Source organism: Vombatus ursinus, unplaced genomic scaffold (assembly GCF_900497805.2).
Source record: "Vombatus ursinus unplaced genomic scaffold, bare-nosed wombat genome assembly UNPS02014773.1, whole genome shotgun sequence".
NCBI classification, from domain to species: Eukaryota; Metazoa; Chordata; class Mammalia; order Diprotodontia; family Vombatidae; genus Vombatus; species Vombatus ursinus.
Genome location: NW_020954551.1, coordinates 15,438,628 through 15,582,806, shown reverse-complemented (window position 1 = coordinate 15,582,806; position 144,179 = coordinate 15,438,628). Strand labels below are relative to the sequence as shown.

The 144,179-nt window shown below is 39.6% G+C and overlaps 4 protein-coding genes and 1 long non-coding RNA gene across 11 annotated transcripts in view; 4 read left to right on the top strand and 1 right to left on the bottom strand.

Moving 5' to 3' along the window:
• ARL6IP5 (ADP ribosylation factor like GTPase 6 interacting protein 5) overlaps window positions 1-10,499 on the bottom strand; it is a 27,665-nt gene extending 17,166 nt beyond the window's left edge. The window contains exon 1 of the mRNA XM_027864129.1: window positions 9,944-10,499. Within this exon, the coding sequence (XP_027719930.1) occupies window positions 9,944-10,119 (176 nt within the window). The 5' untranslated portion in view covers window positions 10,120-10,499. The remainder of the gene's footprint in view (window positions 1-9,943) is intronic.
• A 12,972-nt stretch (window positions 10,500-23,471) lies between these two features.
• UBA3 (ubiquitin like modifier activating enzyme 3) lies at window positions 23,472-51,247 on the top strand. 4 transcript variants are annotated; one of them, XM_027863735.1, is made up of 18 exons: window positions 23,479-23,565; window positions 23,749-23,790; window positions 26,365-26,485; window positions 28,259-28,339; window positions 30,639-30,721; window positions 34,152-34,232; window positions 40,721-40,764; window positions 41,415-41,479; window positions 42,355-42,510; window positions 45,382-45,484; window positions 45,641-45,754; window positions 48,082-48,135; window positions 48,828-48,864; window positions 48,973-49,054; window positions 49,669-49,769; window positions 49,874-49,937; window positions 50,030-50,084; window positions 50,403-51,247. In XM_027863735.1, exons 1-18 carry the CDS (start codon window positions 23,546-23,548, stop codon window positions 50,489-50,491), a joined length of 1,392 nt encoding a protein of 463 aa, XP_027719536.1. In that variant the 5' UTR covers window positions 23,479-23,545; the 3' UTR covers window positions 50,492-51,247. The 4 variants fall into 4 exon arrangements, with proteins under 4 accessions (XP_027719537.1, XP_027719536.1, XP_027719539.1 ...); XM_027863736.1 differs by lacking the exon at window positions 23,749-23,790 and having other exon boundaries at window positions 23,472-23,565; XM_027863738.1 differs by lacking the exons at window positions 23,479-23,565; window positions 23,749-23,790 and adding an exon at window positions 24,502-24,560 and having other exon boundaries at window positions 26,341-26,485.
• On the top strand, window positions 34,243-40,704 carry LOC114044337. The gene is made up of 3 exons (XR_003569214.1): window positions 34,243-34,643; window positions 36,139-36,285; window positions 39,320-40,704. It is a non-coding gene; the product is annotated as an uncharacterized LOC114044337 (long non-coding RNA).
• A 1,492-nt stretch (window positions 51,248-52,739) lies between the features above and the next one.
• Window positions 52,740-87,420, top strand: TMF1 (TATA element modulatory factor 1). Its single transcript, XM_027863860.1, has 17 exons — window positions 52,740-52,902; window positions 55,954-57,182; window positions 58,262-58,365; window positions 59,165-59,291; window positions 60,932-61,037; window positions 62,756-62,898; window positions 63,082-63,248; window positions 63,752-63,908; window positions 65,634-65,726; window positions 75,379-75,535; window positions 77,223-77,415; window positions 78,056-78,125; window positions 78,364-78,456; window positions 79,688-79,807; window positions 81,720-81,872; window positions 82,626-82,751; window positions 84,257-87,420. The coding sequence occupies exons 1-17, from the start codon at window positions 52,761-52,763 to the stop codon at window positions 84,398-84,400; spliced, it is 3,324 nt and encodes a 1,107-aa protein (XP_027719661.1). The 5' UTR covers window positions 52,740-52,760; the 3' UTR covers window positions 84,401-87,420.
• A 7,638-nt stretch (window positions 87,421-95,058) lies between these two features.
• Window positions 95,059-140,822, top strand: EOGT (EGF domain specific O-linked N-acetylglucosamine transferase). 4 transcript variants are annotated; one of them, XM_027864092.1, is made up of 18 exons: window positions 95,059-95,117; window positions 96,120-96,241; window positions 98,830-98,884; window positions 101,339-101,564; window positions 106,008-106,108; window positions 106,714-106,822; window positions 108,168-108,262; window positions 110,374-110,478; window positions 113,629-113,735; window positions 117,951-118,054; window positions 123,825-123,917; window positions 124,906-124,977; window positions 125,117-125,203; window positions 125,880-125,948; window positions 130,052-130,113; window positions 132,730-132,849; window positions 134,088-134,190; window positions 138,649-140,822. In XM_027864092.1, the coding sequence occupies exons 4-18, from the start codon at window positions 101,355-101,357 to the stop codon at window positions 138,793-138,795; spliced, it is 1,584 nt and encodes a 527-aa protein (XP_027719893.1). In that variant the 5' UTR covers window positions 95,059-95,117; window positions 96,120-96,241; window positions 98,830-98,884; window positions 101,339-101,354; the 3' UTR covers window positions 138,796-140,822. The 4 variants fall into 4 exon arrangements, with proteins under 4 accessions (XP_027719893.1, XP_027719895.1, XP_027719894.1 ...); XM_027864094.1 differs by lacking the exon at window positions 98,830-98,884; XM_027864093.1 differs by lacking the exon at window positions 96,120-96,241 and having other exon boundaries at window positions 95,077-95,117.
• The last annotated feature ends 3,357 nt before the right edge of the window (window positions 140,823-144,179 follow it).

Sequence of the window (144,179 nt, the reverse complement as noted above, 5' to 3'; positions counted from 1 at the left end):
AGAGGACATCCACATCAGGATCACAGATCCATTAGAACAAAAAGCCCAGAGCGCTCTGAGATTTCTTCCATCCTTTCTTAGTTCTTTGTGCCTTAGACCCCAAACCCAAAATGATTTACTCGAGGTAGGCTGCTAAAAGCAAGAAGGTCGAGTTATCTGGCTTCCACTGTCTTCTTGGTCTTGGGAGGTCTCTCCAAAGGACTGACAGAGGAGGTATTCTCTGGGGAATAAAAACAATAATTGACCCTTACAAAATATTTTAAATTAAAAAAAAATAAACCTTCAGATAATTTTTGTTTTTGTCACCTATATTTCCAAAGTATCCCTCCCCTCTCAAGAGCCAACCCCATAGAAAGTATATGTCTATATATGTAAATATATAGGTATATGTATGTATATGTATATATCTATAGCTATAGAGAAATATATCTGCACTCAATTGTAGCCTTCTGGAGGATGGCAGTAGGGGGAAAAAAAGAACAAAGTAAAAAAAGCACACAGCAGAAAAAGAAAACTTACAAGGAAGCAAAGAAAAGATGGACAGCTCTCGACACAAGTGTAGTATTTATTATACAAGCTTTCTTGGAATGAAAATTTATCATTACATATTTTGAATCTTCTCCTGTGTTCTGCTATGGACATGACAATGCTTTTCTTCTTTTCTTACTTTGTAATTAAGTTCCAATATTCAAGCTTATGATATGTTTTTCTTTTTCTTTTCTCTATTCTGTATTTGTGTAAAATTCAATTTAAAAAACATTTTTTAAAAAGAGCCAACCCCACAACAAAGAATACAACAGACTTTCTTCAAGTCTGGGGGAAAAAGAACCAACACAGTGAAAAAATCAGATATTATATTCGGTGTTCTACACCCACAATGTTCTAACTCTTCAAAGTAACGCTTTAAATTGTGCAAAGTGTTTTATATGAATCATCTCCCTTGGGCCTCACAAAAGCCATGATAGAAGATCTTACAGCCATTTTTTTTACAAGAGGAAAGTTAACCTTGGCAACACATGAGAGGCAGCACTGTACAGCAGACAGAGCACTGGAATGGAGTCAAGAATCCGTCCTCAGACACTTGCAAGCTGCATGCCCCTGGATGAGTCACTTAACCTTTCTTTGCCTCAGTCATCTCATCTGTGAAATCAGAGGGTTGAAGTTGATGGCTTCTCAGGTCCCTTCTACCTCTAAATTTATAATCCTTATGCACTGAGGCATAGAGTAGTTAAATAGTCCACAGTCACAGTTAGAAGTAAGAGGCAAAGCTGGAATCTGAACCCAGAGCTTCTGGCTCTCTGGATAGGAAACTGTCTTCTTATATATTTTCTATGTGCTAGACAGATGCATTTCAATCTTAGGAAGCTCTAATTGGCTGGCTGGATCATTTGTTTGAGCCAGTTTAGGCTGGACAATATACATTACTTCTACACCCTGCTGCTTGAGCTTATCATAAAGTAAAGCCACAATTTAGACTGAAACCTGAGATCATGGAGCAGAGGGGTCACTCATGGTCCTTCTACAGCTAGAGAGAGAAGTCAGCTCACGCCCAGTGTCATCCAGCATTCCTACCTGACAGAATGAGGTGAAAGGTGAGAATTGGAAAGGGATCTGTCATCCAAGATTTACTATCTCTCCATCTAAAACAGCAGAGCTTCTATTGCCTTTGAGCTTGAAGAGTCAAAAGCCAATAAAAGCAAGTATCAGAGCTCTGTGGGCTGTTGGAGATTCTCAACCTGTAAGACTGGCGGAGTAACCCACTTCAAACAATTCAACCAATCAGGATTAACACCCGATCAAAGCAAGCTGAAGTTCCAAGTTCCATTTCTGGCAGCACAGTATTGGGAGAAGGAATATGCCTTATAATCAAGAGATCTGGGTCTGAGTCTCAGCCTCCCCATGAGATTGCACTGATCAGAGTTTCTAAGTCTTTCTTTATGATATTGGTGTTACTGTGTACAAATTGTTCTCCTGGTTCTGCTCACTTCACTTTGCACCAGTTCATGTAAGTCTTCCTAAGTTTCTCTGAAACTGTCCCAGTCATCATTTCTTATATCACAAAAGTATTCCATCAGATTCATATACCATAATTCATTCAGCCACTTCCCAATGAATAGGAATCCCTTAGTTCATAGTTCTTTGCGTCAAAAGAATAACTGCTATAGATAGTTTTGTATTATTTTCTATTTCTTCTTTCTTTGACCTCTTTAGGGCATAGGAATAGGAGTTATGACTTTCCAAAATAGACATACTTACTGATGGGTGAGCTATATGTGTCTCTCTCTCTCTCTCTCTCTCACACACACACACACACACATCTTGGACAGACCAACAGCAGGCTGGCCTACCTGCAGGAAATGGCCCCAAACTTTCCCTCAAACAACAGCCCATTAACTTTAAATACCAATATCCAATCGATGTTATCTGACTGAGTCACTAAGTCTCTGAAGAACTGAAAGTGAGGATCACCCAAAGGGCAGCAGAGAGGCACAGGGGGGGTATGAGCCAACTGCAACACATAATGGTTGAGGAATTAAAAAGGTCTAAAGGCTGTCATCAAAGGAACATATGATCAAATAAGAAGATGGGTTGGTTACACATCAAGACGGATAGTCTGAGTACAGTATTTTGAGTACAGAATTAGTGGGAGACCATGGACAAGCACTGCATAGGACAGGCTGGCCTGGATAAGTTGTGTTCCATTTTGCTGGAACAAACACCCACATAAACAAACTCAAAGATCTACTATGTGAACACTCTAGTCATTGTGTCTATTACTCTCCTAGTTCTGTTTACTTTGCTCTTCGATCAGTCTTCTCTAGCCTCTCTGAATTCCACGTACTAATCATTTTTTTTTTTTGGTGAGGTAATCGAGGTTAAATGACTTGCCCAGAGTCACACAGCTAGTAAGTATTATGTGCCTGAGGCCGGATTTGAACTCAGGTCCTCCTGATTCCAGGGCCAGTGCTCTATCCACTATGCCACCTAGTTGCCCCTTATTAATCATTTCTTACAGGGTAACAATATTCTATTTGGGTTGGCTGTTTTTCAGCCATTTTTTGAAGAGAAAGTTTCCCTCCTCTGAATTCTCGAGAATGACATTCTGCAACACTTAGGCATTTCAGTAGAAAGACTGCAGGATCTAGAGAACCTGGCTTTAAAAAGTGGCTCTATCACACACAAGCTGTGTGACTGCAGTCAAGCTGCTTTCCCTCTCTGAGACTCAGTTTCCTCATCTATAAAATGAAGGGGTTGTACTAAATTATTCCTGAGGTCTCTTCTAGCCATAAATCTATGATTCCATGGACTCCAAACTTAACTATATTAGAAAGAATAGAACGTAGTATTTGGATTTTTCCCCCAATTTATTTATTTTATTTCCAGTTCCAAATTCTCTCCCTCCCCAATTACTGAGAAGAAATAAGATGCTCATTATCCACATGAAGTTATGAAAAACATAATTCCATGTTAGCCATGTTGCAAAAAACAGCAAGAAAAATAAAGAGGGGAAAAATATTTCAACCTGCCCTCTGAGCCCATCAATTCTCCATCTGAAAGCGGACAGCATTTTTTCATCATGAATTCTTTGGAATCATCATGGATCATCATATTGCTCCAAGTTGTTAAGTTTTTCACAGCTGATCATTGTATAATATTGCTGTTACGGTCGACATTGTTCCCCTAGTGCTGTTCAATGCACTTCGCATAAGTTCATACACGCCTGGCCAGGGTTTTCTGAAACCATCTCTTAATCATATACCACAATCATGTAGAATAATCAATCACATGCCACAACTTGCTTAACCATCACCCAATTGATAAGGATCCCCTCAATTTCCAATTCTTTGTTCCCCACAAAAATAATGGCTACAAATATTTTTGTACATATAGGTATTTTTCCTTCTTCTTTGACTTAGAATATAGTATTTGTGCACATATCTTACCTCCCCTACTAAATGTTAGGTAACTTGTGATCAGAGACTAGGTCTAATTTAGCTCTGTAGTCCCTACAATACATCTATCTTGCAGAGTCCCTCATATATTGCTGGTATTAAATAAATGTTGGCTGTATTAAAGCAAATATTTATTGAGGCACGATGGGAGATACTGGGAAGGATGCAACATGAAGGGCTTTCCTTTGTCTTCACAATGTGAACTTACAATCTAGTTGGGGAGAGAGAATATACACACACAAGTATGTATATCTGTGTGTGTGTGTGTGTGTGTGTGTGTGTGTGTGTAGAAAAAGAGAAGAGACAGGGAGCGGGAAAGGGGGAGAGAGAAAGAGGGAGGGAGGAGACAGACAGAGAAAATACATACATACACACGGAGAAAACAAAAAATCAAATAACAGTATAAAAGAGGCAAGAAAATATAAGACAACAATTCAAGACTTGTCACATGGCAGTCAAAACACAATTAATTTCCAGCTGCTTAGAGGTAGCTGACGGCAGAGTGGATGGAGAGCTAGGCCCAGGGTCAGGAGGACCTATGTTCAAATCCAGCCTCAGAGACACTTACTAGCTGTGTGAACCCAGGAAAGTTACTTAACCTCTTTCTACTTCACTTTCCTCAACTGTAAAATGGGGATAATAACAGCACCTACTTCACATAGTAGGTACTATATAAATGCCTACTTCCTTCTCCCTACCATGAGTGAAAGTACTTATTTACTGTATTTCCTTACTCAACTTATTTATTGTAAATACAATTGTACTCATACTTATTTAATGTAAGTACAATTATACTCATATTTATTCTAAGAACAGCTGTATTTGTTTATTGTAAATACAATCATTCTTACTAGGGAACTCTGAAAAATAATCTCAATGTATAACTAGAGGGAAAGAAACCAACATCTGGGAGATCAGTACTAGATATCCTTCCTTAAGTAAAGGCATGTGGTTTTAAAGGCTTTAAACAGGAATGAGAATGGAAAAGAGGTTAATTTGAGAAATGTTCTGAAGAAAGCAATGAACATTGGCTGACTGGATGTGGCATTGGGATAAGGAGGGAAAAGGATGTAGCCAAAATGGCACCAGAGTTTTCAACTTAGATGACAGAAAAATGGCAAGATCTAGAGCAGTCAGGAGGGGAGGTCATTTGGGGAAAGAAGACAATGAGCACCATTTTCTACTTGTTGAGTTTCAGATGACATTGGCATATCTAAGTGGAAGTTCATCTCTCTGTAGATCAGGTCAAATTTTTGTTTGAAAGATCTGTGACTATTTTCAGGGCCGAAGTCTGCCTCAGACTTATCCATAAAGGCCTAAGGAGCTGCTTGAGGCACAGGCATATAACTAGTTAATAGCACCCTGTCCACGAAGCCAAACTGCCTTTATTCCTTTAGTGACACCACATTCTAATCACTGATGAAGACACACAGCTTTCTAAAGGTAGGAGGCCTTTGTAACCTAGCAACCTCTACATCTACAGCAGATGTAAGACCTAGGGGGTGATGAGATAATTGTCCTCAGGTAGCTAAAAGGCTGTCACATAGAACAAAGATTCCTTCTATTGTTCTAGAAGGCAAAGGACCAATGTGATATAAATTACAAAGAGGTAAATTTCAGTTCAACATAAGACAATGCTAGCTACCAATTAGTTAGCTAGGTCAGAGCATTGGACTATTCCGAGTCAAGAAAACCTGAGTCTGCCCTGAGCAAGTCACTTAGCCTGTCTGCCTCAGTTTCCTCATCTGTAAAATGGGGATAGTAATAGCATCTACCTTCCAGGGTTGTTGTGAGGATAAAATAAATTTATATTTGTCGAGTACTGTTCAAACCTTAAAAGTATAACATAAATGCTAGCTATTATTATTTTTTTGGACATTGCAATATAAGAATTTGTTTTCCTTGAATATGCAAAAAAATCTGCAAAAAAAAAAAAGGGTTTTGTTTTTCTTCAGGGGGATGAGGAGAGAAGATAAATGCCAGTTAATTGAAAAAAAAAAATTTAAACATAGTACTGGCTAGAAACTTTCCAAATACACCAAAATGTTTATAGCAGCACTTGTTGTAGTAACGACTGGAACAAACCCAATGCCTGTCGACTGCGGAATGACTAAACAAGTAGTGCTGTAAAAAATGACAAATGTAAAGAATTCAGAAAATAACAGAAAGCCTGATAAGAAGTAATGTCCTTCCTTTTATGTTTATCCATTGTAAGGTATATCTACCTAGGTAGGGGATATGTTAAGAAATGAAGGTTATATAATCAACAGAGGGTACCTTTTCTCTGTTGACATACAAAGACAGATCAATAGCTAGAGGGATATAGGCATATCCATATCTATCTTATTTGTACATGTTGCTTGCATGTTATGTCCCTCAGACTGAGAGTTCCTCGAGGGCAGGGGCTATCTTTTGTATCGCCAGTGGTTGGCAGTGCCTGGCACGTGCACGTACACACACCTACCCACCCACACCCACACCCACACAATCAATAAAATTTCTTTAAAGAATATATAACACAGAACCAAGAAAACATTATATATACAGTAACAGCAATATTGTTCAAAGAATAATTGTGAACAACCAAGTTATTCTGAATATAACAGTTTCTCAAATAAACTACAAAGGATCCATGAAAGAAGATGCTATCCACCTCCAGAGAAAAAACTGATAAATACTAGTATGCATAGTATGGTTTCACATACATACATATATACATATCCATTTGTGTGGGGTGGGGAGGGTGGGAGATAGTTCAGAACTTAAAATGTAACAAAAAAATAAATTAAATCAAATTAAAAAAGAATAAAAGAAAAATACATAATGTTTAAAAGGTACTATAAGTAGGATGAGTATCAAACAATTAATGACAATGAATTTATTAAATTCCTGTTATGTGCTAGGTGCCACATTAAGTACTGGAAAATTAAGAAATAGAGAAAAGTCACTGCCTGTAAGGACCTTGAATTCTAATACGGGAGACAACATGTACACGGTATACATAAAATGCCAAGATGGATAATGAGCTCCCTGTCACTGAAGATATCCAAAAAAGAATCCCTGTTAGCAATGAAAAAAAGAATCTTCTACTGGATTGGCTTAGATAGCCCTGCCCCTAAAGATCTCTTCGAACTCTAGGTCTCTTCACCTACTTCTGTCTTTTCTTTTTCCCCCCTTTCAGAAATGCTACAATTAGACTTTATCCCCTATCTGGAAAATACAAGCCCACACCCAATGTCCTCTGACTCAGAGACCTGAATGTACTATATTTACTCACTTGTCCTGACTTCTGTCCTCAAACCAGTTGGGTGGCTTAGCTGATAGAACCAACTGGACTTGGAGTCAAGAAGACCTGAGTTCATATCAATCTCAGACTCATACCAGCTGTGTGACTATAGGCAAGTCACTTAATCTCTCTGCCTCGGTTTATTTTATCTGTAAATGGGGATATAACAGTACTTTATTCAAAGGGTCATTGTGAGAATCAAATGCAGTATTTCAGGTGCTTTGAAAAAACTTAAAGTGGTATATATATATGGCTATTATTATTATGACATCACAATTAAAGACAGATTCTATTAAGGTTTCAATTACACGGATTACTAGTTTTATTCTAGATATACAATACACAATAGGGCTTTGAAAAGTCAATAATCAATACCCAGAATATTTTTCCCCTTGTCCCAAACCTCAGCTTCTCAAGTGATAGAAATTATATGTAGTATATGTGTGTATATATATATATATATATCTACATATGTATCTAAATATGTAGCTGTCTATCCATCCACCATCTATCAATAGATCATATATCTATTCATCTATCTTTCCCCTGATTTGTGTCTGCCAGAAATTACTTTTTATTAGCTTTTTAAATACTAAATTCACATCCCTATTTCAGAAAATTGATCAGTTCCTCTCTCCACTCTTACCCCCTTTATGAGCAATATGATCCAGGGACAAAGAAGACCTCAAAGGTTGCTGATTCAAAGTTGCCTCAAAGTAAATTTTGCTTTATAGGATCACAAAGCTCCAGTCAGAACAGATTTTCTAGCCCAGACTCATTTTAGAGAAGAGGAAACCAGTGAGTCAGGTAGAAGAAACTGATCTGGTGTGGGTACTGAGGCCAGATGTACCCAAATGAAATGATGCATATAAAGAGCTTTTTAAACCTCATGAGAAATGTAAGCTCCTAGAAGGCAGGGGCTATTTCAATTTTGCCTTTGTATCCCCAGCCCTGGCACCCTGGAGAGTTGGCCTGGGAGTCAGGGGAATCTGAATTCGAATTTGGCCTCAGACATATACCTGCCTTAAGCAAGTCACAAACCCCAGGGCTGTAGGGTGGTAATAATAATAATAATAATAATAATAATAATAATAATAATTTTATATAGCACTTACTCTGTGCCAGGCACTGTGCTAAGTGCTATAAAATCATTATCTCATTTGATCCTCACAGCAACTCTGGGAGATAGGTACTACTGTTATCTCCATTTAACAGATGAAGAAACCGAGGCACACACAGGTGAAGTGAATTTGCCCAGGGTCACACGGCTAGTAAGTGTCTGAGGCTGCATTTGAACTCAGGACTTCCTGACTCCAGATTCAGAACTCTACTGAGCATAAATTGAAAAGAAGGTGCTAACCTGCACCAGTAAAGGGAGTTCACTTATCTGAGAATTTCTTGTATCAATAAAATCAGAGGTCCACCCCCTCTCTCCAGCCCCAAGCACCGTGCCTGGTACATAGTAAGTTTTTCTTATAAATGCTTGTGCGTGACTAATATAAAAGTTGTTGTTGCTGTTATTCAGTGAGAGTAAGTTTGACTACTTGTATCAGTCACATAATGGCAGTTAACACTTTGCAAGATTACAGTGTTGTCCAAGCCGAAGGGAGGGTAAAGATCTCTTAACTGTTAATAAGGCAGAAAACCTATAACCCCTTTTCCTCTTTGCAGGAGGGAGGGCACGGCATTTTCTCGGAGTGAAATGCAACAATTCCGTTTCCCTGATGAAAGAGTCTTGGGTGGGCATTGTGTCCCACGGTCCGGGGTGGGAGCACGGTACCAACACCGGCGGCCCGCGAGATGCTCCAGATGGGAGCGCGGTGACACCTCTGACCTAATTTAGTTCCTGTGGCTGACACACCCACGCACCGACGACACACTGCCACAAGCGGACGCACGCACCCCCCCCCTCCCCACGCCGCTACTTGCTCCCGTTTTCAGGGCCCGGGGTACCCAGCGCCAACAGGCCGACGAGGCGCAGCGCAACAAAGGCGCCCGGAGTCATGTTCTCGGGAATTCGCAATCAGAAAACGCGTCTCGGCCAGGATCCCGGTCGCCTAGGGCCGGCCCAAAGCCTTCCCGAGAGCACCGGCTCCCCGGGGCCTCCCACCTGAAAGCGCTCTGTAAACGTCAGCTCACTGCGTGGGCGGGCACCCACCACCATCCCCATCCAATCCACCAAACATGTATCAAGCGCCCATACGTGCAGGGCACAAAGACAAAAACAAAACGGCCTCTGCCCCAAGAAGCTTATATTCCACTAGTGGCTACAAGAAACACACACATAAATAAAATGCACTATTTTTTTTAAGAGGGGGAAACCACTAAAAGCTAGGAGACGGCCTCTCGGGGATTACTGTACTTTAAGGCGGGGGGGAGCCGTGAAAAGGAGAGAAACGCAGTTCCCCAGAACGTGGGCCGATCTCAGGCTCAGAAAAGAGCAGCAGTCTGCGAGGCGCCCCGGCGCTGGCCCCTTCGGTCAGGGCTGGGCAGAGCTCGGGTGGCGTAAGGGGGGTGGGGTGGGGTGGGGTGGGGTGGGGGGGGACTACGGCCTCGGCCTCGTCCGAAAGACCAGTTTCCCTGACCCGGGGAGGTCCGCAGCAAAGCAGCCGGGGCCGCGAGGCGCCCGACGGGTTCCCGGGGCGCCAGCACTTTGCACCCATGCCCCTGCGCCTTCTTTCGCCCGGGGCGCGCACTTACGTACCCCACGATGGAGATCACTATGGCCGCGAGCACCATGTAGTTGGTCTGGTAGTAGAGCAGGTTGCTGACCACTCGGTTGTTCCATTTGGAAATGTCCCTGAAGTCGGGGCGCGCGAAGCGGTCGGAGCCCGGGAAGAAGTCGTCCCAGGCGCGGAGCGGGGGGACTTGGAAGTCCATGGTGGCTGGAGCTCGGGCTGCGGCTGAGACGGGGACTCGGCGATCCGGGGACTCGGCGATCCGGGGCGGCGGGCACGGGTCAGCTGAGCCAGCAGGGTTAAAGCACAGGCGCCGGGCTTGGGCTGCGCCGGGCTTGGGCTGCGTCGGCTCTGTGGTTGGCGAGCCCAGAGAACGGAGTGCGCGGAAGCGGGAGGGCGGGTTTCTGTCCTGGCCTCTCGGCTTTAAGTTGTCTTGTTGGCTAGTGAGGAGGAGCAACCGGGTGCTTGGAAGAAAAGAGCAAAAGAGGGAAAGCAGGGCACCCCCCGAGGAAATGAAGTGGTAGATGCCTCCATCTCCTTTTCGTACGCACCCCGAAGGGGCGCTTTGAATATTTAATATAGGGAGTGTCTCAGTCACGAGCAGCTGCCATGCAGGGAGATGTACTGTGAGACGAAAAGGGATGGGGCGGCCGGCTAGTGGAGGATGTGACTGTTTTAAAAATAGGACGTCACTAAACCCCCTCCCCACCACTGCCACACTCATTCACACCACACTACCCCCCCACCACACACACACATATCTGTATTTAGATGCCTCCTGGTCTCTCATGACTCAGGGATGGGAAGCATTCAGAAATGGGAAAGGAGACGAGGCAGGATTCTGAGCTTCGATTAGATATCCCTAAGCACAGAGCCTGGCACATAGTAGGTGCTTAATAAATGTTTGTTTGGGGCATTGTCCGATTCTACAAGAATAAGATGACTGGTCGCTTTAGTTGCTGGCCAGTTCACAGTAAAGGGGCAATTTGCAAAAAAGAACGAATGCCTATAATGAACTGTAGTGGTTTCAGTTTTCTCAACGGTGAAATGGGGATAATCCTTGCACTAACATGCGAGATGAAGCCTTTATGAACCTAAAAGGCTTGCATAACAATGGCGATGACGATGACAGCTAAGATACTGGGGTAGAGGCCTTGAGTTTGGCAGTCCCCTCCCCTTCCCATCTGATACCAAAGCCTAATGCTGGAATTTCCCTAACAGGAGTGCAGGCCTAACAAAAGACCACAGAATACTGTAAGCACTTAATCACTCAAACGACAAACATTAATTATGTGTTTACTATGTACCACGCACGTGTTCCACCTCCCACACAAGGCCTTGTGTGATCTCTCTCAGTTATCAGCACTCTCTTCCTCTTCAAATTGTAGAGCGGTGGCTAGGGCAGGAGACTGGGAGTCAAAAGACCTGAGTTCAAATCCTGCCCCATACACTTGCTGGATGTGTAACCCTGAGTAAGTCACTTACCTTCCCTCTGCCCATTTGTAAATTGGGGATAATAATAGTACCTACCTTACAGAGTTGTTGAAAGTGCTATATAAATGCTGTCTAATTCTGTATTACTTTATAAATACATTGTATGTACTTACTTGTGTACATGTGATTCGCCCCCCGGAATGTTTGGTCTTTTCATCGTCAGCACCTTCCACCATGCCAGGCATAGAGTAGATGCTTAATACATGACTCTTGACTCTGACTAGCAACCATCAGCCATGATTCCAGAGAACCAAGCCAAAGAATTCTGTCCAACTTCTGATAAAGGAGGGATGGATCCAATACGCAGAACGAAACCCACATTCTTAGACATGGGTTATACTTGACTCTGTATATTTGTTACGAGTTCTGCTTGCTTTTTTCTTTTTCAGTTGGGGAGGGTGGTAGGAGGGAGAGAAAATAAATGCTCGATAATTTTTAAAAATAAAATTGAATTGATGCATTAGAAGCCAACAGTGCAACGAATAGAGGGCTGGGCCTGGAGTGAGGAAGATCTGAGTTCAAATCGCCTCCAGTGATTGCTATCAGTGTGGCCCTGAGCAAGTCCCTTACCCATTATTTGCCTCAGTTTCCTCAACTGTAAAACAGGGATAAATAATAGCACCTACCTCCCAGGATTGCTGTAAGGCTCAAATGAGATAATATTTGTAAAGCACATAACACCAAGCCTGGGACCTAGTAGGCAGTTAATAAATGCTTATTTTCTTCCTTTCATTTGGAACATCACTTATCATTGTGTTATAGCATAGGAGGTGTGGACAATTGTACACACCTCTAGTATAATACATAGTATGTATGTATGGTATGTAGCAATTGTAGTACAATATGTACTAATTATGACATTGCTTATGTTACCTTTTAAAAATAAAATTCCTGATACTAGCTTGTTTACTTGGATTTTGTTTCTTTTTCTCATAAAGGCAAGGTAGCGTGTTTTTAAAACCCTCTGGTTGTTTGGATCCCATATGAATAGGAGGTTTTGTTATCATTGCTGTTGTTTATAGCATTAATCACCTCTACAGGTACTAAGAAACATGACTAGTCCTCTCAGTTCCAAACATCCAAGTGGGACCCTTACTTCTCTCACCAAGTATTTCTATTTCATGATTGAAGTCATTCATCAGGCATGTATTAAGTGCCTGCCATACTCCGGACATCATGCTCAGAGGTGCTGGGGATAGGAGTTAGTGATGAAGAAACAGTCTTCATCCTAGGGAAGCTTACATTCTACTGGGGGAAACAACACATAAAGTACTATGTTAAATGAAATTGTTAAGTTGAAGACACAGGTGGATGTGGTATAGCAGATACGGTGGCCACCTTTAAGGCAGGCAGGCATGGATTCAACTCCCAGCTTCAAAACTTAAGCAATGTGACCCTGAGCAAGGAGAAGGGAGTCAGCTGAAGGCAAATGGATCACAGATGTCGAGCAGAGGCCATTTAACAGATGAAAAAACTAAGGCTCAGAGTCTGACTGACTTGCCCAAAGGCATAACCATGGTGAGTCCCCGAAGTCATATTTGAACCCAAGACTTTCTGGCTCCAGGGACAGTTACTCCTTCTGTTGTACCATTTGGTTCTTTTCAATGACTACGCAGTCATGGGGGCGAATCCTCATGTCTACAAAGGAAAAGGTGAGACAGAAGAACAATAACATATTTCTACAGCACTTTAATCAATTTGGTTCAATGAGAATAGAGTAAGCCCTTGCAAAGCAAGACACTGTGCTCAGTGTGTGGGTACAGTGACAAAAAAGAGGAGCCAGCCCTTGCCCTCACAGAGCTTACATTCTATTGCATGGATACAGGTACACTTAGCAAGTAAGTCCAAAATATATACAAAGAATTTGAAAAGGGAGAGAAGGCTAAACTGATCTTCAAAACCTGTTCCTCAGCCTTTGGGGTGAGTCTTTCTGAGGTCTCTGCCTGTTTATGCGAATGGAGCCATTCCCAGAGGCAGGCTTTCTGGGAAGCTGAGGACTTCCAAGCTGAGGACAGGTAAGCACATCCATTACGCTTTGGAGATTCTGCTGAGACTTACCCAATGCTACCCTGGTGATGAAATGTCCATTAGCAGCCTGCAGGCCACGGTCAAACAACACCTTCCCTTCAGCTTTTCTATCAGGTCCTTTTCATTGTGACATGGAAAGGGCCCAAACATTCAAGACAAGCTCCAATATTTTCTCCATTTTCAGAGCTAAACTTGTTCAGAAATATGATTGAATTTTCTGCATATTACCAAAGAGCAAATTTAAAGAAGAATAGGAAGTCTATTTCTTCGTGATATAAGGTGGGTAGATGCTCTTGTAAGACATTTATGTCGACGTGGGCTGTCTAAATAAGGTTCATGGGAGGCATTGACAGATACGATCTGAGGTCTAGACCATCCCAGAAGAGAGGAAGAAAGCCTGCACAATAGCTGGGGGTGAAGGAAGGTGGGAGAGGAGAGGAAGGCCAGCCCCAAGCACTGCCAGGCTGGGCATTCTTTCCCCAGACTACCAGGAATAGAATTACACCTATCTGCCCACCGAAATATTTCTGGTCTAGGAGTACAATAGACTCAAAAAGCCACTTGAAGCGGAAGGGTACTCCAAGCTTACTGTCCAACTTGGTTCCTTTCCACCAAACACTGGCTGCACAGAAGACCATCATAAATTGTGAATAGCTAGCAAAGCCACTTATTCAAGCAGATAACAAACAGAAGTTTGAAAAGTCACACAGATTAGATCAGAGAGTGGGAAATGATGGCCCTTGGGCCAAATCTGAATCACTGCCTCTTTTTGTACAGCCTGCTAGGTAAGGATTCTTTTTAAAAATCATCTTACCATTCTAAGTTCAGGAGCTATACAAAAACAGGCAGGGAACAAGATTTGGCCCATAGGCCATTGTGAGAAATAATTCATGTGGACCCCTACTCTATCCCAATCAGTATTAATCAGTGTGATATTCTACATAAATCATATAGGGATAGATAGGTTCTTATAGTGGTCCTCAAACTTTAATGTAATGTTCACTACTTGTTTACCAAGTTATGAGGCTCACTTGTGCAATCACAAGCATGCCGACAAAGATTATCTCTGTCCTGTTTTACTCAAATTCCATGTCTTCATGCTTTGGAAAGTCCGCCAATTTATTTTTGTGTCTCCAGACCTCTCTCTCCTGTCCAAGATGAGCAAGTGACCATCTTATGACCCCATGGTCAGTGGAGATGTCCCATGCTTCACCCAACCTGTGACCACCTTGCTAATATGTCATTTTTGGCCCTCAAGAACAAGGTCTATCAACCAATGAGAGTCTGTATTTTAACATGCCTCTTTTGCATATCTGGGCATCAAACCCTATAAAAAAAGGTACTGGAAGAAGAGGGCATCTCAGATCATGAGGAAGATCTGAGGTCCACTTCATTAGAGGGAACCAGGAACCCTTTAATAAAGTGCCATTGGTTCAGAGCTCCATCTCAGTCTCTTTTATTATAGTTTGAACAATTTTAATTCCCATACCATAATTTGCAAACCTCTGGATTAGACTGTATTAGAAAATATACAGAACAAATGAGTTATTTAGATGGGAGGAAAATGAGATCTCAATTCAATCCAGAGGTTCTAATTGTGGTGTCTACATCTCACCCAAAAGGAAATTCCTCAGGGTCTCTAAGGAAGCAATTTGGAAATCATGAGGCACATTAAGGACCCAGATTCTTCTATATGTCTCCATCTTTCAAAGTCTTTCTCTCTTCAAATGTCGAGAGTTGGCCCAGAAGAGAATCTAGAACTAAGAAATATCACTTCTCTCTCAAGCACTCACACCAATGCCATCCTTCATTAAGGCATATGCATAGTATATCAATATTCTCCCTCACAAATATCTTGGTGTGCTTTGAAACCCAGTTGCAGCAATATGAAAATATAATGAAAGTATAACTAAGCAAAACACCACATTAGATCTATGTAACAATGTATGCCTGAGTCCCTCATTAATGGCCTTGGGGCGAAGGCTGGATGAGTGTTATAGAGAAGATTACTTTTCAGGTAGGAGTTGGACCAGATGGCAGCTGGAGTCAATTCTATGTCTTAAATGCTGTGATTCTGAAAAAAGAGATGAAAGTAAGAAAACTTTTGAGAGGAAAAATAAGATGTGCTGGGGCAAGGGATGACAAGAGGATTATCACCAGACTGCCCAAAGGGGTCCCTATTACTAAAAGGTTAAGAATCCCCATGTTAGGGGCCAGGAGCTGGGAATCATTAATTTATTCAATAGACCTTTATTAAGCACCTATTATGGGCAAGCTTTCACAGGAGACCATAAGCTCTGGAGGTCTTACCTAGTCTGAAAGGCTTCAATTACAGTCCCAGGGTCTCACAGAGTCTGCCTTTGGGGAACTAGGTGAGCTAAGAACACAAAGGCTTTATCACCTATTAGCCTTTATCAGGCTGGACACTTGGTGATGAATTCTTTGGACACCTGGCAATGAATTATTTGGCCAAGGCAACCCATGAAACAAAGAAAAATATAAAAATGGCTCCCAGTCTTGTGCCCCCTTTTTGCTTCTGAAATGATGGCAGCTGAGAGACAGGAAAGGAAGCAGAAGGCACTAAAGTCCCAGGACAGAAGCACACATGGATGGACTGTAATCTTCCTCTCCGGAGGGAGAACCCACACGGTGGAGAACAGGCATCCAGTGGAGTACTGGTATATAACTTAACATAGTATGTCTCATTTGAGGATGGTATTGTCTTTAAAAACTATGAGGATTGTGATGTATCAACTATAAATCCGGGCTTTCGAGGCCCTGGGGTAATGTTTAAATGGATAACGATATAAGCGAGAACTACACATTGGTTAAGTATGGCTTTGATAATGAGAAAGTTATGAAAGTAAAAACAACTAAAAAACCTCCCAAATTCAAACACCAAAGAGCAGGACATTTGCCTACATTTGACTGGCTTTGGAGGAGGGGTCTGAGTTAATCACTATCTAGCTTCATCTCATTTTTTTCCTAGTTGTTTCCCAAGGACTCTAGGTAGCCTCTTCTTGGCCTTTCATCCTTATCTTTGGCCTTGCCTGCCGGGCAGAGTCTCCCTCTGTCACCCTCACCCTGTGATTTCAATGGTTCAAGAAGCTCTTGATAAGGAAACTCAGAATTCCTTCTACTAAAACTTATCTGTAACCGGCCTGTAATTTGTAGTTTTGAAAGGTTAACTGGGCACTGAGAAGTTACGGACAGCCAGAATGTGCCTGAGGCAAGACTTGAGCTGAATCCAGGTCTTCTTAACTCTAAGGCATCACTCAATCCACTAAGTCAGGCAGCCTCCCTGACTAGCTCCTTTCTATTTGATACAAATCAAGGTCATAGGATTATTTAAGTTAGAATTAGAAGGAACTTTAGAAAACAATAAATATACTAAACCAAAATCTGTCCCCTCACTCTTCTTTCTCTTTCCCTCCCTCCCTTCTCTCTGAAATAATTTCTAATCCTTCTAATTATTGGTGCTCTTTCTCTTTGACTCAATTTGTTACGTATCAGTCAATGTCAACAAGAATTTTTTAAGTATATGCTATGTGCCAAGCAATGTGCTAGGCACCGGGAAAGGAGAAATACAAAGACAAAAATGAAACCATTCTTCCTCGAAAAAACTTAATTTTTTCCTTATCTTTGTGGCACAGCCCCCTATTAGAAGGTAAGCTCCTTGAAGGCAGAGGCTTTGTCTTTGCATCCCTAATGCCTAGCAGAGTGCCCTGTACCTAGTAGAATCGCAGTTGATGCTCATTAAATTGAATCAAATGTTTATTTAAGAAATTAAGTGGTATTAAATATATCATCTTACAGAGAGCATTGATTTCTGTCTTCCATTTCAGGCATCAAATTCCCATCACTGGTGTCAAATTTCAGATGATGTAACTCTGGTGTCCCTAGTCAAAATAACATTGCATTGACTCAAGATGTTCCAAGACCAAGGGGCTATGTCTACTCTCTGAGCCTCAGTTTCTTTAGCTGAGGAATTGATAGAGATAGATAGATAGATAGATAGATAGATAGATAGATAGACAGATATAGATACATATGTATGTATATATATATGATAGTTCAGATTTGCATGGCTCTTTAAAGTTTACAAGACTCTTTCCTCGTAGCAATCTGAGGAGACAAGCAATACAAGTACCATTATTCCCATTTAAAGGATAATACAACTGGGATTGGGTGAAATGGGGAGAGGGATGAAGTGACTTGCTCTACATCACAGAGTAAGTGTTGAAACTGGGGTTTGGGTACCCTCCTACCACTATGCTCCCTTGCCTTTAAAGAGGGATGAGGTGGGGGAAGTTGGATTAGATCCAGCCATCAATGAAACAATGAGGGGGCATTTACTGAGTGCCTCTGATGTTTCAGGAACTGTGCCAGGCTCTGAGTATACAAAGACAAAAATACAACAGCCCTTCCCTTCAAAGAGCTTTTACAAGCTGGAACAGACCATGAGGTCACCCCCAATCCTCTCATTCTATAGGTAAGGAACAGAAGTCTAGAGAGCTTGTGACTTGCCCATGGTCATACAAACTGTGAGTGGCAGAGCCGAAATTTGAACTGGAGTCCTGGCTCCAGATCTAGTCTCTATCCTAATCTGTCCTGCACTGCGCGATCTCTTAATCCAAAATTCTTTCCTATTGGTCCTATGTAGAACCTCCTCTAGAATAATTCGTCAACTGGAGGACTGAGGAGGGAATAAGCATTTATATAATACTTATTATTTGCCAAGCACTTTACAAATATCTCCTTTGATCTTCATAGCAACCCAAACTGAGGTTACATGACTTGCCTAGTATCTGAGGTCAAATTTGAACTCAGGTTGGCTTGCCTCCAAACCTCTAGCCATGTCATCACCTAGTTGTCAGGCAACTAGGCACTCTCAGTCACAGGCTGGGTCCCCAGAAAGCAGCTAACTATTACTTTCCTCAGGATTATAGTGGTAACCTTAAGAGACCAGGAATGTTAAATACTGTAGCTACTGAGCCCCTACTGGTATGCTTCTCATTATCAGTCAGAATTTATTGAACTCCATTGCTTTAAAAAAAAATTACTGAGGATATTTAGGGAGAATAGTAGTGACAAAAAATGACCCTAAAATGGGGCATGAGACACAGTGGATAAAGCACTGGGCCTGAAAACGGGAAGTCCTGAGTTCCAATCCAGACTCAGATAGTTATTAGTTGTGTGATTCAGGGCATGTCACTTAACTTCTGTAGGCCTCAGTTTTTTCATCTACAAGGTGGGGATAATAGTAGCATCTACCTCCCCGTATTATTGTAAGGATCAAATGAGATAATAATTGTAAAGTGCTTAGCACACTGCCTGGCACAAGTTTAGTGCTATTAAGTGTTAGTTATCATTATTGTTGTTATTATATTTTCCCCAAAGTTCCCTGGGGAGGAGAGTGGCACTGCTCAAGCAGAAATTGAAATGGGATTCACCTAGTTGAGTTGGAGTTGGACTGTGCCCTGCATAAGCCAGAAGAGGTAGAGAAAATAGCTGATGACATTGCTGAGGTAAGTCATTGAAAATCGGGTCCTGATACAGGAATAGAAAACAGATCTTCTGGAAACCAAGGCTAAAGAGGCTAAGCACGGCTCGGAGAAAGCACACAGGAAGTATGAGGACGTAACTCTGAAGCCAGTGATCATTTAGTGGGACTTGGATCACCCAGAGGAGCAAATGGAGCTGGTTAAATCCCATTGCCGGGAGATGAATGAGCAGTTTGGATCAATGGGCCAGAACCTCAGTTGCCTGAATGCTGCTGAAGAAAAGTATTCTGAGAAATATGAGGAGGAGATAAAGATCCTACTTGACATACTGAAGGAGGCAGAAACCAGTGCTGAGTGTGCTGAAAGGTCTGCTAGAAACAACAATTGATGATTTGGGAGATGGAGCGTGTTCAGACACTGAAGTAGAAGGCCATCAGCAAGGAACTGGACCAAAGCCTCAATGACGTGGCCTCTCTATAAATGGAAATGCATTAAAGAAAAGGCTTTGCATGACCTTCATGAGATCTAGAAACTGCCTTGACCCACCCTTCCCCACTCACTTTCCTCCTATGGAGACTGACTTTGTAGGATGCCAGCTTTCCTGAAGCAAACCTCAATATGCCCCTTATATCAGTTTCACCAAATTTATTGCTCCAGCTCTCTTCTTAAAGAGGCAGGTAGCTCAGTGGATAGAGCCTGGTGTCAGGAAGACCTGAGTTCAAATCTGCTCTTGAGTGCTTCCTATTAGTGTGATCCTTCCTGAGCAATTCACCTACTCTGTCTGCCTCAGTTTTCTCAACTCTAAAATGGGGGTAAAAATAGCACCTACCTCCCAAGAAGTTGTAAGGATCGAATGAAGTAATGTTTGTAAAGTGCTTGGCATAGTCTCTGGCACATAGTCGGTGCTTAATAAATGCTTATTTTCTTCCTCTAGTGATTCCACTTGGGGGATTGAGCACTTTTGGAAACAGCATTTAAAGGAACATGAGCACAATGCAAGAGTGTCTTTACAAGCATATGGTATAATAAACACATACGTGTGTATACATGTATATATATATATGCATGATATATATGTTTATATATAATGTTTTTTTGGTCATAGTATTAATCATTTGCCAAATATTCCACATAATTTCCCAGCTCCTAGACATATCTAATCACCTTCTCACTTTGGGATAACTCTTTCTGCATAAACAGCATCCTCCCTCCAAAAAAATGGAAAGTAGTATCAGCCTTTCTGAGAGCTAAACATAGCTTAAGGAAACACTCCATCCCAGGAAACCTCAATGTTCTGTACCCAGTACCAATCAAACCAGAAAGGTCATTCCAAGGATTTGCTCCCAAAAGAGTTCTCCTTAGGCCTTTTAGCATTAAGGTATCTTGGACTAGCTTTAAAAAAATTTTTTTTATCAATCATAACTGACCAAATTATACAACAAGGCCTCGCTCTGTATGGCCAAATCACCTTCTTTTTCCCTACTTACTCACAGAATGGATCATGTGCCCCAGAAGTTGAGGTGTCTACTCCTGTGTCTACCCTAGCTCTTAAAGAAAATAACGGTTTTTTTGTTGGGGTTTTTTTTTTTTTTTTGGCCACTAACCAGCCAAGGGAAACTCATCAAATTAGCCTTTCTTAGGTCCAAAGCTGCTGTTAAAAGTATGATTTCATTGTGCTCCACTTAGAACTGGAGAAATAATGAATAGCTTAGAAAAACCTTAAATTTAAAAAAAATATTCTATATGTTATTTGCTGTCATGTGGCTTTTAATGATTTCTGCTGTACAGGGGCTGACTGAGTGCTGTTCTACTGCTGATTCTCTTTTTTTGGTGAGGTTTCTATGAGGTCTAAGTTGGTTTGCATTCTGTTAAATATTGGTTTAGAATTGTGCACTCTTCTGGTGTGGTCTTTTTAGGAGGCAGTCTGGAGAAAGAGAAAGTAATAGTGGCAGTGTTTTTGCAATAAACAAAATGTTTTTCAAAGTAAAGAACTAGACCTTCAAAAAAACCAACCAAAAAACCCAAGGTCCTTGGGGAGAGTTAAGCTTAAAGGACAATGGCAGTGAGGAACTTGGTGTAAAGAACACCTGTGGCCAAGGGGAACACTTAACCTCTTGCCTTGAAAGTCTTTTTCTCACTTTGCAGACACCTCATGAGGTTCCCCTTAGGTTTAGCTCTCAGCCGGACTCCAAAAATTGTTCCTCTTTCAGTCTATAGACAACACTTCCCTGTCACTAGGGGCATGATCCCTAAAGCCACTGACATTCTTATTCTCTTTCCACATCCATCCTAAGGTACTTCCTCTGTGGTTGGCCACTCCCACTCCAGTGGCCACTGCCACATCCTTTGGTGTGACTTCTTACTGAACTTTTGACACTTCCAAACTTACAGTCACCTGGGAACTCTCCTTTCAGAACACCCATCCATCTAAGATCAGGAAATAACAAAAGAAATGGGATTGCCTTGTGTTCACAGCCGCTTGGCAGCCAGATAGAAGAGGGAGCAGCCACTTAGAAGTTCACAGAAGTCCTGGCTTCACTCCATTCCGGGGAGGAAAAGAGAAGGAGAAAAAGGCAAGTCATCCCTTTTGTATTCAAACATAGCACCTGTCTCCCAAGTGCTCCTCTCCCTCTGTAGTCAATTAGAAGACTTTTCATCCTCACCCAATAACTGCCTCTCGGTCCCCCACGGCTGGAAACAATCTTCTAAGTTTCATAGGTTGGATCAGAACCAGTTAGGGAATATATGCACATGTTCCAGACCCACCAGGAAGGACAAATCTGAGCACGTTCTAAGGAGTGAGCCCTCAACGGTCAGTCCTTCCCTCCCTGCCTTATTCCTAAAATTCTTTTTTCTATAATTTATCCTGAGAACAAAACCTCTTCCCAACAGTGCACTGAACAATCATGGTTTGGCCTTGCCAATTTTGAACTGAAGAGTTCATTGAACAATGGATTTTGAATTAGAAGAGACTTCACGAGTTGTCCAGTGTGGTCACACCATCTCATTTTACGTGATAGATTTAGAGATGGAAGTGGCCTGAGAGGTCATCTAGCCAAATTCTCTCACTTTACAGATGAGGCAGGAATGCAAGAAAAGTGAAGTAACTTGACACACAGGTAGTAATCAGGAGAACAGGGATTTGAACCCAGGACCAGGATCATTTCCTTTCTACCATGAATTATCTTATTGCCCCTCACAGCAACTCTTGCAAGGTAGGTACTACAGGTAGAAGAGGAAAGTGAGAATGCCTGTGAATATACAGCTAGTGAGTAGTCAAGGGAACCTAGTTTTTGCCTCCACCTCCTAGAATTCTTAACTCCTTTCATACAACTCAAATGGCACCTGCTATTGGTGCCTTGACTTACTGCTCAATGATTTTGCATTTACTTACAGGTGTGCTTTTGTTGGAGGGCAGCAACTACTGGTTTTTGTTTTTGTAAGCTGGCAGTGCCTGCCTCACAGTGATAGTGACTAGCCTCCCTGATCTCAGTGGCTTAGGGAACTCCCAGGCAGGGGAACGCTTTCTTTTTTTTTTTTAATGGTAATTTTTATTTACTTTCTTGTTTTCAACATTTACTTCCACAAGATTTTGAGCTCTAAATTTTCACCCCATCTTGCCCCTTCCCCCACCCCAAGATGGCATGCATTCTGAATGCCCCTTCCCCTAGTCTGCCCTCCCTTCTATCTCTCCCCCCCTTGTCTTATCCCCTTCCCCTTCTGTTTTCCTGTAGGGCAGGATAGGTTTCTGTACCCCATTTCCTGTATTTCTTATTTCCCAGTTGCATGTGAAAACATTTTTTTTAAACATGTGTTTTTAAAACTTTGGGTTCCAAAGTTTCTCCCTTCCTCCCTCCCCACCCACCCTCATTGAAAAGGCAAGCGACTCAATATAGGTTATACTTGTGCAGCTATGCAAAACACTTCATAGTAGACATGTTGTGCGAAACTAACTCTATTTCCCTTAATCCTATCCCGCCCCCCCATTTATTCTATTCTTTCTTTTGACCCTGTCCCTCCTCAGAAGTATTTGCTTCTGATTACCCCCTTTCCCAATCTGCCCTCCTCTCTATCATAGGGGAACTCTCTCTACCAAGGCAGGTAGCCACTTCTTTGCACCGTGGAGCACTGAGAGTTAAGTAGACTGCTGAGGATCACGAAGCCACTAGGTGTCGGAGGGGCGGCTCTTTGTGCGCTAGGCAACACCGCCCATCTCCGAATTATTAAATGCTAGTTAATTCTTTACAGCGGGAAGCGGGATTCGAACCTGTATCTGTATGATTCCAAGATGCCGTCCCCTAGCCACCACAGGAACTCCCGCTCCGAAGCCCCGCCCCGGATGAGCGGTGCTGGAGGAGAGATGCGCGGGTGGGGGTTGGGGGAGGAGAGGAAGCGGAGGGAGGCGGTGCGTCCTAGGCCCCGCCCTCTGCCTCCTGCCCTTTACCCTCTGCCCTTACGCTTTTCCGTCCTCGCGCCTGCGCCCAGCGCTTCTCCGTCCTGGCCTCCGTCCCCCCTCTCCGCCGCCTCCTCCTCCCGCCGCGGAACCGCGCCGGGGCGGGAGGGGCTGCCGCGGTGCCTTGTGGGAAGAGGGGGAGAAACAATATGGCGGATGGCGAGGAGCCGTAAGTATCGGGGATCGCCGGAAGAGCCGGGCTGGGCCAGGCCGGGCCGGGAGGGAGGGAGGGAGCGAGCGGCGCCGCCGACCCCCGGGCCTCCCCCGACTCTTCCCCCGCTGCCCTCCCCTCGCGGTGCCCGGTGCGCGGCGGAGGAACGCTGACCCTTCTTTTATTCTCTCTTTCTTTTAGGGAGAAGAAAAGAAGGAGAGTAGAGGAGCTGCTGGCGGAGAAGTTAGTGTTGCCGGGGGCGGGGCGGGCAGGGCCGGGCCCGGGAGGCGGGGGGCCCGGGGTCCCCGCCCTGCCCCCGCCGCCCGCGGGCGCGCCAGCCAGCCCCGCCCCCAGGCACCCCCCTGCTGCCCCCTCCTCCCCGTCCTTCTCTCCCCCTCCCGCTGTGCCCCTCCCCCTTCTCTCCCCCCTTCCGCTAACCGGCCCCTTCGCCTCTCGCCTCTCTCCTCTTCTCTCCATTCTCCCCCGCATGCGAAGCCCCCCACCCTACGGATCTTTGGGTTGGGGGAGGAAGAGGGTGTGCCAGGCCGCGAAGCCCGTCCGTGTGGCCACCTCAAAAGCCAGAGCTGGAAGGGACCTTAGAGGTCACCCGGCCGGCCTGTCCCCGCCTGCCCCCCTCTTAGAGGACGGGGCGGCCGTCCCTCCGGAGGGGCCGCCGGCCGCGTCTGCAGCGCTCTTTGTTCGCCTCCCTCTTCTCTGCCTCTTCCCCGACCGAGAACGCTTTGCTTTAGCTCAGTCACTGGGCCTGGCCCCGGAGAAAGCCTGTCTAGGGGCCGGGGTTCTAGGTTCAGAGCTGGAAAGATCCCGGCTCGGACGAAGGGGAGACGCAGCTGGGAAATGACTTCTCCGTTGTGTCTCCTCTGTGTCAGGCTCTCTTCCTAAGGGATAAGGAAACAGTACACACAAACATAATGAGTCCTTTCCCTCAAGAAGCTTATGTTCTATTTGGGGGGAAAAGCACATGCAAAGATAAATAGATGCAAAATGTGTTCGAGGTAATTTGGGGTCGGGGGTGGCGGGGCATGATACCTGGGAGGATCACGGTACGCCTCAGTGCCCCAAGGTCCCGTAGGTAAGGTCTTCTAACCACAAACCCAGAGTTCTTTCCAGTTATGCTTGGCTGGTTATACTAGTTTCAGATTCACAGAGCTGGAAGTGACCCAAGAAGTCACTTAGGCTCACCTTCTCCTCTTAGAGATGAAGTGGTTAAAGCACACTATATCGAAGTGACTTGTCCGAGGTCATACAAGAAGTTATTGGCCAACCTGAGACCTGGTCTCTCCCCTCTTACTTCAGTGGCAGTTCCACTGTATCTGAATGCAGATCCCCTCCCCCGCCCCGAGGTGGCAAGACTTCCAAACCTGTTAAAATTGGAAGTTAGATTTTTTTTTAAACTTTTAACAAAATACAAAGTAAAACATGGTTTAAGAAGGCTTTTGAAAATATGTGGCTACAAAAGGAAGGCAAATGGTTTCAGATTTTTTTCCCCTTAGAATACACACCCTGTTTCTTATCAGTTGTTGAGTACAATTAAGTAACTTGCACTTCTAAACAAGGTATTTCTTTTAAACCAACTGTATATTTTTCCTCTTGTGGAAAGGATGGAAAAACTGGGTGTATTTGTGAGATGATATACCAGCTACAAACTTATCTCTATTTCTCTTCATCAAAACTTGTGAGTTTAAATAATTAAAGGTATAGTTAAGCCTTAACATTTTCTTTGAAAACATCAAAATGCAAATTTTTCCTTATGTATCCATACTGTATGTGCAAAATTAGTTCATGCATTTGGAAACAAGTTGTAAGAATGTAAAAAAAAATAAAAACCCTATCATTTGTGGGCTGGAAAAGTAGTCTTTAGCTACTATGACCATGCGTGATAGAATTTGAAGCCTTTTTGAATAAACTCTTTTCTGTGTTTAGTGGTGACAGGAAATTAACACGTGGATGTATTGAGGGGTTGGATTTTTATTTTTATTTTTTTATTTTTTGGTTGCTGTTGTGGAAAAGTCCACTGATTGTCAGGTCCGTAACTTCTTTTTGAATTAAAATGTGAGAGTTGCCTGGGACCTTGAGAGCTTCAGTGAATTCATGGTCACACAGTTACTGTTTAAGAAGTAGGACTCAAATCTCGGTATTCCTGACTCATACATCATCACATTGACTTAAGTTGCTGTTAAAAAATTGATAGGTAAATTTTTTTTCAGTGAAAATATTATGCTGATTATTTTTTGAAGCTTTATTTAAAAATGAAAAGTACTCATACGTTTAAAGGTTGCATGAATATTGTGATTTCAAGCATCATTATGACTTCTGTTTTTATTTTAAAAACTTTGTCATTTCTTGAAGTAATTCAGCAAATTGGAAAAGCTTACAAAATGTCCTCTTTGTCAACATCACAAGAACTTGTTTCCTTGACAGCCCAAAGGCTAAACTGGATTCTTTATATTGCCCTACAGGGTTTAAGAAAAATCAAGCCTGACTGTGGACTGATTTCTAAAATGCTTGATCATAAGTTTGATTAACATAGTTTCAAATAATGAGGATGTAGACATGCTATAACAGTATTTCGTAGAATGAAATGGAAATAGGAACAGATTCTTTCTGAGATGTTTCTAAACTTTTAACGAACTGAGTAGCTTAAATTTTGAAAGTGTCAAGTGTTTTTGGAATATATTTTTATGGTATTTGGGCAGATTGTTTTCCTGCAAATGTAAAAAGAAAATCACATAAATAGTTGTAGGTACAGTTTTTTTCATACTGATTTTTTTGCAGCTCAATTTACTGTGTTCTATGCAGAATGGCTGTTGATGGTGGGTGTGGGGACACTGGAGACTGGGACGGTCGCTGGAACCATGTAAAGAAGTTCCTCGAGCGATCTGGACCATTCACACACCCTGATTTCGAACCAAGCACTGAAGTGAGAAGTATTTATTTTAAATAACTCCTCTTGTAGTTCTGTTTCAAAATCATAACAAAACCAATACCTGTTTTACTTGTTCTCTGATTTAGGAGTGATACTAATCACTGTGTTTAGAGAAACCTTAAAATCTTTAATCTTAATCTTTAACTATTAAAAAGCCAAATATTTGCAACTGATTTTAAGAACGTATGTGTATATAGGTACACACACACACACACACACACACACCCCCACCCACACCTTAAATTGTCAGTTTCATCCTTATGTTGCTGTATCAGTTTGGAGAGCTTATTTTTCTTGTTCAAAATCTAGTTAACAGGTCATTTAGAATTTCAGTGAAAATAACCATGTAACATGTCATTTTTAAAATATTGAATATTTACTTGCAACATACACTCCCATTGAGCACAGAGTAACTCTAAATCGTGTAATCATTTACAAATCATGTAAATCAGTACTTGGCATATAGACACTTAAATATTTTGAATTGAAATGTAATTTGGACTCATAATCACAGAATTTTAGAACTGGAAGGGATATGACTTGAAATAATTTTTTCTACCTGTGCTTTTTTCCTCTCACTATTTGTTTCATTGTATGATGGGGGAGAAAAATGGGGACCATTTGTGTATGTTTGTATTTGTTGAGATTTTTTTTTAATTTTGAGAGCGAAGTATGTTCATAAAAACAAAACGCAAATTTGAATTTCTCTTTCTCCAGCTGTTGACAGTTCAAAGAATGGTGGAATGAATATGTGTTCACATTTTTTTCTTAAGTGTTGGAGAATGTCTTTCTATTTAATGTATATGTTATTATGGGGTTATTTATTTTTTAGTGTTTTGCTACAGGATAATTGTATTTCAAATAATATGGATTTCAGACCTTTTTTAATTATAATTTTCCAGATAATACTTTAGCTAATTTTTAGACAGGCTCACCCTTTAGAACCCAATATCATTACTATTATTGTTAACAGGCTTGTCTTTTCTTTAATATTGCCTCCAACTCTTGTCAGGTGTTGATTTTGTGTTTCTACATTTGAAAAAATAACTTTCAGCTTTGGAATTTACTTTAAAATGTTGAAGGCTTATTAAATACTTAATGATCAAGAAGCAGTGTGGTCTGATGGATAGAACGCAGGTCTAGAAGCCGGGAATGTATGGGTTCAAGCCCTGCCCCTGACACTTTGTACTGGGTGACCTGGCACCAGTCAGTTAAGCTCTCAGTGTTCTAGGCTAATCTTAAGGATACGATTTGCAGAGAAGGTGTTGACCTGCTTTGGTAGAGGACATTTCTTCGCCCTGGAGTGATCTGCCAGTGAAATCACAGGTCCGATACCTGTTCCTGTCCCTGTTGAGATTTATTGGGGTATTTTTTTGTGTCCATTAAATTGTTTAATTTCAGCTGTGATAAACATGCTGCTTTCCCTATGTCTGCATTAAAAGAAAGCAAGCCTAACTTAGTAACAGTTTTTCACTTTATTAAACTTGATAGGGAAAATTAAAATGCCTTTTTAAAATTTCATCAATGAAAATTTTGAAAAAAGCTGAAAAACAATCAGAAAAATTAAAGGTTTAGAATTTAAGTTTCAACTACTGAATACATCTAAACTGTTTACATATTTGTATGAGCTTTTAAATAACCCAGCATTTTATTTTTCACAAACATAAAGCAATTAAAATTTTATGAACCTTTAATTTTATGCCTTTCGTGGTATGTAAATTTTACCTTTTGTCTCCATATTGTAATGTACTTTTCTATTCTTTACAGTCTCTTCAGTTTTTGTTAGATACTTGTAAAGTGCTAGTCATTGGAGCAGGAGGATTAGGATGTGAACTCCTGAAAAATCTGGTAATGAATTGATTTTCTTTATTTTTCTGAGAGCCCCCATTTCTAATCCCAGGAACTTTATTGCATTTGATTATCATTTTTCCTTTTTTCTTTGTTACTTGAATTCAGCTGTTTAAATTCTGAGAGGTTATTAAAATATGTATTGGGAACTTTGGTAACATTTGAACTCAAGTATCTCCTCCTCAAAATCAGTAGATGTGAGTATCAAATAGCATTTCTTGGTAGTGCTTTGCCAACCAAACTGGACTTATTTTGGCAAAAGCTTGTGCTGGTTCCAGTGAAGTTTTTGCTGAACTAGGGATGGTAGGGTTAGGCTTTAGAATTTTTAAAAAATGTTGCCAACGAGGAGAGGTTGTAATTGCATTATCAGAAGAAGTATTCACATCAATGACTTCATAGATCCCCTGCTGTATTGAGAAGGTAGAGTCTTTTTGAATCAGGAATTGCCAACACTCCTTTTAGTCTCCTGGCAAAATTGCATTTTAATAAATTCCATCTTGAAGGAAGGGTGCTATTTAGTGAAACCTTACTGTATGTCTTGTCTAGTGATCAGTAGTAACAATGATTTATATTAACATAAAAGCAGAGGTTTACTAGTTCCTGTCAGTCTGTTCTCCTGAAGAGTTTGTTGTTGTGATTTATTAATCCTTCTGCTGCAAGGTCTGTGTGGGATGCAGAGTGGTGGAAGTGGATAGTGGAGGTAGAGATAGAATTAGATAGCAGAGGGAGGTATAAATATGTATTTACTTCCAGCAGCATTTTATTAACCATAAACCTTAAACTCATCTTTAAAGGAAATTGCAAAAATGCAATTGCTTGCACATTTCTTATATGCTCATTACCGAGTAGTCACTATAAACAGTACAAAACAAATACTCCCTAGTGTCCAGCCTTCAAGGGGCTTATCTTATCTTAAGGAAGATTAGACACACATTTGAAATTCGTCATAACTAGAAATAGTACACAGTTAGTTGCCAAAGGGGCAGCACCCCAGTACAAAGTATTGTAGGATGTCAGGTCGATGTGTGTGTTTGAGCAGTAGTTAGGCAAAGCTTTATTTATGAAGGCAGTGTGATTCTTGAAGGCCAAGTAGAATTTAGGTAAAGGGGAAATTTCCTTTCATTCATCTTCAGTTCTCTCAAGAAGCTGTTATTTGCAAATACAGAGTTATAGAAATGATACATTCTGATACACATCCATTCTGTGATAATCTGCCAATTTTTTTTTCTTTTGAATACTAATTATAATTTAAAGAAACTTCATTTATATGTCTGAAGTTCATGAGACAGAAATTTTACCTATATAATTAAGAGTAGTTTTAATAACTTCAGTACTGATTAACCTACCAATTTTTTATGTAAGACTAAGCTTTTCAAGTGGGAGAATTGAATTTTGTTTTTTGAAAATTTTCCTTTTACGAATTTGTTCTTCTCTTGATTTTTAGAGATAATCATATAAAATATATTTCCGTTCTGTTTGTTAACCTGATTTAAAACAAAAACAAAATTAGAGTCTGAGGATTGTAGTATTTCTTTGTTTTAAATACATTTTTAAATGTTTTATTGTGATCGCTTAAACATATTAGTCCAAATTAGTAAAGATAGACATTTTCAATGAAGTGTCATTCTTGGGGATGATTCTTTCATCTGGAGTGTGGAAGCAGGCTCAGCACCTTCTGCCTGGTGAAGATATATAGTGGCTCTGTTTTTCTGAGAAAACTGTGGGACGTTGAAAGTTGACTTGATTTATGTAAAGTGTGGAGCAGGACTTCTTTTAGCAGCATTTTACCAAAAGACTAATTAGACATCCTGCCTCTCTATAGAGGTGGACAGCTATGAGCTTTACCTAAATCTGCAGGCAGATACAAAAGAAATTGTAATTCAGAAGTAGAAAGTTGCTTCTCATCTTCACCAGGCCAAATATCCCATCAGGCAGGATTTTTAAAAAGATGACTTTATAATGTGAATAAGGACTTCATTTTAAAACAAATTTGGTCAGCGAGGTTTCTGGATTATGACCCATAAATTTGGGGTGTTGGCATTTAGAACTAGATAGTTAATGTTAGGCCTTTCAGTCATGAATGAAAATTTGTAAATCTTGCTGAGAGCTGTTAGGATCTTCTACCATTGGATAGAGCTTGCAGTCTTAACCAAAATTTATTACTGCTGAGGCAGAATTGGCAGTATTATGATGGCTAATAATGGTCACTGAAAAGTGGGAGAGAAATATTCCCTTTGGTTAAAAGTCAGGCAATCCCCCACTGTTTTATTTACTTGGATTTTTTTTTTTATTCCTACAGGCATTGTCTGGTTTTAGACAAATACATGTAATAGACATGGACACCATAGATGTTTCCAACTTAAATAGGCAGTTTTTGTTTAGGTAAGTGTTGTCCTAAATTATTTATTTCTTAGGATTCATGCTCTTTTATAAACTTTTATTCATAAGTTTGATTTCAGTGATTCTTTTAAAAACAAATTGATGTATGGATAATGATACTTTCTATAAAAATACTTTAGGTTACAGGTGAAAAGTTTGCAGGAAAAAAAACCCACTTTCAAGGTGATATTCTGCTTAAAATAGAGTGAATACATTTAAGCAAATCTGTCTCAGTAATGAGCTGTTCCACTAATGTACGTGCAGATTTACATGCAGAATATTCTTGGCCTGACAGGTTAGATAAATTAATTTGCAGTTGAGTTGTGGCTATGATCTTTTTCCAGCTGAAGTTGTTTGTAAATTCATTGCACTTCAAACCTTAACCTCCTACTGAGCCCTGTGCCAGATGCTAAATGAGATGCAAAGTTGAGAAAAAGCATGCAATTCCCTGCAGTTACGAAGGAGTTGATGTGACTCACCTATATGTAATGACAGTGCAGTGGAAGAAATGGTTTGTGTATTACTAAGGTGGAGAGAGTGCTGCAGCAGGGTCTGGGGCTTGATGTTGTGTGAGGTTAGTGCTTACAAGGGCCTGGGAAAGCTTCCTGGAGCAGGTGTTGGCAGTTAGGTGTGAAAGGAGAAAAGGAATCGTTTGTTTGGGATAGGAGATCATGGAGAGGTGGTGCTGGTAATAATCTGGGATCTGAGATTTTGAGCCCTGTATGGTAATGTGAATATGGAATTGTACAACATTTTGAGGTTATTAGCTAAGAGGAGCCTGGAAAATCTGAGGATGAAAGAACCTGAGAGGACCTGACTGAGGTGAGGACTACTGGTTTTAACCAGTTCATTAGGAAAACATGAGAAGTAGGAACAGCTGAGTGGTTGGAGGAGAGACAGCTGTGAAGGGCTGCCAGGCAGTGCCCTCAGAACAAAGATGCCAGTGAAGACATTGTCTCTGGGCAGAGTCCTGGGGGCAGCGTTTGGACCTGAAGGGAACAAGTATATCTTGTGGTTCAGAAAAAGGACCTTGCCTTGCCAGTGATGAAGATTGCTGAAAGGATTAGGTGTGGAGAAAGTAAAGGCCTTATTAAGGAAGGTCAGTGATTCAAAAGATCAAGCTGGCTGGCCTGGAGGATGAAACAGGGAAGGTCTGAGTGGAACTGAGTAATAAATAACTAAATCAATTCAAGATCTGGCTGAGACCATTCAGGTAACTGCCTATTTTTCTCTTGTGCCCTTAGTATCCTAAGGTTCCCTTATAGTTTTTGTTTTTTCACCCAATCAAACATTGTTTAGCAACTAATTTGTAAGAGGTAGTATGCAAAATTGATGAATGGAAAATAGGGGCAGTTCCCCTCAGTACTCAGGTGAAGGGAAAGGGGGAGAAACCCCTTTATTCCCAGGCATAGACACATGGGTAATAGCAGTAGAAGGTTGCCTGAACAAGCAGAATCTACCAGTTTGATGGATTTTTGTTTGGAGGTTGCCTTAAAAACCCTATAGTTATAGGGTAGAAATCTGTCAGACATTTGGATTACAGTATTTTTAGTTGTGAGTAAGCATTTTTTTCATCACATCATAGAGCAGTACTTTGGTTTAGGAAATATATTTAGTTAGAACACGGTTTTGTTGACAAAGAGGTAATGACAAGTCTTTCTACTGTAAATCTTTAAGAAACACTAATTGGCAAGTTGAAAACAGTTTTTAATGAGCACAAGCAACAGGGAAAATTAATATTACATATAAAAATGTACCAATCTTTTCCATGGAAGAAAGTTTTTAGTTAATAGAAGTGACCATTACCTAAGCGTCATGGCTTGTTTTAAGGCTTTCTATTCTTTTCAACTTTCTAAAGCCTCTGTAATTTTAGGAATTTGAAATATTCCTTTGTGATTGCATTGTAATAACACAGGAAGTCATTAGTCTTCTTGGAAAACGAAAGATCAACAACAACATATTATAATGCATTAAAAATGGTTCCTCAACCTTTAGAAACCCTTTGGAAACTAATACTTTTCCTAGTCTACTTAACAGTCCACTTAAACTATGGAAGAGAAGCTTAGTACCCTAGAGACCATTCTAGTCAGTCTTGTCATTTCACAGATCAGCAGTTGAGGCCCATGGGGGTGAAAGTGACTTGAATCATCTTTTTATGTTCATAGAATGTACTATAACACATCTCTTGAGATCTTAGTTCCAACCAAAGGATTGTTTGAACGTCTAGAAACTGGCTCATGGTTGGGAGTCTGGTAAGGGCATCTACTGCATCATCTTTGGGCAGTTTTTCCCGTTCTTTGAAGTTGTTTGAATAGAGGGACAGGACAATAGCACACAGCACTTTTTGTCCTGGAGGTGGATAGAATTTGATATAGCCAAAGTCAAAAATGCCATTTTTCTGTAGTACCTCAGAAGGTATAGCATTTTTTATGTGTTATGTCCTAAGAACTTGTTTTTGGCCTTGTCACCTTAGTCATCTTTGTGGAGGTGCAGAAACAGCATAATGAGATTATGCCAACTGAGTGATAATTAGAATCTCACAGGCATGTTTATTTTGATTAAACATTCATGTGTCTGCTGTCCTTCCTATGGGGAAGGTCCAAGAGGCTAATGATGATAATGACTTCAATGACTAGCATTCATATGGCACTTGGAGGTTTGCAAGCACTTGCCAAGTGGGATCTCATCTTATTCTTGCTACTACCCTGGGAGATGCCCATGGTAGGAAGGTGCCCATGTAGAGCAGGGAACTGAGGCACCTAGAGGCTGTTAAGAGCCAGAGATTCAGCTGTCTTTAAATAAAGGGAGCCCCCCCCCCCAATCCTGGAGGAGGAGGGGCCTGAGGGCTTGGACTGCGGTGTCAGAGGCAGGGAAAGCTATGGGACAAGCAGTGGAGCACCGTCTTCGCTTGGAAGCACAGGATGTACTAAGATGGAAAGCCAGGAATTGTGGTCAGAGGCTTTCAGACTGCGGACAGGAGAAACTGCTCAGAGCTGGGGCACTGATTCACTTCAGCTCATGGCATTTTCATTTCAGTGCTATGACATTAATGTATTTTTCACAGTACTCATTGTAGCTAAAATCCTGTTGGAATGGAAAGCATTAAATGACAAGACAGCGTGGTGTAGTTTTTAGCAGGCCACCCCTGTGAGTCTGGAAAATTAAGAGTTCAGGGCCTGCCTGCTACACTTGTTAACTGTGTGACTCTGGGCAAGTGACCTGAAGAGAGCTACAGAGGGACATCATCCCTGGGGAGTTCCCCATGTCAAGGACATCTTTGCCATTGGCTTCAAGGTTGGGGTGGGAAGCGTGGCGGCGGCAATCAATTATTTACTGGTATGTTTGAGAATTTAAATAGATCCTCTGGAAGAGTTTTCATCTGTAGGCAGTAATTGTGACTTACTAGAGCTTTTTAAACGGTATGTTTTTCCAGGCCTAAGGATGTCGGAAGATCCAAAGCTGAAGTTGCTGCGGAATTCATAAACGACAGGATCCCTAATTGTGCTGTAGTTCCGTATCCTTTTTGCTATGAAATATTCTTTTGATGCATTTATTTTAAACTGAAATGGCTTGTTAGATGCCATTTTTGCTAAGAATCTTGACCTTTGTGTAGGTCGACAGAGAGAATTTTTTAAAAAAATGTTAACTGCTAAAGCCCTGAAATGGAGTGGAGTGGGCCTCTTCTAATGCCCTCCTTGGATGTTTTCTCTTTGTTTTCTGGTGGCCTTCCATTTTGGAAGACTCTGCTACTGGAGCACGAGCTCTGCTGTTCCTTTTAGATGGTCAGCATAGGCATGGAGGTGGAGAGCGGGGATAAAAGCTCGTTACTCGAAGGCTGCGCTTGAGATGATGAATCTTGTTTGACTGGCAGTTCCTGAGTCCTTTCTACTAAGAAGTGGCATCTGTCCTCACACAGATCTTTGATGTAAATGAATTGTAAAATCTTACAAGTGAAATACATTCTGGGAAAGAAATATTTTTAAAGAGGAGTGTTCAAGGAGAGCATATCTAGATCTGTTATGTTTTCATCCAGGATTCCTTTCATATGTGTGTATAGTCTCATAAAGATTTTTATGGAGATGAGAGAATATATATATGGATCATTTGCTTATGTCTTACTGATTTCCCTTAATACACACATATATAAAAATACTATCCATTATCTTTTCCATTCTTTGAACTCTTCCCCTCTTTAAGATACCTTTAAAAATGCCTATTTTATTGCCTTTTAAGCACATTTGACTCCTCCGGAGGTAATTTTCTATCTGGTGTATCTGGTCAGAGAGCTTCATTCTCTTTAGTATCGTTTTATTTTGTTTTGTTTTTGGTGGTGGTTATGATGGCCAGTGACTGGCCTTTGGGTTTTCTTCTTGAAAAAAACATTTATGATGTACCACTTACAAAATTTCTGAGTAATCTCTACCGATCTTTGCTATTTTTCGTTTGTAAAATCTGGATCCATTTTACTATCATGTTAATGCATTTTTTATGTCATACTCTCATACACTCCTTAAAACGGGAAAAAATGAAGCAAAACCTCATATAGTGATGGGGACTCACAGAATATGTAACTGCACCTTTAGTTGCTCACTTCTATCAAGAGGAAGGAAGTGTGCTGTTAGTAACGTTAAGATCCTCATTTTAGAACTGGAAGGAACCTCAGAGGTCCAGTGCCCTCAGCTGTGACTTGCCCAAGGTTAGACAGGTGTGGGATCAAAAGATCATAGATTTAGAGACAGAAGGAAATTGAGATATCATCTCGGCCACCCCCTTCAGTTTTCTAGACCAAGGATGCTTGGTTCTAGAGAGATAGAGCAACCTGCCTAAGGCAACAGGTAGCAAGTGGTGGAACTAAGTCTGGCGCTCCTGATTGCAAATCCAGATGTGTGTCTTTCTGTATCACCTGAACATGAACTACATGGTGTCTTGTAATCTCTCTCTTATCATTGTCTTGAGTTCTATTTCTTGCTTTGTGAACATTTTATATATTTCTTTCTTTCTGCAAAACTACATGAGCTCCCAATGGCAGGAATGGTGTCCTGACTTTGTCAGATCCGTAGCACTTAGCGCTAGTTCCTTATGCTGGCCCAGAAATACTCAATAAACATTTGTTTAGGTCAGGGATGGGGAACCTGCAGCCTTGAGCCACAACATAGCCCTCAAGGTTCTCAACTATGGCCCTTTGATTGAATCCGAACTTCACAGAACAAATCCCCTTAATAAAAGGATTTGTTCTATAAAACTTAGACTCGGTCAAAAGGCCGTGCCCAAGGACCTAGAAGGCCACATGTGGCCTTGAGGCTGCAGGTTCCCTACTCCTGGTTTAGATGATCTCACATCCTATATAGTATGTGCTTTATGTAACTTCTGTGCTGGATATAAGAGTTCTTTGGATCAACTCACTCATATACCTCTTCTAGGATTGGGTCAATCTGGCCCTGTCCAAAAAGCCAGGAAATGAACTGTCCTTAGTGATCCCGAGTATCCTGGCCCTAGTTCCAGAGCACTTTCACAACCTGTAGTGATGACAGCAAGGAACATTTTGATGCTCAAGATTTGAAAACAAGGTAAAAAGATTATGAATACTTTGAGGTATGGCATTGAGTTTCTTTGGCCGTCAGAGTTTGAATCAATAGCTTTGATAATACTCTTTGTTCTGGGGGTTTTTCAATGGCTTTGGGCCATAACTGACTAAGTTTTGATCATCATTGAAAAGGAAGTTTGGAAAATAGTCTCTTATAATAGGAAAACTTTTTTCTTTTTTTTTTTTCTGTTGCCTCTGCCTTTAACCTGTTGCTTTTGATGTGATTTCTTTTGCCTTGTAGTGGTTTTTTTTTTAAATGTTATTGTAGTCTATATTCTTCTCCTGGTTCTGTTATGGATTATTCTGTTAGGATTATTTTCATTTTTGTTCTCTGTTGGTAATTTGGAACGTTTTTGCGTTTAGTTGCTTGAAGAGGTTTCCTTTCCAGCAATGAGGAAGTGATAGTCTTGTTGTACTTTGCCCTGGTCAGACCATTTCCAGAATATTAATGTTTAGTGGTGGGCACCACATTTCGTTGATAAGCTGAAAGGAGTCTGGAGGAGGTCAGGCAGGATGATGACGAGCCTGGGACATGTTTCTTGGGAGAATCAGTTAAAGTTTAGAGCTATAGTGTTTAGCCTGAATAAGAGCAGTCTCCTGGGACATAAGAGAGGAGCTTTCCTATAAAAGTGGCAGGACTTAGAGTAACACATGGGAACTGTAAAGAGGCACATTGAAGATTGAGGTAAGAAAAACCTTCCTACCAGAGCTATTCAGAAAGACTGCTTGGAAGGGAGTTATGCACTTCCTCATCGAAGGAAGTTCTTTAAATAGTATTGATACCACTTGTCAGTTGTTATAGGTAGGATTATTTTTCAGGTATGGATTGGACAAATGGTCACTGAAGTCTCTTCCCACTGGAATTCTGTGGTTCTCTAATTTATTTTGAAAATTTTTCATATCATTTGACCACTTACCTACTTTGTAATGGCTCATGTCCTTAGAAATTTGTGCCAATTCCCTGTTTATTTTGGATGCTAGACTTTTATCAGGCATACTTGATGCTTTTACAACAATTTTCTTTCCTTTCCAGCTTTTCCACTGACATCACTGAATCTCAAGACCTCTTACAAACTCTGTTCTGCCTTCGCAGCCTCTCTCAAATATGCCTCCTTTCTTCATTGGAAGCATGGCCACCACCCTAGTTCAGGCCCTTATCACCTCTTGACTAGACTGTTGTAATGGCCTCCTAACTGGTCTCTCTGCCTTTTTAGAGTTCTTATTTTCCTTCAAAGCTCAGCTCCGGACCACCTGCATTAACCCTCTTTCCTATCCTCCTCCTGTGAGTGCTTCTCCCCCCCCCCCCCCCCAAAGTTACCTTGTATTTATTTTGTATAAACTTAGGACTATGTTGTACGTATTGTCTTCCTCAGTAGAATGCAGGTTCCTTGAGGGCAGCAAATACCTGCTTTTTGTGTTTGTATCCTCAGAGCCTGATGCTGAGTTGTTGCTTAATAAATGCATGTTTGATTTATTTTTTATCTTCTTGGTGGTCTTTATGCTTATTTTTGGAATACTAGTTAATATTTCCCCTAATAGTTAGTTTATAAATACTCTTAAGTGAGATGACCACATTCCCCATGAAAAGATGTTTCATGTTGACTTGGGACCCCCAATCAAACTAAGTGCAGTGTGGTGCAGTAGAGTGAGTACTAGGTTTAGAGTCAGAGGAAATGGCTTTCAGTTCCCCTTTGGCAACTTACTACCTGTTATGACTTTAGGCAAGTCTTTTCATCTCTGAGCCTCAGTTTCTTCATCAGTAAAATGGGGGGATTGGATTAGATGACATCTGAGGTCCCTTACAACTCTAAATCTGTCATTTTATGATCTTTATTTGCCTGTCCAAGGAGACTCTCTGAGCCATTCTTCTGTTTAGTTCCAGCTTCATTTTCTGTTTTTATTCAGAGGGAGAATGTCGATATGATCAGTAAGCTTTCATTCCTGTGGTTGGTAATTTGTTGGTAATTATTGAAAGATCTCAAATTAAGAGGTATCTGCTATTAACTTAAATGTTTGAAGATGGTGAAAACACATTGTGATTCTTAACTGCCTCTGGCCTTTTTTCTGATGTTTCTTTGCGAATGTGCTCTTCTGTCTAGACTCTTAACCCATTTTGTATTTTTGTAGGTTTCATTGTTTCTGTGGCCAGCTTTGTGGTAACAGCCATTTCCTTCCTTGGCTAGGCAGGCTGTAAGATCTCAGACACAGCCTGTGACTGCAACCAGGTCCTCAAACACCAGGAGGAGGCATTAATTAAGACAGAACTTTGATGCATCAGCTTAGCAACTCTCAGTTACTGATAGTAGAAAACCCAGGAAGAATAGGCAATGTTGACTAAGAAATAGATTTTTTTTGGTGGTGAAATGTACAGTATTAGAGTGAAATACAGAATTAGGAAAAGATAAGTGCCCTGAAGCTTTGGACTGTCTCTTTAGTCTTTTCTCAGTGATTGGTATAGCGCTTTACAACACAATGGATGTGTAATACTACTATCTGGCTAAAAAAGAGTGTATTGTATGTGTACATGAAAGCAAACTCTTCACCCTTGCCCTCTATTTTGACATCGTTTGATTCTCTTGCCTTACGCTTTTGGATGGAGAGAATTTCTTAACTTAGATAACACTTTGTTCATTCTTTCTGTTTTCTTAACATTTACATATCCTGCCACCACTTTATGCTATTAGAACATTCTTATGTTGTAATTTTCAGTTTTCAGATATGTTTCCTGGTTTGGCCTTAGGACTAGGAGTAGGGATGCAGCTTACACTGATGCTAGGATCCAGATATGACAACCCAGAGGTTTCCTTATTAATGTCTTCAAATGGAATTCTTGGATTGCTGTGTCACTCTACTATTAAACCTTGGATTCAGACAAAACCAGCTTATTTTTCTGAAGACTTAAACAGTTGTTAACTTAATAGAGCAGGGAAGCAACAACTTCCGCATGGGCAATGTTCCATTGAATTGAAATGATTAGAAAAATCTCATTTTTAAAAAAATTTCTCTTTATCCCACAGTGATGCCTTGGAGCTCAAGGCATGGGTGGGCACCCCAGAAGAGGAGAAGGCTTTTGACGAGAAAGTATGTTAAGTTCTCTTAACTTTCTGTTCAGATGTGATCAGCCCTTTATTGCTTTTGGCCAAAAACCATTGCAAAACCTCCAGAACAAAAAGCAGGGACAAGTTGATTCATTCAGTTAGAACTTTGGTAGGGAAAAGGAACCCACTCTATATCTCAGAGTGTTTTTATCATAGCTTTTCTACTTGTTTTAGAATCGTGAGAGTCAGAAAGTTCCTTAATGTCATCACTGTGCAAGCTCTACATCCAGAGCCATGAGACTAGGTGTCCCTGAGGGCAGGCCATTTCATTGCTCATTGGACGGGGTCAGATGAGCCTAATCCTGAAAAGAGGTATATAAGAAACCTGAAGAATTCTTTTTCTTACCGAGCATAGAAATGACATGAGGAAACACACAGGACTTGAGGTCAAGCCAGCATCTCAGTGTGGCAGCACGAGGCATTGTGTCAGTGCTGTGGAAGGCGTGAGTGTCGAGCAGTGTTCTGCCCAGGAGCTGACACAGGAAGATGTCACCTAGCGAATGTCACAGCTGAAGACATTGGTAAAAGATTGTTAGGAGATATTCTGTAATTCCTTGCCAGTGTGAGACAGTGAGAAAGACACTGACTTTGGAGTCAGAAGACCTTCAGAAGACCTGCCATCGGTTCTTGGTTCTAGTCCGTCTTTGGCCACGGGAGGCTTTCTCTCCAGATTTGTGTTTCTTCATTTGTGAAATCAGAGGAGTTAGCCTAGATTCCCACCAAAGTCCAATTTAGCTCTAAATAGATGATCCTCAATCCGGTGGAAGGAAGGCTGATTGCAGAGTACATTGCTTAGGGAAGTTTTTAGAGAGGAGGTGAGCTAGGTATCTCACAGTGTATATAGGGAGCATTCTGCTTATGAAATCTATCGCTCTAATGAGAGCATGGAAGTGTTTGGTAATCTGTACTCTGGGACCAAAACTGTTCATCTTTCTTAATATGACTTAATAGCTGACTTAATAGAACTACTCAGCTGATAGATGAAAAATATGTTTGCTGTGTAAAGAGCCATTTTATTTATAACTGGCATGTAGTTATAAATAAAAAGGCTCTTTACACAGCAGACAAATGAGATGACTCCTTAGTCTCCCCTTCCCCCAAAACCCTAGTAGCACCTCATGGTTGGCATTAGCTTTTCAACAATTGTTCAAATCTAAAGTGTGTAAATAAATGATATGCTAACTTGTCTGATTTGTCAAATGTCTTATGAGTTCAGTTGCTTTGAATGCTGGTGACTTATAACTAAATTTTGAGTATGTCTGTCTCTCTTATTCATATATATACACATACACACATTTTAGTTCCTTTACTTACATTCAGACATTTCAACAAGATTCAGAATTTTGATGATACTTTCTATAGACGTAAGTTTTCACTTGAAATCTCATAATTTTACAGTAAATGTTTACTAAGCCCTTGTTTTAAAGTTAGCTTATTTTTTTCTTTATAGAGATGATTAACTCTTTGAATGCTAATTAATAGTATCTTCTATTTCTTTTTCTAAATTGGGACATTGACAACCCTTGATGATGTAGTAAAAAGAGAAGAAAAAGTGCTGATGTTTAAAGGCTAAATTTCACCTCGCTGCATTCAGCACAACTGGAGTTAAAAGATTGGATTTTAAAATTGACATTTCTACATATTGATAAAATATGCCATCCTGTGTAAATTTGAACTATTTACATTTTATAAATGAATGAAAAATCATTAAGTGCATACTAAGTACCAGTCCTGGTGCTGTAAGGTGGGGATATAAATATAAGCAGAGGTAAGACTGCCCTAGGAGCTTATATTCTAACTGGAGAAGGCAGCACATAAAGGGGTGCTTGAAAGGGTTGAGACTGGAAATAACCAGAAAGTGACATCTGAATGTTTGGTTCTGGGCACGATTGTAAAAATTCAGCAATGAGAGCCCAGGGTCCTGGAGCAGTGTGCAGGTTCAGGAGGGATGGGGATGAAGAAGTTGGCTTCCTTTTAATTTTTTTTAAACTAAAACACCATCATTTTTTCTTAGAATTTCATATCATTGTATGTGGTCTGGACTCCATTATTGCTAGAAGATGGATAAATGGCATGCTGGTAAATACTTTCATATTTTCTCTGGTTTCTCTTAAGTTCTTGATAATTGGGCATCAAGTAAATTAGAGTTACATTGTGTGGTGGTCATTAAGAAAACTCAAGGCTACTTTGCTGCTTAGTTTTGAATTAAGTAGTTATAACTCACTGCTCTGTGGGGAGGAGATGAGTTAGTGGAAGCCTTTCTGATTATGGGTGAAGAAGGTTATTGAATTGTCTGACTGTACCCAGACTTTTCCTCCAAATCTGACTTACACAAAACCAGAGTGTTGCCTATAATTGACCTCTTGGATAACAAAGCTCTTGGGACCATAGACTTAGAGATAAAAGGACATCAGCCTAGAGGAGGTCCGGCCCAGCTTCCTCCTTTCACAGGAAGCTGAATTCCACCGAAGTTAGATGATGTGCACAAGGCCACACAGCTAGTAAGTGGGAGAGTCCCAGGCTTCAAACTCAGGTCTCCGGACTTCAGATTCCATGTTCTTTCTTCTGCATCATGCTATCTCCCAATGATAAATCTAATTACTGAGAATTATGATAAAAATGAATAAAACACCCTTATTTTAATTGAAAGAAATGTGTTAAAAAAAAACTACAAGCACATGTGTATTATTAATACGGTAATTTAAATTTTTTAGTGAATCCCTAGTTCTATTTTTCTTTTTAGAGAAATTTCACTTTTAAAGGTGAGGCCTGTGTTTAATGATAGCATATATTCAGACCAGTATGGTAATATCTGATTCCACTTTCATTAATAAAACGCACTTTAAAACAGCTTCCTTCCCTCTTTTCCCCCCACCCCACAAAATGTTACCTTGAAGGGCCTGGGATAATTTTGTCATTAATTCTGTTTTTATAGTTGTTTTATGTTCTTCTAGATATCACTTCTAAATTATGAAGATGGTGTATTAGATCCAAGTTCCATTATTCCTTTGATAGATGGGGGAACAGAAGGTTTTAAAGGAAATGCTAGGGTTATTCTACCTGGAATGACAGCTTGTATTGAATGTACACTGGAACTTTATCCACCACAGGTAATTTGTTTTACAGACTGTTGAAGAGAATTAAGTTTTAATTAACATGTTTTAGGGCCTACTAGATATAATTTGGAAAAAGAAATTAACATATACTAAACATGTTTGTCCTTGTTATGCTCATAACATATTATTAACTCATTCTTGTATGCTTGGGTAGGAGTTAGGGGTGAGCTCATGCCATGTAAACAGAATGGGGAACTTGGGAGATAAGAGAGACTTGGTTAGGAATGTCCCATTGAGGGGCCTCGGTTTCCTCAAGGGGTTAAATAATTTATAATTTTCCCTCAGCATTCCTAGGATACACTAACTCTGAATCTACTACATGACCTAATGGCCAGAAGAGCCTATCCTAGGCTGCCTTCAGAAAGGCACAGTGTCCAAAAAGAGAGAGGTGAGGGTCTTTGACTACTCTACCTTGGTCAGACTACATTCAGGGAACTGGGTTTAATTCTGGACACCACATTTTGGGGAGAACTTAAAGAAGAGGGACCTTCAAGATGGTAGGGATTGGGCTATATAAACAGCTGTTGAAACTAGAGAAGTTTAACCTGGAAAGTTGAGGACTTTGTGGAGATGTGATACAGTTACTGAGTACAGATAGTTGTCACATTATGCAAATTCAACTTTACATAAAGAATTCTGAAATAAATGCACATTCCAGAAAACACCTATGTTAACTTTACTGTACAGTACTGTGCTCTCTCTTCTTCTGGCCCTCAGCTTGGCACTCTATGCCCAACCTCCCACCAGGAGAGAAAAAAAAACAGACAAACCCTTAAAAAAAAAAAAAGTGAAAGCAGAATGGAAGGTAGGAGAGGGGGCCACCACTACCAGATTGGAGACTTGGTTTGAGATCTCCAGCACAGAGACTGCAGTGCAGAGAGAGAAGACCTCTGCCTCACTCTGCCCACTTGCCCAGATGTCCAGCCCCAAAATGTCTTTTCCATCTGTCTGTGGTTGGATACCATGTGTCTGTCCCTGGCCCCCACATGTCCTTAAAGTCTGTTGTGGCCACCCTCCCTTCACGAGAACATGGCCCCCTGCCTGCCTCCCTTTCTCCTTCCCTTTCTTTTGCCTGTGGGCCAATTTACCTTATGTAAGATTGCTTTATGTAGAAGTCTGGGGAATGGTCCACTTATGTAAAATGAGAACTGTCTGTACTTGAAAGGACTGTCATACATCAGAGAGATTAGACTTGTTCTGCTTGGCCCTAGGGGAGTCAAAAGTAGGAGCATGAGGAGAAGTTACAAAGAAGCCGATTTCAATAAATGAGTAAAAAACTTGCCAACACTGAGTGAAGGAAGGAATTGGGGGTGGGGGGAGAATTGGCTTTCTCTCACTGGAAAACTTTAGGCAAAGACTCAGTGTTCTCTTGGTGATTTAGCAATTCTTGGTCAGGTACAGGTTGAACCAGGTGTGGTCAGACCAGATTCTGGAGTTCTGTTTGGCCGCCAGGATTTTTGTAGTTCAATTTAACAATGGTTTTGTTATTAGTGATTCCCAGTGCTGATCTGATCATGTTTGATTCCTTGGGTTCGTAGAATCTGTTGAACTCCAGGCTCTGACTGCTTGTGTCTTTGCTCCAATACTTATCCTCTCTTTCCCTTCTAAAGCATGTGTGACACACTTAAGACCGGCAGTGCTCTTATTTATTCGTGTGAGAAAAGAATAATATAGAGAAATAAAGTAATCCCAAATATGTAATCTGTCTCTGTGGGATAGAGTATTGGGCTTTGTAGCTTACTAGCCTATTCTAATTAACTTGACTTAGTCCTTGATTCTACCATTGTTTTCATCTACAGGCCCCCCCCAGGTTGAGGTGTCCTGCTCCAAAACAAGAAGATCCAGTCTCTCATGTTCCTTCCTTATTTGGTTATAGATTGACCCCTCAGTGCCTTGAATTGGAGACATTTAGTTAAGCCAGAGGCTCCATGTGGTCTTTGAGTGCTTTTGGATTTTCTCCCATACATTGCTATATGATCACTTGTTCATTTGTACTGTCCTTCTCCAGGGCAGAAAAGAAATTTCATATTAAGTGCTTTTCAAACAATTTCTTTTTCTATCACTCAGAAAAAGAATGATTTACCTAATTCACCCACAAAGTTCACCAAAGAGAACTTTTCTTCTACACATGTTGAAATGAAGATATAATTAACTGTTCCTTTTAGTTCTGCAAGTGTTGATTAGATACCAGCAGCAGGCATTAACTTAACACAAGGTTATGCCATTTAATCACAAAATCTCGGTTACTTAATACTTAATTAGGATTTGGAGCTGAGGTTTAACAACTTATGTCAGCTGATACTTGTTGCTAATTTTTTCTGTCAAAAATTTACATTTTTTTAAAACATTCTAATTTAAAATTTATGGGAATAGGATGGTTGTGTTTGAGAATCTTCTCAGTAATTCTCTGTTTAACCAGTGAAAATAAAATTTATAAAGCTCCATTTGGGGGGGGGGGCGACTAGGGGGTTAAGTGACTTGCCCAGGGCCACACAGCTAGTAAGTCTTACGTGTCTGAGGCCAGATTTGAGCTCAGGTCCTCCTGAATCCAGCACCCGTGCTCTATTCACTGCGCCACCTACCTGCCCCATAAAGCTCCATTTTATAGCTTATTGCCAAACATACTGTTTTAGGCTGACCAAGTGCTCTGTTATTCTTAGCGTATTTTAGAAAATGATTTAAAATGTTTTAGCTGCATAAGTAATACACTAAGGTAAATTTTTATAAATCAGATAATATAAAGATGGAGTTTTTCAGACATAACAATTTAGTCAAGGAGAGATATGTTCTTCTACAGCTATATTTAAAAGGGAAAAGGGGCACCCTTTACAACCCTCAGCTGAATGCAGTTGTTTTTGGTTTTAGGTTAATTTCCCCATGTGTACCATTGCATCTATGCCCAGGCTCCCAGAACATTGTATTGAGTATGCAAGAATATTACAGTGGCCCAAAGAACAGCCTTTTGGAGGTAAAAAGCTCAATTTGAGAATTCTAAAATAATAAACAAAACACATCTTCAATTTTGTTGAGTCATAAATTCATTTTGGTGATGTTAAATATGTTTTGAATTCTTATTTCTGGAAAATTAATGTTTTTTTTGTATTTATGTCCTTTTTTTTTCTAGAGGGAGTTACGTTGGATGGAGATGATCCAGATCATATTCAGTGGATTTTCCAAAAATCACTAGAGAGAGCATCACAATTTAATATTAGGGGTGTTACCTATAGGCTAACCCAAGGTAAGCTAGTGAGTTGTTAGGTAATCATGGATGAAGGGACCTTGGACCCATTGTCCTTTCACTTGGGCTCAGTAAAACAGCCATGAGAATTTCAGTGAGGATCTAGCTGAATTCATTTTGACAAACATTTATTAAGAGCCTTTAATATGCAAATCCCGCTAGGTATATCCAAGGACTAGTAGGAAACAAGGAGCTGACATGATGGGGGAGGGGGTTGGAACAAGTATGTAGATGAGTGAATGCAAAATCATTTTAGGAGGGAGAGGGCACTAACAGGTGGAAGGAATCAAGAAAGGCTTCATTTAGGAGGTTGTAACTGGCAGGTGGTGATGCCTTCAAAGAGGGCAGGAATACATTCAAACATGAGACATCTATGCAAAGGCATGGACATGGGAGGTGGGATGTCGGCTTTAATGGACAGCCAGCAGACCAGTTTGACTGCAGTAGACAGAGTCTCTTGTAGGGGAGTATCATGGAATGTGTATGGTCAGGTGGTTGGGAGCCCCATCATGGAGGGATTTAAATGCCAGACTGAGGATTTTGTATTTTATGCTAGAGAAAATTGCCAGTCATTGTGCTAAACATTTTACAATTATTATCTCATTAGACCTTCACAACAACCCTGGGATGTAGGTGCTATTATTATCCTCATTTTACAGTTGAGGAAACAGAGGCAGACAGATTTAAGTGATTTGCCCAAGGTCATACAGCTAGTGTCTGAGGCTGGATTTGCATTCAGGTCTTCCTGACTCCAGGCCAAATGTTATATCTACTGTACCACCTAGGGAGCCACTGGACATTCCTGAGTGACATGGTCAGCCTTAAATATCTTAGTAATATTAAGTTGACTTTTCTGAAGATTGATTGGAGAGTGAATTTAGAGGCTATTGAAATAGTCCAGGGGGGAGGCAAGAAGTAGCCACAAGGTAGAATTGATGTGATTTAGCAAGTGGTGAGATGTGAGGAGTGAGGGAGAGGAAAGAGTCAAAAAGGACTCCCAAGACATGAATCTAGAAAGAGTGATGCTATCAACAGATTCAGGGAGGAACCCTTCTGAAGGAGGCAAGATAGTGGATTCCCTTAGGACTTAGTGAGTTTGAGATGCTAATGGGGCATTCAGGTGAAATGTTGAGCAGCCAGTTTGTGATTCAGGGTTGGCATTCCAGAGATGAAGGCTGGGTGGACACTCTTGGGAGTCTTCTACATAGATGATTGGACTCATGACATCTGATGAGAGTATAGTAGAAAATAGAGAAGAGGTCCTAGAACCAAGCCCTAAGATGTTAAGTATGGGCAGACCAATTCTTATGGGTCATAATGGATGATGATCCCAAATGAAACAGTCACACACAGGTACCAGGAGAAACCAGAAAGCAGTTTCCTGGAAGTCATCTGAGGAGAGAGGAAACAGGAGGTGATTGACAGTGTCAGAAGCTGCAGAGAAATCAAGTTAAATGAAGATTTAGAAAGGGTCTTTGGATTCCCTAACTCCATAGGGAAAGCCAAGGAAGCAGTCCTGAGTTTGCTAGCTACCTGAAATGGTTAATAAAGAGCAGGTTATCTACTGTCTCATTTTTATGAATACCATAAGAATGTAAATGCTATATTGATAATAAGGCTCATTAAAAACTGAATTATCTTTATCTAATCCAAGTAGTTTCTAATCTATGATTAATAATGACTTATACATATACAGTGCTTTATGGTTAACAAAAGACTGCACACATATTTGATTCTTGAAATAGCTCTATGATATAGATACTGAGAGTTTGTGATCCTTTTCTTCCAACTGAGGAAATGGCATCAGAGAGATTAACTTGCCCAAGATTATATAGTCAAAGTCTGACTACAAGGCCTCTTTCCATTGACTTCTGCTGTATTGTTAAGTAGGCAGCTAAGATTGGAAGGTGAGAAGGATCAGCTGTATTTGGAAGCAAGCCAAGTGACTTTTAAAATACACATTTGTATTAATATCTGATCTACTCATCCAGATAATGGTGTTGATAAATAATTTGGTGTAATTTAAATTTATACAAACAATTATCCAAATACCTGGTATGTTATAGGTACCTAACAAATTGTTTGATAAATATATTATTTCAGGAATAAGCCTTGTTGCATACATTTTATAGAGTTATATAAGAAGTTTTGTTTAGAATTCTAGTGTGTCCTTTTACCGCTGGCATCTGTAAAACAGATTGAGAGATTAAAATATTGAGTAGATTCACAAGAATGTAGCCTAAGATCTAAGAGTCATGTTTCTAACCAGATTCTCAAGGTTGACCTCTTACTGGAAGTGTCCAAGTGTCTGTTCTCTTTTTGTCTAGGGGTTGTAAAGAGAATCATTCCGGCTGTGGCTTCCACAAATGCTGTCATTGCAGGTGAGGAGCAAGGCCACTCTTTGAATGTGGCTCTCTTTCTCGGCATCTTTTGTTTCATAATTAAGTGAGTATCTGCCTATCTTCAGGAGCTTATCAGCAGGGCAGCTGCAGAGGAATGAATCTCAGCCAGAGCCCCCTTCAGTGACGGTCCGCCTGGGGCCTAGGGGGTTTGTCAGAGGTGGGGTCAGTGCAGGGAGTCCCCAGAAGGATGAAAGTACAGATTCTAGGATGAAATGACTTGAGTAGAATTTTCTACAGTCATTTAAGGGGTTTGGTACCTTTTTGATTGTGACATAAGGACCTTAAAAATAGTGGCTTATGTCAGAGCATGTGCTAGATGTGAGTTCATTGTAAGTGGAAACTATGTAAATACAAGGTGTTACTATAGTGTCGATTCTATTTTTTTCTCACACTGACAGGGTACTTAGCATTACTGCTAGACTCATTCTGGCCGAAAGGGTTAAAAAAAAAAAGGCAGCCTGGATTACATAATACAATATAAAGTAACCTTTTGACAGTTAAGTTTTTTTCATTAGGAGTTGTGTTTTATTAGAAATGGGCAGTTTTTCTTTTCCATTAATAAAATGTTAGAGTAATCTTTCCTTAGTACTAGCCAAATATAAGTTGCTCACTTTGATTTTAAGTGATCAAAATCCATAGAACAAAGCAATTGTGTTTTTTCCTTTTTCCAGCTGTGTGTGCCACTGAGGTTTTTAAAATAGCTACAAGGTAATGTGTTTACTTTTTCATAAACATATATATATATATATATATATATACACACACACATTTCAAAGTGGCTATATGACATAAACATAAACATGTTTTTCATTACAGTGCATATATTCCCCTTAATAATTACTTGGTATTTAATGATGTAGATGGACTGTACACATACACATTTGAAGCAGAAAGAAAGGTTAGTATGACTACTGATGAACAGTTATTGCAGTGCATACTTTGATTTTAAAGTATCAGTGTTTGCTTAAAATCATAAAAGAGTGAGATTGTTCATGGTTTAACTTTGCCAGACTTGTCCCTTTATTTTCTCTGCCTCACCTGGCCTTATGTACCACTGCATGTGAAATATCTTACCAGTCAAGCATTGGTTCTGATAAACTGGCAACCAGAGAACTGCTTTGCTGAGACATAAATATTTTCAAGCAAATTAGCTTGATTTTTATTTTAGATTGGAATGCTAGACTGTTTCAGAATGTTTGCATGGTAATTTAGCCTTCGGAAGAATTTTTAACCGATTGGTATGATTGGCATGATACCAGGAATGGTTTTTATGAGAGGCAGCTTGGTGCAGTGGACAGTGTGCTGGACTTGGAGTCAGGGACACCTGGGTTCAAATCCTGCCTCTGACACTTATTAGCCATGTGACTCTGGGAAAGTCACTTCACCTCTGTTTGCCTTAATTTCCTCATCTGTAAAGTGGGAATCGTAATAACATCTACTTCAGATGAGATGCTGTGTATAAAAAAACACAGTAAATATTAGCCATCATTGTCATTGTATTTCTGCTTATAGGAGAATTGCCCAGCTTGCAGCCAGCTTCCTCAAAATATCCAGTTTCCTCCATCAGCTAAACTGCAAGAGGTTTTGGATTATCTAATTAATAATGCCTCATTGTAAGTATAAACTTTTGGGGAGTTTGAAACCGTTTTATGCATTTGAGGCATTCTGCATTTTTAAAAAGTTGTTCTTAAGATAATATTTCCTTCTTGTTTTACAGACAGATGAAATCTCCAGCCATCACAGCCACATTAGAGGGAAAGAACAGAACGCTTTACTTACAGGTGATGGATCCCTACTCCTTGTACTTTCATTAGGAACTACTGAAGAATTTGTGTTTTTGAATTTTAAATAAAATTTGTTTTTATATTTTTAGACAATAACTTCCATTGAAGAACGAACAAGGCCAAATCTTTCTAAGACATTAAAAGGTATTTTAAATAAAGACATTTCACTAATACATTGAAATGTTTTTTAATAATAGACATGTACATAGTCCTTTAAGGTTTATGAAGCACCTTTACAGTGTTTTGCTTATGAAGCTACTTTCTTTGAGGATGAATTTTACAGGTCTTACGATAACCTAAAGCCTTATTTGCAAAGACATTTATAACTATAGAGAATGAACTCAAGTTTATTTCCGCTAGTTCCTCTGGATTATTGAACCTTATGGTACTTTCATATTGTATGTATTTGAAATTTTTGCTGAAATATTAGCTTGAATTAATTCTGATTTTTCCCCATTTTAGAGTTGGGCCTTGTGGATGGACAAGAGCTTGCTGTTGCTGATGTTACGACGCCACAGACTGTACTGTTCAAACTTCATTTTACTACTTAATAACAATAAATGTACATCTAAAAGAGGATTGAAATCTACTGCAATATTGTGCTCTATGTGGATGCTCAGAATAACCTAATTGATGTCCCTTTTAGTATTAGTGTTCATAGAATTTGACTTTTATAATGGATCACTCTTTCTTACTTCAGAACTGACCCTCCAAGCCAGAATTTGGGGGATGGTGTTTGTGAGTTTTCATTAATATATGGCTAAAGAAGCTTGGAAAGAGAGATTCTGACTGATTGTACTGCTCCTGTTTCTGTTTAGAAGGCAAAGGCCATCTTCTTGTACATGAAGATTTTAGGGTGGTCAGATGGTGTAAATCTTTAGCTTTCAGTTGAATAACCATATATGCAAAAGAATGTCCTTAAAGAAAATTAAGACATTAAATGCCATTTTGTAAGTCAGATAAATATAACCTGTGTGAAGAGTTAGCTACCTATAACATATTGAATTTAGGATGTTTCCTGTTTGAATGGATATTCATTTGATTTTGACTGTCAAAATGAATAATGAATATTAAGTATTGTAAAAGGATCATATTGTCCACGATGTTTTACAAAGTGTTTCAGCTTAACATCTGTGCATGAAAGTGGAAAACATTTTTATGTGTCTATTTGCTGTGCCATGGTAGTCAGTATGCACAGTGTTGAAGCCAGAAGCTCACTGATGTTCTGTAATAGAACTTAATGTTTGAACAATTATCACTGAGTATGTCGTACTATTTATTAATAAATCATACCTTATATACATTGAGATTGGGTCAAGTGAAGTGAGCTGAGTCACTGTTTTTGAGGTAGTGTAGGAATGTGTGAAGTAATGCTATGCTTATATTCCCATAGCATGGGAACTAACATACTGGTAATGATGAAGAATTGACAGGTTAATTCTAATCTGCTCATGTTCATTTAGTGGCTTCTTTACTGAAAAGCTTCCCCACAGAAGGGGCAGGTTTGTAGTGTAAGTAAGTGTTATCCCAATTTTATAGATGGAGCACAGCTTCTAGAATTTCTGACTTGCCCAGGGTCACTCAGCTTGTAGTTACGAGAGTTGACACTTAACCCTAGGTATTCTTTATAGTATTCCATGCTGATGCTATAAATAATTCAGACAGGGTTTGGGTTTTCTTTTGAGGCAATCGGGGTGAAGTGACTTGCCCAGGGAGGGTCACACAGTTAGCAAGTGTCTGAAGCCACATTTGCACTGAGGGCTCCCTGACTTCAAGGCCGGAGCTCTATCCATCCACCTGGTCACTCAGCTGCTCTCAAATAGTTCTTACAGTTCATACAATCCTCCATGTTTCTAAGCAACTGTTGATGAGACGGAGGTTTTCTGCACTGGAGCAAGCGTTCTCGCCCAAAGCGCTTCCCGGTTGCTGCATCTGGTGTCGGTGTTCCTGCTGGGGACGCTCACCCGGAGGCTTTCGAAGGGCTTTGCTGGAAGTTGGAAATGTAGCTTTAAAAAGGGTTGAGATGAAGCAGGACCGTACCCCGTGGATGCAAATGCAAGGGTGGATTAATACAGGGAGACAATTTTAAACACAAATCTTAGTATCTGCATGGATGTGCGAGCTAAGCTCTGGGGACCCTCGGGGCGGGGGGCCGAGGTGGGGTTCACTCGGGCCCCGGGGGAAGAGGGGGTCACACGGGGGCATTCTTGACACGTCTAACGCACAGGTCACGTAACCCGCCCACCAGGCACCCACTGCGCGCCCGGACCCCGCTGGGGATGCAGAGGCAGGTGGAAGCGCCCAATTTGAGGGGGGACGAGACGCGCGCCCAGATGTGTATCAGCAAGCTCGCCAGGAGACGAGGCCTGAGCCCTATGCGGCCTCTACCTAGCCACGCCAGACCCTAAGTCCGGCCCGAGACTCGGCTTCCTTCCTTGGCCTCCCGAAACTTCCCCGCCCCCAACACACACCCACACCCTGCGCAGGCATTTTCCCATCAGCCAGTGCAGTCAGGTCCGCGGTGTTCCGGGTTACCTCGGTAACCCGGGGCGATGCTTGTCTCCAGGAAGTGACACAAGACTTCCGCCTCCACGCCCCCGTGTGGATTGTTGTGTACGTGGAAGGCTTCCGCGCCTGCGCAGTGGCGGCGGCGGCAGCGGCTCCGGTTCCGGCTCCGGTTCCGGCTCCGGCTTGCCTCGCCTCGGGAGCTCAGGGCAGCGGTGAGGGGTTACGTCGCTGGGGCCATGGCCTCCCGCTGACCGCCGACCGCGGCCGCCGAGCCTCGCGGGGAGCCGGCGGGGCGGTCCGCAGGGCGCGGAGATGAGCTGGTTCAATGCCTCTCAGCTGTCGAGCTTCGCCAAGCAGGCCCTGTCCCAGGCCCAGAAGTCCATCGACCGGGTCCTGGACATCCAAGAGGAGGAGCCCGGCGCGTGGGCAGAGGCGCGGCCCTTCGGGGACCCGGGTAAGGGTGGACGGGCGCGCCTGTCACTCCGCCAGCCCCGTGGGGCCCCGCCTGGGCGCTGGGCCCGGCGCCGCGCCCCCAAACGGCCCGGCCCGGGGTGCTCGCGGCCTCCCCCAGCGTCTCGGGCAGAGGGTGAGGGACCGGAGCCCTCGTGACGTGGCGCGGGTTGGGCGGTTCTCCGGGGGACCCCGCAGCGGTGCTGTAACCCGGGGTCCGCAGGCTGTCCGATGAGCTCCCCCCAACTCCCCTCAAGCAAGACGTTCCCCGCAGTGCGCTTCCACAGCGGGGGGCTCATCCTGCGCCCCTAGTCTGCGCGGCCGAACTAGGGTCCGGGGCTCCCAGCGGGCGAGTAACGGTCTTTCCGGCATTGTTTACCTTCACGGAGGCGGGGCCGTGGTGGCGGGCGTTTGCTTGTGAGAGCCTGGGCCGGGGTCGTCCCCCCCTTGCTGCCTTGTCCCTTCCAGCTTCTTGGACTGGCTGTCGCTTCAGGCCGGACTGAACTTCCCCGAGGGCTAGGACCGTGAGTCCAATGCTGCTTAAACCCCACGTAGTGGTTTTGTTGGCCTCTTATAGTTTGTTTTCCATTTTATTAAAAGTCTCACAGCACTACTCTTTTTTTTTTTAAGGACAGCTACCATAAATCTATCGTTTAAAGCCATTGTCATCCAGTTTTATTTAGTTGATTCTTCCTGTTGGAGAAGTTTACAAAAAAAAAAGATACAAAATGGATTTAGGTTTGATTTTAAATTGTGAATTTAATAATAAATAAGCATTCATTTTGAAGTAGAGAAGTTGAGATGGAAAGTAGATAATCTTTTTTTTTTATCAATTTATTTTGTTTTATCAGCAATCACATCCGTAAGCTTTTGGGTTTTAAATTTTTCTCCCACTCCCTCCCCACTTCCCTCTCCAAGATAGACTGCCTATAGGGCAAGTTAGATTTCTATACCTAATTGATTATGAGAGGGAGGTTCAAACAATACTCATCTCCCTCCCTTCTTTCCCTCTGCTTTAATAGATTTTTGTGCATTTTCCTGTAATGTAATTTACCCTTGTCTGCCGCCTCCTTTCCTTTTCTCCCAGTACGTTTTCTTAGGTCAGATTAATTCACTTACTTGGATCCATTTAATCCACTTGATTAGATTTTTTCATCATTACATCAAAGTCAATTTATACCCACCCCCTTTAGGTATATCCCTTTAACATGGTGTAAGAACAATACAGTTCTCAAGGGTTACAAGTGTCATCTTCCCTTGTAGGGATATAAACAGTTTGCCCTTATTAATAACATGTTGTTTCTTTCTGTCCCATTTACCTTTTTATGTCTCTCTTGAGTCTTGTATTTGGAGATCAAATTTTCTGTTGACCTCTGGTCTTTTTATCAGGAAGGTTTGGAAGTCCCCTAATTCATTGAATATCCATCTCCTGCCTTGAAAGATCATGCTTGTTTTCTCTGGGTAGTGGATCCTTGGTTGTAATCCAAGCTCCTTTGCCTTACTGAATGTCATATTCCAGAAAGTAGATAATCTTTAAAGATTTATCTAGATATTCTTCAAGCAAAACCTTCCAGTCTTTGTTTTTGATAGGTTTTGACTGTTGATAGAATTCATTAAATACAGTTCAAGTTTTTCTGCATTCCTCTTGGATAGAATTACTTAACCTTAATGACTGTCTTTGATCATGTCCAGCTATACTTTCAATTTTGATTTCATCGATCCTACACCTGTTCTCACATCATGACCCTGAACGGTTATGAACAACATTTATTACCGTTTTAAGTTCTGCTTGCACTCTTTGCCTTCATCAATTTTAAACCCTTAATATTACATTTAATTTTAAGGGCTTTTTTTTAAAGCTTTTTTTGTTGTTGTTGGCAGGGCAATTGGGGTTAAGTGACTTGCCCTTGTCACATGGCTAGTAAGTGTCAAGTGTTTGATGCTGGATTTAACTCAGGTCCTCCTGATTCCAGGGTCAGTGCTCGATCCACTTTGCCACCTAGCTGTCCCCTAAGGGCTTTTTTTTTTTTTTAACTCGATTTAGTTGTATTTAGTTGTTTTCAAACTTGAGTGTTTTTCATTTTCTCAAATATAGAAAATAAAAGATATTTAAGTGGCATGGTGTCTCACATACCCACTGTCATGGGCCAACAGGTTGCACTTACCAATTTCCCATTGTTAGTTTGAAGTACACTAAAACTTCATTTACCATGGACTCTGGTAATATAGACATTGTGATAATTTGTATTCTCAGGAGTTAGCCATAGGTTCTCTAGGCCAATCTGTAGTTGAATAGAAACTCCTACGACATCTGTGACTTAGTCATCAAGACTTTGCTTAAAGTTCTCCATGGAAGGGAACCAAATTTCTAGAGGCAGATTAGGTTAACATTTTGGACGGATCAGGCTAGCATTTACTTTTGTATGGCTTAATAGCATAAAAGTTTGATATAACAGATTAATAGAAAAAATATATGAAGAAAGGTTTGAGATATTTAAGATAAATTATTTTCAAATGCTGTCGAACACTTTAGAAACAACCATTGATATATAGTACATATAACAATTTCATATTTTTCTTTATAGTGTATCTCTGCTAGGATCTTTTACTAGATAGTGCTTTATTGTGTAGCTTAAGGACTTAAAATAATAATTTTGCATTTCCTTAAAAATATTCTGTGATTCGGGCTTTTATTGACTCACACTGCTTTTCCATAACCATTGAAAGATTTTCATACACAAGAAGGAACGCCAGGAGCAAAAATACGGATTTTTTTTTCTAGGTCAGAAAGTTACAGAATAGATATTTCTATAGGAAATTATTGCTCCTATCCCCATTTTATTTGTTCTAAGGAAGTGTAGTTGTCACCAGAATCCTGCACACATTTGAGTTCTGTAATTTTTTTCTTCCAGTTTGAAATTGTGAAGTGTAATTTAAATTATTTTTGATATTTTGGAGATAGATCTGACTTAATTTAAGATGTTTTTGTTCTTCCTTTAAAATATTTAAATCTAATTTTCCTTTTTTTATATTTCTGATTTCATTTTCACAAAAGGAAAAAGTTCCCCTGTAAGTGGAGGATGGGATACTTCCACCTGGGGGTTAAATTCAAATACAGAACCTCAGAGTCAACCAGTAGCATCCCCTAAAGCAATTACGAAACCAGTTCAGAGGACTGTTGTTGATGAATCTGAAAGTTTTTTCAGTGCCTTTCTCTCTCCAACGGATGTCCAGCCAATACAGCGGAGTCCAGTGGTGTCTAAGCCTCCCACCAAGTCACAACGACCTGAAGAAAAAGTCACAAACAGCTTACAGAAACCTCTGCAGCCAGGACAGTTAGAAACACCTGATTTAACAGAGGCAGAAGTAACAGAGTCTCCTCTTCTGGCTGCACCAGAGGACTTGAAAAGCTGTCATGTTTCCTTGGAGAATCGGGAAGTAGATACTCTAGCACTTAAGGATGAAGTCAAGTCTGAAGAAATGAGACATGATGCTGTTGAGATTAAGGTGCCAGCTCTAAGTATGACCATAGCAGAAAGTACCACTGATGTGAAAACTCCTGTGGAAAAAGCACCCAACAGCCAGTCTCCTATGGTAGAAGCAAAGGATCTGGTTTTGGATGCTAAGGAACAGAAGCATGAAGATAGACAGAGCAATACTCCCTCCCCTCCTGTTAGTACTTTCTCCTCAGGTACTTCTACTACCAGCGATATTGAAGTTCTGGACCATGAAAGTGTCATCAGTGAGAGTTCAGCAAGTTCAAGACAAGAGGCCACAGACTCAAAGTCAACTCTTCACTTGATGCAGACATCCTTTCAGCTTTTATCTGCCTCTGCCTGTACTGAATATAATCGTCTAGATGATTTCCAAAAACTTACAGAAAGTTGCTGCTCCTCTGATGCTTTTGAAAGAATAGACTCATTTAGTGTTCAGTCTTTAGATAGCCGGAGTGTAAGTGAAATAAATTCAGATGATGAATTGTCAGGCAAGGGATATACTTTAGTGCCTATAACAGCCAATTCTTCAACTCCAAAGACTAAGATAACAGAGTCTGTTGAAGGAAAATCTGAAGAAGAAAATGAAACATTAGTTATACCAACTGAAGAAACTGAAATGGAAGAAAGTGGACGAAGTGCAACTCCTGTGAACTGTGAACAGCCTGACGTCTTGGTTTCTTCTCTACAAACCATTGAAGGACATATGGTCCCAGAAAAGGTGACTGGTGGCTGCCAGAATGTTGAAAATCAGCCAGAAGTACCTTCTGACAAGGAAGATTTTTGCAAGGTAACTAAAATACGGAAGTTATTTTATATAATATCTTATGATGGTTAAAGCATCTTATATATACATTTTTGGAGTTGCATAATTCTTGATGGTGTCTGAAATAGATTTTTTTTTTTTAGTTTACTATTCAGAACTTTGAAAGATATTAACTTTATGGTTGAAATTTCTTGGAGAAGAGTACCAAAGGAATAGATTAATATTTCAATATAATTAACAGTTGCCTGACCACACACGTTTATGCCAGATTTGCTCTTCCATCCAAATAGCTTACTGTGTTGGCATTGTTTGTGCACACTGAATAGCATCATGTTGGACTGTTTCCTTCTAAGTTAAAACCTCTAGTCTTTTTACCATGCAGAGAGACGATCATGACACCCATCAGTATGAATTCTCTCTATTTTTTATCTTTCTCGTATCTAAAAATTGTTGAATGTGTTGCTGTATCCATTGGTACATTAACAATGTCATTGACATATTATAGGTGAGAGTTGATAAGTCTGTGCACTTGTGTAGAGACTTTTCACAAGAAGAGACAATGAAAATGACTATGCTTTTTAAATAAGATATGCCTGACCTATAGTAAGAAGCTGATAAATAGCACTTTAAGATCATAAAGCACTTTCTTCCAAAAAGCTCTTTGATACAGGCACTGAAAGTAGTATTATTTCCATTTTATAAGTGAGGAAACTGAGGCAAAGAGGTTAAGTTGACTTGTACATGGTTGCTAAACCTATCTCAAACATGATTCAGGTAAGAGAAGTTTTGATTTGTACTTCTAAGCAGAAGAAAAGCTTGATGTTGTTGCCTCAGCAGAAACTAAGAATTAATATATTCCAGATGTTACTTTGAATAATTTCTAGTGACTGATTCATGCTGATATGTTCTAGAGATGATTCAGTTTCATGTTTTTATTTTTAATATAGATTATCCTTTTGGCAGGGAATTATATATTGGTTATTACATATTATATAAGGTAATTTACTATGTAGTGGTTAGAATACTTTTAACTGATAGATGGTATATAAAAGTAATCTTTTCTATATTAACATTTTTGACTCTTACATATTTAATTCATTTAGACGATTGACCTCCTGAATGAAAAATTGGAAAAAAGGGAAACCCAGTTACTAACCATTAGTAAAGAGAAAGCAGTTCTAGAAGAAGCTTATGATAATTTAAAAGAGTAAGTAATACTGCAAATGAAATACTATCATTAACTTATTTTCAATGTCTACATGTTAAAACAATTAGAGTTGCTATATTTGCATGAAATACTTTATATATTGCCCTTTTTTATATTTTTTCTTTATTTTGGCTTTTGCTTCAGACAGTGATTTGATGGTATAGATGATTCCAAAATCACTGATACGTCTATAGCCATTTGTTTTTTGTTCCGAATTAGTTAACGTATCTAAATTTTCCTGAACCGAAATGTCAGATAACATTGACAATTAACTCATTTTAATTTTTTTATCAAAATAATTTTTTTCTGCCCTGAAATGATTTATAAGATTATCTTAGAGGAAAGGTATCTGGCAAGAACACTTCCTTTCCTACTCTTAATTTTTATATTCTTCTTTTAGTTGTGTTATTGATGATCTGAGGTAATAATAATAAAAAAATTTTAATGTGTTTATATAAAACAAACAGTCTAAAGTATACCACCTGAGAAAAAGTTTTGATTTTTTTTTTAATTGGAGAAAACTGAAATCTGTCACATCAGAAATTAGTTTTTAATACTTTTCAGATGTTATAAGCTAAATGACAAATTTTTAGTCCTTGGTAAGTTTTCTGTCTAAATTATATTAAATTTATATCATGTAGATTTTTTCCTTAAACTTCTTATGCCTTAAATTTACTTTTTTTAAAAAATAAGTTATGTCATAGAAACAATATGACATTTCACTTTGAATGTTGAAGTAATTATGTCACCTTTCCAGATGTATGATGATTCTCATTCTTAAGTAATATTTTATATGTAGTGAAATGTTTAGAGTCAAAGAAGAAAGCAATAGCATTTCATCCTTGAAAGACGAGTTTACTCAAAGAATTGCAGAAGCAGAAAAGAAGGTTCAGTTAGCCTGCAAAGAAAGAGATGCTGCTAAAAAGGTAATCAATGTTTTGTTAAAATTGTTACAGTAAACTTTTTAGAGACAAAACTTTTGGGGAAAATAGGAATAGCCTTGGAGTCCAGAGAGATGGTAGATTAACAGATTAGTGTTCAGTGTATTAAACTCAAATCTTGGGTCATATGTGTATATGAAAAATTACAACAGTAGAACTATTACTCTTCAGAACACAGCTTGGTAAGTAAATCAGATCTTTCAGCCTATTTGTGTGTAGTAGGGACTTATTACTTGAGTACAATATCCGTAAGCATTATGATAACCAGCTTTAGCTTGTTTCAAGAAAGGCTCTATATAAGTGTAAGGTTTTATAATCAGCTTGGGCTCACTTAGCACCTTCCTGTAAAACAATTTATGTGTTTGCCCAAACCAAAGTAATTGTAAAAAAAAAATACATTTCTAATCGGAAGTTTGGTTTATGTATTTGTTTTTAAAAATAAAATCAGAGTATTAGAATTTTAGAGGTAGAAGGGAGCTTAAAGGTGGCATGGTCCAGTTTCTTAATTTTATATGTAAGATCAAGAGAGGTTAATTGACTTCATTCAGGTCACGCTGCTAATTAGTGGCAGAGTTGAGATGGGGATGACTGAGCTGATTTTAATCCAATGACAAACTCTCTTCAGTATTGCCTTGAAATCTGTATTTGGTGTGTATGTTTTATCAAGGAGATGCCGACACTGGTAATTCAATATGGGATAACATGCATTTGGATTTTTTTTTTCCATCTTTATAAAGAGATAGTAGGGACTGGACATCAGATTTTATTGGTACAGGGAACTCCAGGATGAGGCCACACGCCATTAATTCAGGTCAATGCCTCTGCAACTTTTGTTCTTCAAGAATTGCCTAGAGATTGACAGATGAAATGGCTTTCCAAGGGTTGCACAGCCAGGATGCTCAGAGGTGGGCCTAGAACTTAGATCTTTCTGGTTCAGAGGCCTGCTCTTTGGCCACTCTCTTGAAGACTATGCTGCCCCCTTTGTACAAGTGCAGAAAATATTCTTGTGAAGAAAGTCAAGGCAGTACAAACTGAAATGTTCATCTTCAGATACATACATTTACTTAAGAGAGAAACAGTTCATGTTCCAACAGTTCTTCCCTCTTTGGGTGAGATGACAGTCTGTTCAGGAGGCATGTTAATTAAGTGCCTGCCATCTCTTCAGGGCACTGTGAGAGGTTCTGGAAACAAAGACAAAAATGAAACAGGTCTGGATCTCAAGGATCTTTAATTCCGCAGAGAGATAGAATGAATGTGTGTACACATAAGAGTAATACAAAGCAAACTGAGCAGAGCGTGCACTAAATGAGTATATGGAGGGAGGGAGGAATGGTGGTACCTGAGCATCCTGGAAGGAAAGCATGGGTTCTGAGAGGCTGAAATGGGAGGGAAATGAGTGTATTCTCAAAGACTGTTAATGTCTGTTTTATAGTTTTTGCATTTTATATGGCTTTCAGGGCTGTTTTCTTATACTTAGTTTGAGAGTGTAGGCTGTTTTGAACAAATTTATAGTTTCTTAGGGAAATTTGAATGAATTTAATTGCCTTGGTATTGCATTTGAAAAAAATGTATTTTGAAGAAAAATGGTGATTTTTAAAAACACATAGATAATGTTTCGTTTTTAGGAAGTAAAAACTATAAAAGAAGAACTTGCAACCAGGTTAAATTGTAATGAAACGGCAGAACTTTTGAAAGAGAAAGATGAGCAAATAAAAGGATTAATGGAAGAAGGTGGGTACGTTCAACTTATTCCACTGACATCAGTCTTAAATTGTGAGAAGGAAAAATCCTGTTTTGTATATGGCTAGCCACTGCTTCCCATTAGAGGTTATGGAAACTGAGGAGAAATAGGAGCGAGAAAATTAGACGTCATAGCTTACAGACTGCAAAGAAAGGTGGGTGTTTAGAGATGCACAGAAGTAGAGCAATATTCAGTTTTCTTTCCTTTTTATTCCTAGAGGACTGACAACATAACTCTCCAAAGAATAAACTGCTTTTTGAAAAGCAAAGATTTATGTGGGAAAGCTATTATGCAGGTTTAAGCCCTGACATTTGAGCAAAGGCTTTTAGGATAATATTTCTGTGATTCATCTATTTTGTAGTTAGCTATGTGTCACGATGGAGAGAGGGCTGGACTTAGAGTCGAGAAGACCTGATTGGGCAAGTCACTTAACCTCCGTTTGACTTTATTTCCTCATCTGTAAAATGGGGATAATGATAGCATCTACCTCCTAGGATTGTTGTGAAGATAAAATGAAATCACATTTGTAAAGCGCTTTGCAGACCTTAAAGTTAAAGCGCTACACACACACACACACACACACACACACACACACACACACACACACACACACGTGTGTGTGTGCGCACAAGGTATTTTTATCTAAATTATTCTCACAGTTGCATTTGGACAATGAATTTCAATGAATTTCATTTCTTATTCATAAATATTTCTTTTTCAAATTTACATTCACTTACAATTATGTAGAAATCCATAGGTAACATTGGGATGAAGTTAAAGACTTGTGACAGGATAATTTGTTGTAAATAGAAAATCTGAAACTAGACTGTACATTTTTTGGCCATAGCAACTGCTTTATAAAGGAATGAAGGATTACCATTTGGTGGACCCTGATGAAATCCTGGCTCCTTAAAGGAAAGACAAGAGGAGGTTTAGAAAGCCTTATTTTAAAGGAATTTTTCAGAGGTAATGGCAGACGTAGACATACCTTTTATTTCTTAGCCCAGTGCTTTAGAGGGAGACCTTATGATCCTAAGGTCATAGATTTAGAGCTGGAAGAGAGCACAGAAGTCATTTAGTCCAGCTCCCTTGTTTTACAGGTTAGGAAATGGACCCAGAGATGTCAAGTCACTTGCCCATGGTCTCACAGGTTTTAGATGTCAGAGCCAGAATTCAAATTCATGTCCTCTGACTCGAAATCCATTATTCTTTCCACTGTACCATATTGTTTGAAAGACAGAATTTGGAGTCAGGAGATCTGTATTTAAATCCTGATTTGAGATTTATGACAGTAGGTAAGTCTTTTAACCTCTGGGCCCCCAGTTTTCCCATTTTACATCATTTGTAAAATAATAATGATAGCCCTTGCACTTGCACTAACTGCCTCACAGGGTTGCTGGGAAAAGCCTTTGTAAATTTTAAAAACACCATGTAAATGGGTTATTAGCACTTAAGCTTATTCCTGTTTCAAAATATTTGTGCTGCCCTGATCTCCTAAAGCTATGCTAGTCATAGAATATAATGCAATTGTGAGGAATCTATAGGTCATTCTGTCCAACCTCCTCGTTTTATTATTGAAACTCAGATCCAGAGAAGTCGGCTCACGTCCCTGAGATCACAAAGATAGTAACAACTCCACAGACAGGACTGTGCTAAATGAGCTTTGGAGATTCTTCATTGTTTTGAGCTTACATTTTTTTCCTTTTAGGAGAAAAACTTTCGAAACAGCAGCTGCATAATTCTAACATCATTAAGAAGTTAAGAGCTAAAGAGAGAGAAAATGAAAACATTAGTGCAAAGCAGAGCAAAAAGATGAAGGAACTCGAAGACGAATCGCACCATTTGAAGCAGGTGAGGGATGTGTCTTTTGTCGTATTGGACCTCAGAAAAGCAGTGATGGAAGACAGGCTCATCAGGCAGGTAGTGGACTTTAGCTGGGAAGTGTGATGTGCTGGTCTGTGTTCTTCACTGTGGCTTGAGTTTACCTGAGAATGATTATTTACTGAAAGACGTTTTTCTGATCTTCTGATGTAGGTTCTTGATGGTAAAGAGGAGATTGAGAAACAACATAGAGAGAACATTAAAAAACTTAGCTCTGTAGTAGAACGACAAGAAAAGGATCTTGGCAGACTTCAAATGGAGATGGATGAACTTGGGGAAAAAAATCGAAGTGCTCAGGCGGCCTTGGATAGTGCATATAAGTAAGGAAATACACACAGCCACTCGTTCCTCCTCTCTACTTCTGGGCGTCCCTGGCTGACATCCCATTTTCTACAGGAAGCCTTTCACCAGCTCCTGGGTGGGGGGGCATACAAGTTCCATCCCTCTATTAATAATCTCCAGTTTATCCCATCTATGCCGTGTGTGTTCATAGTTGTTGCCACATTGCCTCTTCCATTAGTGTGAGCTCACTGGGAGTGGGGACTGTCTTTTGCTTTGCTTCATGTTCCCAGCACTAAGCACGGGGCCTGGCACAAGATGCATTAATAAGTGCTAGATGACCAATTGCCTTATTTAATATCACAATAGCAGGACATTTTATAAAGCCATGGCTCTCAGCATTTGATCCCTGGTAACTTCTGGTGTTTGATACGGGTAAGATGTGCCCATTTCAATGTTTTTTATATCCAGTTGGACGTTTGACATATTCTGAGTTTGTAGTATGACAGGATATGTTTTCTAATCATAAAAAGTATTACTTTAGAGAGCTTGCAGATCTTCACAAAGCTAATGCCATGAAGGATACAGAGGTGCAGGAGGCGTCTTTAAATTGGGAAATGAAGGTTAAAGAAGAGCTGTGCTTAGCACTTGAGAAGGCCCAGGAAGAGGCCCATCAGCAACAAGAGGCATTAGCAATTCAGGTGCGTTGTGAATGATGAACAAAACAATCCTGTCTTGGCATTAATTTGTTTCTTAACATTAAGAACCTTGTTGATTAGCTTGACCCAATACTTTAACCCCCAAATAGTAAAATTATTTTACTTCCTTCACAGTTCATTGGGACCTATAAATGTATTTCTGTTTAATAGTGCTAATTAACACAAACTTGACTGAAGTGATGTTTGCTAATTGCAAAACAAAATAATGAAACTAAATAGTTTTTCTTTTGTAGGCTCAATAAATATTTAGAGATAGACTCATTCTGAGCACTTAAAGATTTGTCTTAACCCCTTTTCTCCACTTATACAGCTGTTGTCTTAGTTCAGACCCTCAACCCCTCTTGCCTAGATGATCACAGCGGCCCAAAGCCTTTCTGCACTCTAGTATATCCTGCACACTGCTGCCCAAGTAATTCTGCTTAAGCACACACGTGACCCTCTGCCACTCCGATGTAGTCAACTCCTCGGCTTCTTGTTGCCTCTAGCATAGAATATAAACTCTGCTTAGCTTTGCAATCCCTTCGTAATCTGGCCTCACTCTCTTTCTGGCCTCATTGTCTCTGTCTCCCTCTCTTGTACTCCGTGATCTAGCCAAACCGGCTGCTTTTTAATTCTTCATAGATGACGCTCCATCTTTTACCTTGGTGTCTTTGCACTGGCTGTCCCATGTGCCTACAATATGTTCATTCCTATCATAACTCAAAGAAATAAAATAGCGTGTTTAAATATTATGGAAAATGGAGAGTGAAAAAAATGTTATTGAAGTAATAAAAATAAGAAAAGGAAAATCCTTAAGATAGTTAACATAAAATTAAACTTCTCAGAAATGTGTTTTCAAAATATATTACCTTAAGAACTCATATCAGAACCTCCCATATGGTAATGTTGCCATAACAGGGAATTAAGGGGGTAGCTCAGTGGTGTAGTAGGAAAAACACTTGAGTTTGAATACTAGCTCTGCTACTTACTGATAGTGTGGCATGAGGTACCCTCATATTTGTTATCCTTAAAATGAGAAAGTTGGAGAAGATGATCAATTTTCTTTCCAGTTACAAATTTTGTGATTCAAGTCCTGGGTCTATAAATATGTGAGTTTGGTTCAGTCATTTTATTTTAAAAACTAGGGATACCTGCATTGCTTGCCTCATGTAGCCTGGCATTTATGACCTTCCAAAGTTTGTCCACTACTTGTGCTGTTACTTTTGCTTGAAATGTCCCCCTCCCTCCACAGAGTGCCCCTTATCTTTGTGTATTGGAATACTACTCTTCCTTCAAAGCCCAGACCAAACGCCTGTCTTAATTGCCTTCGCTCGAAGTGATGGCACCCTCCTCTGTATAATTCTCTTGTACTTAGTTGGTGCTTTTGTTTGATGCTTACTTGGTGCAGGTTTGGGTTAGATTTGGTCATTTTCTTGCTTTATTTCTCTCACTAGGTTGTAAACTTATTGAGGGTGCATGGACCAGGACTTCCACAATATCTTACATAGTACTTCACACCAGTGCCCTTACTTACAATAGCAGTTAATAAATGTTTGTTGAGTGAATGAATGAGGTTAATGCATGAGAACGTACTAAAAATATGGGGCCTGAAATGTGAAAGATGAAGCGACACAGTAAAAATATATGGCTGACAGCCATCTAAGTAATTCAAATGCTAAAATGTTTTGATTATTGGTGAATGATTCTAACCTTTCTCCTTTGATGTAGGTGGCAGACCTTAGATTGGCTTTGCAGCGGGCAGAACAAGCTGCTGCACGAAAGGAAGATTATTTGCGTCATGAAATCAGTGAACTGCAACAGGTACTATGGAGAAGGTGTTTTCCATAAATAGCCATTCACATTTGTCCAAGAGTTTTCCTGGGAAACCATGAGTTGTGGCTCATGTAGACACTATTCTTCCCATTTATAATGGCAAAGAAACTGTCTTAGAAAGGTAGATGACTGTGAGGTCACACATCTCACATGGTTGCAGCTGGCAGGTTGTCCTAGGTCCTTTGATTCCAATTCCAGGACATGGCACTACTCCATTTTTTTCTTGAAACTTTTCTTAAAATTTAGTTTTTCTGTACTTAAACACCAAATTTTAAAAAGAGCATTTTCATATCATAGAATACAAAGAGAAGATTGTATGTGAATCCCATGAATCTCTCTTCTATACCACTTGCTTTTTAAATAACTAAACACATTACTTTCTTTCTTTCTTTCTTTTTTTTTTTTTAGTGAGGCAATTGGGGTTAAGCGACTTGCCCAAGGTCACACAGCTAGTAAGTGTCAAGTGTTTGGTCTGAGGCTGGATTTGAACTCAGATCCTCCTGACTTCAGGGCCAGTGCTCTATCCACTGTGCCACCTAGCTGCCCCAACACATTACTTTCAAAACTGCCCTGTTTATCCATGCTTTCTTTTGGACTTCATTCTGTTCTCTGAATTTAAAAAAGTTTCATTGGCTTTCTTTTTTCTTTTTCTTTTTTCATCACCATAGCTGTTCTTCCCTAATTAAAAATAGAAGAAAAAAGTCATAACACATAAGCATAGTCAAGCAAAAAAAAAATCTACACAGTAGCCACATCAGAAAATATATCTCATTCTGTACCTTGAATTCATCACCACTCTATCAGGAGGTGGATAACATTTCACCATAGTCCCTCTGTAAATATGGTTGTTCATTGTTTTGATAAGAGTTCTGAAGTCATTCAGAGTCATTTTTCTTTATAGTGTTGTCATCTAAATTATTCTGCTGCTTCTGCTTACTTCACTTTTAATCAAGTCATACTGCCCAGGATTCTTTGGAGTCATCTCTTTTGTTATTTCTTACGGTGCAATAATATTCCATTATTTCTATATCACGGTTCCAGTTTTCAGTTCTTTGGAACTTTTTTACCCCCTTTTAATCCAACCTTTAATCCAATTCAAGAAATTTTCATTTCCTTCTATTCATTCCTGGAAATATTCCTTCTCTCTGTGTCCCTGTTTCTCCATTGAGTTTGATGTATTTCTACACCAAACTCAGTGTCCCTGTGTGTTCAAACTTCCTTTGTCCACTTCAGATAAGAATGAGGTTCATCTGATGTCCATTCCATTCACCTTATCCTCCAAGTTTCTATACTCTTCTTCTCATGTAGTGCAGCATGAGATCTACCCTGTTCTTTCTCCATCCTATACTAATTAATATATTTTTCTTTTATCTTCCCTTTTCTTCTTCTTTTAAAACCCTCAGAACTGAACCAAAAAACCCCAGGCCATCTGTTTTTCAAGGGTGCTTGAAAGTCCTTTATTCCATTAAAGGTCCATTCCCTCTGCCATCCCCTCCCCGTGGGATTAGATGCTCATATTTGTAAGGTTAATAACACTTTATTGTCAGCTTATATCTTGAGCCCTTTGGAAGAGCGTAGTTCAAGATCTCCTCTAGGTTATTGCGGAAGCTGCCATCTGTGGTTCCTTGTATTTTTTCTGTAATATGGAAACTCTGGATTTTCACTGTGATATTCTTTGAACTTTTTTTTTTTTTCAGGATATTTGCTAAAAGCTCCCTATTCTCCACACTCCCTCTTTTCATATCACTTAGGCATCTTCCCCATTCTCTCCACCACCCTGCTTTAGACCTAATATGAAGAGGTGGTCCTCTTTGCTGAGGCAAACCCCTGTATGTGCACCCTTTATCCCATCTCCTCAACATCTTCAGCAGATTATCCCCACTTTCTTGCACACTTTCTTCAATGAGTGTATCTAATGACTCCTTTCCTGCTGCCTACAAATCCATCTATGTCTCTCCTATACTGAAACACTTGAATTCACTACCTGTCTCTCCTCTTTTTGGCTAAATTTATTGAGAAAGCTGTTTATACTAAGTGCTTCCACTTCTTCTACTGCTCTTGTAAACATTCTGTATTCTGGCTTTTGATTCAGCTAAAACTGCTGTCTACAAAGTCATTACTGATCTTTTAATTGCCAAATCAACTAGCCTTATCCTTCTGTACCTCTCTATAGCATTTGATACTTCTGATCACCTTCTCCTAGATACTTTTGGCTTTCTGGGTTTTCATGATTCTAAGTCCTCAAGTGTGGCCCTTTGACTGAATCTAAACTTCATAGAACAAATCCTCTTAATAAAAGGATTTGTTCTGTGAAGTTTGGATTCAGTCAAAGAACTGCACTTGAGGACCTAGAGGGCCACGTGTGGCCTTGAGGCTGCAGGTTCCCCATCCCTTTCGATGTTTCTTATTACTGTGGAAGGGAACCATCATCCACCCAGTTAGCTAGTCTTTCAGCTTCAGCATCATTTTTTTTAATTAATAAATTTATTTATTTTTAGTTTTCAACATTTGTTTCCACAAGGATTCTGAGTTCCAAATTTTCACTCCATCTCGCCCCTCCCCCCACCCCAAGATGGCATGCACTCTGAATGCCCCTTCCCCTAGTCTGCCTTCCTTTCTATCTCTCCCCCCCTTCTCTTATCCCCTTCCCCTTCTGTTTTCCTGTAGGACAGGATAGGTTTCTGTACCCCATTTCCTGTATTTCTTATTTCCCAGTTGCATATGAAAACATTTTTTTTAAACATGTGTTTTTAAAACTTTGGGTTCCAAATTTTCTCCCTTCATCCCTCCCCACCCACCCTCATTGAAAAGGCAAGCAACTCAATATAGGTTATACATGTGCAGTTATGCAAAACACTTCATAGTAGACATGCTGTGAAAAACTAACTCTATTTCCCCTAATCCTATCCTGCCCTCCAATTTATTCTTTCTTTTGACCCTGTCCCTCCTCAGAAGTATTTGCTTCTGATTACCCCCTTTCCCAGTCTGCCCTCCTCTCTTATCATCCCCCTACTGTCTTGTCCCCTTCCTCCCCCCTTCCCCCATTTTCCTGCAGGGTAAGACAGATTTCCATACCCAATTGAGTGTGTATGTTATTCCCTCCTTAAGTCAAGTCCTATGAGAATAAGATTCACTCATTCCCTCTCACCTTCCCCCGTTCCCCCTTCACTGTAAGAGCCTTTTTTTTTTTCTGTTTTTTTGTGAGATAATTTACTCCATTCTACCTCTCCCTTTCTCCTTCTCCTAGTATAAATCTCTCTCACCCCTTAATTTTATTCTCCAGATATGACACCTTCATCTTCAACTCACCCTGTGCCATCTATCTATCTATCTATCTATCTATCTATCTGTCTATCTGTCTATCTATCTATCTATCTATCTATCTATCTATCTATCTATCTACCTATCTCATGAGTTACAAATAACCATCTTTCCATGCAGGAATGTAAACAATTCAGCCTTAATAAGTCTCTTATGATTTCTCTTTCCTGTTTACCTCTTCATGTTCCACTTGAATCTTGTATTTGAAAGTCAAATTTTCTATTCAGCTCTGTTCTTTTCATCAAGATTGCTTGAAAGTCCTCTATGTCACTGAATGACCATTTTTTCCCCTGAAGGATTATACTCAGTTTTGCTGGGTAGGTGATTCTTGGCTGTAATCCTATCTCTTTTGCCCTCCAGAATATTATATTCCATGCCCTGCGGTCCTTTAATGTAGGAGCTGCTAAATCTTGTGTTATCCTGATTGTGTTTCCACAGTACTTGAATTGTTTCTTTCTGGCTGTTTGTAATATTTTCTCCTTGACCTGGGAACTCTGGAATTTGGCTATAGTATTCCTAGGAGTTTTCCTTAGGGGATCTCTTTCAGGAGGAGATCAGTGGATTCTTTCAATTTCTATTTTGCCCTCTGATTCTAAAATATCAGGGCAGTTTTCTTTGATAATTTCTTGAAAGATGATGTCTAGGCTCTTTTTTTGATCATGGCTTTCAGATAGTCCAATAATTTTTAACTCTCTCCTGGATCTATTTTCCAGGTCAGTTGTTTTTCCAATGAGATATTTCACATTGTTTTCTAATTTTTCATTCTTTTGGATTTGTTTTACAGTGTCTTGATTTCTCATAAAGTCACTCGCTTCCAATTGCTCCATTCTAATTTTTAAGGAAGTATTTTCTTCAATAAGCTTTTGGACTTCCTTTTCCATTTGGCCAATTTTGCTTTTTAGGGCATTCTTCTCCTTGTTGACTTTTTGGACCTCTTTTGCCATTTGGGTTAAGCTATTTTTTAAGGTGTTATTTTCCTCAGTATTTTTTGGGTCTTCTTTAGCAAGCTGTTGACTTGTTTTTCATGATTTTCTTGCATCACTCTAATTTCTCTTCCCAGTTTTTCCTCTACTTCTCTTACTTCTCAAAAATCCCTTTTGATCTCTTCCAAGGCCTGGGATTGATTCATATTTTTCTTGAGGCTTTGGATGTAGGAGCTTTGACTTTGTTGTCTTTTTCTGGTTGTATGTTTTAATATTCTTTGTCACCAAAGTAAAATAATATAGTCTGGCTCTTTTTGCGCTGCTTACTCATGATCCCAGCCAATTACTTGAGTTTTAAACTCTTTGTTAAGGTAAGAGTCTGCTTCCAATGTGCAGAATATACTGCCCCAAGCTTTGGGGGTTTGTACAGCTATTTTCAGAGATACTTCTAGGAACCTGTAAATTTTCAGTTCTTCTGAGGTGGTGCGATAAGGGGCGAGGTGTTTACTCCTTTCCTGCCCTGTGCTCTGGTCTATGAGTGACCACAAGCCCTTTTTTCTGTCTTGGAACTGTGAGGAGGATTTCCTCTCTACCACCACTATAAGCTCCACCAGGCCAGCACTGCTCCTCCTCACCCAGGACCACCTCTCAGAACTGTGACTCAGATCCAGCACGGGCAGAGCAAGAGATTTCCTGCCTCAGCTCTGGCAAAGAGATCCGTGTGATCCCCCTCTGATCAGCCGCTCGATTTCCCCCTGTAGTCCGTGGGTCTGAAACTCAGGAGGCAGCCGCTGCCCCAAAGGCCATGCTCAGGACTTGCGGCTGAGATCTAACTTCTTCTCTCACTGCAGTCACAGACTTTTCCCACTGACCTTCCAGGTTGTTTTTGGTGTTCGTGGGTTGAGAAGTCTGGAAACCGCCACAGCTGCCCCTGATTCAGTCCTCTGAGGCCTGCTCCAGGGTCACTGCGGCCTGTGCGCCCATGCCGAACTGTGGTCCTCTCCCCGCCCGGCACAATATACCTTTCCAATCAACCATCCAGGTTGTTTCGGGCTGGAAGTTTGTTTCACTCTGTCTTTTTGTGGGTTCTGCTGCTTTAGAATTTGTTTAGAGCCATTTTTTACAGGCATTTGGAGGGGTTTGGGGGAGAGCTGAAGCACGTCACTGCTTTCCCTCTGCCATCTTGGCTCCGCCCCCTCTTCAGCATCATCTTCATGTCTTCTCTGACTCACCCAGTATATACAGCTCTTCTCAGATCCTGCCCTTCTTCACATATACTTCCTAGTTTCTCTGAATTTCTTCTACTCAAATCCAATCTCACCTTTTATAGGACGCGTTCCTAGTCCCTTCTGCAGGTAGTCGTTCCCTTTTAAGATGACCTTCCATTTTATACCATGTTATGGCCTTCATGTACTTAGCTATACATGTTGTCTCCCCATTAGAATTCTGAGCTTGTGGGACCAGGATTTGTGTTTTTGTCTTTTTTTATATCACTAATGTTTAGGCAGTGCCTGGCACATAACAACACATATTAACTCCTTGTTGACTATATTCTTCTTATTTTTATTTTACCCTCTGGCTTTAAAAGATCTGGATAGTTTTCACTGATTTGTTGAAATATATTATTTAGGCATTTTTAAAAATCATGGTTCTTAGGGATTTTGATGATTTCTAAATTATCTCTTCTTGACTTGCTTTGATTTGTTTTGGATAGCAGATACTTTCCATTTTATTTTATTTCTAGGAATTCCAAAATGCTTCATAACTAAGGAAGGAAAAAACTTAAGCAGTGAAATGGAGAAAAAATAGGATACTATTGAAAAAAAGAGAATTAACATCATATACTATGTGTCATTACATCAAGGACCTGTGATTTCATTGATGTGGGAATTCCAGGGACACAGATCATAATCCGTCTCTATCCTAGAGTTTTAGATTTCATTCTGATATTTCTTGCTGTCTCATGGAGCCATTGATTTCTGTTTGGTCTATTTGAAGTATCAGGGAGTCCATTACTTTTGGGGTGAGGTTTGCCACCTTTCATTCTGAGCTATTTAGTCTTCCAATTTTTTCCTGAAATCTTCTGCTTCATTTTTTCTAGGTATTCTTGTCCATGTGGAAAGTCCATTAATTTTTTTAATCTTTGCTTACAGTTTTTACAGAGTTTTCTCCTTTTAGTCTGGAATTTTGGATAGTCCTTTATTTACAATAATTATTCCTGTGATAGTGTCTTCTGTTTAATCGTCTCTCTAGCCTCGGTTCTTGAATTGGGGATTTGTGCTGAAATCACGCTCTGCCTATTGCTGTTCGTTTAGATATGATGTGGTTGTTGATGGTTGGTCTTGACCTGGGTCTCACTGGTTTCACCTTCACCTCTTAGGGTGTGTCTGTGCTAAAAGCACCAGTAGGTTTTAGGTTCCCATGGATTTTTGAACTTTAGATGACTGGATTTTCAGGGGCCATCGGATGTCTCAGGACAAAGTACTAGGACCCTTGGAGTCCTTAGGCCTGTTTTTTTGTGTGCTGCTTCCAAGAGTCACGCTAGCACTTTCATCTGGGAGCAGCCGTCTTCTCATGCTGCTTAAGGTGATGGGTGTTTTTGCTTGTGTTGGGGGTCTACCAACTTTTTCGGGTGTGCTTTTTCTCTTCCCTTTCCCAAGGACTTTGACTTTTTGTTCAGTTAGTAGGGTGGATGAAGTCATTTAGTAAAGTTTCTCATTGGATTTCTGAGTCATTATTTGCTCTGCTGCTGCTTTTATGTGTTTGTTGGAATAGATATGTGGGCGCTGAGTTGTCTGCCTCCCAGGTGATCACATTGGCTGGATGACAGCACACCTCGTGGCTCCCTCTTAAATAGACTTCATGCAATATTTTTGGAACGAAGAAGAAATTATACTACCATTTCTTCTGCTGCTAATATGAACCAAAGGATGTTAGCTGTGTTTTAAATTAAAAACATTTTTTTTTGTTATATTTTAAGTTCTGAACTGTCTTGCTCTCTCCCTCTCTACTCCATGCTAGAGAGGAGCACCATTTGACACAGATATATAGATAGATATAGATATGTAGAGATATAGATATATATAAAACCATGCTATGCATATTGTATTTATCAGTTTTTTCCCTGGAAGTGGATAGAAGCTCCTTTATAGGTCTTTCATAGGTCTTTTGTAGTTGATTTGAATATTTATAATACTCAGAATAGCTTAATCACAGTTATTCTTTGAACAATATTGTTGTTACTGTATCCTGTGTTCTCTTGGTTCTGTTCATTTCATTCTTCACTATTTCATGCAAGTCTTTCCATGTTTTTCTAAAATGAACCTGCCTATCATTTCTTACAACGTAGTAATAGTTCATCAGATATTAGCTGCCTTTTAAAATAAATCTCAGAAAACATTATTTTGTTTTAGAAGAATGGCTATGTTGTTGCAGAATTTTAGTGTAAATATTTTAACGTGCGAATAACTGCTTTATCTATAGCTGTCAACACTGCATTATTCACTCTATGTCTCTCATTGTCCACCCTTTTGTATATTGTTTGTCTGAACATTCCATATTAGATAGGAACAGAAAGAGTGAAACTCAGATTAGTTCATCTTTCTGTTTCTGTAAACTCTTAAAAAGACTTAGATAAGGAAATATGACTATAATTCATTAGCAGTTCAACAAATATTAAATATCTGTGTTATGTCCAGAAGTTTTTACTACTAGATGGTGTTCTAGGTAGCAATGGCATAGAAAATACTGAGATAAATAAAGCATAGGCCACTCTCATGAAGCTTAAAGTCCACTTGCTGAGACAGGGAGACACACACACACACACACACACACACACACACACACACACACACTCCCACTCCCCTAATGTAGACTAGAGCTTCATAAGTGAACAAGTAGCTCATACATTGGAGTCATTTAGTTTGTTAAGCTTGAGAGGTATGAAAAAACTATCTTATGAAATCCAGGGCTGCCAAGAAGTCCACTGTCAAGTATGGGAAATCAGTGAAGGAAAAGATACATGTAGGAGGTAGCATTTAAGCTGAATTTTGAAGGATGGATAGGATTTCAACAAGTTCATGTGAAATGGGACGTCATTTCAGCCATAGGGATTAACATGAGTGTGGCACTTCAAACTGGGTGTCCCATAGGCACCTCAAATACAACGTAGCCTCAAACAGAACTCATCACTCCCCCTACTCCTCAAACCCACTTCTCTTCTGTACTTTTCTGTTTCTTCAGAGGGTGCAGTGATCCTTCCATCATCCACATTCCCATCGTTGGTGTTGTCCTTTACTCCCCATTTTCCCTCACCCCACGTATGGAATTAGTTGCCAAGTCTTATTGATTCTGCCTTCCCACCATCCATTCCCTTTTCTTCCCTTTCATAGCCACCAGCCTACTTCAGGCCCTTCTCATCTCTCAGCTGGATTTCTGAAATAGCTTCTTAATTGTTCTGCCTGCCTTAAGGCTTTCCATTTCCAGTCCATTCTCTGCACAGCTGCCAGTGTGCCCAAAGCACACGTTGGGCCTTGTCAGTCCCCTGATCACTAAACTCTCGTGGCTCCCATTACTGCTAGGACATCCTCTGTTTGGCCCATTACAGCCTGGCAACAACCCATCTTTCCAGCCCTGTTGGTTATCATTCCTCTCCACAAACTCTTTGGTTCCACAGAACTGAGTGCTTCCTGCCTTTGACATGGCAGTGCCACATCCCCTGGCTCCATAACTTTGCCTGGTCTTCCTCCCCTGGAACATGCTTGCTTGTCATTTTCACTCTGTAGAATACCTAGTCTTCTGAGTTTTACTCAAGCGTCATCTGATTCTGCCCTCACCTGCAGCTGCTCGTGTTTCCTCAAAATCACCTTGGTTTTTTTTGTATATTCTTGTGTATGACATATATTGTTTAGCAAAATGCAAGCTTCTTGAAGGCAGGGACTTTTTCATTTTTTTTTTATGTCCAGAGTGCCTAGCACAGTACCTGAAGTGTGCTTGGTGTTTACTAAATATTTGTTGACTAATTGATTTTTCTTAGAAACGAAGGTAAAGGCCGGAGTGTGTAATGATGCTGAATGTTCTGAATAATTGAGTTTGTCTATTGGTCTCAATATTCTTAGCAAAGTAGTCTAAACATATGCTGTTGTTGTGGGGTTTGTCAGTGTGAAGGGAGGAGAAAGGGAGCAGCCTCTATAGGGGGTGAGCTTGGTTAGCAAGATAACCTCATTTTATTTTTTATCTGAATGCTAGACATAGAAAGGAGACACAGGTGTGTCTCCCAAATGTTGTTTATTGGAAAAAGTTTGTTTTAATGTGTAGAAATTTTCCTGTGAAGTTTAGTAATGTTTGTTATGAATTTTATTGATAAATGGTAATGACGTAAGAATTTCATAATTTAGAGACTTCAGGAGGCAGAGAATAGGAACCAAGAACTCAGCCAGAGTGTTACATCTACCACAAGACCATTGCTTCGACAAATAGAAAACCTACAAGCAACTCTGGGAGCACAGACATCATCGTGGGAGAAGTTAGAGAAGAATCTCTCTGATAGGCTTGGTAAGTGACTTTGAATTTTGTGATAAAGTTAACAGGTTGTGTAAGTTTGAGGGAAATAATAGAATGACAATGAATGATCTAGATTAGATGAGTAGAGCTCTCAGAAGATTTCAGTTTATATATTGCTTGAGTGTCGTGTGTAGTTTGCGCCAATTAATGCAGGCTTTGCTAGGTGGGAGGCAGTGGTGCTAAAACCTAGGATGCCCTACTAAGGATGATACCCAGATGTTTTAGAGCCACAAGGGGTGCACAAGCATGATATGTTATTTTTTCTTCATTAACATTTCACCTATCGATGCCCCTCTCTTACTATACCTTGGATCTGTGATTTCAGCAGTGTAGCTGTTCCCTGAACCTGTGCACATCATAGTCTCTCATTGCACTCTCATCTTGAGAGCCTTATCTGTATTTTCCCAGAGAGCTGCTTCATGGGGTCACCCTACACAGTGCTCTAGAGGTTTTACCTTGTGTGCTTTTCATGCCTTAAGTTTGCCATTGGGCTGTGTGCCTGCTGCCCTGTTTGTCTGGCTAGCTCACCTTCTCTGATCTGAGAGGGAGAGACTGAACCTGTGATTTCACTGTTAAAGGAAACTTCCAGATGAGGTGAATCCCTCTGCTGTGCAGGGCAGCCCTTTCTGTGCTCTGAGAGGCAGGGTCACAGGGTTAAGTGTGTGTCAAGCAGTTACCTAAGCCAAGTCCAGCTTCATTTCTTCCTCTGATGCACTTCCGCGTTCAATGCCTGTGTTTACTGTGTTACCTTTAATTATTGAAAGAGCAGGAAGGCTTTACAGCTATTTACAGCATCAGTCTGGTAGTATAAAATGAGAATTCACTGTAACTGACACTGAAATGTTATGCCTAGTTTCTCTCCATTTTCCTTTGCAGTTAATACCACATAGATAATTTTTGTGTCCCTTGCACAATATTTTTTCTCTTTCATCTTGTCACTAGTTATCTCTGACCTACTCTTATACTTGCAGAGCATTTTGTGCACTTGATAGTCAGCCTTCTAGTTGCCATCTCTAGGGTCTGACTCTCCCAACTTGGGTATGATGAGGCAAGACCTCCAAAGGCCAGGAGAAGAGGAGGAGTCATGTATGGGAAAGTTACAGTTACAGTCTTACTAGTGGAGCTAAGCCTAGGGACACTCCGAATTGGGCTCTGGGAAGGAATTTGTTTTACTTTTGTTTGTTTGTTTTACTTTTGACAGAGGAGCTGTAGTTTATTGGTACTCTCTGTGGATTTGGAAATAACGTTGTAGCACAGAGGTAGCATATGTATGCTGTACATGTTATGATGATACATTTATAAGTTAAATTTCACTGTACATACCCACATTATTCATGACATTGGCTTTGAATAGATGTGTTATGAAAAATTCGCTCTGGTGATGTATAGAGGATATATAATATTGAGGAACTGTTGAAATGCAAATTTACTTAGAGCAATAATGAAGGAAGTACCCTTTCAAAGTAATTGTCCCTGGGAGAAGTATGGTAAATAGAAATATAATTGATGAATTTATAAATTTTTCTTTTATTTATGGTCAATTAGTCCTGAACTGGGCATGCTATAACTCCTATATTTAGAAATGTCCATTTGCATCTTAAATTTTTTAAAGTTAGAATCTTAATGGTCCAGAAACACTAGAAAGAGGTGGCTGTTTTCTTTCATTTCTTGTCATCAGGTGAAACCCAGGCCTCCTTGGCAGCAGCGGTGGAGAGGGAACGTGCAGCTGTTGAAGAGCTGCTTACTAACAAAATGCAGGTGTCTTCCATGGAATCACAGAATAGCATCTTGAGACAGGAAAATAGTAGATTTCAGGTCCAGCTTGAAACCGAGAAAAACAAACTACAAAAACTGGAAGATGAAAATAGCCGGTGAGCACCATCTTTTTGAGTGAAGCTTTTCTTGAAAAGTCAGATATGAAACACTGAAGAGTGACAGCATTTTTTCAAAATGCTAACAAACTTTTGAAAGTTTTTTTTGTTTGAGGTAGCAATATGTAATCTTGATAAATCCTTTCCCTTTTATGGAAATAAAGATAGGATCTATTAATTTATAGATCTAGGGAACTCCTAGGTAAAGAAAATCTTTGTGCCAATGCAAGCGGCGTTTCCTTAGGACCTTATAGACTTGGAGCATTGCCTGAAGCTCTGAGAGGTTCACAATTGTGTCTGGCTCCCACAGCCTGGGTGTGGCAGAGTGGGGTCTTCTTGGCACCCAAGCTAGCTGTCAGTCCTAGTGCATGTACTGCCTCATGTTTTTATGTGTTTGTTAATACATTTAGAGAGGGCTGTGAGGTAGGGCATAGCTATATTTCTGTTTTGCAAGAGTTCAAAAGTACCACTTGAGTCTTCTAAATAGAGCTCTCATTTTTAGAATTTTAGCTTAATCATTCAAAAGTGGCCTTTTGCAGACTCACAGAAATACTACCCTTTGCATAACAAGCTAGTGAAACTTATTTTAAACAGGTTTTTTTGTTACTCTCAGTGTTCTCATTTCCTTTTGGCTTACTAGGTACCAGGTTGAACTAGAAAACCTAAAAGAAGACTATGGGAAAACCCTGGAAGAGGCTCGGAAAGAAAAGGTGGATCCTTTAGGGCTCTGCTCCACCTCATTGAGACTAGGTTTGGAGACTGGGAGGGAAAAGTGGGAGGAACAGGACAGAACATGACAGACGTCAAGCTGCCAGATATCTGAGACTCGATCTGTAGCAGTGAAAGGGTCCTGAGTATGTCTTTATGCCCTTAACTTTATCACATTGCTTTTACATAACAATTTGAGATTTCTTCAAATAAATAATTTAGTTTTGTTTTATTTTTTAGACATTATTAAATAGTCAACTAGAAATGGAGAAAATGAAAGTTGAACAAGAAAGAAAGAAAGTAATTTTATCCCAAGAAATGATGAAGGAAAAGGTACTTCTTTTTGTCTGCCCATATCATTCAGTAGAAATTATGTTCAAACATTCATTCTTTTTTTTTAATAGTATTTTATTTTTTCTAATTACGTGTAAAGACAATTTTTAACATTCCTTTAAGAAAAATTTGAGTTCCAAATCTTCCTCCCTCACTTGCTCCCTCCCTCTCCCATCCCTAAGATGGTAAGCGGTTTGATAGAGGTTACCTATGTGCATTCACTCTTAAATGATTTTAGTATTAATGTTGAAATGTCCTGCTGCATGACCAGAAGTAGCCTAGGTATTCCTTTGGAAGCAAGCAGGCATTCATGGAAACAACCTTGGTTTCGGAGGACTGGGCTCAGACCTTGATTTTGCTGTGTACTGTCTGTGGGTCTTTTGGAAAGTCACTTATTATTTCTGTTCCTCAGTTTCCTTATATGTAAAATGAGGAGGGAGTTGAACTAGATGTTCTCTAAGGTCCTGTCTAGTTCTGAATCCTGTAATAAATCCTGCTGTCAGTGTACCATTCTCATTTGCAACATATCCAACTTGAGCTTACTCAATAATTTCTTGAATCTGGGTAGTGTGTAGCCCTTCCCAATGAGTGGCATTTCTGTTCTTTTGTTATATTGGTGAATTGAGTTGTGGCATTATTAGAGGCTATTAGTGGTGAAACTGAATTGTTAACTTGTTGACTGTGGAAAGTATTAATTTGAATTTTCCCCTTTTAGTTGAATGATTAATACATTCTTATTAGAAGGTCAGAGTAATCAGGTATATGTGGATTATCTTTTGGAAATTGTTTGGAATTTTAAAAGAAAACTACTTAAGTAAACTAGCATATAACCTTCTAGTGTCTGAAATAATCAGTAGTTTAACTTTTATAAAATTGGTTTGGTTTTATATTTTGTGCTGTCAAAGTAAAACTTTATAGCTGGTTCAACAGAAAAAATTCCTTTTTATCCTCCCCCCCCCAAAAAAAACTAAAATGATAATGATATAAATTGGTTAAGACCCTGGAGTCACATAAGTAACATTTACTAATAAAGTTTAGTTACATTTTAAAGACAAGAAGATGTTAAAATATATTACTCCTTTGATGATACCACTTCCAAAGTCTTATCTGCATTTTTTATGAGAAAATCATTAGTTTTTTTTTTCATTTCAAAAACCAAACTCTAATAACCTATCTTTCTTTTTTTATTCTTTTGCTTTTTCATCTGAATTGGATTTTTTAATATTCAAAGGAACGTAAGACATTTTCTTTTTCAACATTGGATACTGTTTCCAGCACTCCTACATTGTCTCGTTCTAGTTCTATAAGTGGAATTGATATGGCAGGCTTACAAACATCATATCTTTCTCAGGTAATGGTTTATTTCTTACTGTACCTTTTCTAATCAGAAATAGGAAGAATAGGAAAAGATTTCCCAACGTGTGCTCCTCCTTTGTTCCTCCATTTTCTACACATTCCTGTCTCTTCTTAATCTTCTTGGTATGTAAGTTGGGGAATGTAAATATGTACCTGCAGCCAGTCATACCTCAAGTACATTCTTCAAAATAAAATTCTAGGAAATTATAAATAAAAAGTAATTAGAATGAAAAACAGAGTTTCTTTATGCATGTGAGTTATTTACTTATGTATGGCTACATTTATAATGCTTATCGAGAGCCTACTGTGTTCAGGCATTCTATTGGGGTAAATATACAAGCGTCTAGGAACAAGTGAGGAATGAAGTTCATAGAATAGAAAGGAATATTTGCGTATGCCAGAGTCACTGGGGAAGTCATCAGAGAAACAGACGGGATTTGAACTGGGCCTTAAAAAATAGGAAGGAATTGGATAGGATGAGGAGAGGCTGAAAGGCATTATGATTTATTTTGCCCAAGTGCAGAGACAAGGAAGAATGATTTTTCTGGGATGTGGGCCAGTAAGGAGACTGACTGAATTAGAGCTGAGGGTTTGAGTAAAGGATTATTGGCAAATATAGGTTCAAGAATGTCAGAGGGATCTTAATTTGATAGATAATAAGGGAGTCTTTAGACCCTGCTTAGCCAAGGGATCAGTGAAGAAAGCGGTTGTTGTGGAAAATTATCTGGCTGTGATAGCGTATAGGATGGCTGATAGGAAAGGAACTTTAGGCAGGAAGATGAGTTAAAAGGTTAGATTAGAACAATAGTTTTAATGAAACTCTGAGATGATAAGGACCTGGCCTAGGGAATAGCAGTGAGATAGGAAAGGAAGGGACTAATCTGAGACCTTTTGAAGGCAGAATGGATAGGATTAGTGAGTGATTATAGGGGTTCATGGAGAGGAAGGATGTCTAATGTTTCAAGCTTGGGAGACTAGAAGAATGGGAGTACCAGCGATAGAAATAGAGAAATTTAGATGGGGGGCCATTTTGGTGAGAAATAGGAGTCTGTCAAGGCAGATGCAGGATTTGAGACAATAATGGCACATCCAGGTGGACATTGGGAGTTGGAACGAGTTTGAAGGGTTAGAGATAGAGATGTAGACCAGTTGGATGATATTCACAAGGAGAAGGCAATAATTAAAGTCAGGAGGATGCATGAACTTTCTGTGAAGCAGTAGCAGTGACTTGGAAAACAAACATTCACAGCTACTGAGCTGAGAAAGATGTCATTGTTACAGGAAAAAAAGGAAAAAGAGTTAGGCATAAAAGCCAAGAGAGAGGGGGTAGTTTTTAATTAGAAAATAATCATGTCAAAAAAAAAAAAGGAAAATAATCATGTCCTTCCTGGCTCTTCTGAATGTATTTGTATTCCCAATTAGCTATAGTGAGAAAATAGATGATTTTTCAAACATCTGAAAGGGTTACAAAAATGAAATAAAATTTACAGTATCCTGTGTATAGGAGTTCTTTTATGCTATCTAGAAGGTACCAATAAATGTTGTGGAAAGTTAGTAGCCATTTGTGTTTTAATTTGGATCTTATGCAAGTGTAATTTAGTTTAATTTAATTGAAGCATTTCTTAGATGTGAGAATACGTCAGTGCTTTGTTGCATAATGTGTCAGGATGTACACTATTGACATGTCATTGTTGAAATGAAAAAAAGAAAGGTGCTCAGGGTTCAGATAGAGAATCTTCTTTTCCATGTATCCATAAGGGTAATCATGCCTTCCTAGAATTTAACAAATTTCATAGCAGTAGAAATTTAAACGTATTTTTGAGCCACCTGTCTGAATGTTTTGTATGGTGTATGTGCATATTAAATATATATGTCTATAATTTAATCTTTTCTAATATTGAATGTAGGATGAATCTCAAGATCATTCATTTGGACCAATGTCTGTATCAGTAAATGGAAGCAATCTCTATGATGCTGTAAGAATGGGAGCAGGATCAAGTGTTATTGAAAATCTTCAGTCTCAATTAAAACTAAAGGAAGGAGAAATTACTCATTTACAGGTAATAATCCCAAAAAAACAAAACTAATAGAGTCAACGGAAGTTGAAGTTTCACTTTTCTCAGAGGCAACCTTGTTCAGAAATATAATGTATTGGATTTTCTCCTTGTGTAGATAAAGACATTTTTGGTTTTCTGATTTTGAATTTTTGTTGTATTTTTTCCTTTTTGGTGAGGCAATCAGGGTTAAGTGATTTGCCCAGGGTCACACAGCTAGTAAGTGTCAAGTGTCTGAAGCTGGATTTGAACTCGGGCCCTCCTGACTCCAAGGCTACAAGCTCTCTTCACTGTGCCACCTGGCTGCCCCCTGGTTTTCTGATTTTTAAGAAGAATGAGAGTCTACAGAGTCCACTTCTTATGCCTCACTGTGGTGTGGAGGTGATCTCTGGGCTCTTTAAGCTTATTCTAGGAGAGTACAAGCCGGTTTTGCCAAGCTGGAGGTTTCAGATATAGCCCCAGCAACTCATACTGCCTGCTTTTAGGGGACCAGCTTGCTAAATATGGGAGGCTCATTACTAGTACGCTGGCCACTTGGTGATGGAATATTTGGTGATTGCAGCCCATGAAATTTTTTTAAAGATCTATCGTTCAACCTGTGTCAGTGATGGCAACCAGAAAGAGTTGGAATTCTTCATTTATTGGCATTTTTCCCTTTAAAGTTTCTTGTTGCATATCTCTTTCTTTGAAAACACCATCTCAATAATTTGTGTTTTATGGATAAAATATTTTTATTTGTAATGTTTGTTCTCTTTGTAGATGGAAATTGGAAATCTGGAAAAAACTCGATCTATAATGGCTGAAGAGTTGGTTAAGTTAACAAATCAGAATGATGAATTTGAAGAAAAAGTGAAGGAAATACCAAAGCTTCGTGCACAGCTGAGGGTAGGCATTTCTTAAGTGACTCAAATTTAACGTGGAAACTCAAATGGAATACACTAAACAACTTGAAAAATGATTGTTTTAAAATTAGAATAGAAAATTTTAGGGAATATTTTGTATATCATTTTACATTTTCAGGGTAGTTTTTAATTATGTGTATTGGTTTTGGTCTTGCACTTGAAAGGCAGTAAAGATCAGAAACCTCACATGGCTGGAGAATGGGACCACTTTATATCATTAGGACCAACAATCATTGCCACTAGGTTTGGCAACACATTTGGTATAAATCTATCTGTGCTACTTTTTGGTGGAGGTAAAATTTCTGTTGATACCTTTAGTGGAAACAATGCTTGTGAAAATCACTAAGGATAAGTACCATGATTTATTTCATAGCATGAGTAAATACCAGTAAATGGGCTTAGATTTAACTTAATTCTTGGTACAACTTAAGAGGGAAATGCATCAGAAGAGATTGTAGTTCTGCTGTGTAGATTGATATTTTTTTCTTAATACATTTCTACTTTGCTTATTCTGTCCCAAAGGGAATATATTTTTTCATGAGCTGTGCTTACACAAGGCAGTGATGAATAGCAACTGGTGTATCTACATAATGTATTAACGTTTGTAAAGGGCTTTCTGTACCTTAGCTCATTTGAACTTCATAACAACTCTGTGAAGTTACTACTAGCATCCCCATTTTACAAATGAGAAAACAGGCTCGTTGAGTTTACGTAGCTTTTGCCTGCTCCCACATCCAAATGCATGTCAGTGGAGGAATTTTAATGCTGATTTTCCTGACTCTTGGTTAAGCATTCTATCCACTATACCAGCTACCTTGTATCCCAGCATTAATGGGACTGTGGGAAAAGTTCTGGTTTGAGAGTCAGATGGCCTAAGCTGGAGTCTTGGTTCTATTTTATAACTGATTTTGAAACTTCGGGAAATCCAAATCTCTCTGGGTCTCAGTTTCATCTCATTTGTTTTTGGGTACTCTTTTCCTCCATTCTAGGTTGCAAGATGGCCTCTGATGGCGCCTCTAACTTGAGATTCTGTGATTCGTGGTTTAGTAGAAGGTTACTTAAATTGTTGTGGCCAACACTAGTAATCACCTGATGCCCAGGCCTTTGGTGATGACAAAGATTGATCTAGGTTAGGCCATGGGGTGTCAGGACATTCATTTCTGGGTCTACACTGGAAGCTTTTCTCACTTGCCTAGGACTTGCTGAAGTTTGTGCTCCACTACCTTGGTCTGGAAGAACCCAGGATCAGCTCCACCCTGTTAAAGACCCTACCAGTCATTAGAGGAAGACTCAGTTTAAAAAAAAAAAAAAGCTGGGGTGCTTTAAGATCTCTTCCAGCTTAGAGTAGGTTACAGTTTTAGAAAGGGTGATGGGTGGATATGATGCTTGTCATTTGTCGACTATTAGCACAACTATAAAACAATGATGGCATGAATCTGATTTGAGACATTTGCTATAATTAAAATGTGTGAAAAATTCATTTTGTAGGACTTGGATCAAAGATACAACACCATTCTGCAAATGTATGGAGAGAAAGCAGAAGAGGCTGAAGAACTTCGATTAGATCTCGAAGATGTGAAAAATATGTATAAGACTCAGATAGATGAACTCTTAAGACAAAGGCTGAACTAAACTCTGGTGAAAAATAATTTTACAGTACATCAAAGGAAAGACTGAGTATGTAAATGCAGAATTCTAGTAACTTGTAAATCCTATTAAAGTATTAAAATGTGATTTTCTTATAGAATTTAGAAGTTTGAAAGATTGTTTTATAACATGCAGTACTATTTGAAGTTAAGTTATTTGGTGCAATATCTGAAGATTATTTTTGAAACTATTCTCTCTCTTTATTTAAAATTAATTTTAAAAACACCTGATCTTTATGTCTTGATCAACATAGAGGTTGATTACTTTGCCCTTATATCAGTAAATCTGTCAATGAAATGTTAAAGAAGAATATTATAGAATGGAATTCATATATATTTTGTAGATATATGATACAAATATATCTATAATTTATATGTGTGTATATAATGTATATATTGAGATACATTGCTCATTATAGCCTTGGAATCTTTCACATGATAAATCTTTATATCTAATCTGCCACTCATGAGTATGTACATACATGTTGGACTAAAAAAAGTTACTGACCTTGGGGTATGTTGTTAAATCTTGCATTAATTTTTAGAAAGTATAAATCACAAGGACTTGCTGTCTGAAATATAAAGGGCAGGTAATTCAGACGTGGCTTTTCTTTTTTGATCTAAGCATGACTCCAGTCTGCTCTCTGGTGAATTTCATGTTCTCAGGCCGACATTGGCATTCTCACTTGACATATGGAGGAGTTATTTCACCAAAGTAACAGGATTTAGTTCTATAAAAATGTCCTTTTTTTGTAGCCAGCAAAAGAGAGCTGTAGCTATTTTACATTTGGTTGAGCAGAAATTTACCTCTAACTATAATTTTAGTTTTGTGCTTGAAAACAGTTTCGTTTAAATATTTTTGGAAAGGAGAGACTTTTATAGCATTACTAAAAATAAAAAGTAAATTCACTTATTAAATTAATTGGTTCTTTTAGAACTATCAGTGCTCTAATTCTATAAAGCAATATTTTTGGCACTTTAAAAAGTGAATATTTGAAACAATAGAACTTTAAAAATTTAGAGAAGCCATTTTAGTTTGATATTAATGTAAATCCATGTTATTTATAGTTTTAATTTATTTTGTAAAACATTTTTATATTAAACTTTATTTTTTGTTATTTTTCTTCTGTATTCCAAAACCAATTATGTCATAGGTTGTTTCTGACCTTCATTCTTTAAAAAACTCTTTTGTGATTGCATGAAGACAGTGTTGATCATTGTCATTTTCCTTTTATTTTGAGTGACTTAATATTAATAAATAACCATCATTTTTCAATTCTGTTTTTGTTCAGAAAACAGCCAGGTGAAGTTTGAGATCTGTGAAATGGTTTGATGCATTTATGTCACTGGCCATCTGGTAACTTATAATTGTGGTTTTTTTCATATAATTTTTAGTTAAATTTGCACTTCCAACAGTTTCCTATCACAGAAAACCATGTTGAGGAACTTTTCCAGGGTAGTTAGTTACAGACAACTTCCTTTTTTTCTCTTTGCATTCCAGACAGCAGTTGTGTCACTTGGGCTCTGATTTGTAGCACTAATAAACATTCTTTCAATGTGAATCATACTAATGAAGTTAATTTCTTGTGTTTTACTTTACAAAGCAATCTGATTTCTTTTGGCAAATGTGGTCATGTGAATATTTAGGGGCAAAATACTGTAATTACTCTGAATGAAATTGAAATTCTAGAATCTTTCTTAGAGACAGTTCAGTTACATAATTTTTCTTTTTAGATTTGGCCAGGAGAAAAGTACAAAATAAAATTTAGAAAGTTAAGAAGTTGCAAGATTTTAAAGAGTTCAGAAGTACAATATAAGAGTTTAGGAATTGTAAAATTCTCTCTGAAAAGGTTCTTTATAAGTGTTCAAGGGAAAAACAACCCAACAATCCATTGTACAAACCCAGTCAACAAATCCCTGAAATAAAGAACATTTCCTGGGTAAATTAAAATGAAACACCCATGTATTCTGTCTTTCTTAAGCATTCCAGAAATTAAATTTTAGTACTTAAACATTTAATAAATGAATATAAGATATCGTTTGATAGTTTAGTCATATCCTTGTTTAATTTTAAATTGCCAGATAAATATGTGTCTCTATCACCACTTATTCCTTATCAAGTACAGTTTTAATAATTTTGAATTTTGAAATGGAATCAATTATTAACAGAATAGAATACACTGTTAGGAAATTGAACTGTTTAGTTCTTTAATTGTAAAAAACACTATCTAAAAGATAATTGGATTTATATTTTAGCCTACAGTAAATACTGTGTCCAGTTTGATTTTCCCATTAAAATATTTATATTTTCTAAAATAAAAAGAATTCTAAATTTACAAGCTGAAAAATAGTCCAAGTTACTATCAGCAGTGTTCTTATGTCTCTGTATTATAAAACATATTTTGGATTCCGTGGTAGATAAAAGTTGAGAGTGACTTGTTGCTTCTGGCCCTTTTCTATCCTGTTCTTTTAAAGATGAGTGCTGCTTTTGAAATAAGCTATGTAATTCTATACTATGTAATTCTATAACTTAAGATAGTACAGCTTTAAAAATGGAGTATAACAAGCTTCTAAATTAGGTCATCTAAATTTTGCAGTTGAAGGAACAAAAAAATAAGAATCTGATGCTTTCTTGAATTGTGAATTAGTCCTTTATTGACTAGTAAAAAATGTTTATTTTGAAGTTCTCAAAAAACATATGGCATAAATAATTTATGGACAGCCACAGAGTAAAATAGGAGATAACTGGAGACGTACAAACTCTACTATGTACATATGTTCTGTTTTTTACTTAGTTTTTATTTTCACTACAAATAAATTAATGGATTTTCCCATAGACTAGGCCAGATTTTATCTCCTGATAGTTCATATTTTTTTTAAAGAATTTAAAATGATTCAAAATATAGGTTAATAGAAGAGGTTGCTAGTCTTTTATTTTGAGTTGTAAGATAATGTAAATAACCTGTAAAAAGCATGGGTATTGTTTAAATAAATGTTTTAAAATAATAGTGCATTTCATTTGTAAAAACACAAATTAAGGTAATAGAGATTGTGAGTTAGCTTTGTATGTAGACCATTATATAGGTTTGAAATTTTTATTGGGGTAAAAAGACAAGTCAGACATTTAAAAACACTTTGTATTGTGTGTGTCTTTTCTGATTGATACCATATTTATCAAGCATATTCGTGTTTGGTCTCTTTTTCCCCTTAAAGGTCATCATTCTGAAAGAATGCTTTCTTTTAATTCATCAAGTTCATGCCCTACAGGTGGATTCCTGAGTCCTGTGCACTTGGGGGCAGTATGCCAAAGCCAGAACATTCTTTTTCCTTATCTTCACCCCTTTTTACTTTTCCCCTCTCTCTGTTAAGTTTAGGATTTATAGAATCCTATGCAATCTTTGTGTTGGATGGGGCTTCAAGGCCATCTCCAGCCTTTGCTTGGAGATCTCTGGTGGGGACGACAATGTACCTAGCACAAATCCTGACATTTCATAAATCTTGAATTAAATTAAACTCAGCTTCCCAGGGCAGCCCATTCCATATTTGAATAACTAATTGTTAGGAAGTTTTTTCTTTAAGTTAAGTCTAACTATATCTCTCTTTCCTGTGTTTGGTGTTTATAGGTAGTACCTTCTGTGTTGAAATAGAATGAAGTCTAATCCCTCTTCTAAGTGATAGCCCTTTTGAAGTTCTAGAAAGCTTCCATGGCTTTCTCCCCTTCATCCCAGTTGTCTACTTCTACTTAAACTTGGAGTTCATTCTCGCAGTTGTCCATTGACATCTTGAGGCCTGTCATCAGTCTAATTCCCTTCTTTTGGCTGCTCTCCAGGTGTTCTTCCTAAAGTGTGTTGCACAGAATGGACCCCAGTCCTCCAGGTGGAGTCTATGCAGCAGGAAGATCGGTTTACACAGACACTATTCTCGTCAGCCCATGTTTGCATTGGCCTCTTTTGGCTGTCTTGTATCTTATTGAATTACTGACTCATACTGAGCTTACTGTCCACTAAGATCTTTAGGTATTTTTAAGACTAACTGCTTTTTCTCTAACCATAGCTCTCCCCCCCATCTTGGTTTTGGGAAATAGACTTCTGGGGGAGATTTTACATTGGTCTCTATTAAATTTTATCTTGTTAGATTTGGCATAACATTTTAGTCCACCATTTTCTTTTTGGAGCCTGATTCTATCTTCTAACATGTTAGCTCTCAGTGTAATTATGGCCATACATGCCTTTATGGAAGTCATTGACAAAAATGTACAACACAGTGGGACAGATCCTTGAGGGGAGGGGACATCCACTAGAGACCTTCCACTGGACTTGAGGTCAGGAGAGACCTGGGTTCAAAATCTGCTTCTGCCACTTGGTAGCTATGTTACTACAGGCAAGTTACAGCCTCTGTGAGTTTATTTCCTCATTTGTAAAGAGGACCATGTCAGTTATACCTGACTCTGAACGTTATTGTGAAAATTATAAATGAAATAATGTATATAAAGTGCTTTTTTTTTTTCAACTTTAAAATGTTATATAAATGGCAACTCTTAGGAAGTTGACATCTCCCCATTCATTACTCTTTAGACCCAGTCACTCAAACAATCTCGCATCCTCCTCTGGGCACTGTGTTCTAGCCTCCATCTTTCCATCTTGTCCACAACAGTAGCATTGAGAGACTTTTGTCAAATGCTTTGCTGAAATCTAGGTAAATTATATTCTTATTTTTGTGAACTACTAGTCGATAATCTTAACAGAAAAGAAAATGAAGTTTGTGTGATAATGAGAGGTCAGAGTATTTCTTGCGTTATCTCCTGCATTGTGACGTGCAGGCTTTTTGATTTGCCATGTTCTTTGGGGAGGCCCATGGGGAGGTCCCTAAGTTATCTTGGCCTGCTGTCTTCAAAGCCTGTTTGCTGGTGTAGAAAGCATATGTTCCAATATTTCCTTTTGCTTGTCTTCAAAATTTTCCTCCAATTTAGGATTTGTTTTTTGTTCTGAACTTACTCGCTTTCTCATGACTTTTTCTTTGGAGAGCTTCACTTTTATTGTCTTCAAATTAACTAATTTTGTTAATTGTGTTTTTAGATTAGATATTGAGAGCTTTAATATCTGGTCTGGATTGATTACTAATTTTTTATGAATTTTGTTTTGAACTTTTCTTTAATTTTTGCTGTTATGTGGAGTCCATTGGATTCAGCTTTTCATCAGGCAAATAAGGATCCAGTGAGATGGTATAGGTAAAGCACTTTGCCAATCTTAAAGTGCTCTAAAAATGTTTGTTAGTATCCAGGCAAGATTAGTTCGTTTTCCTTCATGTTCATTTCCTTCCTTCCTTCCTTCCTTCAATATTTATTTAAAAATATTTTAGTTTCTCTTTGAGGTTTTATTTTTTCTTTCTGTTTGTAAGATCATCCTCTCTGTTGGTTTATCTGCTTGTGTGCTATTTTGTATTTTGAATTTTGAAGACCTTTGTAGCACTAAAACACAGGAAATATTTTTATTTTATAAAACACTTTTATATTAAATTTTATTTTTTTTGTTATTTTTCTTATATATTCCAAAAGCAATTGTGTCAAAGGTTGTTTTTGACTTTCGTTCTTTAAAAAACTGTTGTGATTTTATGAAGACAGTGTTGATCATTGTCATTTTCCTTTTATCTCAGAACTTCTCTCTTCCTCTTTTGATCTCTTCTGTTTGTTGTTTTGTATTCCTCTTCACTCATTCTTTAGTACCCCAGTTTCTACTAGGACATAGACCCCCAAGGCCTAGCTACTAGCTTTTAGCTTCCTTAGGTTGGGGACTGTAGGACTCACCAAGCCTATCTCTACCTTGAATAACTTTTGGGGGCGGGGGAGAGGAGAGGACAGGTCTTAAGACTGTTTTCCAGCCCCCTTTCCATCAGGCCCCAAACACTCTCTCCGGTTTTTGGTTCAAAGGGTTGCTCTCTGCATCCCATGTTTTTAGCCTAGCATCAGGTGGGGAACTTGCAGCTTGAGGCCACATGTGGCCTAGATTCTTAAGTGCGGCCTTTTCAGATTTGGATTCAGTAAAAGGCTGAACTTATGGATCTAGAAGGCCACACGTGGTCTCAAGGCTGCAGGTTCCCCACCCCTGGCCTAGCAGAATCAGTGCCAGATTTGGGAGAATGGGAGTCTTGGTGGTGTTCAGGCAGAGTCATTCCTGCAGCTGGGCTCCTAGTTACAAGTCTGCCTGGGTTTGCTGCTATGGGAGCTGTGCTAGTAGTCAAGGTGTGATAGGGAGAATTCTAAATATTAAAGTTTCTTGGTATTAATTCATGAGTTCTTTACCTTCCGTGTGGGAGGAGGGAAGGACTTGTGTGGAATCTGATGTAACTAATCTGTCTCTGGAACAGAGTTTCTCTTTGGAGGCTTTGGGGTTGCTTATGCCAAGTGGCATGCTGTGATCTTGGTGAAGCCAGGCTGAGTCTTAGTGATCACATCTTTACTTTCTAGATGTTTACAAACTGTCTGTTATAATAAATTTTAGAATTTTGCTAGGAATCAACCAGTACCTCATAGAGCTATCGTTTGCATGTTTGTTTGCAAAACAGGCCTTTTTTGGGTAAAGTTTTGCAAAACAAAACTTGTGTTTCTCTAGGCCTGAGACACTTCTCCTGTTCCCTAGGATCTTTAAAAGATACTTAACCTTATCTGTGATCTCATCAGTTTGGAAATTTGCTCCCACAATACAGTTAGTTCACAACATACATTGTTTGCCTGTCCTCTCTGACTCTTGACCATGTCCTTCCTTTAGTTCAAGACCAGTCCAGTAAACATCTAAAGATAACGACTTGAGGGCAAGAGGACAGGATGGTTGGAAAGCTTGAGGAGAAATGAGAAGGTTTGGAATTGTCAAGATGTGGAGAGTTGGTTATCACATCGTTAGAACACAGTTCCTAGACACAGAAAAGCTGGGCTCCAGGCCAAATTTTACAAGTTCTCTGGATGACTTTGGGCAGATCATTTCATTACAGCCTTAGAAATTTCTTTGTGAATTAAAGCTATCTTTATACATATGGAAAAAATGTTCTAAATCACCATTGATTAGAGAAATTCAAATTAAACAGCTCTGAAGTACCACCCTACATCTATCAGATTGGTAATTATAACAAAAAAAGAAAATGACAAATGTTGAAAGGGATGTGAGAAAATTCGGACGCTAATGTTCTGTTGATGGAGTTGTGAACTGATCCAGCCATTCTGGAGGAAATTTGGAACTACACCAGAAAGGCTATGAAACTGCATACCCTTTGATCCAGCAATGCCACTAAGATTAAAAAATAATAGTAATAATAAAAAAAGGAAAAGGGCCTTTATGTACAAAAATATTTATAGCAGCTGTTTTTTGGTGGCAAAGAATTGGAAAATGAGGGGTGTCTGACTGGGGAATGGCTGGATAAATTGTGGTATATGGTTGTGATGGAATACTATTGTGCTATAAGAAATGATGAACAGGACGATTTCAGAAAAACCTGAAAAAGACTTAAATGAACTGATGCAAAGTGAAGTGATTAGAACCAGGAGAATGTTGCATACGGTAACAGCAATATTATTCTGTCAACAACTGTGTGAATGACTTAGCTATTCTCAGCAATACAATGAACCAAGACAATCCCAAAGGACTTACGATGAAAAATGCTATCCATCTCCAGAGAAAGAGCTGATGGAGTCTGAATGCAGGCTGACTCATACTATTTTTCACTTTTTTTTTTTGTTCTAGTTTTCTTCCACAATATGACTCATATAGTTATATATATATATAATAACCTATAACCTCTGTCAGATTGCTTACCATCTCAGGGAGGGAAGGAATTTGGAACTTAAAATTTTTAAAATGAATGTTGAAAGTTTTCACATGGAATTGGGAGAAAATTGTTACTAAAAAAATAAGAAATTTCGTCATGGGGAAAATAATTCCTAGCCCATGTTACCTTGCAAAATCATGAGGATCCAATGAGATTATATAAAATGCCCAGCAAATGTGAATTGCTATTTCTGAAGTTCCTTAGTGGTTTTCACATTGACTTCAGTTAGATGGCAAACTAACTGTGTGACCCTGGACAAGTTACTAATGTGGCATCAGTTTCCTCTCCTATAAAATATGGACATTTAACTTGATGGACTTCAGAGTCCATTCATCTCAATATCTGTGATCCTATAATTACTAGACACAGACGCCGCAACCATTTAAAGTATACTTGATGTATTCTTCCCAGTGTGCAATGTATTCCCCTCTATTTTAAGAAATCTCTCCGCATGGTCTTTATGCCAAAAAATATCTCAGCATATAGCCAAATGGAAAACCAGTTTAAGTTCAGGATTAAAAGAAAAATCCATTTTGGACCATTTGACAGGAAAACTACAGTACTTTTCTTGTATTTGCTAAAAGTAGCATTGTGGCAAGTAAGTTGGGAAAATGCAAAAAAAAAAAAATTTTGTCTTTTGCTACCTTTATATTGATTGGCCCTGAAATTGGATTAGAATATCAAATAAACCATGAACTTTTAACACAATTTTTTCTCTAAGTCAGGCCCTCCTTTAGGAGATCTAAAAGGCTCTGACAATTACTTCACATTCCTGGAATTATTTCCCACAGCCTCTAACTTATTTAGGTTGGCTGGGGGTTGGAAGTGTATTAAACACCAATCAGCCAGCGCTTACAAAGCACCAACCACATGATGGGTGGGCACTGTGCTAGGTAGAGTATATGAAACCATCCCTACCTTTGAAGAGCTAGCGTTTGCTAGCATGTATAATTACATTTGCTGTAATAGGATTTAACCTCTGTTGAGCATGGGAAATGGTGATTTGTGGTTTTGTTGGCAAAGGGAACTCCTGGTGAGCAAACTGGCCTCTTCCCCAAACAAACAGAAAACTTAATTGAGGAAATTGTCAGTATGAGGAGCTTCCATTCCCTAGGATTTCAGTTTAAAGCTGGGGGTGTGATGTGGTTGGTGACAGGAATGAAATAGATGGCAAGTAAAACTTTTGGTGGTAAGTTATTACCAAGATGCATGGATATTTCATTTTTCATTATTCAACCACATTTCCACTTTGAGCTTCCTGCAAGCATTTTCCAATCCCTCTTAATGCTAGTAACTTCCCTCTGAGATTTTCTCAACTTTATCCTGTATATATCTTGTTTGTCATAGTCATTTACATGTCTCTCCTGTTAGACTGTGAGCTCCTTGAGCACAGGGGCTGGTTTTTTTGTTTCTTTTTACCTCTCTTTGTATCTCTGGCACTTAGCACAGTGCATCATGTCAAACCCTTCATGAGCCAGTGGACCATATTGTCCATGGGGTTTTCTTGGCAAAGATACTGGAGTGGTTTGCATTTCTTTCTCCAATGGATGAAAGCAAATCGAGAGTGCCTAGTGACTTGTCCAGGGTCACTTTGCTAGTAAGTGCCTGAGACCAGATTTGAACTCAGATCTTCCTGACCCTAGGTCCCTCACTCTATCACTCTGAGTCACCTAGCTTCTCCTTCTGTGCTTGGCACATAGAAGGTTCTTAATAAGTGTTTGTGTTGTGGAATGACCTTCCCATCTGTCAATCTCGTGGTGGTGGAATGCGTTTCAGTCTTTGAGAATCCCTAGCTTCCATTAGAGCAAGGACCATGTGCCAAGGTACTTTCCTGATCACCCTCCTCCCTTACTGTTCTTTTCCTGAAATTACTTTTTATTTATCTCTCTATATATACATGGTATATGCCCACTCCTTGAAGGCAAGTTCTGTCTTTTTTGTTTCTGTATCCCCAGATGTACAGAGTTGGTAGAGGCAGCGTGGCACATCACACACTGGACCTGAGTTCGAGTTCCTTCCTTGCTGGATGCCTGACCCTGGGCAAGTCCCTTCAGTTTCCTTCGGCCTTATTTTCCTCATCTATAAAATTTAGGGGCTTGTTCTCAATGGCTTTTTCAGGTCCTTCCCAGCTCTAAACCTGCTACCATCCATCCTATGATCCGATGAATTGAATCACAACTAAATTATTTCAGGCCAAATCAAACCAATATACTTGGAAAGGTATAAACAAGATAGAAAAAAAGAATATGAATGACGCGGTGGCAAAGAGACGACGATTGGCTCTTTTTAAAAGAAAAAACGATCACCGAGGTTAAAGGGTATAAAAAAGCTAGAGAGGAGGTAGAGGGTGAGAAGAAACGACTGGACGAAGCTCTCCCCTTTCGTTGTCCCTCAAGTTGTGGGCGGGGCGGAGACAAGGGGAAGAAAGGGAGAGGAACGAGGCTGGGTTAAACTTGGGATCTCGCTTCCAGCTCCTGGAGCGCTCTCTGCGAGCTTCTCAGAACAAACCCACTGTGGGCGGGGGTGCTGTCCCCTCTGCCCAGGATCTCGGGCAGGACGAGCAGCAGCTGGCGGCGGCCTGGCCTGGCCTGGCCGCCTGCCTTCCTACCGCCGCCGGGGCTGGGCACAGCGAAGGCGGACCCGACGCACTTCCCGGGAAGGTGGCCCGGACGGCTCCTGGGCGCCCCCTGGCCCGGCTCTGGGCCCTGGGCGCCGGAGGTTTCCGGTGAGCTCCCGGGGCCGGTTATGACGACTCCCTCCTCCTCCTCTTTCTCCACCTCCACCACCACCACCTCCTCCTCCTCCTCCTCCTCCTCAAGAGCTAGCCCCAGGCGCCGCCTCCTCCTCCTCCTCCTTAGCTGCCGTCGCCGCCGGTCCTTGGGCTCCAGGTGAGACGCGCTAGCTCCGGGGCCCTCCGCAGCCCTGCGCCCCTGACGCGGTCTCTCCAGCGCTCGCCATGGCTCCCCGGAGCTTGGCTCGGGCTCTTGCGACTCTCGCTGGCTGCAGGACCGAGGGCGCCCAGCTCTCCTTCCCCTCCTCCTCCAGCCTGCGGCCGCCGCTTCTCCCTCCCAGCTCCCCAGCTTCCCGACTGGCCGCCCCGACTCGGTCAGGCTCGGGCGCACGGGGCGCAGAGGGCTGCCGCGTCCTGCCGGACTCGCAGGCTCCCAGCTGCACCTTGTCCCCTCCCGGGCTCTGCCCAGGGCATCTCTCCCGCCCGTCTCGCGCTGTCCCGTCCGGGAGCTGCGCGGAAAGGGGCCTTGGGGGCCCGGCTCCCGTCCTGCCCTGCCGGTAGCATGGGCTCGGGGGATGTCCTGCCTCCGGGACCGCCTTCGCACTTGCCAAGGCTCCCCAGCTAAGACGGGACCAGGGGTACCCTGGGGACCCGAGGAGGGCTGGCCCGAGGTCTACTTTCCTCCCCTCCCCTTCCCTAGCTAGGTCCCAGTTTTTGGCTGGCGCTCTGAAGGGAGGCTGCTTTGGCAGGGTGTCAAGGGCAGGACCTGAGCGTGAGAAAGGGTTCTCAGCATTGGAAGGGAGAGAAGAGAGAGGGAAGAGGAGAAAGAGGAGAGAGAGAAGGGAGGGAAGGAGAGAGAGAGACAGACAGAGTCAGAGACAGAGAGAGATAGACAGGGAGGGTGGGGAAGGATTGTGGGAAATATGGACATCCTCTGTTCATCATCAGTAGGGTCTCTCTTGACCAGCAATGGGACTCTGTTTCATTGTAGGAGCAAGGGAGAGGGGGTGGGCTGGAGTGATGTTTGAGAGGGAATTAGCTAGCCTTGGATGTTGTCTCTTTGCGTATGCTTTCTATTTTTCTGGAGGTTTTAGGATCTTAGATTTAGGGGTGGAATGAACCTTAGAGGTAGTCTAGTTTAACCCATTTATTTTTACAGAGAACCAAGGCCCAGAGATGTTTAGTAACTTGCCTAATGTCACACAGGTAGAACCAAGTAAATCGGGTGTTTTGGTTGTTTTTCAACTGTAAATGGGCTTGCTCCCAGGGTAGCCCAGTAAGGTAGGTACTGTTCCAGTTGTATCCTTCTGTACACTCTTGCCTCTCTCTCTCTTTCCCCTAATTCTCCCCCCTCTTTCTCCTTGCTGCCATTTTTCCTTTCTTCTGGCTCCTGTGGAAATAACATGGATGGCATGAACACTTAGGGACAAACCAGAGAACAGTGGCCTTTCTCCAAACAGCTCCTGAGCGGTTCCCCAACCTACTGGGAAAAATCTCTCCCCAGCCCTATGGGCTCTTGGAAGGAAGGCTGCCAGGCGCCCCAGGGCCCACTTTTTCAGCAGCAGCCAGCTTCCTCTGCCTAGGACTCGTGGGTACATGTCCCAGGCAGAGAGCCAAGGTTCTGATCAGGCTTCTCTGCTTTTCTCCCATGACCTCAGCACTGAATTTCCATAGGGAACTCCTTGAATTTGTGGATTTTGTTAAGGTCAGAACAGTCAAGCGGGGAGCAAATTTGGACAAACATTCTGACTTTAGAGAAGGCATAGCCTCAGAGTTAGGAAGTTGTGGGTTCAAGTCCTGCCTGTGAACACTTTCTAGCTATGTAACCTGGATAAAAGTCACTTAAACCAGGCAAATTGCTAAGACTATGAGTTGCATAACTGTCTCCACTGGTGGTGGGAGTTCCCCACACATGTATATGATGCTTTATGGTTTGCAAAGTGTTTTACAAATGTTATCTCATTTGATCATCACAACAACTATTACCCCCAGTTTACAGAAGAGGAATGTGAGGTTGAATGACCTGGCCATGAATCTGGATCAAAATAAAAACCAAACCATTATGACTCTGATGAGGTTTGGGGTGATCTCTACATAGTGCTTTAAATTTGGCAAAGTTGTTTTGCAAACATATTTGATTCTTACAAGAACTGTGTGAGGTAAGGGCTATTATTATTCTCAATTTACAGATGAGAAACTATACTGTACTACTCACTAGTCTTAGTTTTGCAGTAAAGACAGTGGGGTCATCTGCTGAGGGACATTGTGGGGCTTGAGGGGAAAGGAGAAAGTTTAAAATCATGACTTTTGGAAAAGTGGTGAGGAATCGATGAGAAATGAGTAACAGGCTTGCCACATGGCAGTGAGGACCCAGGATGGGTTACCAATTTGGGTAAAACATGGGATTCATTGAGTCGTATTCTAAGGATGAGCCTGAAACAAAACTGCTCATTGTTTGGGAGGGTCATTAGGGCTTGGTGTTGTGGCCCCAGACTTAAGATGCAGAAAACTTGGATTCAAATTCACCTCTGACATTTATAAACTGGGCAACTCAGGACAAGCTACATAAACTCTCTGAGCCTCAGTTTCTTCGTGTATAAAATGAGGACAATCAAATCTATAGTGCCTGTCTCATAGTGTTGTTGTCAGGATCAAGTGAGACGGATAAGATATATAAAATCCTTCGTACACCCTAAAGTTATATATCTATGTATATATGTATGTATATATATTTTACATGTTAAGACAATTTCTTAAACTTTTTTTTTAAGTTTTGAGTTCCAAATTCTATACGTCCCCTCCCCCATCCTTGAGATGGTAAGCAGTCCAATTACACACACACACACACACACACACACACACACACACACACATCATTCTCATCTGAAAGGTTGATATTTATAGTACTATATGTATTTGGGAAATACTGGATAGAGCAGTAGTGACTGGAGTCAAATGTCCTGGGTTCAATCCTACTTTGGACCCTTTTTTTACTACCTGTATAATCGTAAACAAGTCACTTTAGGTCCTTAGGCCACAGTTTCCTCAATTGTGGAATGAGGGGTTTGGCCTAACTGGCTTCTAAGCCCCTTCCAGCCTCCCATATGTGGCTGATGTGATACCTATCTCATAGGGTCAAAATAAGTTATTTAATAGAGTTAAATTTAGCATATTGAAATGAAAACTGTGCAGGATGGAGGTTGATGGTGTCATAGTTTTTTGTTCTTCATGTTTGCTGATGTCTGTGAAGTTCATAATGAAAATAAAAGAAAAATTTCAAAAAGAAAAGTTATTTCTCTTCAAATAAGTTTTAATAATAGAATTAATTTAAAAATGTTTTTTAATGCATATTAATGGGCTTAAGGGCAGCTACATGGTGCAGTGGATAGAGTGCCAGCCTTAGAGTCAGGAAAACTCATCTTTATGAGTTCAACTCCTGCCTCAGACACTTAATAGCTGTGTGACCTTGGGCAAGTCACTTAACCCTGTTTGCCTCCGTTTCCTCATCTGAAAAATGAGCTAGAGAAGGAAATGGCAAACCACTCCAGGATCTTTTCCAAGGAAACCCCAGTTGGAGTCTTGAAGAGTTGGATATGACTGGAAATGACTGGGGAAAAAAAGACATTTTTCATGAGGTCATAAGATCATAGGTTTGGAACTAGATGGGACCTCAGAGGTCATTTTGTCCAGCTTCCTGATTTTCAGATGAGGAAACTGAGGCCCAGATAGTTGACATGACCTGACCAAAATGGCACAGCTAGCTGTGAGCTGGCCTTTACTCCAGAATTAGTGTACTTCCCACTACCCTACAGTTACCAAAATGAAAAACTTAACCCATCTTTCATACTATTGTATTTCTTTCTTTATAGGTTTTAGACTCTTAAAAACATCACCGGCAGCTTCTGAACCTCTGAGATTAAATTGGTAAAATAACTTTTTTTTAAAAATTTGTCATTATTAATAGAATCAATCTGTAAAATTGTAATCAGACCACACTCTAAGATGACAGTTCCAATTATTAATGAAAACCAGTCCAGACCTCCTTCCCCTTTGGCTCTCTATGGTACCCTAAGCCCTCTGAGCCACAGAGGAGAGAAAATGAGGTCACCACTGTTGACTTCAGGTCAATACTGGACTTCCCCTGTGCATTTGTGATAAGATGACTTTCTAGGCTGGCCTAAGTATATGAGCATCCTTCTAAAATCTACTTTCCCCCTATCTTGTTAGTGAAGGCTAATATTAAAATCAGTGGTGCATTGAATTCCCTCCCCCTCCAACACAATATGGAACAGGTGTCCTGGCAAAAACATTCTTTCCCTATGAGAAAAGTGGGGGAAAAAAGTAGGAAAGTGAATCTGTGGGAGGGAGAGAAGGTGGATCTTTGTAATAAGAAAATGACATTTAATTTTTAAAAAAGTGAATCTGGAATAAGGTCCTTGTAGAGCGTATACTGTATTTGATATATGCAAAGATTCCAACTATTGAGAAATTCACCCTGATGGTTATAAATTAGATAAACTGAGCTTTATAGTCTACTGCCCAGGGTGAGGGTTAGTGTTAGGAAGGTTTTGGAAAAGCACATAATTGATAGGAGTAGTCTGCAGCTCATTACAAATAGGCAAATTGGGAAAGAGAAGTGGAGGAAAAGGTATCATGCAAGCTAATTTTTTTGGGGGGGGAGAGGAAGTGGAAGACACAGTAAAAGGTGTTATTTGAACTTAATTTCTTTGTTTGTTTGTTTATTTGTTTGTTTTAGTCAATTGGGGTTAAGTGACTTGCCCAGGGTCATATAGCTAGTAAGTGTCAAGTGTTTGGTCTGAGATTGGATTTGAACTCAGGTCCTCCTGACTTCAGGGCCAGTGCTCTATCTATGCCACCTAGATGCCCTTTGAACTTAGTTTCTAAGGAAATTAGAGATTTGAAAGAGGCAGAGGTGAGAAACCAGTATATTCCAGGCATGGGGGATCAACCAGTGCAAGGGCATGGAGACTGGAAATGGAGTGTCATGTATGAGGAAGACAAAGACCAGTCTGGCTAGGCTTGTGAAAAGTTCTGAAGGGGACTAATATGTAATGAGTCTGGAAAGGCAAACAGATGACCTAATGTTGGATAATAGAGGTATTGGGAACCACTGGAGCTAGCTTATTGAGTACGGTAGTGACACATGGTCAGACCTGCCCTTTGGGCAGTAATGCCTTTGGCAACTGCTGAGGGCAGATTGGAATGGGGAGAGATCAGGTAGAGAGACCAATTATGAGCCTATTACAGTAATTCAGGTGAGAGGTTATTAAGGCCTTGACTAGCCCACCGTCTATAAATGGAGACCAAGGGAATATCAGGGGTGGGGAAGCTTCAGGCTCAAGGCCACATGTGGCCCTCTGGGTCCTCGAGTGTGGCCCTTTGACTGAATTCAAACTTGACACGTTCACACATTCTGTGAGGTTTGGATTCAGTCAAAGGGTCGAACTTGAGGACCTACAGGGCCACATGTGGCCTTGAGGCACAGGTTTCCCACCTCTCGGATGGATGTAAAAGATGGTGGAAAGTTAGAAATGATAAGATTAGGCAACTGATTAGATATATGGGATGAATGAGAATGAGGAGCTGAGGATTCTATTCTACTCAATTCAGTAAACATTTGTCAGATGCCTACTACATGCCAGGCACTGTGCTAAGCACTGGGGATACAAAAAGAAGCAAAACTAGTCTCTGCCCTCATGGAGCTTATATTCTTATGGGTAAGACAACATGCAAAAATATATATAAAAAGCAAGCTATATACGATGATACCAAGGTTGTGAATTTGAGAGACTAGAAGTATTTTCGGGCCCTTGAAGAATGTAGGAATTTCAGAAGAGGAGGTGGGTTTTGGGGAAAAGTGTTAGTTTTGTTTTGAACATGTTGAATTTGAGATGTCTCCAAGGCATGTAGCTTGAAATGTCTAATAGGAACTTGGTGACTGGGAACTGGAGCTTGGGAGAGAAGCTTGGGTCTAGATATACTGATAGAGATGATAACAAAGCTGTGGGAGTGGATGAGATTGTAAGAAAGAAGGTGTAGAGAGAGAAAAGAACTCACAACAAGGCCCCGGGGGGGGGGGGGGGTGGAGAACACCCACTCTTAAAGGATGTGATACAGAGGATGAGCCAGCCCATTACATAAACTCATGATGATCATAGAATTCTAGTTCTGGAGTTAGGACAGACCTTTATGGTCTTCTCATCCAATCTCCTCACTTGAGGAAACTTCAGGTAACAGCCAAGATGGGAACCTGGGTCCTTTGACTCCAAATCCAGTCCTTTTTGAGTGCTTAGTCATCGATGCCCTTTAATAGAACTGAGGGAAGCGAATTAATGATGCATTTCCATTTGAATACAGACTTTCTTCCTTGGTTATGATGCTAAGGCTGCTTGTGTTTGGGGTGCTGCTTCATGACATGCTGGGGAGCAACCAAGATGAAACTTCTCACCTGAAAGGCCTTCCAGGGGCATTGTCATCCACCTACTGGAGCCTTCACTTGCCTGAAGAGCACATCCCTTACTTTCTCCACAACAATAGACATCTTGCTGCAGTCTGTGACAAAGACCCACAATGCCCTTACAAAGTACGTCTTTTCCCCCTCTGGCTTGTTTATAGAAAGATGTTGTTTCACGGCGTTTATTGTTGTTGGTTTCAAGGCCTGCTGGTTTTTTGACCTCTGGGTTGAAATGCGTCACTTGCCCCAAGTGACTTACTGCTTAGACTTCAGTGGATGTTTTTAAATTACCAACCTCTTATTCTATTTCTTTTCCATTACGAGAGACGTGAAAGTAATAACTGACACATGTAGCACTCTAAGGTTTGCAAAGCACTTTGCGTACGTCACATCATTTGATCTTCAAAATAAACCTGAGGTAAGTGTTACTACTCCTACTTTATCAATAGCAAAATGTACTTTGGAAGTGGTTGAGGGTCCATAACTGTAATTTGATTGATGTGTGGTTGTAGTTGTTGAGTTGTTTCAATCATGTCCAACTCTCTGTGATCCCATTTGGGGTTTTCTTGGCAGAGATACTAGAGTCGTTTGCCATTGCCTTCTCCAGCTCATTTGACAGATGAGGAAACTAAGGCAAACAGGGTTAAGTGACTTTCCTAGGGTCGCCCAGCTAGTAAGTGTCTGAGGCCAGATTTGAACTCATAAAGATGAGGCTTCCTGACTCCACCTAGCACTCTATCCACTGTGCCACCTAGACTTTGGATTAAAAAACACCTTTCCCCAAAGCATAACAATAACTCCTGAAGTTTAGAGTGCTGGATGGTTGCTAGGCACTGAGACATTGAAGGACATCCCCATGGCCATGCATTTATTCGTGAGAGGCAGGACTTGAGAGGCAGAGGGGGTTCAGTGGAAAGAGAGTTGAATTTGGAGTCAAAGTGCCTGTGTTCAAATTCTGACTTTGACACTTTCTACCCAGGTGACTGTGGACAAGCCGTTTATCTTTTCAGGGCCTCAGTTTCCTCATGGGTTGGACTTTGGCCTCTAAGATCCTTTCTGTCTCTAAATCTACGATCCTATGATCTGAATCCAGGCCTTCTGGATTCCAGCTTTTTATCTACTAAGGTACACTGGCTTTCAAAATGCATGTAGAGAGTGCTTAATAAGTGCATGCATATATCTATTACCCACATGCATAGATCCTGTGCCCAGCAAATAAATATAGCACATGATGATGGAAGGATCATAAATCTAGACCTTGAAGGGGCCATCTAGCTCAACTCTCATTTTACAGAGGAGGAACTGGACCCTAACGAGGTGATCTGACCGGCCTTAAGTCCCATAGGGATTAAACAGTTAAAATAGGATTGGAACCTAGGTTGCTACTGACTCCAAGCCAGTGCTCCATGGGCCACCTCTCAACTTTTAAAAAAACAGCCCCAAACTATCCAATACACAAATTTTCAGAAAACCTGCGATGGCATTCACTGTCAAAACATGATTTCTGCACTTTGCAGAGGAAGCAAAATGTGTCACTTTGAAGGAAGAGATCCTCACTGAGGTGCTGAGGTATCTCCCGCATCTCTCTGAAGCTTCCTTGAAACCCACGGCCCCAGTGTTAAAGTCTGTCTCTTGGCGGTGTTCATGTAATTAAGATGACAACTGCTGTGGCCTTCTTTCTGTTTAAGTGGTGTTGGAAATGACTCAGTTTGGAGCCCATGAAGACATTGTTTCGTTGCCAGAAAGATCAAAGCTGCGTGTTGTCAGGCTTCCCTTCCCAGGCTTGTTAGCACAGGAAATGAGGTGGGGAAGGGCTGCCTGGGAATCGAGAAGAATCCCGCCTGTGACCCAGCAGGAGAGCTGCCATCCAAGCTCATGGACAAGGGGCAGCCTCTGTGTTTTCTAGCAGCAAACTCATGCTTCTCTTTTGGACCCAGTGTTGGCCTTCATGATCAGTGGTGTTGCTGATGTCTTGACTTTGATTATGTGTCCATCTTTTCTTTCCCTTTCACAGGGAAAACTGGGGAATCTTGCAAATACAACTGCAATTGAAAAGAATCTCTGCGGGACTAAATTTAGGGCTAGTCTGCCTACCCCAGGGGCCATTTTTGTTAATCTGCATCAAGAAATTCCTTTTAAATGGGCCTAAGGGGCTACAGGTGTGATGGTATTTCTTGGCAAACCAAGCAATGAACATTCTTTGGGGGAATGGTGATGAAAATAATCTGAGCATATTTTATTTTGAAGAATAATTTCTTTTGTATTTTTTTTTCAAATTATCTTCATTTCCAAATATATCCTTCTCCCCGACCCCTGGCCCACCCCCACCCCCACACCCCAATTGCTCATAACAAAGAATTTTTTTTTCACTTTTTTTTTTTTTAGATAATTGAGGTTAAGTGACTTGCCCAGGGTCACACAGCTAGTAAGGACAAAGAATTTTTTAAAAGGAGAGGGGAGCAGGTAACAGTTCAACAAAACTAACCAACATATCAGTTAAGTCTAACAGGGTATACAGTACTCCAAACCCATAGTCCCCCCTTCTGCAAAGAAGGGAGAGTGATACATTTTCTCCTTTCTTCTTTGGACCGAGCTTGATCACAGATTACACAGCACTTTTTTTGTTTTGTCCATTTACGTAGTCATATCTGCTTGTTTCACTTCCTGTAAACCTTCCTATATGTCTTTAAATTTTTCATGTTCGTCATTTCTTAGACTGTACTAATATTCTGCTACATTCACATATCATACTTTGTTTCCCCATCGCCCCAGTTCATGGTCACCTTCTTTGTTTCCAGTTCTTTCCCCTTCAAAAAGTTCTGCTATAAATATTTTAATGTGTATAGATAGGACTTTTCTATTTTTGACCTCCTTGGGGCATATGTCTAGCAGTGATCAGCATGTTTGGGTCAGAGCATGTTTTTTTCAGATAACTTTTAAAAATGGAGAATGTGTAGCCTTTATTTCTAAGACCCTAGTCTTGATATTGATGGCATTTCTTTTCTTTATTTTTTTAAAGTTAATTTATTTTGATTTATCAACAATCAATTCCATAAGCTTTTGAGTTTTAAATTTTTCTCCTCCTCTCTCTCCATCTCCCTCCCCCAGACAGTGCGCGATCTGATATAGGCCATACATATACATTCCTATTAAACATATTTTCACGTTAGTGATGTTGTAAGGAAGAATTAAAACCAATAGGAGGAATCACCACAGAGAGGAAACAAAACACAACAGAAGAAAAAAAAATAGCAAATAGTATGCTTCCATCTGCATTTAAACTCCATAGTTCTTTCTTCTTTGTGAATAGCATTTTCCATCATGAGGCCTTTGGCGATGTCTTAGATCCTTGTATTAGGTTAAGTCTATTAATATTAGTCATCGCACAGCATGGCTGTTACTGTGTACAATAACAGTATAATAACAATAATATAAATATTTATTTAATATATAATATTATGTTTATATAATTTATATAATAAATATTATAAATAAATATAATAATATATAAATATTTTTGTACATGTGGGTTCTTTTCCCATTTGTGTGATCTCTCTGGGATACAGCCCTAAAAGTGCTATTGCTGGGTCAAAGGGTATGCACATTTTTATAGCCCTTTGAGCATAGCTCCAAATTGCTCTCCAAAATGGTTGGGTCATTTCACAACTCTACCAACAGTGCATTAGTATTCCAATTTTCCCATCTTCTCCAACCCTTATCATTTTACTGTTATGTCATATTGACCAATCTGATAGGTATGATATGGTACCTCAGAGTTGTTTTGATTTGCATTTCTCTAATCAATAATGATTTAGAGCATTTTTTCATATGGGCATTTCTTTTCTTAAAATGATTCTAGAAGAACTCAGTCTCCTCTAGGGCAGAGACTCTTGGTTTTTGTCTTTCTATCCCTCTCACTGAGGACAGTGCTTGGTGCCTAGGAGTCTATGGGCCCAGCAGTGGTATTGATTAGTCAATACACAGTTTAGTGACTTTTTAGGTACAGTTCCATATTTCTTTCTAGATCAATTCCCAGTTCCACCAACAGTACATTAATGCACCTGCCCTCTCATGGCGTCTCCAGCAATGATCATTTTCATTTTTGGTCACTTTTGCCAATCTTATAGGTATTTTGTGGAACCTTGGAGTTATGTACATTTGAATTTCTCTATTAGTGGTTTGTAGAATTTTTCATATATTTGTTGGATTTCTTCCTATGAAAAATGTTTTTACATATCCTTTAATAATGAGGGATGGCTTTTATTTTTATATATTTGAACCCATTCCTTCTGTATCTTGAATATGAGACTTTTATCATAGAAACTTGCCACAAAAATTTCCCCCTTTAACCTACTTTCATTCTAATTTTGACTGCATTAGTTTTGTTTGTGGAAAACTTTGAAAATGCCCTATAATCAAAATTGTTCATTTTATCTTTTATGATCCTTTTAATCTCTTATTTAGTTATGAGAAATTGTTCTTTTTTTTTAACAGATAGCTTGCATCCAAATGGGATTTGAATGTTAGTAGAAGATAACAGTGTGTAAAATCATGATTCTGTTTCTATTTCAGAAACATTTAAAGCATCTTGAATCCTGCTGGGGCTATGAGAAATCATGCAGGCCAGAGGCTCGGTTTGGCTATCCTGTTTGTAGTTATGTGGATATGGGATGGTAAGTTTCTTCTCTCTCTTCTTCTCTTCTGTTTTTAAAATCTTGTATTTTTTCCTCTTAACTGTGTCTATTATTTTCCTAGATGCCCAACCAATCAATAATTGAGTATTTATTAAGTACCTGTTACGTTTCAGAAACTTTGCTAGGTAGATATTCAAGGTAGCTGCAAAAGCTGCCCCACCTGTTAACAAATCTGGCTCCCTCTCTTCCCCACCCTTGAGAGAGAGACCTGTGATATTCTTGTGGATTCCTAGGGGCAAAAACAGTGACCTTATGGAGACTTTTCTCTCTGTAATATTCGGGAAGATAAAACACTAGCTCCATACCAATTCTAAAGAGGAAAATTAAGTATAAAAATCTTTTAAAAACTTATTAAGTTAATGAAGTAAAACTGTACAAATTAGCAGCCTGTTATCTTAGGTTCCAGGGTATAATTCATTCATTTCCACTTTGGATTTTATTATGAAGCCATGAATGTTTACTAAGGCTTTATTCTTATCTTCATGATCACTATTGGGTATCTTTTAACTTTAGGAATTAGAAAAATAAAAATTAAATATATTTTTATAAAAAGGATAAATATTCTGAACTTTTAAAAAAATTAGGACTAATACCATTGAATCAGCTCAGGAGATATTCTGGAAACAAGCAGATTTTGGTTATGCAAAGGAGCGCCTGCATGAATTACGGACCCTCTGCCAACCTATGGAAACAGTAGGTATTTTGGTCTTTAAAAACCTGTTTTTCTTCATTTCAAAAACCATCTGAATTCCAGTTTTTAAGAAAAATCATAGATCATACTGTGGAGTGTATCCTTATGATATAGAGAAGGATTTGTTAATATGGATATTTCTTTAATTTGTATCAAAATCTCCCACTAAAACTCCCTCAGCCTCCCTTTTCCAACCCACATACACAGTAGCAATAGAGACAGCATGGTGCGGTTTACTCTCTGAACCTATTTAGTTAGTGATAGTTGGGTTGTACTCTATGGAGATGGGAGGGAATTCCTATGCCCAAAACACAGATCCTTGAGATATTGATCATAGTGATAATGCTTTGGATTTAAGGAGCTTCTTCCTTCTGGAGAATGTTTAAACATGTTCAGGGATTTTATTATGATTTCTCTTTATAATTTCCCTCTGAAGTAGTCTGGGAATAGGCAATGTTCTCTTCATTTTGTCAATGGCTATTGAATGGGTCACCCAGAGCCATTGATTCATCAGTTTGTGAAGGTTGGGCCCAGGTTTCCAAATTTGGTAAGGTAATATTTAAATCTCCTGATCCCAGCTTGGGGTTTGTGTGCCCATCAGATCCCAGGAGCCCAGCCCTCGAGCTGGAAAAGACCTCAGAGGCCATGGAATCCAACATCCTCATATTTACATGTGAGAGAATGGAGTTGCAGAGAAGTTAAGTAATTAACCCAAGATGTCTCCCATTATCTCTAGAAGAGACTGTGAAATTAAAAAAAAAAAATCCTGAACCAAATTAATTCAAATTATATGAAATTATAAAGCTCTACTCCCTCTCTTCCCCCAGTAATTTGGAATAGTTCAATAGTAGTTCCCCTAAATGAATAATCATAGCACAAAACTGAGCTGGCTCCTGCAGGGCCTGAGTTAGTTTTGTGCTAGTAATAGTCATGTTGCCATACTTTGGCCAGAGAGAGACTAGCAACAGATCTGTGGATGACTTGGGGAGACTTTTCGGCTTATTTTGAATGGCATCTTCCGAAGTGGTGGGCCAGATATTATATGACCCCATATGGGGTCATGACCCACAGTTTAAGAAGTGCTAAAGAGGTCTGGAATGGAAAAGTTTGAGAATTCCTGAAGTCTGTACCACCAAAATGGCATGTGTAATGTTTTTTCTCCTACGGAAATTGGGGAGATGTATCTCATGAAAAACTTTTAGAGTTGTGAATTTCTCTAATTATTAATGATTTGTAGCACTTTAAAATATATTTGTTGATAGTTTGAATTTATTCCTGTGCAAACTGCTTTTGCATATCCTTTGAGACTGAGAAATGGCCCTTCTTGTTTCTTGCTTATTCCTTCAGGGTGATTCGTGGCTAGTTTGCTCCCGCTACCTTCAGTACTGCAGAGTATCAAACTTATACATTGATCTAAGACAGGTGAAGAGAAATCATGACAGGTACTTTTGTGGCTCCGCTAAGTTCTGATGGACCCAATCAATCAACCCATAAACATTTATTAAGTGCCTACTATGTTCTAGGCACTGTGCTAAGTGCTGGGGATGCAAAACAAGGTGAAAGGCAGTCCTTTCCCTCAAGGAACTTACAATCTAACAGGAGATACAACCTGCAAACAAATAGATGCAAAGCAGACTATCTAAATAGGAAATAATACAATTATTCCTTCCACATCATGGGGGTTTGGGGTGCAGTGCCCCTGCAATCTGGAAAATCTGCATAAAAATTTTTGGCCCATACTTTGTATCAGAGAAGAAGTCTGAATTTTTTCTTTTTCTTAAATTTGGATTGATATTATATAATACTAAACATATATTTTATGCATTTCTGAGTTTCTAAACTTTTTCTGTGCTGTCTGCTGGCCTTCACTTGTTGTCTGCAGCTTCTGCAAAACTCTCCAAAAATTCCCATTTAATTTCTTCGAGGGGTGGGGAACCTGTGGCCTCCAGGCTACATGTGACTCTCTAGGTCCTCAAGTGCGGCCCTTTGACTGAGTCCAAACTTCACAGAACAAATATCCTTAATAAAAGGATTTGTTCTGTAAAACTGAGTCCAAGCTTCATAGAACAAATTCCCTTAATAAAAGGATTGTTCTGTAAAACTTGGGCTGCACTATAGGACCTAGAGGGCTACGTGTGACTTTGAGGCTGCAGGTTCCCCATCCCTGTATGCCAACCCATGGTACATGAAAATGGCAATGGGGAAGGTTGAGATATGGAAGGAATAATTGTAGAGGGAAGGCACTGGAATTTAGAGATATTGAGGAAGGCTTACTGTAGAAGGTGGAAATTTAGTTAAGACTTGAAGTAAGGGAGGTCAGTAGTGAGAGCAGTGGGGGAGGGAGGCATTCCAGGCATGGAGGATGGCTAGAGAAAATGCCTGGAGCTGAGAGATGAGAGATGAGTGTCTTGTTTGTGGAGGTCGGTGTCACTGGATTGTATTGAATGTGTATTGAAAAGTAAGGTGTAATTAGGTGTAAGAAGACTGGAAAGGTAGGAGGGAGCTGGGTTATGAGCGGCTTTGAATGCCAAACTTTGACCAAAATGCCAAATTTTTATTTGATCCTGGAGGTGATAGGGAGCCTGTCAACTCTGCTAGACACAAATATCTTAGGAGGTTGGAGATCAAAACCACCTGTGTTTTGAGATTCTGTATGGAGTACATACATTTATTGTTGAGAGTATCTACTACTCGTATCTACTTCCATACCTTCTATTCCTGTCAAACTGGTCTCTTTGCTTTTCTATAGATTTGGTGCTCTCTCTCCCATCTCCATACCTTTGCATAGGTTGCCCCTTACCTGGAATGTGATTCCTCATGACCTCTGACTTACACTCATGGGCTTCCTTCAAGGTTAGCTTTGGGAAGCCTTTCCTTATCCCCCTACTTGTTAGGGTCTTTCCCTACTGAAATTCTGTTGTGTTGATTGATCTTTAGAGAGGCAAGAAGGCTAGGCTTCAGGTCTCACCTCTAATACAGACCTGCTGTGTGACTCTGGGCAAGTCCCTTAACCCCTAAGTGCCCCAAGTAACTCTCTAATACTGTAAGTTGCAGAACAATTGCTGATCTCCATTGGTAGAGAGAACTTTCTCACTAGGAGTTCCCTATACCAAGGAAATCACAAATTGGATTTAAAAAAATCAATTTAATGGCCTCAGACACATGGCACTCACTAGCTGTGTGACCCTGGGCAAGTCACTTAAACCCATTGCCTAACCAAAACCAAAAAAAAAAAATTGCATATCCTTTTAACCCTGATTACCTCACCAAAAAGCAAAAACAAAAACACAAAAAACAAAAATAACAAAAAATCCTCCCTCAAAAATCAATTTAAATATTTTATTCTCTCAGCAGAATATAAGCTTCTTGAGGGCAGGAATGGTTTTCCATTGTGTCTTTGTGTTCCCAGCAGCCAGTGTAGGTCTTGTACCCACTAAGTGGTTAACAGTGCTTGTTGGATGGAATTGAATGTGCACATTTTGATCTTGTCGATGTATTAAGTCATATCAGAAACTACTGAGAGTTAACTTGATGTTTGTTTATTGTGAAACAGATTTAAGGAAAACTTCCTACAGAAAGGTGACATAGGAGGTCATTGTAAACTTGATGTTGACACATTGATATCTGAAGGTCAAAGGAAAAGCCCACTACAATCCTGGTAAGTGTGAAAAAAAAAATCTCTCTCTATGGATATATATTCTTGATAAGCATGCATGGATTATCTATCTGTCTATCTATCTCTCTAGCTCTCTATCTATCCATCTATCTATCTATCTATCTATCATCTATCTATCTATCTATCCATCTATCCCATCTCCTCCTACTCCATCTGTATCAATGAGATCACAGGTCCTTTTGAGCATTTGAGTATATGGAGAGAGGGATAGGGATTGGGCCTGTGATTGCATAGGTATAGGGATACCAATGTATATTTCCAGATGAGGAAACCCCTCCTCCTAATACAAGTTAGGGCCTTCTCTCCAACTCATAGCCTAAGAGAGTTGCCTCGAGCTTTGGGAGGTTAAGGGGCCTCCCCAGGGTCACACAGTTGGTACATGTCAGAGTTAGGACTTAAACCCAGCTCTTCCTAGATCTGAGACCAGCTTTTTCTCCAAATTGTTTTACAGCCATGCAGAAATATTCTCAGATTTTGGTGTGGCATTTTAAATTAGGAAGATATCAACATATTTCTAGAAAAGACAGAGCTGGGCTTATAAAGAGACTCTCTCACATTATACCCCAAGGAAACATATGTTTATTAGAAATTCAAGGTAGATGAATATCTGTAACAACACTTAATTGATTATAAATACCAATGAGGATTAGATTAGTATTTACCAATTAGATTTCATTAGAGAGTATCTGTGACTTCATACTTTGTCAGTGATGGGAGGGATACAGATGAGAGAATCTCAGAGCTGAAAGGGCCCTCAAAGACCATGGAAGCCAACCTGTAGCTGGATGAGAATTCTCCTTACAGGACCCCCAGCAAGTGGTCATTTAATTTTTGCTTCATGATCTTTAGTAAGGGGAAAACCCAAGGCAGCCCATTTGCCTTTTGGGTAGCATGGATGATTAGGAAAATTTTCCTGTCATCAAGCCACCTTTTTGGGTATAAAACCTGAGGCCAAAGGAATTCTGTAACTGAGTGATGAGTTTCACAGTCTCCAGGAGTGAAAGGAATGCAGTGGTGTCTGTTTATGATATCGATCTTGGAGTAAGAATAGTAACATCTTTGTGTGGCAAACCATGATGTAACTGTTTTCTATGGTTCGTGAGTGCAGTGTTATGGGGCACAGTTTGAGTCATAGCATCTAGGAAGCAATGGAAAGCAAGCTGGACGCAGAGTCAGAGGACCTGGCTTCTGAGCCTGCTTCTGCCATTTAGTACTTTTGTGACCTGGGGCAAGCTATTGGATTTCTGGGCCTCAGTTTCCTCATTTGTAAAATGAGAAGGTTGTACTGGGTGATTTCTGAGGTCCTTTCCAAATCTGGAGCTGTGAGGCAAATGTAGTATTACAGTTCAGTATTCCGTACATTTGTTTTTTGAAAATAAAGATTTCTTTGTGATGAGTTATGTAAGTTTCTCATGATGTTTTTTTGATGTGGCTTTTCTATTTATGCTGAAACAGACTTCATTTACATTCAAGGAAATTATGCTATATAACCTGGGACAACGCTTTCCAAGAGAGAACTGATGATCCATTTTTTTTCCCAGTAGAAACTGAGATGTGTTACTATATTCTTTGTCTTTTTTTCTTTTTCTTTTGGCTAGGGAATGGGGTTAAGTGACTTGCCCAGGGTCACACAGCTAGGTAAGTGTCAAGTGTCCGAGGCTGGATTTGAACTCAGGTCCTCCTGACTCCACTGCTGGTGCTCTATCCGCTGTGCCCCCTAGCTATCCCTGTGTTGCTATATTCTTGAGGCACCTGATAATCTTGAGTTGCTATCTTTCTCAGAGAAAATGGGACCTTAGAGGCCAGGGTTCAACTATCTCATTTTACAGATGAGGAAACTGAGGCATTAAGAGGTGAAAGAACTTGGTCCTGACCCTTTCACAAGTCCCTAACTCCTGTCCTTGGGTACCCTGCTATCCTGATTGGTAACTGGCCAATTATTTCAGGTGGGCCCCAACCATGCTTCACTTTACTCTCCATTCCTAGGCCATCTTTACCCCAGCCATTTTGCCACCAGGGCCTTGGTCCTGAGCTCCTCCCTCCCCAACATGTAATTCTGAAACCATCATTTAGTCAATATTTTCATTGCTCCTGAGAAGGCTGTGCCAATCTCTTCTAGCTCCACTCTACTCACTATTCCTGTTACTTTCCAAACCAAAGTACTCTTCCTTAGTTACTATTCTCCTCAGGTATGATTTTTCATTATTAAGATATGATATGATATAATAGAATACATATAATATAACACAATATGATATAACACAACACAATAAGATATAATATAATATAATATAACATAACATAGCATGACATATCATGTAACATAACAATATATTATATAAGATAACATAACATGATATAACATGACATAATACAACATAATATCATAAATATAATATATAGTATTGTATAATGTAATATAAGTTTGTTGAAGTCAGGGTCTGCCTTTGCTTTGTGTTTATACTCTAAGGCACATAATAAGTGCTTTAACAAATGCTTTTTTATTTATTCATTTTAGTTATTCCTTGCTTATGGTCACCCAACTAAGTGTCTCAGGCAGGTTTCAAGTCCAATTTTTTCTCACTTCAAATCCAGTACTGTATTCCCTAAGGCACGTTCATTTTTCCTCTACCTCTGACTCAGGGAAACCTTCCTGACTCTTCAGGCTCCAGGCTACTTAGCCTTAAATTGCTTAAATCTTTATTTTTCAAACAATGTTACATCAGAATGTAACTCACTGGTTTTTAAATTTAGTTTAATTGTTCAGTAGATTATATTTTATATCCTCTTGTATATTTTGTGTCTTAAAGTTGAACATCAAGTTACTTAGATACAAATTGTAATGATTGTAAGGAATCTATCTATATACTTGTTAGAGTCCCAAGTTGTTGATGTAGAAGGATAAGGAATACCTCTAATTTGCTGGACTCTTCTTCTGGAGAGGAAAGAGCTGTTTACTTCTTGGATTAAGCGTAAATTAGCCTCTTGTAACCTCAAAGCACTACCTTAGTTTCATTGGAGTAATTAATGTTGGCTATCTGAGATAGGTAATCTGTTTCCTGTAGACTTGTAAGTTACTAGCTTGCAATTGGAGTCTCAGAAGCTGAAGCATATCATAACTGATCATTTCAGGTTTGCTGAACTACAAACATACACGGAGCTAAGCTTCAAACCTATCGAAGACGGCAAGTGTGACATCATAATTGAAAAGCCAACCTACTTCATGAAGTTAGATGCAGGTAATGGATGGCTTTTCTGTCTGCTCCTTTTGAAGATGCCTCTTTCGTTTCTGAGCTGGTGTAGGGAGATGTTTCTCATTGTTAACAATGAAGATGCTGTGTATTCCGTAGTGGTCACCTATGATGATTTCCTTTGGCCACCAAAGTGGAAATATGGGAATATCAATTGGGGTTGAAAATTCAACTTGGGCAGTGATAGGAGCAGTGAATTTCTTTTCAATCTGTTGTAGTTAAATGAAAGTAGGGTATGTCTCTGGGGAAGGAGCTAAACTGGTGAGAACTTCTTTTCTCTGTCATATCTTACAAGGAAGATTCTTCAAAGTGACATAGCTGTCCAGTCTTCTTCTTTTGATTGTGCTTCATGAAAACTAATTTCATTAAAAGTCATTTTCATTCTCAGGGTGGGCAAAATACTTTTTAAAACCTTTTCAAGGTGAGCTTTCTAATTTGGTTTTTTTTTTGTGACTGAAGGATTCACTCCTGTGAATTTTGAAAAATAAAATGATATTTTTTCCCATAAAGAGCTGTGTCTTTTGACTACAAACCTATTATTTTAATTTTTAAAATCATGGCCTACTTCTGAGGTTGAAGTGTTGAGGCTGTAATACATTATCTCCCTCATTATGAGAGGCGGATTACTCTGCTACACCTGATCAAAATTCATGAGAGGCTGGGCTTAAAGTAAAATATAGAGAACTGTCTGTCATGAATCTTTCAGAATTATCACAATTTATTGATCATATTTTTAATGTGCTCCGCCTTTTGAAGACATAATTCTTGTGTAAGAAAGTTTCGGGTTTAGAACTCAGACAAACTCAGGTGGTTTTTTTTTTTTTTAAAGTAGGCACAGCAAATAAAAATGAAATGATCAAGATTCTGACTCATTAAATAAAAAATGCAAATTAAAGATGCACAAGAAAAAGTCTGTGAAAGAACTAACTCTGCAGTGAACATTTGAAATTTATGTACATGCTGACAAAAGTCTTCCAAGTAAAAGCAAAATGCTAGTGTGGAGATATCCTATTTCTTTTCCAGATTCCTAACAACTAAGGTCAAAACTAGGGCAGAACAGCTGGGGCTTCGCTCTAGACTCCTAAAGTTTAGAGGGTGCTGATAGCCTTTGCACTTTTTTGGCATTGAAAGAATTGTGCTTAGCACCCAGTTAGTGAGGATAATTAAAATAGGAAGTTACTAGATGACTCATTCCCTCCTACCCCCTGCTCACGTCAGCTTCTACTTGACCTGTTCACTTCTAGTGGCAGCTTCCTTGTATGGAGGTGGGGGGAAGGGAGGAGGAGGAGGTACACCTCCCTCTCCCCCTTTCCCTTTCCCATTCTCCCTCCCTATCCCACATTGACCTGGTTATGGCTCTAACACCATATACGAACCATGATTGCCACTTGGCTTTTTTAAAAAAATTTTTGTTAAAACTTGGGTTATGAGTTTCAGCATCTTTAAGCATAAGATTTATTTGACTACAAATTCCTCAGAGGGGATAGGGCCTGTGTTTTCTCCTTTTTTTTTTTTTTTTTTTTGCTATTCTCTAGAACATCTTACATAGTTTGGGGACCACTGAAGGGCCCCAAGAAATATTGCTAATACACTAAATGATGAATAAATGGGTTATTTACCAGGTACTAAGTTCTTGGAATACAAAACCAAAAGTTGCGCAGTCCCTGGGCTCAAGCAACTTGCATTTTAATAGATAATATTTATATGAATATATTTACAGATATTTATATTAGGATGTGAGGCCAGTGTTCTGGACCCTTTGGCCAGTCTGGTGAAGCCTATGGAACTAAGAACAGTGTTTTTAAATGTATAAAATATAATACATAGGATTACAAAAAAACTATAATGAAATACAGTTCAAATATATATATTTAAAGTTCATGGAAATCCAGCCTCAAATGCTCAGATGCTTTGTAATCCTGCACAATTCATGTAACCTCCCTAAGCCTCAGTTTTCTTGTCTATAATATGGGGATAATAGCACTTACCTCACAGAATCGTTGTGGAGATCAAATGAGTCAATGTATGTAAAACACTATACACATGCAGGCTCTTATTATTAGTTTAAGAAGCCATAGTGAATTAATTTTAAGAAAAGAGTTAGTTACACCCTAACTGGTATGGGATTAATCTGGGATCTGGAAAATAGTTTTTGTTTGTTTGTTTTGTTTTTTGTCTTTGGAAGTGTGATTTCATTGTTTTAGGGAGCTCCCTCTGCCAAGTCCAATTGGCATTAGAGAGGGCACATAGTCAGTATGTGTTAAAGGCAGGACTTAAGCCCAAGTCTTTCTTATTTTGTGGCTAGATCTCTAACCACTACTTCGTACTACCTCTCATTTGGAAAATATGAAAATATACCCTTTGTGAAAATGCAGCAAATCTGTATCTGAGAGGGTGTAATTAGAAGAACTGATTATTCTTATGGTTGTCATTTGTTTCATTGTAGGAATAAAGCCATAATGCTTTATGTTTTCAGGTGTTAAAAGGCACAATGTTTCATTTTATATTCAACATTTGCCTCCTTTAAAATATGTATGTTTAAAATGCTAATCTTTGGGGTTCGATTTAGCCTCCCAGAATTCTGCAATAGCAGACTTCAGAGCTGGTTTACAGAAAGATGAGAGCATGGATCCAGATTTTTAAAGTGCAGGCAAGTGACCTTTAGAATACAAAAGCCTCAGTGTCCCTACCCCCCCCCCCCCCCATACCTAGTGTATCCTGCTTTTACTTAGCCCTTCCAGGATGGAGATACCTCCACAGGGGCAGGATGGGAGAATTTCTCATGTCCTGAGTTGTAACTTGGTAGGGATTTCCCTATAGAAGCAATGTTCTAAATGGTGGTTATATTCTGTTGTACCATCTATACTGTAGTTCAGCTCCATTGTGGATTAAATCAGTTTAGCACCATTCATTGATTCAGACCTGGAAGAAACCTTAGAAGTCATGAATCCCACCCCCACCCCATTTTAGGTGTGAAATAACTGAGAAGAGAGAGGTCAGGTGACTTGCCCAAGGACTCAGAAGTGGCTGAACTGGGATTTGAACCCAGGTCCTTTGCCTCCAAATTCACATTTCCTCTTGTGGCCTGGGCAGGGGACCCAATTCCCATTTGCCTATGGTACTTCAGGACTCTGTGATTTTTATCAGTCATTCAGTCAGCAAATGCCAGGCACTGTGCTAAGTGCTAAGAATACAAAGAGAGACAAAAACCAATCTCTGCTGTCAGGGAGCTTACAGTTGAAGGACATCATGCAAACAACCAAATAGAAAGAAGCCATAGACAGGAGAGTTTGGGGGCAGTCTCAAAGGGAAGGCCCAAGCTTAAGGAGGCCTTCTTGCAGAAGGTGGGGCTTGAGCTGAAGCTTGAAGGAAGCCATGGGGTGGAGATGAGGAGGGAGAGTGTTTCAGGCATGGGGGACGGCTGGGGGAAATGCTTGAAGTCCAGAGATGGAGGGCTGTATTTGAGGAACAGCAAAGAAGCCTGTGTCACTGGGCTGTAGAATGCTTGCAGGGGAGTCAGGTGTAAGGAGACCGGAAAGGTAGTAAGGCGCAGGTTGTGCAGGGAATTAAAAAGCCAAACAGAGGGTTTTCTGTTTGATCCTGGAGGCAGTAAGGGACCACTGGAATTTAGTGAATATGGTGGGGACGAGGGCCTACCTGTTCTTTGGGACGAACAATTCAACAGCTGAGCGGGAGATAGATCAAAGAGAGGAGAGAAGAGGCAGGGAGACCAATGAACAGGTGATCGCAGGTATCCAAATACGAGGTGATAGGGGACAGCATCAGGGTCCTCGCAGTGTCAGCAGAGAAGAGATTGTATAGGAGAGATGTTGTGAAGGTAGCAATAACAGAAATGGACAGCTGATTGGATGTGGGGGTTACCTCAATTACCTTTGGCACAGAAGCAGTGTGGTACGGCAGTGACTTGGCTTCAAAGCCATTCTGATACTTATTGCCCATGTGACCTTGGACAAGTCACTTCTATTTCCTGGACCCCAATTTCCTCTTCTCTAAAATGAGGACAGTGGACTAGTTGGCCTCTGTGACCTCTTCTAGCTGGAAATCTGCGAGGAGCCTCTGAACCTTTCTGGGTCCCAGTTCCCCATCTGTAAAGCTAGATGGCCCTGGAGGTCCTTTTGAACTCGAAATCTAGGATTCTTGATTCTTTTTGGTTAATGATAGATTTCTTTTCTTCAATACCAGGTGTTAACATGTATCACCACTTCTGTGATTTTATCAATCTCTACATTACTCAGCACGTTAACAATTCCTTCAGTACAGATGTCAACATCCTCATGTGGGATACTGTGAGTAAGACTACGCTGTGTCCAAGGCACTGCTTCCTTCAGTTCTCCCCTCCTCTCCTTCCCTCTCTTCCTCCTTCTCTATCCTCTTCTCTCTCTCATTCTCTCCCTCGTTTCTCTCTGTCCCTTCTCCATCTCTTGTTATCTCCTTGTCTTTCCCTCTCATTCTCTCCCTCTGTCTTTCTCTCTCATTCTCTCCCTCCCTCCTCTTTCATTCTCTTCCTCCTTTCTCTTTCTCTCCCTCCTTCTTATTTCTCTCTCATTCTCTCCCTTCTTTTTCTCCTTTCTTCTTCTTCTCTCCTCTCCTCCTCTCCCTCTCCTTCTTCTTCTTCCTCTTCTTCTTCTCCTTCTCCTTCTTCTTCTTTTTCTTCTTCTTTTTCTTTTTCTTCTTCTTCTCCTTCTTCTTTTCTTCTTCTTTTTCTTCATTTTCTTCTTCTTCTTCTTCTTCTTCTTCTTCTCTCTCTCTCTCTCTCTCCTTCTCTTTCTCTCTCCCCTTTCCTCTCTTCTTTCCTCTCCCTTTCTGTTTTTCTTTCAGTGTGAATATAATGGAATGTGACTGACTTCCTTGAGACACACATAAATATGAACGTTTGTCCTTCATGATTGACAATGATACTGTTGAAGGTAGAGAACATCAAGTCTTGTGGTGTTGCTATTTTTTGGTGCAGATTTTGTTGAAAAGATTATAGAGTCTTTCTGTACAGCCTAAAGTTGAAGATGACCTTTTGTTTAAGTAAGTTTTATTGATTCCAGTCATTTCTAGATACAGCCTCATCCCATAGAATTGAACCTCCCTTGTAGCAAAGAAAAACAGGCAAACAAAAAGCCTGATGGTGGGGACTGTGCCTGGCATTGGATTCAATGCTCTCCTTCCATCCTCCCCCACCTCTCTACTGACAGGAGGCCTTGGTATTTTGTTATCTGTCCTCTAGGACCAATGTGTGTCATTGAAGTTACTCAGAGGTCCGTTACCTTTGACTATTGTTTTCATTTATGTTATTATGGTTATTGCTGTTAGCACAGTGCTTGGCCCATAGTAAGTGCTTAATAAATGTTTATTGATTGATTATTGTTCCTCTGGCTCTGCTTTCTTTGCTCTGTAACCATTCAAATGAATTGAAAGCTAATATTTTGGGGGGGGGTGTGAGACAATTGGGGTTAAGTGACTTGCCCAGGGTCATGCAGCTAGTGAGTATCATGTGTCTGAGGGCAGATTTGAACTCAGGTCCTCCTGACTCCAGGGCTGGTGCTCTATCCACTGTGCCATTCAGCTGCCCCCTGAAAGCTATTTTCCACCTTGCTTCTGTTGACTCTCTTTGTGAGTGAGTGGTCTCTGATTCTAGGCTGTCCTGACTGGGTTATGACAACTTGCGATCTCTTCCAGCTCCCTTTCTGGCCCTTGTTCATGCTAGGTCACTCATGACCTCAGAATGACTAAGTCTAGCGGTTTTATCTTTTCCAGTGTTCAATGTCTTTGACCCAATTGAGCCTCCTTTTCTTCTTGGTGCTCTCCTCCGTTGGCTTCCGTGACTGTTCTTCCATGGTTCTCCTCTTACTTACCTGAACACTCCTTCATCTCTTTCACTGGCTTCTCCTCTTCCTCCCACTCCTAAGTATGGGTAATGGAATAATCAAAAATGCTTCAATGACCTTCTTTATTCCACTATTTTATTCCTTTCTCTTCTATTTTCTCTCCCCCAAATTGGAAAAATAAAGCCCCAAGGAACACGTACGCCCACATTAACCATGTCTAAAATTCATCCAACATTGTAATCAGCTATTTGGATGAAGATACAGAAAGAATACTTAGGACATTTGCAGGTGACTCAAAACTGGGTGGGCTAATACACTGCAGAGTAGAATCAAGATTTAAAAAGATCTACCAGGGTTGGAGTGAGAGTTATTTTTACTAAGTTGTAAAGTGTTATATTTGGGTTCCAAAAATCAATAGCATAGCTACTCAGTGTGGGGAGAACTGTCTTAACCACAGTTCACTTGAGAAGAAAGATCTAGGGATTTTAGCAGTTGAACCAAGTGACTATTTTTTCTTCTGTGAAAATCCTTAGTGCAATGCTTTCAGGGTGTCAAAAATTTCTTTCTTTCTTTCTTTTTGGTGAGGCAGTTGGAGTTAAGTGACTTGCCTGGGGTCACACAGGTAGAAAGTGTCACATGTCTGAGGCTAGATTTGAACTTAGGTCCTCCTAACTCCAGGACCAGTGCTCTATCCACTGTGCCACCTATCTGATGTCCCAAATTTCACATGGCAGGACTTCTCACGTAACCCTTAAAAAGCAGCAACAAGTGATTTTCTTTATCATTCTCACAGAGCCTCAGTTTTCTCACATGAAAATGAGGTTGGTATTAATAACTAATAGTTAACTTGACATAGTGCTTTAAGGTTCACAAAGTGCTTTTACATACATTATCTCATTTGATCCTCACAGGAACTCTGTGAGGTAAATGCTATTGTTATTTCCATTTTACAGATGAGAAAACTGAGGACGAGAGAGGTTAAGTGGGACAGCTAGTAATTGTCTGAGATGGCATTCAAACTTGGGCCTTCCTCACTCTCTACCAATTAATCAACAAGCATTTATCAAACGCTCAGTTTGTGCTGGGGATATAGAGAAAAGGTCAGAACAGTCCCTTTCCTCAAAAGCTTACTTTCCAGTGGGAGAAACAACATGTACGTAAAGATGCTGGCAGAGTAGATTTGATGATGATAACAATAACAATAACAGCAATAATAATAGCTAGCATTTGTAGAGTGCGTTAAAGGTTGCGAAGTGCCTTACATGTATTATCTCTCTGACACTAATAACAGTTTGGTGCTATTTTTAATCTCCATTTCATAGTTGAGGAATTTGAGGCAGACAGAGGTTAAATGACTTGTCCAGGGTCACACATCTAGTAATTGTCTGAGGCAGGATTTGAACTCTGGTCTTCTTGATTCCACATCCTGCAACCTATCTACTTGACACTTAGAGGGCGTGGCACTGGCCCCAGGGGGACCAGAAGAAGCCTCCTGCAGAAGGAAGCTTTGCAAGAAAACCATAGATTCTCAGAGGCTGAGGTGAGAAGGGAGAGTATTTCGGACATGGGGGACAGCAAGTACCAATCCGCAGAAATGGGAGATCCAATGGGTCATGTGTGAGGAGTGAGCGGCTTGGCTGAACAGTGTTGTTCATGTTGGGGAAGAAAGTATGAGAAGATTGCAAAGGGAGGAAGGAGTCAGGTTATGAAGAACCTTAAACGTCAAGCAGAGGAATTTCTATCTGATCCTAGGGGTGATAGGAGCAGGCCTCAGACACTTACTAGATGTGTGACCCTGGGCAAGTCACTTCACCTTGTTTGCCTCAGTTTCCCCATCTGTAAAATGAGCTGGAGAAGGAAATGGCAAGCCACTCCAGTATCTCTGCCAAGAAAACCCCAAATAGGGGCACGAAGAGTTGGACGTGACCAAAATGACTGAACAACAATAAAAGGAGTAATCAGGGGCCAGTGGAGTTTATCGAGTAGAGAGGTGGCATGATCAGACCTGGGCTTTAGGAAAGTCATCTTGGCAGTGGAGTGGAGGATGCGTTAGTGCTAGGAGAGACTGGAAACAAAAAAATGCCACGAGTGGACAAATGGAAAAAAAAAATTCCATTGTATTGCTTGTTTATTTCTCCGTAATAGAAAACTTAAATCTGGAGGAGAAAGGGCAGGAAAGTATCCAGAGGGAGATCTTCCTGAATTATACATCACACCTTTGAAAAAGAGATAAATCAGAATTACTCTTTCACTATTAAATTTCCCTTCCAAATGTACCTGATTTTGTTTAAAGGAAGGGTCTGGAAGTCCATTTTCTAATTGTACCTCATTCATTATTGAGCCTTGGCAGAGATGTTTCCCTTTAGGTGATATAATGAAGAACCCTTCTTCAGAACTCATCAGAGAGACTTGGAAAGGAAGGGTTTTTTTTTTTAATCACTTCATCTAACAAAACTCAGGAGCTTTGATAAGACTGTGACATCTGCCCAGATGTACACAGTACAGAATTACCATCACCGTTGGTTGAATCTTACACTTCAATATATAAATGAAACAAGCTAACCTCTTTTCTCTCAGTAGATATTTTTGTGTGGTATTGCTTGCAATGATTTTTATAGGGAATTAGGCAAGTTAGCCATCAATCATTGATGAGGTTAATATCACAGGCTTCATATAGGTTTTATATATATATATATATATACAGTGTTTCAATGACTCATTGTGGGATTTTCTTACTATGAGATTCCTTTTCTAAAAGCAAGGGAATTAGTTAAATTATCCATCAATCATTGATGAAGTTAATATCACAGACTTCGTATAGGTTGTATTTATGACATTACAGGGTTTCAGTGACTTGTTATGGGATTCTTTTAGTGTAAGATTCCTTTTCTAAAAGTAAGGGAATTAAGCAGCTTGCACATCAATCATTGATGAGGTTAATATCACAGACTTCATATAGGTTGTATTTATGACATTACAGTGTTTCAATGACTTATGGGAATCTGTTACTAGTAATCTCTTTGTGGTGTCTAGAACCTACATGAGTGATAATGCACACAAATAATAGATAGCAATAATGAGAACACTGGCATTTTTAGAACAAGAGTCAGTGTTCTGTATTGGCCAAAGATCCAGCCTCAGAGTCAGAAAGCCAGCTCTCACGCATGCTGGCTGTTTGACCCTGGGTACATCATTTAACCTCTCAGGTCCCTGGCAACTCTCTAACTTACAGTCTGTGGTTCAGGTACTGCTCTTCCTTTGTGGAGAGAGTTTTGTCATGGAGAGTTACCTATGCTAATGAACTCGTAGGTCCAGGGCAGGAAAAAAAAAAAGGCATCGAGCATATTTAAAGCCCTTTACATGTAAGCCCTCGTAGCATCTCATTTGAGCCTCACAACAGCCTTGGGAGGTGGGTACGCCAGATGCCATTATCCCTAGTTTACAGAAGAGAAAGCTGAGAGTCAGAGAAGTTAAATAATTTGCCCATGGTCACACTGTTAATAAATGTTAGAGACAGGATTTAAACCTCTCACGTCTTGATCCCAAGGTTGACTCCAAGTCCAACAGTCTACATGCCACCTTGGCTTTCTTTCAGTTATGTTGTAAGGACCACCTTCTTCATAAAGCTGTTCCCGGTCCCATTAACCCTTGTTATTAGTGTTAGAACTCCCAAATCTACCTTGTATTAATTTTGTATTTATTCTCTGTGGATAACCATAAGTGTACATGCTGTCTCCCCTATTAGAATGTAAGCTCTTAGAGGACAGGGGCATCTCCCTTTGTCATTGTAGCCCCAGTGCCAAGCACAAGGCCTGGCATTTAATAGATGCTTGTTGGATACTTGATTATGATTCACAGGAAAACAAACAAACACCAAGACGGAATATCATGAATCTTGCCAAGTGTGTTTGGTGGGAAAAGTGATACGTAGACTACTTTTTTTGCTAAAATATTACTTCTGATATGATTCACTAATATAAATGGGATGAGCACTTTCTCAAGTCTTTATTTTTTTTTCTTGACTATCAGTACCCAGGGTGAAAGAACGATCAGTCATTTGGTTAAATGTTTTAACTAGCAATTCCTTTATATATATGCTTGACTACTTTGGATCACCAAAAGGAGAATGTTAAATGCCTGGGCAACCACTTATGCAGCCTCTTTGAAAAATCCAAATTTCCCTCAAAATTCCTCTGTTACAGTGATGTGTGTATGTTTGTTTTTGTTTGTGCATTTTCAGAGCTCCTATGGATATGGGGACCTGTTCAGTGAGACTTGGAAGGCATTCACCGACTATGACGTCATCCATTTGAAAGTATATGATTCAAAAACGGTACTGAAAACTTTACACAGATATGTGCCATGGGCACATGATTTACCTGGGAGATAAGGGCACATGATTATCCTTGGTATAGATTTCTAGTTTATCATTATAATTTTAAAAATGGAATGTTGCCACTTATTGACAGTCAAAAAATGTGTCTTTTTGAAAGCTAAGTTCTTTATAATTTCACAACATTCCCTTTCAGAGAAGTGTGAGAAGGTGTCCCCACCTCCCAACTCATACTGTTTTGCAGAGCTGGGGAACATTGTTTTTTTTTTTTAATGTGTTGATTAGTTTTATTGAATTTTTTTCCTCTTCTTCACATTTAAACAAAGACTCTTTGTTAGAAGGGATAGCTCTCTAGGAATGGGGAGGGGAAGAGATATTGTAGGAAATGTAGGTGATGGAAAAGCAAAATATATCAATAAAACTTAATAAAAAATATCATCTGGTGGGTAGGCAACAATCTTAGAAGGCAGAGGAGTGCAATGGAAAGGGAGCTAAATTTGGAGTCAGAGGGCATGGGTTCAAATTCTGGTATTGTTTCCTTAATAGTTATATAACCTTGCATAAATCATTAATCTCTAGACTCAGATTCCTAGGTAAGGAGTTAGACAAGATGATCTCTGAAATCCCTTTAAGCTCTAATCTTATGGTCCTTTAGGATATAATACTAATTTTTCTTATGGAAGCATCTACGTATATCTATGTTACATAGACACAGACATACACACGTATATCTGTGCATATTGTACATATACACACATGCACACTCGTGTATGGATGTATGTTAAATATGCTATACATATGTATATATATGTATGCACACACATATATAGTATCTACATAATAATATACATACACATACATATACATTATCCTTAACAAAATAAATAACAATACAATACAACATAGATAATGCTAATTTGTAGTTTTCTAAATTACTATGTAGCTTGTAAGGTTTGACACCACAGTTTTAAACAACTTTTTTCTCCAGGTGTGTTTCAAGGAAGCTGTCTTTTCCTTACTTCCCCGAATGAGATACGGATTGTTTTACAACACACCACTGGTGAGTATTTTTGAATAACTAGGCATATAAATTTATACTATAGGGATTTGGTTCTTGGCAACTTTCAAGATGGGTCGACAAAACCAGCTTTTGGGAATGGAACCAAGCTTGGGTGTGACAGCTGTGACTTTGATTTCAGATCTCAGGCTGCCAAAATACGGGATTATTTCGAGCATTTTCCCAGCATGTGTTGCACAGACTGAACATCACACGGGATGGACCACAGGTAATCTATATACTGTGTGTTCTAAGCTTGGCCTTTCCCCTTGCTGACAATTAAAATCAATAAACAGAAGAAATTCTATTGATCTTTTTTTTTTCTGACCTGAGAGGGTGGAGCATCCAAAGTCAGGCTTTTATGACTTTGTGGAATGATGAGTCACCAGGCATGTGTCTTGGAGAGAAGAATGCAAATTCTCCCCCAGTGAGTCTTCCTGACTTCTTTGCCCATTGGCCAAACTAAATAAAACAAACAGGAGCAGTGAAAAGGAAGAAAGATTGTTTCTCCTGTTAGAATGTAAGCTTCTTGAGGGCAGGACAATTTGGATTTTGCCTTGGCTGTTGTAGTGTCTGCACAGAATCTGGGACATATGATAATTAGCCTTAAGTGCTTGTGGAATTGACATTCTCTGTCCCTTGGCTATGATGGATTGTTTTTGTTCACCGTGGGACTAGATCGGCTAATGATCAGAGGAAAAGGATGCTTAGAGAATCCTGATCAAAAGAATTTCTAGAATTGCATCCAATTTAGTGAGTTTTTTTATTGAGAAGAACTGGCAAGTTATTACATGGTATGTCCCCAAAGTCTTAGATACTAAAGATTATAACTGCACGAAGACTTTTGGGACACTCTGTCTATCTAGTCATTATTACAGCATAATGTCTTTTCTGTTTGAATGCAGGATGGAAGAATCCGTGTCACTATCCTTGCCCGCAGTACAGAATATCGGAAGATATTAAACCAGAACGAGGTTGGTTTTTGCTGAATATTTTGATTACTGTCACATTGAATTTACTTTGTAGTTATTTTTTATATTAAAGGAAATTTTTTTTTATCTAAACTAACTTTTATAAGCATAATAAAGTGAGCTCTGGACCTAGAATCAAGAAGACCTGAATTCAAATCCAGCCTCAGACCCTTATTTTGTGACCCTGGGCAAATCACTTCACCCCTTTGTCTCAGTTTCCTCATCTGCAAAATGGGAATCATAATAGTACCTACTATATTCATGGTAGTCAGCCCCCTACCCAAGATCCAATGAAGTTCACCCCTTTTGGGATCAGTTTTCATACAAATAATTGCAGAGAAGCAATTTGGCTGAGGTGGTTAGAGAACTAGCCTCGGAATCTAAAAGATCTGCGGTCAAATCCTGCCCCCCCAAATGCTGGCCGAGTGACCTCAAACAACTCTGGAGGACCACAAGTGAAAGAAGAGGAGGTGCTGCTTTGTGTCGATAGAGCAAATTCCCCAGACTGATGAAAGAAATAGACTCATAGTTCTAGAGTTAGAAGTCATCTCAGAGGTCACCTAATCTAGCCCTCCCCCCCTGCATTTTATATAAGAAGAAAGAGGCCCAGAGAGGTTAAGGGATTTACCCAAGGCCACACAAGTAATGAGCATCATAGGCAGAATTTGAACCTTTTTCTCTGACTTCATTGTATCTTGGCTGCCTCTGGGATTGTTATTTATGTGTAAATTGATCAAAGAAGGGCAAAGCTCACACAAAGTGACAAATAACCATGGGTTGGACAGGAGCAGAGAGCTCTGCTATTCTCCCTCAGATGTGTGCTGTCATATACCCCACTAACAGTCAATATAGTGAGAGGAAGCCGGGTGCGTTTGGGAGGACACTCATTTTGTAAACTGAATTTTATTATTTTTTCAAATTACAAAAATCTATTGTCTCTTCTTCATCTCCTCCACTTCCACTGGAAAAAAAAAGTAAATCCTTTTTAACTGATAACCATAATTAAACCAAACTAATTCCTGAATTGGCCGTGCTTAAGAAATATGCCTCAGTCTACACTTTGAGTCTATTACCTCTCTGTCAAGAGGCCTTTTATCATTGGGTTACCTGGGATCATGGGTGGTCATTTCACTGATCGGATTTCTAAGCCTTTCAAAGTTGTTTGTCTTTACAATGCTTTTGTCATAGCATAAATTGTTCTTTTGGGTCTGCTTTCCTCATTTTGCATCAGTTCATACAAGTCTTTTTTGGGAGGCTGATGGAGGATGGTGCCTATGTGGCACTAAGTCCCAGACTGAGAAGAAAGAGTGTGTAATCTACTATGGTGTACAACTCTTGGAGAGATACGTCTGCTGTGGTTTCCAGACCTCTTTTCATTGGTGTCAGCTCATCTACCCTGTTTAACATCAGAATGAGAAGTAGAGTTCCCCTCTGGGAAATACTGGAGTGCAGTGGGCCTCTCATATAACGCTCAGAGTAACTCTTCTCTGGTGGACACATGCAAAATGTGAATGATGGCTACTGTATTTTGGACTGTGAGCATATGACAGCCGCGATGGACATCAGAAATGGTATCATCAAAGAACAGAATAGCAAGATCAACTTCCCAGCAGCAGATAGGCTGATTCCCTGGCCCTTGACTTTCAGAATCCAGGTCTCCCTCATGGGACCAGTCTCATAAGGCAGAGGTGGGTTTGGAGGCAGGACCAAGCTATTGGAATGAAGGTGGAGAGCTCAATGTTATGCCAAAAAACAGCAGATCCTGTACCAGGTTTTTTTTTTTCTTATTTTATAATTATATATCCCTTCTCTTCTTGCCTGCCTGGGACATTCCTTGTCATAATAAAACAGAAAGAAGATAAGATTGCTGGATTTGAGTTTGAATTCCAACTTTGCACCTTGCTATTCCTGTGACCTTGTGCAAGTGCCTTGATTTCCTAATCTATAAAATGAAAGGTTCTTAAACTACAGTCTGTGAATTTGTTATTAAAATTTTTTCTGATATCTTTGTTGTTGTTTGCTGTGCCCAACTCTTCATGACCCCATTTGGGGTTTTCTTGGCAAAGATACTGGAGTGGTTTGCCATTTCCTTTTCTAGCTCATTTTACAGATGAGGAAACTGAGGCAAACAGGTTAAGTGACTTGCCCAGGGTCATACAGCTTGTAAGTGTCTGAGGCTGGATTGAACTTAAGTTTTCCTGACTTGAGGCTTGGTGCTCTATTCCCTGCACCACCTAGCTGCCCATTTTGATAACTATTTCAATACAATTGTTTTTCTTCATAATCCTGTAGATCTTATTTTATACATTTAAAAATATTATTTTGAGAAGAGGCTTATGAGTAAGAGGCTTAGAGTAAGAACCTCTAGCTTTGATGGTTTCTAAATTCCCTGTCATCTCTAATTCGTGATCTTATCATCCCATGATATTTGATCTTGTAAAAACAGTTCAGTGAGTCTAACCACCACATCAGACCAATCTAACAGTATAGGCAATGTTCCACCTGTAAACCCTCACCTTGGGCACTGAGGTTTTCAGATGCATTCTTTCCCCATCTCTAGTTCATGGGTAGAATTTGCTCTTTTAGTTATGGATTTCATGCCAGATATGATATTCCTTTTAAGGAACAGACTTCATGAAAAGCTAGCTGATAGGTACTGAAGAAATGACTTTCTTTCATAATTGGATTTGCAAATTAATGATAAAGCCCACATGTGTTAATCAAATTATTTTTAATGAAATCACATCCTTCTGCAGGGTTTAGGAAAGGATACATTTTTGTTGACAGCTTCTATGGTATGATTGGAGATTAGGATTGTAGGGTCACAATTCTAGAGTTGGAAGGGACCCTAGAAGTCATCTAGTTCAACCTCCTTATTTTACTGATAGGGAAACTGAGGCCCACAGAGACTAAGGATCTTCCCAGGGTCACAGAAAGAGTAAAAAGTAACATGAGAATTTTCATTAAAAGCCCACATCTCCAGGTTCAGCATGCTTTTCAGGGAAACACTGTACTTTCCAAATAAGTACATTTCCAGTTGGATGCTCTAGGACCTGGTGGTCCCTTCTAAGTTGGCATCTTTGATTAAAAGCCCAAACTTGGTTAATTCTCCAATGGAAAAGGAAACTCAAATTCCTCTACTCATCTCCAGTTATCTCTTCCACATTTTGGGGGTTAGGGATGTGGTGTCCCTGTGATCTGGAAAATCTGTGTAAAATGTTTTGGCTCTCTCTTCATACCAGAGAAGACATCTGAATTTTTTTTCTTTTTCTTTTATGGTGTGTTTACAATACTTTATTGTAAAATTTGGGTTAAGTATTTGGTCATAGGCTATAGTATGCAACTATATATATATATATTTATATAATTTCTGAGTTTTTACACTTTGACGTCTGCTAGCCTTCGTGTGTTGTCTGTGGCTTCCACTTAGCTCCCCCCAAATTCCCATTTAATTTCTTATGTTGGCCTGAGATACATCGAAAATGCAATGGGGAAAATTGCAATGTGGTAGGGAAAACTGTAGTTTTCCTTCAGCTCTGATGGAAATGGTATATTCATGAAAATCTTGGAGCTGTCTAGGAAGGAAAACTACCTTGTGAGCATTTAAGGAGTGAAATCATTTCTATCCCCCTTTTGTCATAGGCACAACCCTGTAATATTGTTACAGAAAACTTGCTAGTTCAGGACTTTGGTCATTCATTATTACCAAATGGGAAGTGATTTGTAAGTCAAGGCAACATAACTGTGGTTTTAGTAGGATGAGACCCAGTGACCTCCTTTTGTTAATGGAGTAAATGTTTCAGTCTAAAAGCATTCAGAGGGTTTCCCCAGCAAAGAATGACCTTGGCTTGAATTTTCAGATGACAGGTTAACATTTCTAGTGCTGGGAAAGGCACAGGACTCACTTGTAGCTGTTAAGACATTAAACCCTGTAATAGTAGCATCCTGAATCCCAACCTCTTTTTTGTGTGCTGGTTGAAAGCTAGATGAGAAAGCTCTTTCTTCACATAAGATAAATGTGACTTTAGCTTTGATAACTTTTTGGAGTGGTGAGAAAGGAGATGAGTGAAGGAATTTCCAATCTAAATGTTTCTCTTTCTCTCTAGCTTGTAAATGCATTGAAAACTGTGTCTGCATTTGAGGTCCGAATAGTAGATTACAAATACAAGTAAGTATGGAGCTTCACCTTAATGCCTGTGATAGCTTTTGCATGAACCTCATTAATGAGGAGCAGGGCTTTTTAGCCTCATGTCATCTGTAGACAGGGAATCATTAAATTTTTTTGTGTTTGCTTTTTTGATGGGCAATCAGGGTTAAGTGACTTGCCCAGGGTCACACAGCTAGTAAGTGTTATGTGTCTGAGGCCAGATTTGAACTCAGGTTCTCTTGACTCCAAGACTGGAGCTCTATCCACTTTGCCACCTAGCTGCCCCAGAATCATTAATTTTTCAAGTGTTTATGGAAAGTAGATTTGCATTGGGATTTTAAATCCATCTTGCTTATGGTCTAAAGAGCCTTAGTCTTGGTTACATGGTGACATTCACACCTATCATGCACATGTGTCAGTGAATACCACTGGAGTGGGGTTCTGCCATACAGGCTAGAAATATGTGGGTATTGCTTGGACAGTGACAAAAAACAAATATTTATCCTGTACCTACTTTGTACCAATCTCACTGGAGACTGAAAAATATATTTCTCTCTTATATTAATAATCAATTATTGAAAATAAGAGGGAAAACTTAGATCTGTTCAAAAGGTAAAGAAGTTTTAGTCTAAGCGAGTTGATGGATTCTGGCCCATTGTATTTTACTCAGACAGGTCTGGGGAAACGTGGATTCTATAAATAAGTCTCTTTGACCAAGACTGAGTGATCAGAGTAATGTCCCTCAGACTCTCACTAGAATAAGCCCACCTCTTATTATTTATTAACCAAACAGAGTTGATTGCCACTCTCAGGAACACCTACTTTTCGAGGGCATATAAGTATTGAGTGGGTTCCATGAGGGGTCTTTGGCATTTGAAAGTATCACTGACCCCTTTTATTAATTATATGCTAGCATGATTAATAAAATTATTAATTACTGAGAAACTATGTCTCTCAAAGATACAAAGATAAAAATGAAACAATAGACCCCTTGCCTTCAAAGAGCTTACATTCAATTCAGGATAGACACCATATGAAGCCCTTACTCAGGGTGAGTGAAACATTACACATCAAAGGAAAAATGTAAAGAAATATACTAGTGACGCTCTGCTGAAACTTGTGAGTAGTGGGCTTGCTCTGGTCACTCGAGTTGGGGTTCCTGCTCAATCAATCAGTCAGTCAATTAACAGATTCACTTTTTAAATGCCTACCAGGTACCAGGCTTTTGTGCCTGGTTCTGGGAGCCATAGATACCAAGAATGAAACAATCCCTATTTGTACGGAGCTCACCCATTCTAATAGGGAGGCAACAAATGCTTGTTTTTGTATATACAGCATACATATGAGGTGAATAAATACAAATACACATGAAATAGTTAAGTACTAGGTAGTCTGGGAGGGAGGGCACCAAGGGCTGGGGGAGATCAGGAAAGGCTTCAGGCCATAGACGGCGCCTGAGCTTCTTCTTGAAGGATGAGAGGGATTCTGTGAGGTAGAGATGAAGAGAGAGTGAATTCCAGCGTGGGGGTGCTTAGTGCAAAGCACTTAATGAACTTGGCATGAATTGTTTCAAAAATGAAACAATCCTTGCTGTCAGGGGGAGCTAGGTGGCACAGTGGATAGAATGCTGGACCTGGAGTCTGGAAGACCTGGGTTCAAAACCTACCTCTGGCTGTGAGGACCTGAGCAAGTCACTTAATGCCTTGGTGCTGCAGGCAACTCTCCAAGACTTGGGGGTTCCTTTCCTGTAGGGGATGGCTTACATGGCTGCTGAGGTCCCTTTTCCCCCTTAAATTTGGTGATGTTTGTGACTGAATTGAAGAGCAGGCACTACATTGCATCCACACCAGTTCCCCATAACAGCAAAACCATGGGTTAGGTCTAAACAAAACTTGAAGGCAGCTATTATACACACCATCACAGTTCCGAGAGTCCTAGGTTAAAGCAGGGAGTCCGTTTAGGTGTTGATTGTTAATAGGTCCCATCAGAGGATGGCACCATGGAAACGGGAGCACTGTGATGGACTCAAGGGAGATTTGGGTGGTGGAATTGGCAGCTCATTGAGTGTTGGAGGTGAGGGAGAGGAAGTAGGAGGATGACTATGCCTTAATTCTGTGATATAGGTTTATTGTATTTTACTAGAATTGGAGGTTTCTAAGCTTGGGTGCCTGAAAGAATATATACTGTTCACACAGTTCCGAGTGTGAGACATTTATTAAGCACCTACTGAGTGCAGCTAGAAGTGATAATAAAGTAAGTGTTATGGAGATAAAGGATTTATTTCATTTGGGTCTGTCAGAGGCAATGGACTTTAAGTGACTAGATAACTGGCCTCAAAGCCTAGAAGACCTGAGTTCAAATCTTGCCTCTTACTCATACTGGCTGGGAGACTTCTCAGTGCACTGATGAGGACTTTCTTCATCTAGTAGTTAGCCCTCTATACCAATGAATGACACATCCAGTCCTTATCCCTGTCCTTTCCTGCCTAGCATATAGTAGGAGTCTAATCAATGCTTATTGAATGGAATTTTATAACCTGATAGCAGATGATACAAGCATTTCTCATATTCCAGCTCTAACCGAACTCTTCCTTCTTCCCTCCCTACGTTTTTCTCACGGCGTTTCTCCTATGTGCAGGGAGATTGGGTTTTTGGAACAACTGAGGATTACGCACAACACAGACATATTTATCGGCATGCATGGAGCTGGTCTGACACACTTGCTTTTTCTCCCAGACTGGGCTGTGATTTTTGAACTGTGAGTTGGACTATAAGTTGGTTGGGTCCAGTCTTTGCTCCTTATGCTGGGCCTGAGTCGGGTTATATGTTGTCATCACATGGGGATGTATTTTGCCACTAATCAATGGCCTTTACTTCAACAAATAGACGAACTCAATGCTCATCCACAGAGGAGTCCTTTTTCCAAGGTCACCCAGTGAATCCGAGAGGAAGAAAAAGAAGACCTCAGGGCTCTAAATAACATAACACTGTTTTCTTGTGTTCTGGAGCATACCTCCCATCAATGTTATTCTTTTATTTTCTCCGCTTAGTTTTACAGAGACATCCTGGTATAGTGGATAAACTGTTGAACTAGACGTCAGGGAGATTTGCTTTCAAATCCCCCCTTCTGACACTTATTAGCTGGATGATCTGGGGAAAGTCATTTCCCCTTGATGAGTCTCAGTTTTCTTATTTATAAAATGAAGGATTTTGATTCCATCCCATTTCTAGGTCTGTGATCATATTGGGGATTCATTCTTGTAATAATTGCAATCACTAGTAGTAGGATGGCAAATTATTAAGGGAAAATACACCATAGGTTCTCAGTGGTCAGATTGTAGTGCAAATTATTCTGTATGTTCTATGAATCTTATGCTTGAATTAGGTTAGCTGTGTGGTTATTATTGGGCCCTAGAATCATAGCTCTAAAATAACTAGACAATTTAAGCAGATTATCCGGCTCACAACTATGTGGTTAATTGCCTCTGCTCTTTATTTCTCTGCCTTGACTTGAGAATAATCATGATAACTGGTATTGATAGAGTGCTTTCAGATTTACCAAGTACTTTTACAAACATGATCTCATTTGAACTTCACAACAGCCCTGTGAGGCAGGTAGTAAAGGAATTAGCCCTAGTTATGGATGAGGAAACCGAGGCTGACAGAGGTTGATAGACCTGCCCAGGGTCACAAAGCTAGTTAGTGTCAGAGGCAGGTCCAGTGTTCCCCCTACTACCCTAGGCCTCGTCTCTTAATAGATATGGCACTAGTATTTAATTTTTATCATCCTTCCCTTAACCACAGACCAAATAGTCCATTTCTGGTGACCTTTCCAAAATGATTTTCCCTTTTCCTTATTGTTTAGAGATTGAAATCTGTTTGTGCTCCTAAAGTTGTCTTTTTCAAGGAGCTTTTTATTTTCTTAGGAATTGTTTTCAGGGTGCTGGATGATAAAGACTTTATGAGGACATTATTTGTGAAAATCTTTGTCTCTAGGTACAACTGTGAGGATGAACACTGTTATTTAGACCTAGCCAGGTTGAGAGGGATTCACTATGTCACCTGGAAGAAAAAGAGCAAAGTCTTCCCTCAAGATAAGGTAAATCCTGCCTGTCTCATATTCTTGTTTTTAACTGGACTAAAATGTTAGGCTGTCCCCCATAATAAAAGAAAGGGGAAGAAAATAAGCATTTATTAAGTGCCTACTATGTGCCAGGCACTGTGCTAAGCACTTTACAAATATCATCTCGTTTGATCCTCACAACAACTCTGGGAGGTAGGTGCTAGAATTATTCCCATTTTACAGTTGAGGAAACTGAGGCAAACAGAAGTCAAATGACTTGCCCAGGGCTACACAGATAGTAAGTGTTTGAGGTCAGATTTGAACTCTGTTTTTCCTGACTCCAGACTCAATGCTTTATTCACTGAACCACCTAGCTGCCTCAATGATAATATTTCAATAGTTTTTCTTTCTCTCCTGCTGAAAGTTTTACGAAGTGCTCTCTGCACCACAACTCTGTGAGGTGGATAGTAGAAGTCATGCTAATACATGAATGACATACTTTACTACTTTAATTAAGTATTTAATGAATTAAATGCTCACTTACTTTAGCCCAAATCAATTTTTTCTCCTTTAATTAGTAAGTTATTTTAGCTTAAAAGTACAAGAGTACTTTTAAAGTACAAGTATTTTTTTTTTTAAGGCACTTGGGGTTAAGTGACTTATACCCAGGGTCACACAGCTAGTGCCAAGTGTTTGGTCTGAGGCCATATTTGAACTAGGATCCTCCTGACTTCAGGGCCAGTGCTCTATCCATTGCACCACCCAGCTACCCCTAAAACAAGGAAGTCTTGCTAGTTTCCTAGTTCAGCAGAAAGGTAAACTCTTTGAGGTCAGGGCAAACTAAATACTTTGCCTTTACTTACCTTTGCACTGGTATCCCCATTGTATTCCCATTGAAAAGAATATAAACTTCCTGAGGGTGGGGACTATTTAGATAATACTTTTTATTTATTTACCTGTATACAGGCTGTTTTTTTAAGTCCCTTATTCAACACTCTTCACCCCAGTGCAGCTCCTCAAGGTTAGGGAAAATTTTGGTTTTGTGTATCTGGATTGACAGGAGTGTGGTACTAACTCCCTAACTCTCTTCCTCCATGCTTTCTTTTTTCCTGGGCTGGCTCACTCACCCCATCTGTACCTACTCTGGTAGGTTAGAATGCTTTTCCAGAATGAGGTAGTCACACTTGCTTTCAGAATCCTAAGGATTGCTCTATTGTGGGAGAAAGACATATGTTAACATTTAAAATTGTATTTCCTGAGCCCCCACTGGTGTGCTTCCCATTTATAAAATTAGTCACAATGACACCATTGACTTTTTAAAATTTTGTTGATTTTTTTTTCTTTTTACATACCCTGAATTTCTCTCTGTAGCTCCTTCTCAGAAAGCCATTTCATATGACAGGAAATTACACCACTAAGACTTAAACATGAAACTACTAAACAAGAAAGCAAAAGCAAGCATGACCATAAATAACATTTACTTAATAGAACGCAAAAGTAGGAATAATCAAAATATAACAATCCACTTATAAACACTCTTTCACAGTGTCCAAGAGGAAGAGTAAGTACCAGTTTTTAGGATCTGAGGCACTGAGGCACATGAATAGGAAATCTCATGCTTTCCTAGGAAAGCTCAAAACTCTAGGCTTCAGGTCTTGATATCTTTTATCTCTAGAGGATAGACTATACCACACCACACTTACTGGGTAAGACTGCTCCTCTTCTGAATTTCTGCACTCTTTTCTTGGATGAAAGCCCATTTCTGCTCCTAATATGCCTTTAAAGCAGTATTCAGCTCTTTAAGCCAGTTAGCAGCTTTAAAAGCTTAAGGTATTCTGATGTTCTTTAAGCAAAAAGCAATTCCCTTTAATCCTGAAACCTGCAACGCTATTCAGAATTTGCACTTGCTAGGGTCTGGGGGATTCCTGCCACTGAGCAATAGAGGGCCTTAAAACATAACATAGGCAAGTCTTTCAGGAGTTTACTCTCTCTCAAGCTGTAGATGGAAGATGTAGATGGCCAGCTCTTGACTCACAAGGAAGGATTATATTTTCATCCAATCAGCTCTTTCAATCAACAGAGTTATCCTCCAGTCACATTAGGTCTCTGCATCCACCACAAAGCCACTCTCTACCCGGCTCAGCTACTGTCAAACTCTTGACTCATTGACTTCTCACCATGGTCTTCTGTGTTCTGTAGCCTGATGCCATGACTTCTTCTCTCAGCATCTTCTCTGATCTTCCTGTCTTCTATGGTTGCTGACTCCTGATTTAACTTCTTATTTCTAGCCTCATTCAGCTTCTAACGACTCAAATCAGGGGTCTCTTCATGAATAGGGAGTGATTCATCTCTAACTTAGCCTGAAAAATTAACATTCCACATTTCTGTCAGAGACGACACATAGTTATTATGTAATAGTCCCATAGTCCCAGAACAGATCTTTGATCCAGAGTTTTAAACATCATGGTCCCGAAAAGTCAGATTCAAAATAGCTACTGGAAACGGGTGCACTGGAGCCATCTTTGCACTCAGTCAATTCCTGCTTTCATCCAGTTTTCTCAGAACTCTATTTCTCTCCTCAGCAATCACCCCCCCCATTTTTTTCTCCTGGGGTGTTCATCTCTGGTTATTTCAGCACAGTCTTTGTTTCTCCCCAGCTGTGTTTCTTTTGTTTCACACAAAATGTCTTCTTTTCCCCTGCCCCTTTTCAGCCAATAAAATGTCGACCTCAGAAAGGGGCAGTGCCTTGCATTGGACTTTGTATCCCTAGCACCACTAACAGGGCCTTGATAAATGTTTATTGAGTTATATAATTATAATAATCAAGCCTGGTCCAGAATAAGAGATATGAGAATTCACCCCCCTCTTTTGCAGAGGTAGAGGACTATGGATATATAGAACATTGCATTAATGGAAAGACTTAGTTGGCATTTTGCTTCCTTCCCCTCCTTTCTTTTTAACCTTAATCCTAATATATAATGTGAACTATGCTTCATGTGGCAAAAAATAAAACTCTAGCCAGATAAGTAGCAATATTTTAGTTAGATTTTCTCTTCAGAAGGAAACAAAAAAACTTGTGAAGTGGTGATTTTTAAAATGATTTGGGCTCCATTGTATCCTCCTCTCTGGGTAGAGGAGAGGAAAGATTTATTGGGAAATGAAGATCATGTAAAAACAACTGTATCAATATTTTAAAAAAATGGTCAGCTGAGTATTGGGACTGGACATGTATTTTCACCCATATAGAAAACTCCTTGGTGAGGAAACTCATTAGACAGGTGAAGGTTGACATGTGCTCTGTAAATAGGCTCACGGAGTTACCTCAAGCACTGAGATTTGCTCAGTTACACAGCCAATAGGTGTCAAAGACAGGATTTGAACACAGTTCTTGGCTCTGAGGCTAGCCAGCTTTCTAGCCACTATAGCATACTGAAGGAATTGAGTTTTGTAAGTCCCTTTCTCCTCAAAACATCCAGTCAATTTTGTTCAATTTTTCAAGGCTGTATTGAGCAACTGCTAAATTCCAGGCATTGGGTTAATCCTGGGAAGACAAAGACAACAATTAAACATTTTCCACTCTCAAGGATCTCACATTTGATTTGGAGGAAGCGCTATTTAGCCAGTCAATGGGATAGGAAGATAAAGACTGAGCCTATGATTTCATTGGTGCAGGGAACTCCCAGAAGAGGCATCTTTCTCTCCTAGGGGAGGTCAGTGCCTTCTCAGAGCAGCATTGTGGTCACTAATCCATACAGAAGGATCCCTGGGCATCACATATTGTATCTTAATTTATCTTGTTATACTATTTCCCGATTACATTTTAGTCTGTTTCAAGCTGCACTCCCACTGGGATCTGGCGGTATGTTTGACACCTATCTGAGAAATTTGCCTAGAACAGAGGTGCTGGAACCAGATTAAAATGTAAATAGAAAATGTTTAACAAAATAAGTAAAAATATAATACAACATAGATAATGTTAATTTGAGGTTTTCTAAGTCAATATGTGGGCTCCAGAGATCATTTCTATTTGAGTTTGCTCAAAACACTGAAAAGTTAAGTTATTTGCTCAGGGTCACACATGTGCTAGAGGTGGTATCTAACACTCTCTCTATTCATGATGCCAAGCTTCCTCTTGAACAAATATATACACATATGTATATACATATACACACATAAATACACATACACACATATACATATACACACATGTATATATATATACACATTTACACAATTCACATATATACATTTATATATACACTTACATATATATGTAAATGAAGTCAACAAATAAGCAAACAAATATTCATTGGATTGAATTTTACTTCTATGCCAATAAGCTACCTGGAACTGGTAGCTTAGAAAGAGACATAAATTGCATAAAGTTAGCAGCAAATTAAAAGAGCCAGTGACAGAATTGCCATTTTTTTTCCTACGTGGGAAGCAATGACCTAAGGAACGTTGATCGTTCACAAATGTTTTCTGTTTCTGCAGGGTCACCATCCAACTCTAGGAGAGCACCCCAAATTTACAAACTATTCTTTCGATGTAGAAGAATTTATGTCTATCGTCCTCCTGGCTGCAGATCATGTATCTCAACACCCAAAGTGGCCATTTAAGAAAAAACGTGATGAACTATGAAAAAGAAATGTCAATTGTTTTTTATCAGTTTCACTGGAGTGGAATGGAAACCGCAGGATCTAAATATTAGAGCACCCAAGCTCAAAATTTTTTTTTTTAAACCAAACAAGTGCCATGTTTTATACCAAAATGCACATCTACAATGTTGAAGTATTTGAACTATGGTCTTTTTTGACCATTCTTTCTGATTTCTATGTTGTTGCTATTTATCAAGACCATTTGAGACTTTTGCACTGATCATTTTAATTCTTCCATTTTGTAAATGTTTTCAGACTCATAAGAATGTTTAATTTTTTTCATTGGCGGTAATGAACATTTCATGGGTGAGTTACTGAGTTTTCTTGCCTCGGAATCTGCAAAGGTTTTTGGTTTTTGTTTGTTATTATTTTCAGTTTTATGATATGATAGTGACTGTAATTTCAATCATCACTTCAGCTTATTTCTGACATATATGGATTTATAAGACCACAGATATAGAGCCCAAAGGAATCTTAGAGGCTGTAGGATTAGAAGAGCATCAGTTCTGGACTTGGAGTCTAACTCTAACTCGTGAGATCTTGGACATTGAGAGAGAAGAAAACTCATGAGAGAGGGAAACTTGGAGACTGACTTTCATAGACAGGTCTGGGGCAGAATTTGAATCCAGGTCTTAATGAATCCCAGTCCAAAATCCTATCCATTATACCTTTAACAAAGAACTTTCTCTTCTTCCCTACAAACTAACCCTAATATGATTTGGGACGTGGAAAAAAAAAGAATTTCAAGTATAATAAGCCAATAATTCCTTCAACCTTAGTCTGATTTTTCAGTCACCTAGTGGTGTCAAGTATCCTGAGATTAAATTGCATCCTATGCAATTGTGATAGGATGTATGTCACTAATAGGAGTCAGGTTTTAATGTGAACTATGTATTGTATGACAAATTTAATTTTAATTTTTCTTGGTTGCATAGCAGTATTTTGATAAACTTTTCCCTTTAGTGAGGCAAAGCAAAACTCCCCAATTTGTAAAGTGTCTCTTTTTAAAGAAAGCTTAGGTTCTGTTGTTGGGGTAGATAAACCCCTACATCCCTGGGTCACCTCCCCCATGGAAAGATCCAAGTTTTTTAGGTCTTCATATGTTTCTGTATTCAACCTGATTGTCAATGTAAAGAGTGTTTTTTTTTTCAAATTAAAAAAAAGAAAGGATCTATTAGATTAGAGGGATACCATTATGAAAACAGGTAAGGTGTTATTAAACTCTATCTATATGTGGAAAAAGTATTAGGATCAACTCTGCTATTTATGCCCTTCTAGGATGCTTCATTTCTGTTGTTAGAATTCATTCTGCTGCAAAATGAGACATTTACAGCTGTCTAAACACTTGCAGAGTTTAATTTTCAAGGCTCCTGACTACCTTTTGTTAAATAATTGTAAGTGACTTCCTAAAGGTTAGGCCTATTTATTATACTGCCTTTGAAAATCCAGGTGAATGACTGTAGTGCTGACTGATACACAGGTTGGTTTGGGCTCTAGAAAAATTCTTTTCTCAGAAACTCGGCTGATTGCAGTGGATTTTCTAATCACGATTGTTGCTGCTTTTCTATGTGCAGAATACTAAGTAATTATTCAGGAAAACATGCTTCGCTCAAAAGGGAAATGGAAAAACAAAGTCACACTTTGGGTCAGGATCGAAAATTTTAAATGCAGTATTTCTGTATTTGTGTTATTACCTCATTTTACAGAAGTGTCTAGGACAATGTTGTTTTGTAAAGTAGCATGGATTTCAAAACATTTAGCTTTTCTAGAAAAAAGCTATATTTATTATACTTTGCACATATTTTAGAGAGACTGGTAAATTTTATAGAAACAGAAGAATGCATCTGATAATTATGTGGTTAAACAGAGGGAGCCATTTTAACATGTGAAAACTTTTAAAATTTTAAAGTGCAAAGCTTGCTACTTTTATCAATCCAAATTCTTAAGATTAACCTGTAAAAAGCTGTGATGTCTTTTGCCATTTTTTTGGGGGGGGATCATGCTTTTGAAATAAATATTTTTTTTTGTATTTTATTTTGAATGTCAGTTTTATTTTTTAAATTATTTTTCTTTTTGATTAGTGTGAGTTTCTTTCCTTGGGAATCTTATTTAACTGGTTTATGGCACATAAACTTTGTCCTGTTCAAGAGACCTTGGTTTGAACAGTCAGCAAAGGAAAATACAACTTTCTCAATGTTGTTGTGAATTTACAAGAATACTTGAAATCTGGGGCCGTTTTCTTTTCTATTACTCTTGGGAGAGACATCAGAAAGAAGGAATAACTTTGTCTTTTATATGACTTCCTTTGTATTTATCTTTCCTAAGGAGTGAATTCTGATTACAATTGAATTCTGATTTTCTTTTCTCAGTGTTTTCTGGAGATTAAAATAAGCTCCTGACAGTTCTGTCTCATGGTGGCAGTGTGACTCTGGGCAAATCTCTTAATATTTCAGGGTCCCCAAATAGCTTTCTAAGACTGATGCTGATTATCATGGGTGAAATAACCATATCTGAAACTCCCAGGGGCACACCAAGGAAATTGTAAGCCTGGTCCCCTGGCCCCTATCCCTTGGTGTGATATTGTCTAAATAAAGAATAAGCCTTCTAGATATGATAAAGGCAGCATAGCTTGGTGGATGTGAGGCTGGTTTTAGGGACAGGAAAACTAGAGTTCTAATCCCACCTTGGACACATAATGGCTCTTGTTTTTTAACTCCCCAGTGCCCCAGGGAACTTTCTAAGCCTTTAAGTGGTTCATAAGTTGCTGATTTGTCTGGGTGGAGGGAATTTCCATTTCTAAACTGGGAGTCCACAATACTGAAATGGTAACTGGGCCAGATGCCTCTCCTGCTTCCCAAAACAAAACAAAATGTATTACATATAAATTATTATTATACCACACTATAATTGTATTATACTATAATTGTATATTTTATATTATATTACATCATATATAAAAAATGAAAACATAGAAAATGACAGATGATGTTTTCCTGTACTTTACTAGATAAATCAGAGGCCCACTTAGGCTGTGTTTTCACAACAGCACTTGAGAAATTCTGCAATAGTTTTCATAGTCTACTCCCCAAAAGAGAGAAGGGGAGTGGTAGTAGTAGTAAAGATGACCACTATTCTCTTCTCCCATTAGTGTGGGTATCCCCATCCATTAGTATCAATCACCACCCATCAATGCCTTCTTATCATATGCGATTCTTATCCATATTCTCTCATATATTTTCTAGAGAAGGGGGTTCAATATGCTGGGAGCCTTTGTCTGGTCTTTTGATATTCTGTGGGTACCAAAGAAGCTTGAGGTGAGGAGTGGGGATCTGTCTGTTACTCCATGCTCTTCCTACATCCCATTCCCATTTCTCATCACACATTTCTTGGGTATCCACATTTTTTCCCCTTCTATGAAAGCTTTTATTGAATGTCATAATGAAGTTTTATTAAATTTTCTTTTTTATTATTCTGAATTTGGCAAACACCAAACAATATGAATCTCTCCACATTCAAAGAAGAAAACAGATTGATATAAACCTGAAATTATTACATATAGCTTGTTTTAAAAAAGTATCGATATTAGATGTATTAATATCAAATATCAATGAAAACATTAAATTTAACAGGGTAATACCAACATTTCTCTGCTTCCCTCTGCCTCCTGAATTTCCTTAGGTTCTCTTTCGTGCATTTTAAAAATGCTTCATTGATTCTTTTTCCTTCTTTTTTTTCTTTTGACATTGCCATCATTATTTTCTTTTCCCCCATAAAGGTCCCTCCCTTCCAAAAAGAAAAACCCTCCCTTAAAAACAAACAAGTAGAGTTGAGCAAAACTGTCTAAAAATGACAGACCTAGTAGTGGTATTGCTGGGTCAAAGAGCACGCGCAATTTGATGTCTTTTTGGGTATGGTTCTAAATTGCTTTCTAGACCAGTAGTATATTAGTGTGCTTCTCCCAAAGCCCTTCCAACAGTTGACAGTTCCCTTTTTTGTCATCTTTGCTAAAATGATGTGTGAGCTGGAGTCTCAAGAGTTGTTTTAGTTTGAATTTGTCTTTTTATTTCTGATTTGGAACATTTTTTATAAGGTTGTTGATAGCTCACATTTCTTCTTTCATATCCTTTAATTTTCCTCTTTTTTTTTTTTTTTTTGGTGAGGCAGTTGGGGTTAAGTGACTTGCCCAGGGTCACACAGCTAGTAAGTGTCAAGTGTCTGAGGCCAGATTTGAACTCAGGTCCTTCTGACTCCAAGGACGGAGCTTTATCCACTGAGCCACCTAACTGCCCCATCTCCTTTAATTTTCTATTGGACAAGAGTTCTTACACATTTGTATCAATTCCTTTTATGGGGTATCCCTGAAGTCACAAGTTATTAAAGACTTTGGGGACACCCTGTATATTTTAGATATGAGACCTTTATCAGAAAAACTTGCTGCAACAATCTTCCTCCTGCCCCCAGTTAACTGGTTTCCTTCTGTTTCTCAAAGTGATTCTACATGGCTTCAGTCTTGAAACAATATTATCTCAGAAAAGGCACCCAAAAAGCAATGACATTCTAGAAGCATGGTAGGCCTAAGTGGACTTCATTGTGTTTCCAATAATGACTTACATGCAAGAAGTGTAGAATAAGGTCCTATCATAAAGAAATCAGAGGGAACAGGAAAGAGATATTTGTTACAGTTATCCCCAGGGGGAAGAATTCTTAACCAAACAAGGGGTAGAGATTATAGGAAATAAAGTCAGCAATTTTGATTATATAAAACTGAAAAGTTTTTGCACAAATAAAGCCAATGTGATTAGAATTGGAAGAGAAACAGTTAATTGGGAAAAGAAATCTTTACAGGCAAATTTCTCAATAAAAGTCTTGTATCCAAACCACATAGGGCATTGGTACAAATATGTAAGAATGAGAACTTTTCCCAAATAGGAGAAATGTAAGTTCTCAGATACTAGTTGTGTGAATGTGCGCAAGTTAACCTCTTTCCTCAGTTTCCTCATGTGTAAAATGGGGATAATAGCACAGGGTTGTGGTGAAGACTATTTGTAAAGTGAGAAGAACAGCGTGGAGGCTACTTTGGCTTGGTCTGAGTGCAGGAGGGAACTTAATATCCAATGTGCCTGGAAAGACAGTTTTAAAAGCTCCAGGAGTTTGTATTTGATTCTAGTGAGCTTTTCTCATGGCTTTGGTTGGGGCTCCTGGGAGATGTTAAAGGGTATTAGGAGAGCTCTTGCAAAAAACAAATAAACAAACAAAGAGGTTGGAGTTGATTGTTGCAAAGAATGAGCTGCGCTGTTGATTCTTTTCTCATGGCCAGTCTGATCAAGTGAAGGGACAGCTCCTGAACGTAATTTAAGATTCCACCAC

Excerpts from the sequence above, each read along its gene's own strand:
- UBA3 (XM_027863738.1), top strand. The coding sequence starts at position 24,502 with ATGTTCTATTTGGGGGGAAAAGCACATGCAAAGATAAATAGATGCAAA. Across the intron at positions 30,722-34,151 it reads AATAGGCAGTTTTTGTTTAG|GCCTAAGGATGTCGGAAGAT; the intron begins GTAAGTGTTGTC and ends ATGTTTTTCCAG. Across the intron at positions 42,511-45,381 it reads TGGAACTTTATCCACCACAG|GTTAATTTCCCCATGTGTAC; the intron begins GTAATTTGTTTT and ends TTTTGGTTTTAG.
- TMF1 (XM_027863860.1), top strand. The coding sequence starts at position 52,761 with ATGAGCTGGTTCAATGCCTCTCAGCTGTCGAGCTTCGCCAAGCAGGCC. Across the intron at positions 57,183-58,261 it reads ACAAGGAAGATTTTTGCAAG|ACGATTGACCTCCTGAATGA; the intron begins GTAACTAAAATA and ends TAATTCATTTAG. Across the intron at positions 63,249-63,751 it reads GCCTTGGATAGTGCATATAA|AGAGCTTGCAGATCTTCACA; the intron begins GTAAGGAAATAC and ends GTATTACTTTAG.
- EOGT (XM_027864094.1), top strand. The coding sequence starts at position 101,355 with ATGATGCTAAGGCTGCTTGTGTTTGGGGTGCTGCTTCATGACATGCTG. Across the intron at positions 101,565-106,007 it reads ACCCACAATGCCCTTACAAA|AAACATTTAAAGCATCTTGA; the intron begins GTACGTCTTTTC and ends TTTCTATTTCAG. Across the intron at positions 123,918-124,905 it reads AAGTATATGATTCAAAAACG|GTGTGTTTCAAGGAAGCTGT; the intron begins GTACTGAAAACT and ends TTTTTTCTCCAG.